Source organism: Malus domestica, chromosome 15 (assembly GCF_042453785.1).
Source record: "Malus domestica chromosome 15, GDT2T_hap1".
NCBI lineage: Eukaryota > Viridiplantae > Streptophyta > Magnoliopsida > Rosales > Rosaceae > Malus > Malus domestica.
Genome location: NC_091675.1, coordinates 4,809,515 through 4,931,410, shown reverse-complemented (window position 1 = coordinate 4,931,410; position 121,896 = coordinate 4,809,515). Strand labels below are relative to the sequence as shown.

Below are 121,896 nucleotides of genomic sequence, written 5' to 3'. Positions count from 1 at the left end.
AAGACGCCACTAAATGTGCTGCCTGATTACAGATTCGGAGAGCAAAAATAAAATCTACTGACCTCAATTGCTTTTGTATACACTTAATATCAAATAGAAGACCTTCAATCACAACGTTTGGTTGAGTGATTCTGCTGATCATATCTACAAGTTCTTTTGAATCCAATTCCACTTGGACATCATCAAACCCTTTATCCAGGCATGCCACCAATCGTGCCCGTATTGCCTCCGCCTTCGCCATAAGACTAGGCTCACAAAGAATGTTACCCACACCTCTTGTCCGCCTTGAAAACTCTAGTAATGACAATACTTGAGTCTCCTTGCAAATTATATGAATGGATAATAATGTAACAAATGTTCTTGTGTTTTTAAATACTCATGATTGGCCCAAGAAAACATCAATAACGTGTTTGTGTCAAGAAACTAAGGGAGAGTTTGTTTGCCTTCACTAACTATCACTGGACTAGATTGGACTAACTATTAGTCCAGTCCGGTGTTTGTTATCATACGGGACTAGTCTTAATGAGACTAGCCCGGACTCGCCTACACTAAAGGCTTCACTAAGAGGTCTTAGTGAGGCCCCCCAAAAACTACAGGATTGCTAGTCCCGTCTCCCTCTTCTGCAAGTAGCGTCGCGCGAACCCGCATGAGTAGCATCAACCCTCATTTCTCCAGTAACCAAACCAAAAAACGGCTATCACAGATCTCCATCGTCTCGTAAACCTAGTGCCCTTTTGGCGTCTGGGTCAATGATTTGAGGTCTTCTGCCATCTGGGTCGACCTGAACGACGGCAAAAACGGGTCTCATGGTGACCCATATTCTTCTGCCGACAGCAATATTGAAAACTTTAGCATAAGTGCAATGACTCTGAGTGATTTTTCTTGACCAACTGTGATTTTCCATAAAATACAGGTACCAAATCTAAAAAAAAAAAGAAAAAAAAATTCAAAGAGAACGATGGGAGAGGGGACAGTATACAGAGGTGAAACGAGAGAAAGAAAAAAAAATGAGGATGGAGAGACTGGTACAAAAAAATGGTGGGGCAAAAATGGGGAGAAAAGGGAAAGAGGAGGGACAGGCGGAGGGACGAAAATGAGGAAAAAGGGGGAGGGGGATGGAGAGGCAGAGTAAAAATGAAGGTAACAGGGATTGGAGAAGTCAAAAAAGGATGATTTTAGAAAGAAAAAAAAGAAAGGAAAATTTGATATATATTAAATTAATATAAAATAATATAATATTACAGTCTTGCTTCTTAGTCCGACACTACACCAAACACTTCACTAAATCAGTCTAGCTTAGTCCATGAAGCTAGTCATGGTTCGGTGCAATAATTGCACCCTACAGGAATCCGTCTTGCGGCTACTCCGGATCCACATCGGTTCAGCTCTTTGCAAATCCACTTTCAATTTAGTCGCTACTCTGATGGTTGCTGGCGAGAGACAACCAGCAGTGGGCTACTTCTCTGTTTTGGTGTAATCATTAAAAAATTTGAATGGTTACAATTAAAAAAAAGTTGTGTATAATCAAGGGCCTAAAGTTGTGCGCTTAGGTCATCTCCAACAAAAAAAGTTAAACATATCTCCGTCCAGAATTATAGTCAGTGGTGGGCTGCTTCTCCGTTTTGTTAGCCGACGCATCGGACTCTCTTGTTGAGTAAATGACTATGGGGCTTTGGTATTAGAGCAGCGGGGTTGCTTAAGCACAACATCTCAATCTGCCAGAAACTATTCCTCCGAGTCAAAACATTACATTTTAAGACCAATTATACCCAATGGAAATTATGTCTTCATTCTCAGTAAAGAAAAACGTTTCATTCTTCAATATCGTAACATAATTTCACCATACAACTGTCATATATAAAATCGTAACACAATTTCGCCAGAGGGGTTACAACCGTCGTAAATATATTATGCACATTTCATTCATAAACTCTCATACTTAAAACACACTAGAGTGTGCTAACTTACACATAGAACATGAACAATAAACCCAAAACAAACACTTCCCCGCACCCAGCAGCACCCAACAACCAACATCACCAATCCACCGATGCCATCATGAACCGATCAAGGCACAATCTTGAAGGATTTCATCTTATCAATCCAGGTAACAAACGAATTCCTCGAGTTTCTAAACCCCACAAACCCATGCTCCTTGCTCTTGTTCACGCTAGAAATCAAACCCTCCCCACCCAGCACTACATCCACAAACCACCACACTCCCACCTCCTCCAGCTTCGTCTCCTTCAGCTCATTCTCCCTCACTATCTCCTCCCATACCCCCTCCTTCCCCTTCATCCGCTCCGCCAACCTCAGCCTCCCGCCTCCCTCATCAATCCCGTACTCCTCTATCCCAAACTGCTCCGCCAGCACCTTCCAGAAATGCTTCCACTTAAACACATCCCCGTTGTTGATGTTAAACGCTTCGTTTTTCGCATACGGGTCCACCGCCGCCCATATGTGATGCTCCGCTATCAGATCAGCATCCGAAGCCACCGAGTACGAATTCCACGCCGCTTTGCTTCCCGGAAACCTCAGCGGCAGCCCCTCGTGCTTGCATATCGCGGCGTAGACGCAGAGCGTGCCGACAATATTCATCATGCTGTAAGGGGAAAACCCGAAAATCATATCGGGCCGGTGCACCGACCAAGTCAGATCCTCTTTCTTCTCCACCTCAGCAAACAAAAGGTCCTCCTGCGTGTAATAGAAATTCGGGGTATCCAGTCGAGGCAGGTCCTCCGTAAACGGCGGATCGTGCGGCTGGATCTTGCCAAACGACTCGAACGGTCCGAGGTAGTGTTTGCCACCGGTCTGGAGGCAGATGTGGCGGAGATTGGGCGCGTTCGGGATGACGGATTCCAAAACGTTGCGCAGCATATTGCCGTTAACCTCGCAGTTCTCCACCTCGGTGGATCGGTTGGCCCATGTGACGTAGAAGATGTGCGTTACGTCCGTTAACGGAGAGAGCTTGGTTTTGGCATCTTCGGGATCGGAGACGTCGCACTGGACGTACTCGATAGGGTGGTCGGCGCTCCAGTTCGGGCGGGGACGGCGCGCAACGCCATAGACCTTCCATGGGCCGCCGGGTGTGTCCGAGAGAGGGAGGATTTCGGCGAGGCTATTGCCGACTATGCCGGTGACGCCGATCACGAGTCCCACGCTCTCGGGAGCTCGCGGCTGTTCGTCTTCATCGGCTTTTTTCTGCAAAAATCAAAATTAAAACGTTAATTAAGCAAAAATTGAAAAATTGAAAGGATCAACGGAGTAGTTGAGATTGTAATTGCCTTGGCGGCGCCAACAGCTCCGGCCCACCACCAGCTCATGGATTTGGATTTGGAGTGGTGAGAGAGAAGACGATGAGATTGGATGGATGAAAGAATTGGGGATTATGGTTTTGGAGTGGAAAGCTGAGGAATGAATGCCAGCCGAGAGTGTAACTGTTAGTCTCTAGTACACCACCTCCTGGAAATTGCGGGTCCAAATTTTCCTTTTAGATATTTTTTACAGAGTTATACGTGTTACTATATAAATAATATAATATATGTATTAAAAAAATAGAAATTATTATTATTACTCTAAAAATCTTATTTTGCACTTCAAATTTTTTATAATTAGAAGAAAAAAATACGCTTTTGAGTAATGTAAAATGAAAATTTTAAAATATTAATAATAATTTTCTAAAATGTTAATAATTTAAAAAATACATAATTTATATAAAAACACGTAATATATCATTTATAAAAATAATTTCGTAGCGGGATCAATAATTGTGCGGGCATGTCATTGCCTCCCTATCGTCTGTCTCTATGTTTTTTGTTTTTTTTTCGGCAAAGTCTTATGTCTCTTTGTTAATAAAATAGGAATCACCTTGGTCGAATGGGTCGATACGTGAAAGCTGATGTAAATTCTTCTTTACACGCAAGTTGTTGGTAGGCGACGTGGTAAAGTTGGTGGCACAGAGGCGTATCAACCAACTTCCCGCGACAATTGGGCCATGGGTGATCGATCCCTGCCTAGGATTTTGGGCTCATTGGGCCTACGTTTGGTTCTTCACTTGGTTAGACCTTAGGCTTTAATCCAATCATTTTTTTGACCTTCTTTGACCGACCCACTATGGTTTCCGTGTCAACAAGGTTCGTTAAGCTAATGGGTTATGTGATTCAAATCGTGATCAAATTAGTTGATTAAGAACCTAAAATCGACTCCTACTAATTACGTTAGATTTGGATTAGAATTTGGGTCCATTTGGGCTACATTGATAGATCTACGTTTGTCTTTGAGAAATGAGGCTTTTGAATGGTAGATTGCTTCCGTTTGTGTTTGGTAACTTCAGAATTAGAAGCATTCAGAAATGTATAATAAATGATGAGAAAAGAGAGCGGAAAAGAAACCTCTAGCAATTCCATTTCTTAAACAAAAAGCTTTTTAGTTAAAAATGATCCCTAAGATTTGTATAACTCATCACTTTGGTCCTTGAAATTTGAAATCAATAGAAATGGTCCTGAGCTTGTTCACCATTAATTATTTTGATCATTCCGTATAAAATTATATTAAATAAGGATCAAAATAACAAAAATATCATCAATTTAATAAACAATGGCCAAATGATTTGACAAAAATTGAAAGTATTTTTTGTCATTTTAGCTTTATTTAATAGAGATTTTTCATAGAATGATCAAAATAATTAATAATAGACAAACTCAGGATTATTTCTATTCATTTCAAATATCATGGAACAAGGTAACGAATTATGCAAATCTCAGTGATCATTATAACTAAAAAGTCTAAACAAAATGGGGTAAAATTTTGGAATTGGTAGTCATTTTCACTATTCTTTTTTTTTTTTTTTGGTTCCTTTTTACTGTTGTCCTTCTAGCATGTTTCAGAAATGTCTACGATCAAGTGAATAGCTCTACTAACTAATGAATCTGATTGAATCAAAAAATATACGTGTAGCTTAATTTATGCAATCCAAAGGCTAGAAAACCATCTAAAAAAACTTGAGGAGAAAAAGATGATGAAGCTCGATAGCACATTCAACAAAGTAACTTTGTATAATTTATTGTGAATTTCAAGTAGAACAAGGGCAAGAAAAACCACAACAAAATCTCTCCATAACCCAAACACCACCATCAACACATTGAGGACAAAATTATTTCAAAACAGTCATCAGTCGATCACGGCACAATCTGGAAAGCCTTCATCTTATCAATCCAAGTAACAAACGAATTCCTGGAATTTCTAAACCCCAAAAACCCATGCTCCTTACTCTTGTTCATGCTGCACAACAACCCTTCTCCGCTCAACCAAACATCCACAAACCACCACACTCCCACCTCCGCCAGCTTCGTCGGCTGCAGCTCGTTCTCCCTCACTATCTCCTCCCACACCTTCTCCTTCCCCTTCATCAGCTCCACCAAGCTCAGCCTCCGGCCTCCCTCATCAATCCCGTACTCCTCTATCCCAAACTGCTCCGCCAGCACCTTCCAGAAATGCTTCCACTTGAACACATCCCCGTTGTTGATATTAAACGCTTCATTTTTCGCATACGGGTCCACCGCCGCCCATATGTGCTGCTCTGCTATCAGATCCGCATCCGACGCCACCGAGTAACAGTTCCACGCCGCTTTGCTTCCCGGAAACTTCAGTGGCCTCCCCTCGTGCTTGCATATCGCGGCGTACACGCACAGCGTGCCAATGATGTTCATCATGCTGTAAGGGGAAAACCCGAATATCGCATCGGGTCGGTGCACCGACCAAGTCAAGTTCTCCTTCTTCGCCGCCTCCGCAAACAGTAAGTCCTCAAGGGTGTAGTAGAAATTCGGGGCATCCAATCGGGGCAGATCCTCCGTAAACGGTGGTTCGTGCGGTTGAATCTTGCCGAACAACTCGAACGGCCCGACGTAGTGTTTGGCCCCGGTCTGGAGGCACACGTGCTGGAGCTTCGGCGCGTTCGGTATAACGGAATTCAGAACGTTGCGCAGCATAACGGCGTTAGCCTCGCAGTTCTCTGCCTCGGTGGATCGGTTGGTCCATGTGACGTAGAAGATGTGCGTTACGTCGGTTAACGGAGAGAGCTTGGTTTTGGCATCGTCGGGATCGGAGATGTCGCATTGGATGTACTCGACAGGGTGGTCGGCGTTCCAGTTGGGGCGGGGACGGCGCGCGACGCCGTATACCTTCCATGGGCCGCCAGGTGTGTCGGAGAGGGGGAGGATCTCGGCGAGGCTGTTGCCGACTATGCCGGTGACACCGATCACGAGACCCACGCTCTGGGGACTTCGCGGCGGTTCCTCTTCATCGAATTTTTTCTGCAAAAATCGGAATAAAAAACGGTATTTAGGAATAAATAAATAAAAATTTGGAAGGGATCGATGCAGGAGGAGTTGTGGTTGTGATTGCCTTAGCAGCGCCTACAGCTCCGGCCCACCACCAGCTCATGATCTTGGATTTGGATTTCTCTGAGAAATTGTAAATTACTTCCACAAATTCTTTGATCGGATTCCTAACCTGGAGTCTTCGATTTACAACATCTCTGCGCCATATACTCACAGAGAATTGCGGTTGGAATTGTCTTTATGCACCGGATGATTAATTGTGCCATGTATTAACACTTCCGTGGAGACTTTATCTTCTTTTGTTCTGATGAGATTAAGGCCCAGCTCCAAGCCCACTCCCAATTATATCAAAACCTAGTTTAGGGTAATTCAAATCTGCGCTCTCGAGTTTTGATGTATGAAAATTGGTCCCTCGAGTCTATATATTAGCAAACTGCATCTCCAAAATTACAAATCGTTGCAACATTGGCCCTTATATGAGGCTGACGGTCTGGCCGGTGAAGCACATAACGAGACTATTTTGGTGTTTTTTGTCAAACGATAGATTTTGTTAGATTAAATGTTAGATAGTCATCGACGGAGTTTAAACACATGCCGTCATGTAAGGGCTCAACATATTTCCTTATATGTGTTATTAAACAACACCTTATGCTAATGAAGATTTAAAATAGAATTGTATAATCATGCAATCAATAATAGTAATCATAAGTTCCTAACTTATATGCTGACTGAGATGCAGTAAACGAACTTATATTCTCTTTCCTCCCCTATATTCTCCTTACATAAAAGGTGAGTAACGAAGCCTCTCAACATTTTGAGGGACGCGGGGCCTTGAAAACTAACGTGATGCCTTATCGAGCTGGTCAAAATCATGCGTTTATGATCTGGCATGTGGCGCATCTTGGTCTTCTGCAAAAAAGCTTGTAGCAGGCAAAATTCCCGCCAATGCCCAAGATGTTCAATCGACTCCTTTGTGGGGGTACGGACCCCTACTTCATGCCCGTACTTCTTATGAATGACGTATATAAAAATTATAATATTTTCTACCTAGATTGCTGTATTTTAATAATATTATTCTCTACTATAAATGAAAAGTAAAAAGATTCGTCGATTGGACTTTCACATTTGATGAAATAAGTACGACAACGACTTTCACAATTGAGGAAATAAGCACGACCCAATATCCTTCTATATAAAAGTTGTAATAATTTCAAATATTTCTTTGCCTATTGGCGGGAAAAGCAAATTACGAAGTTCTATTGAAAGGAATGCATGGGCTGGCCCAAGCCTGCAAGGGGTACAGCCATTCCGTGCAGGGCTTCATTTGAGGCCGACTGGACCCGGTCGCCATTATTGGAGCCTCGTAGGTATTTCCCTCCTTGATTTCTTATGAACTTCGGCCACTCAAATTCCCGATTAATTTGATTATTATTCACTTAAATTTACACTGAATCTTGATCGCTAGTTCCGACCTGCAAACAGCGATGGTGCTTACCAACTTCAATGGAGCTGGAGTCGGATTCGGTACGATTTCAGGAAGCTTATTGGGTTGTAATCCTTATGTGCGATGAGGTCGTGACCAATTCAGTTCGTTTTCTTCAGGATTTGGTGCTGGCTGCGGTTTCGGCGTTGGATGGGGTTTCGGAGGTTGGTTCCTTCTCCCTGTTGATCTTGATTGCATTTTCTAATTCATTTTCGTGAAAATGTTTAATCTTTATAACAATTTGAATCGGACTGTGAATTAGAAGAATTGAAACAGTTTTTTGTGCTTATTTTCGTAGCAGCATAGTTTTGTATTAGTTGGGCATTTCTATAAATTGTTACAAGTTTACAACATACGCATCTAGATGCATATTGTGCAGCCATTAGGCAAATGGTGTCAAAAGTGAATATAATTGCGGTGCTTGAGAAAATAAGAAAAGACTTTCGAAGTGTGTAGTTCGCGTATTGTGACTCCTGAAAGGACCAATTCTCAATGGTTGAAGTATGGATGAGGAGGAGGTGGTGGTGTTCTGATCACCTTATCATCTTCGTGAATCTTGTGTTTTTGTGGTCTTTTAACGGTGTCTCTGTCCTATCTTTAAGAAAATGAAATTTTGTAGCGACTCGTGAAGGGACAGTAAGCAGATGATTTCATTTGGTTCATCCTCTACTTGCTTCTTCACTGTCATATGTAGTTGGGTGAACATTTGTTCAAGACTGACGCGATGTCAATGGAATCCCTTTTTTCTTGGAGGGAGGGCAATTTAACTGAAAGGAATAGTAGGTGGTTCTTCTCCGCTTTCCAGACAGAGTAAGAAATTTCAACGGTGTCAATCTCCCGATTGAAGACGGTTAACCCTGTTCACAAACCTCAGAAGCATGCTAATAGTTGGATGATCATAAATTGAGCAGCTGATGGCACTGCCTTTCGTAGTCAGTATCATTCATCTGGGGTCACATGCCAGGGCATAGACTTCGGCAAGAAGGAACATGATGATGCTGTACAGAAAAGCAACCAGGACATTCGTGCCTCGCTATGGCTCTTCATCACGCCATTTCCTCATCATTTTCGTGTCTGAACTCATTACTGCAGACCCAACTAACGTCGCCACGCAAGCCAGCGACGACTTAGGGTGCCAATGTAGAGAAAAAGGGGAGGATTGTTTGATGTATGCAATACTTCAATTGAGTTTCTAGAATATCTTTCTCTCGATTCCAAATGAACGCTGCTTCTACCTTGGACAAGTGTGTGTTGGTCATATCGAAAGTAAGACGAACAAATTATATTACAAGATGCAGTAGCACATTGCGAATATCTTTCGGCTTACGACTTTCTCTGATATTGCTTGTAGTATAATACAAGAGAGTTTTCCCTCCTTCAAAGGTATCAAAATTGGAGGAGGAAAACAGAAAAACAAAAGTGGAATCCTTTCAAGGTTCTCTAGGGTTGTGCTCTCCGCTTGGCACTTCAACAATGTGTGAAAATAAAGTATTCATTTGAACACAATATTCCTACTTCTATGTCCATCGATTGACAGATTTCTCCTTGCGCTGTCGTGATCTACCACAGCTCAGATCGCACGCAATGCAATTAAAACTGCAAAGAACGAAAATGCCAAACTCATGAATACAAACATTTAGCTGGATAAGCAACGCATAAAAGCTATTCGGACAACATTCATGTCCAAACTGCATCTCAACATTGGCAGGGTTTTGTGAAGCTTACCAATCAAGAAAAGGAGAATAACAATCCAAAGAGCTATGCGGGCAGGCCAACTATATTGCATGTGGTACTGAGACCTTTGAAGTTGTCTTTGAATAGCTCCGTACCAGCCATACAATGGTTTATCGTAACATTCATCGCAACTATCCAAACAACTCTTATTTTTTTCAAAGCAAGCATTGACGCCCTAAACGGAAAACAAGAATTTTAATCATTAGTAACACAATGCCAAGGATGTAAGGTCTCGTAGTAAATTAAATCAAAGGAGTAAAGCATACATACCCTGGTCAACTGAGTAGATGGCAACAATGCAGCATCAGCGTCTTCATGACGGTCCACTGCCTTCCACTTCCTAAAACCATTCTTTGACCACTTCAACTTTGATGCGGTTTCCATGGAACTGAGAAACCCAGACATACTTGGAATCTTTCGTACAGGATGCTCAACCATCATAGCAGAAGAACTTGGTACGTATCCATCGTCGAAAACTGCAATCTTCAAGGCACCAATGTCAGCACTAGCGCTAGCTGTCCTCCTATGCCCATGTGGTTTCTCCTCCCTAGTCTTCTGGGAGCCCCGCTCGTTTGAACCACATGAGTTCTTCGAACTACCTGGTGCCGTATCTCCATCTGTCACTCGTGGGTTTTCAGAATCCCTGTCGTTACCCTTGGCAATAACTTTCTCTTCAGATGCAGATGGCCCAGAAAGAAAAAACGCTAGTTCATTGCACTCCCCTTCATCCAAACGCACCCAAGGTTGAGTAGCCTTGCCCTCAGAAAGGGCAGCCTCCTTTAACGATTTTTCAATTTTGGAAACCTGCTCCTCGATGGCAACAATGAATTGATGGTGCCTGTCTCTTGCGTCTTCACATGACCTTCTCGCATAACTTGACCTGACTGCTCGTACAAACTCCTCCAACTGCATTGCCACCAAAATTTCAAACAATTATTCACTACACTGATACGGGCGTAATACCAATTCATAATGTAGCCTAAAGGGCAACAGCCATAGCTGAGGGGGCATAGAAAGAAGAGGACCTGCCATTTGGTAGTTCCAAGAGTTGTACGAAGATCCCTGCCAAGTTCCTCGGGATCCCACATACTGGAAGCGTCTTTCCTGGCGTGGATCCATGTTCGATGTGTAGATTCCATCCTTCAGAACCACATAAAAAACAAATTAACATACCATTTACAACAAAAACTTATCATCCTCAGCATTCAATGCACATTGCATTTGAAGAACAAGAGCAGACAAAAACCCCAATTCCCCAATTCGGGTTTTAAAAGCAAACACATCCGGATAAACACGATTACTCAATGGGTTTAGGAACAAATTGTAAATGTTGACGAAATGTGGAGGAAAACAATAGAACATTAAATCGTAATTCATGAATTCTAATTAATTGGGACCAAAACGAAAAAAAATCTGCTGAACGTTGCCCAAAGATGGGATTTGATTCAAATGAGCTGGAAGCTATCAAATTACAGATGCAATTCAAAATTGCAATAAACGTAGAAACATTGAAACTTTATTTGGAAAAAAGTACAAATTGATGGACAAATGTAAAATTGGAGCCCAAGGAGTAACAGAGCCGAACAATGAGAAATGCTACCTGTCGGCGGAATCTTGAACTTCCTCGGCCGCCGGGAAAAATGGATCTTTCTCCCACCGATCAAAACCTGACGTCATTAGTTAATCACCCCAAATTTACAAACAAATTACCAGCCAAATTTGTGTTATTCAAACAATACAAATGAACCCTAGCTCGATCAATGATTAAATAAGAAACGAATTCGAGTGCAAAATTGACAGTGGAAGCATATAGAAATGAGAAATAGACAAAGAGGGTAAAAGGACAAATTGGGTAAGGAGAGATTCCGTTATTTCAGCGATGCAATTTGGATTTGCAGGTGACAAGATTTGGGTTGGGGAAGAGAGAGAGAGAGAGAGAGAGAGAGAGAGGCGTTAAATAAGAAGGTGCGAATATATAAACAACGATTTTTTGTATTTTTTATAAAATGCTGAGGACTGTCGCGGGTTTATGGGAAACTCCGCGAATAATTGGAGTTTCTAGAAATCCCAGGACGATGTCGTTTGATGCAGTTCAGCAGAGTTTTGGAGAGGGGTCAAAATTGGTCGATTGGATGGCGATGGTGATGCGCCACCGCGTCCGTGGATTGTGTTCCATCGACGACTGCCTTGGCGTTTATGATTCCTACTTCTATAGTTTGACAATTTTATTGACTATTTCCTTTTTCTCTCAAATCGTTTTCCTTGCCCATTTTTCTATTGAAGAATGATTTTATAAGGACTTGAATTGAATTCATTCTTTTCTACTTAAAAAACAACAATGAGTTGTCCGTGTTTGAGTAGGTTGGTTCTAATTTATGACTATTAATGCATTGTGAATTTTACACGTATCAATGTATACGATACTTTACATGCTATATAGGTGATTAGTCTTAACGTTGTTTTTGTTTTACTAGTTGTACAAATTGCTTCGCTTAAGCCTAATGTCTAATTGAATGTGAGTTGAATTTGTATACTACAAACTTAATGTCAGTGTAAATAGATGAGAAGTGATTTTCGTATATTAATTTTCTCTTAATGCACACTTTTGTTTATTTATGATTTTTTATTGAATAAACCAAACATAATAGATGAACAAAATAATCAGGGTGGCATTTCTAAAATAGAACTTAATGGTATTAGCGTGTGTCAACTTGTCATGCGCTTCAACATAACGAAACCTTCACAGTTAAAGTATGAAACATCTGCTCCGCCTTGTACCCACGTGCATTGTCAAGTAAATGAGGTTGCCTGCCGCCTAGCTTACTGTGCTCTTCATTTTGGCCATAATTGTACTTGGTTTGAAGAACATCCATATCTTATTTTTGATCTTTCGTTGGAGGGAATGTTGTTTGTAATGTGTAGTGTTTGCTGCCCGCCTTTGTAGCTTCTTCTTCTTCTACATTTAGAGTATGCTTATATTTTCACCAAACATTTATTAACGGTCCACTTGTTTTCCACCCCCATTGATGCTCTCTCTACCCAGCAAAATTGTAGTTTCCAATTGTAGCTTCCAACTGCTGAATTAAATAAGAGACGAATTTTTTTTTTTTTTTTTTTGTGTTTCTTTATTTATTTATGATAAGTGGAGTGCCCACTTGAATATTGATATTTAAATTTTTTTTATCTATTTTTAGCCAATAGTCTTTTTGAATGATAGATTTTTTAGTAAATTACATAGTAGCCCCTCAGGTTTGAGGTCAATTACAATCACATACAACAACTTTAAAACATTTCACTTTCATACATCCAGTACCATTTTATTTCAAAATAACACCTCCGTTAGATTTTTCATCCATTAGTCTGTTAAATGCTGACGTGGCTGCCACGTGACAAAAAATAATTTTTTAATTTTTTTTTTTAAATCTAATCTTTTAAATATAATAAATAAATAACCTGAAAGTTTTACCCGCAACCCCCAAAACCAGAAACCAATTAATCCCAAACCCACCTCCCCATTAATCTCCCCAGAAACCCAGCGCAGCAACCTCCTCCCCCCCCCACCCCCCAACGAACCATTCCCGTCAAATCCCCCTTCCCCCCGACGACCCACTCCCGTCAAATCCCACCCCCTCCCCGACGACCCACTCCCGTTAAATCCCCCTTCCCCCGACGACCCACTCCCTTCAAATCCCACCCTCACCCCCCGACGACCCACTCCCGTTAAATCCTCCTTCCCCCGATGACCCACTTCCGTTAAATCCCCCTTCCCCCGACGACCCACTCCCGTCAAATCCCAACCCCCCCCCGACGACCCACTCCCGTTAAATCCCCCTTCCCCCGACGACCCACTCCCGTCAAATCCCAACCCCCCCCCCCCCCCGACGACCCACTCTCGTTAAATCCCCCTCTCCGACGAGATGGGTTTTTTTTTCACCTTTTCTTTTCTGGGTTGCAGATACTGGGTGCGGAGGAGGAGGTGGAGGATGGGTGCACGGTGGGTTTGGGGAAGACGAGAAGGAGGAGAAAGGGGGTGCGTTGCAGGGAAGATGAAGATGTGGGGTTTTTTATTTTCTCTCTTTTTTCTTTCTGGGTTGCAGGTTGGGCTTGGGTGGGGGTGGGGGAGATGGGAAGATGGGTGCGCGAAGGAGGTGGAGGATGGGTGGGAGTGGTTTTGGATTTGGGTTATAGGGAGGGAGGACGGATTGGGAAGATGAAGGAGATGGGGTTTCGGTGGGGTATAGGTTGGGGGAATATGGGAGCGGGGAAGAAGAAGGTTGAGGGTTTTTTTTTTTTTTTTTAAATTTTTTTAATAGGGTTATATTATAATATTTTTAATTAATAAAAAATTATTTTTTTTACCACGTGGCAGCCACATTAGCACAAATGTGGCAACCACGTCAGCATTTAACAGACTAGTGGATGGAAAATCTAACGTATGTGTTATTTTGAAATAAAATGGTACTGGATGTATGAAAGTGAAATGTTTTAAAGTTGTTGTATGGGGTTGTAATTGACCTCAAACCTGAGGGGCTACTATGTAATTTACTCTAGATTTTTCAATATGTTTAAAAGATGGTTCGGTACACCACAATTAATTATACAAATTGTGGGACACTTGAAATTTTTTTTGTTTAATCACTTGTGTAATTATATGTGGTCCATTGTTCTGTGTTCCGAGCATACTTAAAAATCTCTCATTTTGAAGTTTTGAGGGTTAAAATTGGAAGTTCAAATTTTGTTGGATGAGAAAGGCACAAATGCTGCCTTATGAACATTGACCAGGGTTTTGACCAACACTGTACAGTGAGAGCATTTGGGTGAAGGCGCGCAAACCCAGTAAACGACCCGTTTACAAGTCTAATGTGAGTTGAATATTAGGCATTCAAGCTGAATTGGTACTCGGAACGATTGCGAGGAGGGAGAAGAAGGACGAGGATAGCGATGGCGATTATTTGGAAGACAGAGTTAGCTTTAGTGAGGATAAGCTGATGGACTCGAATTGTAAGGCGGTGATGATGGCCTGGGAGCATCCGTTAATGGAGGCACACGCGAAAGCGGTTTGTTCCGGAGGTGGCCATGTGTTGAATATTGGATTCGGAATGGGGCTTGTGGATACAGCCACTCAGAAATACTCCCCGGCTTCGCATACCAAACCATCGTTGAGGCTCACCCGGAGGTTCATCAGCGTATGATTCAAACCGGTTGGGCGCAGAAGGATAATGTGAACATAATATTCGGTCGATGGCAGGATGTGCTACCTCAGCTTAAATCTTATGATGGTGGCTGAAGAAGAAATGAGCTAATTCAATTGGCTATTTAAGCTTCAATTTGTGTGAATTTATGAACTGTTGGGTTCATTTGTGCAGGGATTTTCTTTGACACCTACGGAGAGTACTAGGAAGACTTGAGAGAGTTCCACCAGCATCTTCCCAAGTTATTGAAGCCAAGCGGGATCTATTCGTTCTTCAATGGCCCTTGCGGAGGTAATGCGTTCTTCCATGTCGTTTGCTGTCACTTGGTTTCACTAGAGCTTCAGAATTTGGGTTATTCTACACAGTTCATTCCATTGCCTGTTAAGGATTGTTTAGGAGAACAAGTTTGGGAAGGTGTCAAACAAAAGTATTGGCAGCTCGATACTTATTACCTCCCAGTTTGACAGTCTGTAGAGGATACGGAATGATAGTTGGACTTTGTTTTAGTTTATATTTTAGCTTTTTCGTTATTGTAACTTCAAGTTGTTTCATTGTGATTGATTTCATGATGATTGCATTGGAGACAGCTCCTTGAATTTCTAGTTATATGATGATTTTTTTTTAAATTTCCGTATGTCACTTTTGTTGTTGTTTTTCTCCGCCGTGTAAGTTTATCTTACATTGCCGGTCCCAAGCCCGGATAAAGGATGAGGGGGAGGGCGTCAGGTAGTCGACAGCCGGCATTCCATGATCACGTCGAATCCTTATGAAAATGAATCCAGAACGAAATCGCGCTAAAGCTAGGGCGTCACCCGTAAGTGGCGCGCTGTGTGGCCTGAGCACAGTGATAAGTGAGCAAGGGTCGCTGTATCTCCATCGGCACCCGGATGCAGTGTTAAATGAGCAAGGGGGCTATAGAAACTTCTTTTCGAACGACTCCACTCAAAGTTGTTTGGGAGCATATGCTCCTATCAACTTTACACGGGACACACAAAAGAAGTACTTTGATCCTATTAGACGGGGAAGGGTGAAGAAGCTAGGACAGAAGGGTAGAGTTCAAGAGAGCAAAATGCGTTTAGGAACGTGGAATATAGGAACCTTGACGGGAAAATCTATGGAAGTAGTAGAAGTTATGGTGAGGAGAAGGATAAATATTATGTGCCTACAAGAAACTAAGTGGGTTGGTAGTAAGGCAAATGATCTAGAAAACTCAGGGTTTAAACTATGGTATTCGGGCACAAATAGAACGAGAAACGGTGTTGGCATCATCGTGGACAAGACCTTGACACAAGATGTTGTAGATGTCAAGAGGGTAGGAGATAGAATCATGGCAATCAAGATTGTAATAGGACAAGAACTTATCAATGTGATTAGTGCGTACGCACCTCAAGTAGGGTTGGATACGAGTTCGAAGGAGAAATTTTGGGAAGACCTTGGAGACTTGGTGCAAGGAATTGCTCAGACGGAGAAGTTATTTATAGGAGGAGATTTAAATGGACACGTGGGCAGGGAGACATGCAACTATGGAGGTTTTCATGGTGGCCATGGTTTTGGGGAGAGAAACGAGGATGGGGAAGCTATCTTGGATTTTGCAATGGCATATGATCTCTTCTTAGCCAACACCTTCTTTAAGAAGAGAGAAGAACATGTGATCACCTACAAGAGTGGGTCGTCAAAAACACAAATAGATTTTCTTCTAATGAGGAAAGGGGATCGTATAACTTGTAAGGATTGCAAAGTTATACCAGGAGAGAGCGTGGCTAATCAACATCGCTTGTTGGTGATGGATGTACATATCAAAAGAGTGAGAAAAAAGAACAAGACTTGGAAGTGCCCAAGGACTAGATGGTGGAATCTAAAAGAAGAAAAACAAGCCATTTTCAAAGAGAAAGTAATCACCCAGTGTGTGTGGGATAGAGAGGGGGAAGCTAACCAAATGTGGGATTCCATGGCTAGTTGTATCCGAAAAGTAGCAAAAGAGGTATTAGGAGAGTCCAAGGGCTTTGCCCCACACCAAAAGGAATCTTGGTGGTGGAATGAGGAGGTACAAGCAAAGGTGAAGGCTAAGAAGGAATGTTGTAAAGCCTTATACAAGGATAGGACCGATGAAAATGGTGAAAGGTATAGAAAAGCGAAGCAAGAGGCGAAGAAAGCTGTGAGATAAGCTAAGTTAGCGGCTTATGACGATATGTATAAGCGACTAGATACCAAAGAAGGAGAGTTGGATATCTATAAACTAGCTAGAGCAAGGGACAAGAAGACAATGGACCTAAACCAAGTGAGGTGCATCAAGGATGAGGATGGAAAGGTTCTTGCTACAGAGAACGCGGTTAAAGACAGATGGAAAGGTTATTTTCATAATCTTTTCAATGAAGGACATGAAAGGAGTGCTTCTTTAGGGGAGTTGAGTAACTCAGAAGAGTGTAGAAACTACTCTTTTTATCATAGAATCCGGAAGGAAGAAGTGGGTGTAGCTTTGAAGAAGATGAAGCATAGAAAAGCAGTAGGCCCAGACGATATACCAATCGAAGTGTGGAAAGTTTTGGGAGAGACAGGTATAACATGGCTCACTAACCTTTTCAATAGGATTTTGAAAACGAAGAAGATGCCGAATGAGTGGCGAAAGAGCACTTTGGTGCCTATCTACAAGAATAAGGGCGATGTACAAAATTGCATGAACTATAGGGGTATTAAGCTAATGAGTCATACAATGAAGCTCTGGGAGAGAGTCATTGAGCATAGATTGAGGCAAGAGACACGGGTTTCGGACAACCAATTCGGGTTCATGCCAGGGCGCTCAACCATGGAGGCAATCTATCTCTTACGAAGATTGATGGAAAGATATAGAGATGGGAAAAAGGATTTACACATGGTCTTTATAGATTTGGAAAAAGCGTATGATAGGGTCCCAAGAGACATTCTTTGGAGGATTTTAGAGAAGAAAGGAGTACGAGTAGCATATATCCAAGCTATACAGGATATGTATGAAGGAGCAAAGACTGCCGTAAGAACTCATGAAGGACAAACCGAAAGCTTTCCCATAACTGTAGGATTACATCAAGGCTCATCCTTAAGTCCTTACCTTTTTGCGTTGGTAATGGATGAGTTAACAGGACATATTCAAGGTGATATTCCTTGGTGTATGCTTTTCGCAGACGATATAGTGTTGATAGATGAAACTCAGGAAGGGGTAAATGCAAAGCTTAACCTTTGGAGAGAAGTGTTGGAATCTAAAGGTCTTCGCCTAAGCCGATCAAAGACAGAATATATGGAGTGCAAGTTCAGTGCAAATGGAGGCCAAAATGAGTTAGGGGTGAGGATCGGAGATCAAGAAATACCAAAGAGCGACCGTTTTCGTTACCTAGGATCTATCTTGCAAAAGAACGGAGAATTAGATGGAGATCTCAACCATATAATACAAGCTGGATGGATGAAGTGGAAGAGTGCATCCGGCGTGTTGTGTGACCGTCGTATGCCACTGAAGCTCAAGGGAAAATTTTATAGGACGGCAATAAGGCCGGCGATGCTGTATGGCACAGAATGTTGGGTGGTGAAGCATCAACACGTACACAAAATGGGTGTAGCGGAGATGAGGATGCTTCGTTGGATGTGTGGGCACACGAGAAAGGATAAGATTAGGAATGAGGATATCCGGGGTAAAGTAGGAGTAGCCGAAATTGAAGGAAATATGAGAGAAAATCGGTTACGGTGGTTTGGACATGTGCAAAGAAGGCCTACTGACGCTCCGATTAGAAGATGCGACTATGGGACAGAGGTTCAGGGCCGAAGGGGCAGAGGAAGACCTAGGAAAACTTTGGAAGATACCCTAAGAAAAGACTTAGAGTACTTGGATCTAACGGAGGACATGACACAGGACAGAACACAATGGCGTTCTAAGATTCATATAGCCGATCACACTCAGTGACTTGGATTTTCCAAGTCTCCAACCGAGAAGTTTTCCTCATTCGGGAAATTAAGGGAACACTACCTCAACCTATATGCTCCACTCACAAAGCTTCAACATACAAGCTTCAACAAAAGAAAATTCAAAGAACTTAGCGAAGAAGGCTTTGGTGTATTTAACACAATACGTTGAAATGAAGGAAAGCTTATTTATTGATATCCCCGATAAGTTACAAATATGTACATATACTGGAGTCAAATTAAACAAACAAGAAGGAGCCTTCACAAAGGTTGCTTAGGAGAAGTCTCAGCAGTCGGTAGAGCCCCAGAAAGAGAAGGCACCGGAGGGGGATCATTCGGAGCCTCAGTACTGGACAAAACCCTAGAAGGAGGAGGCATCAGAGGTTGATCATTTGGAGCTTCATTACGCGGTACAGCCCCAGAAGATGAAGGCAATAAATGCCTTTGGAACAAACCCACAAATCTCTGATGATCAAGTAAAACCTGACCATCAGATTCTTTCATCTGGTCAAGCTTCCTCTTCATGTTTGTAGCATAGTCATGTGCGAGCCGGTGCAACTGTTTATTCTCATGCTTGAGCCCTCTAATCTCTTGTTTGAGACTCATCACTTCAGCCGCCAATGATTCAACTTGGCGGGTTCGAGCAAATAGGCGTTGGGCCATATTAGACACAGAACCTGCACATTGAACACTGAGAGCCAGAGAATCCTTAACAGCCAACTCATCAGACCGTTTGGAAAGTAGTCTGTTATCTTTGGGAGTGAGAAGGTTCCTGGCCACTACCGCAGCGGTCATATCATTCTTCATCACGGAATCCCCAACGGTAAGAGGACCAGTAGGGGAGACGAAGGATGGGCACCATATGTTGTCTGGAGAAGGCGGGGCTGCCTCTTCAACAAGGTTCAAGTCAAAACGACGGTCGGAGGGGCCAGACATTTTCAAAGGTGTTGAAGAGAGAAGAGGTCGGACAAATCAAGATCTTAGAAGTGCAAGAATGGAGCTTCTACTGGTGGATATTCAAGTGTGCTTTGGAACTTAATGTCAGCCCCTATAAAAATCTGCACTCGACGAAGCTTCAGAAATCGAAGAGGCGCTTGCTCAGAAATCGAAGAGGCGTTTGCTTTCTCAAAAGTTGGGCTGCTCAGAGACCACGAGGGTCGATCTCAGAAATCGAAGAGGCGTTTGGTTTCTCAAAAGCTGGGCTGCTCAAAGACCACGAAGGCCAATCTCAGAAATCGAAGAGGCTTGCTTTCACAAAAGCTGGGCTGCTCAGAGACCACGAGGGCCGATCTCAGAAATCGAAGAGGCACCTACTTTCCCAGCCTTGTCAGCACCTGTCACACGCACACTCAGCTTTGCGGAAATTATGGGCATTCTGTCGAAGATTTCTGACGAAGTAGAAAGCACATGAATCGCACTGTTCAATCACCCACTTCCCACACGCAACAGTAGCTCATGGGTACCACAGATAACTTTGCCAAAGTTCTCTGACAAAGTTGAGACACGTGAAGCTTGCAGCTCCCACTACATCGCTCTGACCAAGAAGGGTAAAAGAATTACAAAGAAACAACACTAACAAAGTTTAAACACATAAATTTTGAAGGTCTAGCTACCATATTATTACCCACAAGGGTAAAGGAACAGTACCACTGCTGGATAATTGGAAAGTCCCGGTGTGTCAACCTCTGTGCTTCGTGGCAAGGTAGACTAGCAAACATGCCCAACCTGTACTCACATTCGAGAAAACACTCCCAACAAGATTGCTTGCTCCAAAATCGAAGAGGCACCGCCCTCCGAATCTCGAGAGCCAAACTCCCAACATGATTACTTTCTCAAAAATCGAAGAAAGGGTAAAGGAACAGTACCACTGCTGGATAATTGGAAAGTCCCGGTGTGTCAACCTCTGTGCTTCGTGGCAAGGTAGACTAGCAAACATGCCCAACCTGTACTCACATTCGAGAAAACACTCCCAACAAGATTGCTTGCTCCAAAATCGAAGAGGCACCGCCCTCCGAATCTCGAGAGCCAAACTCCCAACATGATTACTTTCTCAAAAATCGAAGAGAGGGTAAAGGAACAGTACCACTGCTGGATAATTGGAAAGTCCCTGTGTGTCAACCTTTGTGCTTCGTGGCAAGGTAGACTAGCAAACATGCCCAACCTTTACTCACATTCGAGAAAACACTCCCAACAAGATTGCTTGCTCCAAAATCGAAGAGGCACCGCCCTCCGAATCTCGAGAGCTAGACTCCCAACATGATTACTTTCTCAAAAATCGAAGAGAGGGTAAAGGAATAGTACCACTGCTGGATAATTGGAAAGTCCCTGTGTGTCAACCTCTGCTTCGTGGCAAGGTAGACTAGCAAACACGCCCAACCTTTACTCACATTCGAGAAAACACCCCCAACAAGATTGCTTGCTCCAAAATCGAAGAGGCACCGCCCTCCGAATCTCGAGAGCTAGACTCCCAACATGATTACTTTCTCAAAAATCGAAGAGACACCGCTCTCCGAATCTCGAGAGCCAGACCCCCAGCAGGATTGCTTTCTCAAAAATCGAAGAGGCATCGTTCTCCGAATCTCGAGAGCCAGATCCCCGACAGGATTGCTTGTTCGAAAATCGAAGAGGCACCACTTTCCCAACTTCAAGAGCTGGATCTCCTTGGATAAAGCTTGTCTGTAATCTTCACACGCAACATCAGCTTTCCAGATACCACAGACCACTTTTTCAAAGTGCTCTGACACAGTTAAAACATGTGAAGCTGGCAGCTCCCACTACCGTGCTATAACCAAGCAGGGTAAAGGAATAGCATTATTACTTGATGTTAGGGAGACTCCTATATATGTCGACCTCCATCCCTAACGGACAGGCAGACCTGCAAAAATGCTCAACCCTTTCTCTTATCTGAGAGGGCACTCCCAACGAAGCCTTTCGAAATATTCAGCTTTCTTTCCCCCCGATAATACCTCTGTAAACAAGCTATACTAGAGCAAGAATATCTCATATCATCAGGGTTAAAAGCAAGAGTATCCCATATCATGCTTTTTCCCTGTCTTTTCCTTTGGCCTTGTTCTTACCTGCAAGACAAGGAGAAAGAGAGCAATCAGTCAGCACTTGGAATCAAGCTTCCAGCCAGGAACTGACTGCGTGGAACCCCTTACCTGATTACTTACCTGGCATTGCTCTCGAGTACTCATCTTCAACATCTTATGCTTCCAGGGAAGATACCGCATCTGCCTGAGGAACAGATAGGGCAAGTGAGAAGGATACAAGGAAGCATGTGGAGACAAGCGTAACAGCACACGTGCCGATACATCCACTACTCTGTCAAAAGCAAAAGTATCCCATATCAGCAGGGTCGAACGTACTCTAGATTTGATGGACTTGTTTTGACCCTCAAATTCTTCAGTCGGCCTTATACTCTGGAGGAAACCAGAAAACCCTCCAGCCCAGTTCAAGAATAAGCCTGTGGAAAGTTACTTCTTCAAAAGCAAAAGTATCCCATATCATCTCTCCTCATTTTTCTTCTCTTTATCCTTCATGCTGCCTGCAAGATAGGGAGAATGTGAACAATCAGCCGGAGCTCTGATTGCTTACCTTGTCTGTCACCTCTTTCAGCAGATCCCCTAGCTCGGCGACTTGGGGGACTCCTACTACATGATTTGTATCGCGCTTGACCAAGCATGAAACTACAAGTAAGCTTCAAGTGAAATTGATACATTACCTTGTGCATCTCCACCAGTTACAGATACCACCCCTGGATGGAGGAAGAGTACTTCCAGAGAAGATGCCACATCTACCTATGAGACAGATAAGGCAAGTCAAGACGATACCACACTCCGGTACTTAGAAGTTTCGTGGCTACGAGATCATTCTCCCACAATATTTCCTAATGTCATTTGTACTAAATCATTCACTTGTACTCACTAAAGGAGAGCTTGAACCTATGTACTTGTGTAAACCCTTCACAATTAATGAGAACTCCTCTATTCCGTGGACGTAGCCAATCTGGGTGAACCACGTACATCTTGTGTTTGCTTTTGTGTAAACCCTTCACAATTAATGAGAACTCTTCTATTCCGTGGACGTAGCCAATCTGGGTGAACCACGTACATCTTGTGTTTGCTTTCCTATCTCTATCCATTTATATACTTATCCACACTAAGGACCGGAGCAATCTAGCGAAGATCACAAAAAGTGACCGTTTTCGCTACCTAGGATCTATCTTGCAAGAGAACGGAGAATTAGATGGAGATCTCAACCATAGAATACAAGCTGGATGGATGAAGTGTAAGAGTGCATCCGGCGTGTTGTGTGACCGTCGTAGGCCACTGAAGCTCAAGGGAAAATTTTATAGGACGGCAATAAGGCCAGCGATGTTGTATGGCACAGAATGTTGGGCGGTGAAGCATCAACGTACACAACATGGGTGTAGCGGAGATGAGGATGCTTCGTGGGATGTATGGGCACATGAGAAATGATAAGATTGGGAATGAGGTTATCCGAGGTAAAGTAGGAGTAGCCAAAATTGAAGGAAATATGAGAGCAAATCGGTTCCGGTGGTTTGGACATGTGCAAAGAAGGCCTACTGACGCTCCGGTTCGAAAATGTGACTACGAGACAGAGGTTCAGGGCCGAAGGGGTAGAGGAAGACCTAGGAAAACTTTGGAAGAGACCCTAAGAAAAGACTTGAGTACTTGGATCTAACGGAGGACATGACACAAAACCGAGCGCAATGGCGTTCTAGGATTCATATAGCCGACCCCACTTAGTGGGAAAAGGCTTTGTTGTTGTTGTTGTTGTTCCGTATGTGTTCTGAGTGATGTGTTCTGAATATTTATCTCCAGAAAACACTAAATTGATGTGTTCTGAGTGATAACAAGGACAAAAATATAAAACTGAAAAAAAACCACAGATTTTTATTTCACAACACAGTACATTTATAAGCACTGTATCAGCGACTAAGATTCAGCAGAGGAGCTGCCATCTCCCATGATCTGGAGGTAAATTAGGTTCAGGAATGTTGCTAAAGTTAAAACCGGCTGATAGCAATGGGACTACTCACTATGTGTTTCCCATCGGAGCATACCAGGCGAGCAAATATGTCTGTACCAGATGGCATGGCACTGGTAACAAAAGTCACAGTATAAGTCTTCTTCTCATATGCTCGACTGAAACATAGTGGTTTTAGTTCAACCAAGGTCTTCACTGACGTTGCGAGTTTTGGGTCTATAAACACAGAGACCTTGTATCTTGCTGGTGGACCAACATTGGTTAGAGTCCTCGTGTATTTATTGGTACCTGCTCCCCCGCTGCCTGAATTGGTGTATATGTAAAGCATATCTGCCAAATTTGACACCAGCTTCAAAGACGAGCAGTACCATTGGGAATGGTCATCTTTAAAACTTGCTGGCATATTGGACTTGTCCTTGTGAATGATGTATGTCTTCTTCATTTGCTGCTCTCTCTCGTCTTCTATGATTGCGGAGATGTGAGAGAGAAGCAGAAGCGCAAGTGCTACGGGAAGTATGAAAACCGACATTCTCATCTTCTCAATCTTTGCTAGTCTGAGAGCTTCCGAGTTTCTGGTAAATATGGGACTCTTTCTCCAGTTATCATCTTTCTACTTTGTTCTGCACATGAGAATTGACAGTGCCAGAGATCCCCTTCATATGAAACTCACGTGAGAAGATGGATCTGTTTTTGCACAACGAAGTGTTCAATTTTTTTTTAATTTTCCTCTTTTTTTTCGATATTTTAAAATAAAATATTTCCGTATGTTAGTTTTTCAATTTTTTAATTTCAAAATTTTGGGGCTTATTGGGTATCAAACGGCCCAACGGCATCACTGCTGTGGCTCCCTACATTTGGACTGGCCTCGCGGGCCCCACGACAGAAAACTTAAAAGGGCAATTGACAGTACGCAGCCGAACGGTGGGGGAGAGTGGAGAAACTGTTTTGGCTTTTGGGCAACATTGGTGGCATTGCCCTCCACCAGTGGAATGGCTGGTTTGGTATTGCTGTGCTTTGAAAAAAAATTTGTTGTGAGAATAAGCGATTGTACTGTGAGAATAAGCGGCTGTAAAATAAATTAGCAGAGCGTTTGATAAACTTTTTTGTAAAAACGCTTTTGGAAAAAAAAGTAGTCTGATAGTGGGTCTTTTCATTAAAGAAGCACTGTAGCTCCGTGTGCTTTGAAAAAAAAGCCAGTTTTCCAAAGCTACAAATAGCAGCTTCAGCTTTTTCCTTTGATTTCAGTTTATTCTCATAGCAGCTTCCAAAATAAGCCCTTTTTTTCAGTTTACCAAACACCTAAAACCCCCACAGTTTTTTTTCATAGGTGCTTTTTTTTTAAGCACCTCACTCCCAAACTAGGTCGAAGTGGGATTTGATTCACATTTGCAGATATGTTTCTTGGACAGGACTGAACTAATATGCTCCATTCATGAATGGATGTGGATAAGTGGTCCAATTCACATTTGCAGGTTTCGAGTCGTGTAACTTGTCGTGTTCGGAATTTGCATCCCGACGTGTGATGATTACAATATGATCCCCGGTGTTCTTTCTTTTAGGGGAAAAAAAAGGTGAAAAAAGGGGCCCAAAAGTGAGAAAATGGAAGATTAGATCATCTAGTTTTAGTTACATATCATATATATGAACACATACTGGTAATTCTTTTCATTGCCCTTATGTCAATTCCTTATACAGTTTCCTGTACAATTAATTTTCCATCTGTTATTCTTTCTCCTTTTAATTTCAACTGAAAAAATAAACATCAATCGGGTACATTCGCCGATTGCTACGATACAAGAGAGGTACAGGATTATTTCACAACATAATTACAAAGAAATATACGATTGGGTTTCTTGCAGGAACCTCAAAACCCCTGATCTGAGTTTGATCAGTTCTTCAATGCTGTTAAATTAGTTCCAGCTGAAAGCAATTGGACTACCTACTGTGTGTTTCCCATCGGACCATGCCAACCGAGCAAAGCTGTTTGTACCAGATGGCGAAGAACCTGCAACAAAAGTAACGGTATATGTTTTCTTCTCGTATGCTTGACTGAAAGTCAGGGATTGTGGTTTGACCGAAATCTTCACTGATGGCGCCTGTGAAGATACCGAGACCTCGTATGTTCCTGGGGTACCCACATTGGTCAGTGTCCTTGTGTATTTTACAGTTGTTGATGCACCTGTCCCGCCCCCTTTGCCTGAAGATGTTTCTAGAGGAACAGCAAAAGACGGGTAATTAAAATCTCTGAGGCTGTATTTCTTGCTTGTATCACAAGTGAAGTCTTTGTGAGTGGTTAGTTTGATCTGACTTGAGCTATAATTCAAGGCGCAGAGGAAGCTGAAGTAGTCCTCGACCGCATTATCATAAACAAGGCCAGGGTCGAGGGCTGCCACCGGATCCACATGCCCAGCACCATAATCGAAAGGCGTTGCAGGATTTCCAGTTGCTACATCTATGATGGTTTCTCCAGTTTTGTATGCTATGTAGGATGTGGTCATGAGTGCAGACTTGATGGCTGCAGGGCTCCATTCTGGATGAGCAGCCTTGACAAGGGCGGCCAAACCACTCACATGGGGGCATGACATGGAAGTACCTGAAATGATGTTGAAGTCGACCCGCCTCTTGTCTTCATCCAGTCCGGTTGGTCCAACGGCACCAGTCCACCCAGCAAGGATATTTACTCCCGGTGCTATTAGGTCTGGTTTCAGTATTTCGGGAGTGAATAGATTTGGTCCTCTGGAGCTGAATGATGCCACCACAGGCGAGGGCTGCACACCTAACTCCGTGTCTCCAAGCGCAATTGTGGCTGTGGGATTAGAATCAGAGGCAATATAGCTTTTTATTGCAGCACCAGCTATCGCACCAACTGCTGCTGCAGGCAGTAGATATGCATCCGCAACAAGTTCTTCTCCGTAATCATCAGTGTTCGTCAAAATCATCCCTAAGCCACCGGCCTGTTTCACCACCAAACTCTTTTGGGCCCTAGGCGTTCCCCCTCGATCACATACCACAATTTTCCCTGCAACCTTTGCAGGAATCAAACTTTCAGGAGCGCATAGCTCGCCATCGGAGGAGTTACTTGCATCGCGAGCATATACAAGCGGAAGTAATCCACCAGATAAGGATGTTCCCCCGTAGAGCGATATACCTCTGAATTTCTTTGCACTTCCGAGGCTTACAAAAGCCGGGAAATCCCTGTCTAATGTTCCAGCACCGACGGTGGTTATCCAAGGCGCAACGTTGGACAAACTCCCCGCTTCCGGCCCACCATTACCAGCTGAACACGACACAAGGATCCCCTGTGCAACGGCTGAGAAAGCTCCGATAGCAACAGTGTCTTTGTAATAATCAGTTAGTGGTCCCCCGATAGACAAAGATAAAACATTGACACCGTCTTCAATGGCCTTCTCCATTGCAGCTATGATATCAGAGCCGAAACACCCACCAAGCCAGCACGCCTTGTATGTGGCCACTCGAGCTTGTGGAGCCATCCCTCGCGCTGTCCCCGAAGCATAACCAAAGAGGCTAGCTCCTGAAACTGCGGAGCCGGCTGCAGTGGATGAGGTGTGAGTTCCGTGGCCATCGTCATCTCGTGGTGATTTCGATTCTGTTTTCACATCGATTGGTCCAAATGCAGCTTCATACCCTTTTGAGAAAAACCTCGCGCCAATGAGTTTCCGGTTGCAGCTCGAGGAGTTGAAGTTTGTTCCCTCCTCACACACCCCTTTCCAGCCACTTGGTACCGCCGCGAGACCTGTGTCATCGTAGCTTTTGATCTCAGGCCACACGCCAGTGTCCACCACTCCGACTATCAAATCACTCGCTTTATCCGTCGCTGGTAAGAGGGCTTCACTCTTTCCCAATCCAAGAAACTCGGGCGTCCGTGTTGTATGCAGCTCGTACCTCCTTTCGGGCAGAACGGACAGAATTCCCGACTGCTTCTCAAGCAGCCCAGCTTCCTCGGCGGTTAGCCTGGTGGCGAAGCCGTGGAATATGGTCTTGTAAGCGTAAAGCATGTCGGCTGAATCCGACACGGATTTCAAAGACGAATCATACCATTGGAAACGATCATCTTCAAAACTTGCCGGCATTTCGGACTTGTCCATGTGAATGATGTAAGTCTTTTTCACCTGCTGCTCTCTCGCGTCGTCTTCCGCAATAGCGGAGACGTGAGAGAGAGCAAGAAGCATGACTGTTAGCAGAAGCATGAAAGTGGATATCTTCATCTTCTCAGTTTTCTACAAGCTCTGAGATTTTCTGAGTTTTCAGGGAAGAGAGGAGGTGCTTTTCAGTGCCAATGGAAGTGCTTTTCACGTAGCACTGAGAGATTCTGTTTGATACTTCTCCCCTATTTAAATATTCTCCACTTGAAAACTAATGGTGGGAAATTAAAATCATATGAAATCAGATTTTATTTTGTATTTTTTATTTTTTTGTTATTGCGTTCTCTTCTTTTTTAACAAACTCAGAGGGTAAGGTACTGCATACGCCTACTGTTAGGTTGATATAATAGGTATATTTTGTATCTCTTTTACCTATTAATTTAGTCATGGTTTGATATAAAACAGTTGGATTTGATGTATTTTGTGTGAATTTTATAGAAGTTATTTTTTCGAAGAAAACTGGATTTTTTAGAAGAATTACAAGGAAAGCACGAAAGAATAACGAAGTGGACTGATGCTATGTGAGAGTGGTGCTGGAATTTGGGCTTTATCAAATTAAGTCCAATTTGGGCTTCATAAAAACGGCATGTGGATTAGAGAACAAAAGCAAAGGGATAGAAGACAAAAAAAAAAGGGAGAAAGTCCAACCGGGGGATGACGGAACTGATGCTTCTATTGAATTGCATGGGGGAGATTTCAAGGGCCGCAAGAGGGGTGGAGACCTAAGAGAAAAAAAAAAAAATAACACAGCGCAGAGACATACATAAGCCGAGAGAAAGAAGAAGCAATTGGGGGAATTCTAGCTTTGCTGTGGAGTGGAGAATGGAATTTCAGTTGTTTCCTTCTTTGTTTTCGAATTCTAGCGTGGTGTATTTTATTTCGATCATGAACTAAGTCCTTTTGCTAGGATTAGGGTGTACTCTTATCATGAACATCTAATTCTTATTATTTCATATTGATCTCAGTTGTTTTCCATGTTGAGTAATTGTTATTGTGCTTTATCGTTATCAAATAACTGGCCATTATTTGTGTGAAGAACTAAATTGGGACTGACAGGTTGAGTTTAGTAGATTGCTTCTCATAACGATTACCATGAATTACATAATTGAGTAGACATACTGGTTATGATTTGTGTAGTATTGTGAAATTATCCATTTAGCGTAAAGGGATTCAATTATCTACTTCTGTGGCTAGACATAGCATGGGTAGATAGTTAGAAACACAGTTAGTATATTCTGAAAGGAAATATTGACGAATCAAGGGATAATTGCTAGCAACATGGGAATAAATTGAGTTTAATATGAATAACGGGATTAGATGGGATTGAGAATGAGGAACCTGATGTCCTAGTGCTTCAATATATTAATTTTTCATAATTCATTCACTTTTACTTCGTGTTTGTTCAATTGATATTTTCAATTTCGTTTGGGTTTTTGCATATTTGAATTTGTCATCGTTATCCATCTTTTATTTAAGTTTAGTTTGAAGTCAATCTCAATAGTAAATTTAGGTTAATCCGATCCTTGTTTGAACGACACTCTACTTATCACTATATTACTTGGACGATATTGTACACTTGCAATTATCAATAACACCTACTCTACCTAATGACATTTTCAGATGAATGGATATTTTTCACTAAATTTGTCACCGTGCTGTTACTTTTAGGCATGAGAAAATTTGACATGTAATTGGACGATGAGCTGAGTTGGCAATATCTGAAGCCTATCATCGGATGGTACGAGGACAAATTAAAATACATAGCTTGTGATACACTTGTAATACAACTATTTTAGCGTCTTGATCGTATGTAAGTTTCTCTGATTCTGGTTGCAAGCGACTTTGCTTCTTAATTTGGATTGTGAAATGGATTTTTTGGCCATCACATAAAACTGATATTGACCTACAAACAAATTAGGTGTATATTGCGCTTTCGAATGATTAATCTTGGACAATACATTACGAGCACCTTTTTGGTTATTTATCGTCTAATTTTGATCCTGATAACCCTTTCCACATTATGGTAATCATCATCCCTTCATCCGATAATTGTAGTGGAAATCCAACTTACATTAGCATTAACATTAATTAGGCTATTGTGGGCTGCTGAGGATGATGATTATCTAGTGATAATAAAACCAGAGATATCAACATTGTACACTAAATTTTAGTAACCAACTGACATTGTCGTCCTTCATTTGATACGAATAGATAAGGTTCATTGTACACCGGTATCGTGAAACAAATGAAACATCAGTTAGTAACTAATATTTAGTATAATAACGTTGGTGCCTCTATTGCCACTAAAAAATAACTCTTAAAAACGATAATTGATGCATTACTTGTAAGCCTTTCTTTTGTAAATGTCAACAATTATCAGCATATTGAAAATGAAATAATATTGGTGGTCTAATGTGACCATGCATATTGCATGGTAGTGGTAGAGATAGATAGCGTATATTAATCTAGTTTATCTTGTGTGAATTATGCACTAATACTAGTTCATACTTCATAATAACCTAACTTAGACTGTGGTATTTATTAATATAAAATTTAATCATGGAAGTAAAAGACAAGCAAGTAGTGTGTTTATATCCTTGATTGGACCACCTCCTCCTAAGTCCATTAGCTGGAAAATGGACCTTACCACCAATAATCCATGAGTGGAAGCTCTGATCGGATTCGTCCTTATGTTGTTTAGTGCGTAGCAGAAAGTTTGGAAGTGTAAAATTTGGCCGAAATGATTGACAACATGCGATGGCAATGTGAACTTTGTTAATCAATTTGAAGTTGCGATTAGCAACGATTGTCAAGATTTTCAGATAATCAGAACAATGGTCTATTATTAATTACACCATTATTATTTTAACTTGTATTTAATCACCTACTAGAACAACACGGTGTGAGGACAATTAATTTATCGATTGTCTTTTATTTTGCCATATTTCCTATGTAAGATCGTTACAATAATGTTCAACAATGATATATCGTGTCAAAGCAAGCAATACTTTTTTTTCTGTCTTTTTTTCTCATTAGTACAAGCAAGCAATTTGTTATTGAGTTGTGAAAGAAAGAATCACCAGTCTAGCTAGGTTGCTTACGGAATATTACTTTTGCGGCCCCCTACATTGTTTTTGCCTTCTTCTAATTGTCCTCATCGGATCTCTATCACTCAATCTGCTAATTATTTGCGCTATAAACCCTAAAATTAACTTTAAATTAATGGACTGCTTCCAAATTTCCCTTGTAATATAAAACCGTCTACGTGCATTCTGTAAACGTAATTAAGAGCTTAATCACATGTGATAATCTAGATGCAAAAAGCTTACCGGAAACCGGTTGGGCGATGCGTGCTTGCATGAAGCAACTGCTACATGCATAATTAACAGTTACGTAATTTGTTGCTGAAATGTCATTTTCTCTCCCACCCAATGACTGCAAATAATTAATTAATTAGAAAATTAGAAGGTGGTCTTAATTAGTCAATTATCGTTTGATTGCTTATGTATATTGCATTGTTTATTATCTGATTAGAACACACAACCAGCAGTCTTCATAAACTCTCTCTCTCTCTCTCCCTTTCAATAATTAGCATCATATATTTGTTAATTTTATCAGAATAAAGAGTAATTTTGTTCATCATTGATCGTAATATACATATATATTTATTTTGAAAAAAAAGGGACAACTGATGGTAAACCATGGTTATTCACTCATATTGGGGTCGGAGGAGGTTAATTGGGAATTACACCTTACTCGTGACCACCGTCAAGCAGATCCACAACTTACAAATTATCAAACCCTCCCTTTTGAGAGCTGCCCTCAAACATTGTATGGGACCATCGACTCGTTGGTTCGCATTCTTTTTCTTTGGGGTTTTCTTCAAACCAGCGAGGCAAATTGGAAATAACCGACTAATTTATCGGGATTCAAGACCCCATGATTAATTTGCTTTTGTCTTTTAGCTCAACAAACTATTTTTTTTGTAAATGAAAATCTTATTGTTATTTTAGACCACGTATAAAAAATCTCCCACGTAAAACTTTTAATTGGGACCATGAATATAAAATCTTCACGTAGAAACATACAAAAACCCTAACTGTGGCCTTCAGCATTATAGTCGGTCCGGGTCAGCTTGCGTTCAACAGGAAGTTTCCAACGCTCGGCCTCACTCGCTACAGTCCGTACCATTATATGGTCACGGCGAGTACACGGGTATTAATTCTATCAAAATTTTCCACTCATGTCCCACGCAGATAACAATTCATACAGGTACCGTTTGGTATGTGGGACGGGACGGAATGAAATAGGATGAAGCATTCCGTCTCACGTTTGATGCGCTTAAAACGGGTGGAGCATGCTGTTCCATCGGACGAATTTTGGATGAATTTTCGTTTCACCTCAACCTCTGGAACGACTCGTTCCACATTCGTAGAACACAAAATTATAACCTCTCCGTCTCCTTCTTTTTCCTCATTGTTTCCATCCGAGGGCATCTTTGCTCCCTCTCCGTTCTATCCCGTCCCGTTCCGTCTGCATACCAAACGATACCACAAGAAACCATTGTACATGGACAAATGTCTTGGACAAAATATCTTAATCCGAAGACATTTGTCCATGTATAATGGTTTTTTGTATGAATTGTTATCTGCGTGGGACATGAGAGGAAAATTTTGATGGAATTAAAACTCGTGTACTCGCCGTGACCATTTAATGGTATGAATTGTAGCAAATGAGGTCGAGTATTGGAAGTTTCCCGTTGAAACACAAATTGTGTGGAAATTACCGAGACTGTAAAACTTGCCCGACTTTTTCCTGATACAAATAATAATTTACTTTAAACTAAAGTGAGTGGATAGAGATTTGACCTCAAATGCATAGAGAGTTTACAGCACCCACACTTGCATGTTTAGACATTAATTTTTAGAATATGTATCTAACTTATCCAAATATTTTTCTAGTGCATATCACTAAATACATCTTATACACACACCTGAATAATAGCCGTTAGATTGAAATTGACGGACATGATGAATTATTTCGTTTATACTTGCAACCGGGTGTAAAAAAAAAAAAAAAAAAAAAAAAAGGTTTTGACTGGAAAAAAGAAAAAATTTCCCCGTACCTATGGGTACTGTAAGTCTAACCTTTCTAACGTACAAGGATTTGCAGGATGTAAAGCTCAGAAAACACAATTTTCCCACAATACGTGTAATGAATTGAATTCACGCCCATGGTGGCAGTGGTGGGGGCGGCATGAAATGGTGGCATTTGTGGGAGCCGCCGTGAGCAGACCCAAAATTAGGTTGGTGATTTGGAGGGTTCAAATTTTGGTGGATGTTTGAAGTCCAATTTCAAAACACATAAAATCTCAATCTGAGTTTTACGCTTTTGACCAGGAAAGGATTTCTTTGTTCCTGGAACTCAGAATGGACGGATTGGAAATGACCACTCGGGTTGTAACTCTTCTACTGGGTCAAAAGAACCCGGTTGTAACTTGAGCTACATTTCCATATTAGCCGTTGAGATTCATCTAACGGCTAACAAAAAAATTGTGTAATTAGCCATGTACACTAGAGAAGCCCTCCTAATTTGTCGCCTTAACCCGACCCAATTGCCCTCTTAGTTCTTTTCTTTCAGGCCCATACATCTCGGTTTTTTTTTATAAGAAAAACCCAAATTCTCCGTTCTTTTTGTTTTAAACCTCTAGGAAAGAAAAGGAATGGACCATAGACTACTAGACCCAATACAAGTCGTATACAGTGCACAAGGCTCCCGCTTTACGCAGGGTCTGATAGAGGTGAATGTCGGCTAGCCTTACCCCCATTTATGGAGAGGTTACTCCCAAGTCTCGAACCCGAGACCTACCGCTCATGGGCGAAGGCACTTGTCATCGCACCAAGTGCGACCTCTTACCAGACCCTATACAAGTATTGACACAAAATGCCACAAGCAGAATTATAATGCAGCAACTTTGAAGCCTTGTGGTCATGCAAATCGCCATCACCACCAGAATCAAGCTGGCACCTGTCATCGTAATCACGCAGATCTGCAACCGTACCCTCCCCCCCTCCGGCCCTCTGGCCAATCTGCTGTGCAACTCTTAGAAACTCATGCCCTATGACAGACGATGCGCCTTATAAATCTAAGGAACCTACCTCATTTCGATAGGGTCTTATATCAAAGCCCTCTCTGCTGCAGTGACCATCAAGGCCCTTCACGGTTTGTAAAGAGGAAGACTAAAACGTCATAGAACTCAGCGGTGAGTTCTCTTTTCTCTCACTCATTCTCTCTCCCTTTGTTATACAAATCTTTGGAATATTTTGCCTTTCGAAGGTACGATTGTAATAGGACGAAGTCATGGCAAGGAGCAATGCAGTTTCATGGAACCTCATTTTCTTGGCTACGGGGTTTTTTAGTTATGTAGCTGTTGAAGCTACCAGAGAAGGGATTCAAGGGAGGGCTCTGATAGACAAGAGACTTGGTTTGGAACATGGGATAAAGAATTGGCACGGTGAGGAGGCTACTTCTTCTCAAGGGCTGAAAGTTGATGGTTACGGAGGTTATGGCTCTGGTGGTGGTGGGGGCTTTGGTGGTGATAGTGGCGGCGGCATGGGGTATGGTGGTAATGGTGGTGGATTTCATAATGGCGGAGGATTTGGTAATGGCAGTGGAGGAGATGGCGGAACTGGGGCAGGCACAGGCCCAGGTTATGGTGGTGGGGTGGGTGGTCATGATGAGAAGATGAACAAGGTCCATGGAAATATTCGGTGATTTTACTAGAAAAGATAAAATAACTATATTCCAATTTAGAATGGCTATGGGGACAAGAAGCAAGAAAAAACAAATAAAATGTCGTAGTTCTCTTCTATAGTTCTTAGTTTGCCATCTTTATAGCTGTAATTCAAAAGTATTTCCCCCTTGTATCGGTAATATAGCGGTTACATGGAATAAAGTTAGTTTGGTTTGTATACAAGGTGTGTTGTTTCACTTAAGCAGAGAAGGATGAAGGGCAGGAAGAACAGATGTTACACACCTCACACAGTTCAGACAATGGCATAATTCGAAGCCTAAATTGCAGAAGAAAAAAAATCAACTAAAAACGTTGTAAAAAGTATATATGTCAATAATTTAACTTCAACCGCAAGGAAATGACAGTGCCAAGTAACAGAGACAAATCTCATCCATGCATAACATAATTTGTACTGGGAACTAAGAAATGACCCTGTTCTTGGAGGGTTAAAGAGTCAAATAGAATATTGGAGGGGTTAAAGAGTCGGTACGCAGTTCTCGGACAATTGGCAAACGACTCCCTTGCGTGTATGGTGGTGGATATAGAAGGGAAGAAACAACAAATGTTTTGAGAATAGCACCTGCGGTTTGGAAGATCAAGATGCAGAACAATGCTGTCATTTCAATGTAATGTTGAGTTCATAAAGCTACAATGGATGCTAAGATTCCTCATCATTGAATGTACGAACGATGCTAAGTCCGTGTGACTCGTGAAGAACTAGGAACTACAAGATAAGAAAAGCAAGACATGGGATAAATCCGAACCATATTAAGAAGCAATTAGCTGGAGCATTTTAAAACAACGGGATTATCAGTCAAGACAGTAAAAACAGAAAAATGCGTCTTCAGAAACAATGCAGATCACCGACAATATAAGATACAACAACATTACAACAACATGAATACGCTCATACGTTCTCATATTTCATTTCACACACATTGCCATTTTATTCTTGTTTTTTTTTTTGGGAATTTCCGCCCCTACTTAGTGCGATAAGGCGCTGATGTTGTTGATAATGGTGTTTATATATCTTGGTTGTATTTCCATCAATTTTCCAGAATCGAGACAAGTGAAAACAAGTACACAGATATGGATAGCTACACAAATTAATTATATTAACAGAGGGAGAGAGATAACAGAAAGTCTAGTACCACTTGCCACACTCTCAACAGTTGAGAGCCGTTGGATACCTGCACATACATGGCCACGGCCATTCGCCAACCGATCAATCGTGTCCCTCAGATCTCACCGCCGCAGCATATTCATCATCCAGCTCACTCTTCTCAATCCCTTCCCAATCATCCTCGTCACTGAAATTTCCCGATTTAAACTCACTGGCCGCCACGTGTGCCTTCTCCTTAGCTTCATCGGAATCCGCAACCCTAACCTCCTCCGATTGTTCGGCAACGACTTCGTTTCCTGCTGATTTCGCGCCAATTTCTTCCACTTCGCTGTTATCCGAGCTTCCGCGATCAAACTCCATCGCTTTCTCCACCGAAAGCTTGTCCCCGCCATCCGACGACTTCTCCGGCAATCCAACCGCCGCTGACGACTTCTCCGGCAATCCAACCGCCGCTGACGACTTCTCCGGCAATCTAACCTCCACCGACTCTTCCTCCAACACCTCCTCCGGCAATCCGCGGCCTTCTCGACGATCCTGCAGTGGCTCTGCAATCTCCTCAGCCCGATGAACCGTTTCCCCTTCGAATCGAAGGACATTCACTTGTCCGACAAACTCCACGCTCCTCTGACTGCGAAAAGCCCCTTCCACTTTCAGCCTCCTCTCTTCGAAGCTGACCTCCTCCGCACCAACTCCTTCACCGCCGCCATCCCCGAATTCCGGCTCCGATTCCCGGCCAGCAACCGCCATGGCGACGAGCTTGGCGACGAGGAACGAGAGGATCAGAGCCAGCGACGCCGTCAGAAACAGGTCCTGGACGAGCTCCATGGTGATTAATTACTACAGTCCAAAATTCTGCAAACAGCGAATTGAAATCGAAGGATGAAAACAAAGAGAGATTAAAAGCGATTGGGCGATGAGTTTTAAAAGTTAATTAATAGTAATAAGTCATAGGTGAGCAAAGGGAAAGGGATATTTGCAGAGCAGAGCGAAGCATATTCTGATGTTTTATTATTGCTTTTTTCGCTGCTTTGCCTTGCCCCTGCCTCACTTTTTCTGACGGACACGTTTCCGTTACCTATTGGACGTGGTCAAATTGTCCATGCACTTACAGTCCTTGTGAAGCTACTTCTATCGACTCTGTATCGTTTCAGACCAATAATACAAGTTATAACTTCCTTATTTAGTTAATAATTGGTTTGATATATAGTTCTTTGGATGTTCATATTTTATACACGTTTTTCTTGTGAAGTAAGAAAAAAGTTTAGATTAATTGTTTAGTCTGTTTGATAAGACGTTAACAAATGTATAATACGAATTTTAAAGAATTATTATTAGCATTCTTAAATTTCAACTGCACTTCTTAAAAGTGTTTTTTTATTTATAAATATAGAAAGTTTAGAATGATAAATAAGAATTTTAAAGTACCAATAATAATTTTATTTATTATTAAATAATATAAAATTAATTAAAATTAAAACTAGAAGATATAATAACGTTTTAATATGCGTATTGATATTGTATGACAAAAATAAAAAATAAAGAAAAAAAGTCTCGCAGAGGGTAAGCTTTTTGGAGGTCAAATTTGTCTTTTTATTGATGCGTTTTCGTTCTTATCCTGCCCCATGCATTAAATGTGGGACGGCGGGCACATAGTGATCGGTGGGTATTTGGAGGTTTGAATAACGGTTGGTGGAGTCATGTGAATTGTTGCTGCGCCTTTTTATCTTCGGCACAGGTCGTGGTCAGCTTGGTGGACTTAGGATTTCGACCTTTGGGAGGGGGAGGGCACCCACTCACTCAAAGAATCAGGGTCTTTTTCTCACTTTTTCGACTTTACTTTTGGGACTCAAGGAATCAGCCAATCAGATCATTAAGGTGGGGCTCTCTTGGGCTTTATAACTCGGGCCTTCTTTTGAGCGAGATAAGTTGGGCTAAGAGATGGGTTCTATCGGGTCAAGGTGTGAAGTGATGTGACGAAGTGCTAAAAATTGGGTTGTATCCGACGAGATGATCAATAAAGGTTAATTTATGTGTAGATATACGTTATTTGTGGTGATGAGTGGTGATGTTTGTGTTTGTGATGGTGATATATGGAATATGCATGGCACCTTCAATAAAATTGGAAATGTGCATTGTCGAAGTGAGGTTACAATGGATGCTTGAGCGATTTATCGTTCCTTCTCTCTCTTGGGTGGCATGGGATCTATCATATATAGGAGAGATTTTTTAGCGTGCCTAGAATACGGACACACAAAAAAAAAAATCTCCACTTGTATAATAAAGTATAACATACCAACTTGTGTTCTAGACACATTAAAACCTCTTAGAGTGTATCTATCTACAAGTATATATAGGCACTGCAATTTGTTGTGAGCTCCAGCTGTACAAGTATCACTAATGGCATAGCACTACGTGTGGTATGAATTCGTTTGTTTTTTAACAAGCAAACGATAGGGTGAATTGAACTCCAAAAAAAAAAAAAAAAAAAAAAACGATAGGGTTCATTTGTCAAGAGTCTCTAAATGAAACATTTTATAGATTATGGTGATCAAGAGTCAATCTAAATGAAACATTTTAAAGATTATGGTGAAAACAAATTGTTTGGTTGGTATGGCGTGAACAAAGACTTTATTACATTTCAAGATATTATCGTAACATCTCAAATTAATAAAATGATATCAATGAAAAATGTTAAAAACACATGACATTATATTGTTTTTTTAGGACGTGGGCATTCCGAGAGCGTAGGTTAAGTGTGAACAGGCCAAGCTGACCTAAAGGCTGAGGGGAAGTTTCTTGGTAGGCCTTGGATATATGTGGTTTCTTTTCTGGCTCCAACAATACCTAATTGATGAGAGTGATCTATATATGTCCTTTTCATCATCTCAACTTCTTGGCCATTCTTAAAACTAAAAACATTCTTCTTATTCTAGCAGCAGCATTAACCCTGTCCCAGAATCATTCAGAGACCAAGAAGAAGAAGAAGAAGAAGAAGAAGAAGAAGAAGAAGAAGAAGAAGAAGGAGAAGCCATGGGAGGAGGCAACGGCCAGAAGTCGAAGATGGCTCGCCAGAGGAACATGGAGAAGCAAAAAAATGCTGCCAAAGGTACTCATCGCCCCTCCCATCTTCTCAGTTTGGTTTTTTTTTCAGAAACTAAATTGTGAATATATGGTCTATTTATATGAATCAAGAGACGTTAGTTGTGATGAATTCATCTTAGAATTCGATTTCTTTGTGTTCTCTAACCCATATTCTAGGCCACAAAACTGAAATATAGCTTCAGAAAGAGGGAATATATGAGTTAGTAAACGATTTGTGTATCTCTTGACACGCAGGCAGCCAGCTTGAATCAAACAAGAAATCAATGACAATTCAGGTAAATGAAGCTAATTGGCACCGAAATTTCATTCTAGTTTGGGCATTTGCGTTGTTTCTGATGCGAGGTACTGACTGATGATTGCAGTGCAAGGTGTGTATGCAAGTGTTTATTTGCACCACGAGCGAGGTGAAGTGCAGGGAGCATGCAGAAGCAAAACATCCCAAATCTGATGTGTACACATGTTTCCCTCATCTTCAAAAATGAAAAGTTCTCGACCAGAAAAGAATAAATTGTAGAAATGTGTGTGAAGTTCACTGTGGAGGTTCTGCATAAAGATCCTTCCTAGACTCTTGGATGTTAATTAGCTGAAAGCTATTTGGGGAATATGTTATAAAAGTGCTTGTTTGTTGGTTGATTGAAGGTTGTTTCTGGAAATTCGATTGTTGTTTTAGCATGCATATGGACCAACATAATCCGAAATCTAAAATATGCCAACCAAAGAAAACAGGTTTTGAGTGAACATCACAATTATGTGTTCGGAAAAGAAAGAATATCGTCATTAAAATTTCAAATAATGAATGTAATGAACAACCTAAGTTAGGTAAATATCTTCCTTCAGTGATTATTACAGGCTACAAGGAAAGACAGAGGATAAAAGTTTTTTTACCAAAGGATTCAATTGGAGTCTGGTGTTACTGCGTCTGTATCCAGCTATTTTCTGCACTTCTCACTTGGGAGAAGTATGCATGATCCTGAAACATGGAATACTTTAACCTATTATTTTCAAGTATAACGATAGACCCTGAGCATGTGCAAAATGTGAAGGTACCCGATGGTGACAATTTTGTTTTGTGCTTAACGGTTGAACATAATATGGAATTCAACCACTTAACATTATGTATCTGAGCAATAATATAGACATATGTTAAACTCGCATGAAGGAAAACGAAAGGGAATGAAATGAAACAGCAGTTAATCTTAAATAATATACCATTGCTTCTCTTGCTGTAAGCCTTTCCTGGTGATCATATCGAAGAAGCTTATCTAGAAAATCAATGGCCTGGACATCACGAAAAAAAGGACCAAATAATCACCAGTGAGCAAAAGAAGATGAAGAAGGAAAAAAAAAACCCAAAAGAAAAATACCTCTGGAGAAACCAGATGCTGATTTTCTGCATTGATAAATCTTGACCATGGCTTCTTATTGTGCCTAAATCAGAATAAAAAAGAAGGAAGAATGTTGTTTGTCCACGAAATATTTGTTTGTCCACGAAAAGAAGGCGACATCAGAAAAAATAAAAAGACGAGAAATTCATTTTACTGTATACATTTGGTGATACAGCCACGAAGTTTAACATCATCTGACGAAAAGACAGACAAAGCGATGCCTTTTCTTTCAACCATAATGATTAATCATTGAATGAGAAGTATACCTTCCAACAAGAGCCTCGAGCTGAGGATCAAGCACAAGGTTATATTTATTCAAATATGCATTTAATTCGTCTGTTCCAAGAACCTGAAGAAGATTTCATCTACATAAGATAACAAGTTATGTGAATATGGACACTCTAATGCTATATTTCTGACGGTTTGTGAAACCCCAGTGCTGCAAGGATATAACAGTAAATGTATGTCAACTTACAGACAAAATGGAAAACTCAACAATCTTGAGGCAACTTTTAAATTAGTTTTGGTGTATTGAAGGGCTAAGACATATAGATTATGGATTGCCTATACTAAGATCTTCGAGCCAAGTATGAAACCAAAAATACCTTAGCAATTTTCGCTAGCTGGTCCTGATTGTCACGACCATAGAAGAATTGTTCCTTGCGAAAGATCTGCAAGGAAGAGAACACTTTGTTTCCGTCATGATCAACAAAATGTAGCAGCTAGAGAAAACCTGAATACACAGTAACAACAGGGAAGCGTAAACCCTCACCATTCCTGCAAACATACAGCCAAGGCTCCACAAGTCTAACGAATAGTCATAATCTTGCAAATCCACAAGGAGTTCAGGCCCCTTATAGTGCCTGATAAACAGCATTCAAATTTATAAACATTCTGCAAAGCAAACAGAGAATTCACACGTTGACAATGTAAGTTGGCATTAAACTAACTATAAACCCTTTTGCCATCAGACGAATCTGTTGGTAATAAACTTTAGTCTCGCTGCAAGTTGTGTTTGATAACTGTTCGAGCAATAACTGCACAAGGCATCATCTTCTTCACAGTCCCTACAACTATTATATCCTTAGTTTATCTCAGTCCCTCCGACTATCATTCAAGTTAAAGAAATTATGTCCATGTTTACTCAACTTATGAAGATTCTTGCCCGAGTTGTCCAAATTTTGGGTTGAATGGGTTGATCCAACCCAAGTCCTACACTCCTACTTGTAGAGGAAACAAAAGAATGCAAAAGATACATGTCTTTCAAGAATCTAGAAGAAAAGTAACAATTCAATACCAAAGTTAAACGATCAAAGAGATTCCACCTTGAAGCTACCCGGACATGGTACTCCTTGCCAGGATGGTAGAATTCAGCGAGACCCCAATCAATCAAGCGAAGTTTTCGGAGCTCATGATCGATCATAACATTGTGAGGCTTGACATCTCGATGCATTATGCCCTGCGAATGGCAGTAATCCAATGCCTGCAATTAGGAGACCAGCTTTTGATTAGCTACGTTTGCAGCAGCTAAACCAGGACAAGTCAGAATCATGACATTCTTTCACACAATTAAAAGACGGATTGCTGCCAGCAAAAGCATGTGTACCGAAGTGGTTAGAAAATTAATTGTTTAGCAAGAGGATCAGATGACAAAACCTTGAGAAGTTCATATATATAGTAGCGAATGTCATAATCCGTCAGTGTGGGGTACAACACTTTGAAATCTATACTGTTCACATATTCAAAGATCAAGCTAGGAGTTTTTGAATGTTCATCTCTAACAATATCAAGCAGCTTCACAATATTTGTACCACCACAAAGATTCTGCAGTATCTTTATCTCCCTTTTAATCTGCATGAATACCAACAAATTATTGTATCTCAGTTAAATTAGATAAGGAAATACAGAACAAAACAAGTTGAGCGTATCCACGGGGGAAGAAACCCCCGACGAAACAAAATGGAAAGACTGAAAATCACTCAAAGGTAGGGCAATGTATATCCTAAAGTACAGGGTCAACTTAAGAATTCGCGCACCTTCTTTTTCTTGACGGGTTTAAGGATCTTGATAACACATTTTTCATTGTTGGTGACATTCACACCTTCAAAGACCTCACTGTATTTTCCTCTTCCAACCTTCCGAACAACCTCATAGTCACCTTGTTCACTGAGCATATGAAAAACAAACAAGAAATAAGAATTGGGAAATTGCACCTTTGAAATATCATGCTGAAAATTACTAGAAAGAATCTCTAAAATCACTTATCCAAAGAGCATTGCTTCTTAAATCACCAAAACAACGCCTTCAGACAACCAAAAGTGCTTTTGCGCTCAAATGTCCCGAGCGGGCCCCTGGCATGAGTAATTCTACAACAACTTTCGCTATCAAATGAAGTTCAATGACACGGAAATTTCAGTAGCAACAATGCAGCAAACATAGAACAAACAACATTTTTATTTTCCCTTTAAATTGGGATTTTTCTCTCAACCTATGATCTAAGAACCCTAACATTCCTGATTAACATAATCATGTCTAATTAAACAATAAAAATAATTCATTTAGTATTAAATTGCGAAGGTTATTGCAATTAGATTAGATTATTACCCCCATTGAAGAGTGTGAGATTCGTAATCCCAGTAATCTCTTGGGCGCTGAACGTTGACGTCCGCGTAGACGCGAGCCCTGGACATTGCCCTCTCTCTCTCCCTCCTTTATTTCAATTGTTATTACGCTCGAAGCTCGACGTTCAGACGGACTGGTTCATCAGGGCGGCAGATGCTTCCCGGGAAGGCGTTATGGGTTTCCGGAGTTTTATTTACCATGGGTCAACTGTAACTTATTTACCACTGGTAATTCATGTTTGACTTTTGGGCCCTTCAAACATGATAAAGTTCACGGCCCTTGAAACCTAGTCCACGTAAAACAGACAAACAAGGGACAACGTAAGAACAAAATTATCATGACATGGGCTTACGATTCTAGACCCTAACCCGCCAATAACACTTCCCCACGAACATCAACGTCGCAATCAGCGTGACACAGAAAAGGACATCGGCCCAACGGATAAACCGACATTTGGCGAATACATAATCGCGTCGGTTGAGTTAGGTGAACGCCAAAACGAGCGGTTATAGCTGAGGACGTTGAAGAGAAACAAGGCGATCAGAAAATCGTTGATAGGAGGCGCAGGCAGTTGAAGAATCCAAGAAGCTTCTCTCCGAGAGGAGAGAGGTCGGAAATTAAGGTGAGTTAATCAGAAGTTAAGGTGATTAGTTGCCTTAATTATAAATTTAATCGTCAGCTTAATTACGTGGTGAAACTTATCGATACTGTGGATCTGATTAGGTCGTCTAATGGCGTGGTGGCGGAAGATGAAGTTCCCGATGCGGAAAATCTGGAGCCGGGTCGCAACCCACCTCGGCATCCACAAATCGGGTTTGTAATTTGGATTTCATTTCATCTTTGTCGTTGAGAAAATCTCATTTCTTCTTATAATTGATGTTTTTCGAGGCGTTAGTTAATTAAGAAAGAACAGGCGTCATGCATAAAGAATCTCTGTATCGCGTAATTATAATTAATCCGACGCTTACGTTTATGGAAATTGAGATTGATTTGAATTTTGAACAGGGCTACCGAAGCTAAGACATGATATAAGAACATGCGAGTACGAGGACGTGCATGTGATGTGGAGGATGCTCAACCCTAATGACAGATCAGAGACCATTCAATTGGGAGGAGGAGGAGGAGGAGGAGAAACGGCCAAGAAGAAACGTTTTTCCAATTTGTTCGATTGGATTAAACGAACTCCATCGGTTTGCCGTGCCTTCTGATTTCTGATGTGTTTTTGGATCATATATGTGTCAATATTCTACCATGTTTCAGCTCACAAATCGTTTTCTGGAAATTATGGTGGAAGTTATATTTTGGTGTCTGTTTTGTCTTCTCCCAATGACGTCAGTGGTCGGCCGCCGGTCTGTGTTTTGTAGATATCAACGGTTCATATATGGATTCTCCTTTCTTGTTATTAAATAAACTTAACTTGATTGTATGTTTGTGTATGTTGTGTTGGACTCTTATATTTGTCTACAAGTTTTTAGTGGTACCAATTATCAAACTAGTTGAATGATAATGATGTCATGCATTTATATAAAAGAAGTCCAAAGCCATGAAAGTAAATATTAGAATAATAAGAGCATCTTTGAAGAAGACCGTCAGATTTGTCTGAAAGATTTTTAAAGTGACAGACTAGCTGAAAACACGAGGACCTTATTTTAAACAGGTAAATCAAAATTAAGAAACGAACTTCAGCATAGATTTTTGTGTTATACCGCATGTGTTATGTTCACTTGATACGCACACATGTGCTGCGTTTTGATGGAGGATAATATAAGGAGTCTCTCTATTGTATCTTAAGCGGACAAATGATGTGCCATGAACAAGCACCCTAAATTTAAGAATTACTCCTTATTTAGGCCTAATCTAGCATAAAATATGGACTGAATTCTGAACTAAGCCTCAGAAGGATTGCGTTAAATTGCCAAGGCAATTGGGCAATTGTTGCCTAGAAAACCAAAAACCTTGCTACTGCCCATACGAAACAGTCGGGTAATTACTGAGCTGCACACTGCCGGGCTGCTCATTCGGGCAAGGATTTCTTGTTGATTAAGCCCAATTGAAGGCCTGGTTGGCAATTACTCAAATACCCAATCCATGAAAAATGAGAAAAAACAGAACATCACGTGCCGGTTGGAGGACAAAGTGCCACGTTACAAGGAGGCGGCAACAATGTCCAAAACGCATCGTTTTGTGCCTAGTGCTATATAACTAACAACGTTTAGCGAATGCGAGTCTCCATCGTACTCCCGCAGCTGCAGAGCGACGCAGAAAATCCTAGCGAGCTTCAAAGATGGGACACTCGAACGGATGGAACTCTCACCCCAAGAACTACGGCCCCGGTTCCCGCACTTGGTATGATTTTTCATCCCCAAATCTCACTTATTTTTCCTTAATTATTTTGCTGATAATCGCCATTTCCTTGCTGGAGATTTAGCTTATGTATGAAAATTTACTTTGTTGAAATTATAGCTTGGTTATGCGATTGTTTATGGGTAAAAATTACCAGAGATTTTGAGTTTGTATTAGCTTAATCACTCTCAAGAATCTTAATCACGGGTATGGATTTGCATATTTTTCTACTTATTTGATGCCAGTGTTTTTATTATTTAGTTTAATTTTGGGTTTGTAAGTGTATTTGGTGGACAATGTGTGTGATATGGAAAAATTGTTTGTTAATTTGAACAGCCGAGTGTGTGGAAACCCTCATGGGTTGATCCGGAAGTATGCGCTGATGTGCTGCAGGCAGTGCTTCCGCAGCAATGCCAAGGAGATTGGCTTCATCAAGGTATGAATTCAATTTATTTAGTCATTTGTTTTGTCGAAGCGTTTATACAAAAGATTGGAATCCTGATCTCAATGACCTATTATGTTGCTTAATATATGACTCATTTGCATAATTTAATTCCTCCTCTAAGACTAGTCAATATAATTTGTTAAAGGAAATGTATTGGCAATTTGGCATGCCTTATCCTCCTTCAACATTATCGGTTGTTTTAGAAGGACTTCTACGGGTTTCCTACTTATCTAAAACACTTGTACTTGTTGTTAGTCTAGGGTTTCTTGCATTAGCATATCATTTTTTTTTTCAACGGATTAGCATAGCATTAATTTATACTACTTTTTATCACACAAAACCAAATTGATGAGAATCAATCACTTGATTGACTAATTGTTCTCACTTGATTGACTAACTTTAGATTGATGTCCTCCCTTAAAACACTCTCCTGTCTATTAGTATTAATTAATTCCTACAATTCTGCCTTCATTTGATTCATATACCTTGTCTACTTGTTAATATATATATCATTTGTTTTTCAATTGAGGATAATGTTACTTCTCAATGGCCATAACACCATGTTGCCTTTCTTCCTTACACTCTTCTGGTTGGCAGAGACAGAACCAGAATCATGTCAGACAACCTGAACGATACCAGAATCTTGTCAGACAAGCTTAACGATAGCACCCGAAAACGAAAGAGGTATATCAAGCTTTATGGGAAGTGTCAATTCCATTACGAGATACACTGCGACAACAATGACAATATCTCTGAACTCACATAGGAGAATGACAGCTCCCAATTTTTAACAGCAGTGGAATTTCCCTCTTCACAACGAGAGGAGGTTAGCCACTACTCCCTTTTCGAGTCACTCATCTCGCTTTCCTCAGAGCGTATGGTGCCTCGAAGAGAGACCAAACTGGCGGAAAGCTCTTCATATTTTACCAGTAATTTGAGGAGTATCTTGATGAATGTGCACTAGACCCTTCTCTGAGCGGCATGAACAACTTTCCAATCTTCTAAAAAGCATGAGGTAACATCTTTACATCCTTCTCTAAGCAGCATATGTTGTTACCTCATGCTTTTTAGAAGATTGGAAAGTTGTTTCATGCTGCTTAGAGAAGGGTTTTGGGTTTAGTGCGCATTCATCAAGATACTTCTCAAATTACTAGTAAAATATGAAGAGTTTTCCGCCAGTTTGGTCTCTCTTCGGGGCACCATACGCTCTAAGGAAAGCGGGATGAGTGACTTGAAGAGCGTTGTGGGAGTAGTGGTTGACCTCCTCTCGTTGTGAAGAGGGAAACTCCACTGCTCTTAAAAAAATTGGGAGGTGTCATTCTCCTATGTGAGTTCGGAGATATTGTCCTTGTTGTTGTAATGGAATTGACACTTCCCATAGAGCTTGGTATCGTTGTTTCGTTTACGGGTGCCATCGTTGAGCTTGTCTGACAAGATTTTGGTATCGTTCAAGTTGTATGACATGATTCTGTCTCTGCCAACAAGAATAGTGTAAGGAAAAAAGACAGCATGGTGTTATGGCCATTGAGAATCAACATTACCCCTAATTGAAAAGCAAACGATGTATATATTTACAAGTAGATAGGGTATATGAATCGAATGAAGGTAGGAATTAATTAATACTAATAGACAGGAGAGTGTTTTAAGGGATGGCAGTCAGTCAATCAAGTGCTTGGTTCTCATCAATTTGGTTTTGTGTGATGAAAAGTAGTATAAATTAATGCTATGCTAATCCGTTGAAAAAAAAAATGTTGTGCTAATCCAAGAGCAGGAAACCCTAGAATAACAGACAATTACAAGTGTTATCAGTAGGAAACCCGAAGTCCTTTTAGAACAACCGATAATGTTTAAGGAGGATAAGGCATGCCAAATTGCCAATACATTTCCTTTAAAAATATATTGACTAGTCTTAGAGGAGGAATTAAATTATGCAAATGAGTCATATATTAAGCAACATAATTGGTCATTAGGATTCCAATCTTTTGGAATTAAATTATGCAAATAAGTCATATATCACCTACATGTTTTTAGGTTCACATTTTGAATTACACGTGGATAAAACATATGTGTGAGTAATAACATGTCTCGCTTGATTAACTTTGGAGCATAATACTTGCTAAAAAACTAGTAATAGATATATACATATAGTGGTATATTGCATGTGTGGAGTTTAGACACTAAATCCAAATCATGGGGTCCATGTCAAAGATCTCTAGGTCCAAGAAAGTCAGTGTCGAGTTGATTTAGATGTGATCATCCATAACCTTGCATTATATTTGATTGTCAAGTTGTACCATATATATCCTAAGCACTGTACAATAAAAAAAAAGATTTAGGTTCGGACAAGGTTTTTGGCATCATTAAATCTTTGATGCGTTTTGTGTGTATTCTGTTATAGAAATCCAATTTTATAGAAAACATAAGTCTCTGGATGATATTTTCTTCAATGGATATTAGTAAGTATGCACTATGAATTTGGTAACCGTTACTTATCACAAATACACACTTATTTTTTTCTTAATATTACGTTAGTTTTTAAAGTGCTTATGGACGGTCTTGTGCTGATTAGATTTTCCTCCATTAGCACACAACAAATTCATAAACTACATTTATTGTTGCCACCTTGTCTTTTAAGTTTTTCCTTATTATTGCAAGGAAAAGCTATCCACTCTTTGGCGAACATTTCACATTACTCAAACACCGTCTGTTTTCCGATTAAATATTTCATTACTAGGATGGTAGTTTGAGCTACCCCTGCTTTCCCTTTGTCTAGACGTGAGGATATCCATGGTGTGTTGAACATATTTTTATGTCCACATATGCATCCCTGGATGAAAGTACTTTTGTATTTCTTCTATAGATGCATGTTTGAAAAGACGCATGTTGTACTTCTGGATAGTGTCATTATTTGAGTGAGTATATACGTGATTGAGGCATGGGAAAGTGCTATGCATGAGTTTTTTTATTTTATAGATTTATGTGCTTCTTGACAGTCTTGTCCTGATTAGTTCTCCATCAGCAAATCATAAGCTACATTTACGTGTGCCAACTTGTCTTTTTAGTTGTTATTTAAGCGTATGTTTTGTTGATTCAATATGTTAAGCATATATCAGATCTTCATGCATGTGCTTATTGACGGTCTCGTGCTGATTAGATGTTCCCATCAGCACATAACATTATCATAAGCTACATTCACTTGTGTCAACTATTTTAGTTTTTCCTCATGGTACATAGGAAACGCTTTCCTTGCTTTGACAGACATTTTCATAACTGTAACTTATTTACCATAGGAAACCTAGTCCACGTAAAACAGACAGACAAGAGACAACGTAAGAACAAAATTATCATGACATGGGCTTATGATTTCATTTCATCTTTCATCGTTGAGAGAATCTCATTTCTTCTTATAATTGATGTTTTTCGAGGTGTTAGTTAATTAAGAAAGAACAAACGTCATGCATAAAGAATCTCTGTATCACGTAATTATAATTAATTCGATGATTACGTTTATGGAAATTGAGATTGATTTGAATTTCGAACAGGACGACCGAAGCTAAGACATGATATAAGAACATGCGAGTACGAGGACGTGCATGTGATGTGGAGGATGCTCAACCCTAATGACAGATCAGAGACCATTCAATTGGGAGGAGGAGTAACGCCCAAGAGGAAACGTTTTTCCAATTTGTTCGATTGGATTAAACGAGCTCCATCGGTTTGCCGTGCCTTCTGATTTCTGATGTGTTTTTGGATCATATATATGTCAATATTCTACCATGTTTCAGCTCACAAATCGTTTTCTGGAAATTATGGTGGAAGTTATATTTTGGTATCTGTTTCGTCTTCTTCCAATGACGTCAGTGGTCGGCGGCCGGCCTGTGTTTTGTAGATATCAACGGTTCATATGTGTATTCTCTCTTCTTGTTATTAAATAAACTTAACTTGATTGTATGTTTGTGTATGTTGTGTTGGACTCTTATATTTGTCTACAAGTTTTTAGTGGTGCCAATCATCAAACTAGTTGAATGATGTCATGCATTTATATAAAAGAAGTGCAAAGCAATGAAAGTAACGATTAGAATAATAAGAGCATCTTTGAAGGAGAATAGTAAGATTTTTAAAGTGACGGATTAACTGAAAACGTGAGGATCTTGGTTTAAACAGGTAAATCAAAAATAAAAAGTGAATTTCAGCACAGATTCTTGTGTCATGCTGCATGTGTCATGTTATATGTTCACTTGATACACACACTTGGTATGCATTTTGGTGGAAGATAATATAAGGAGTCTCGCTAGTGTATTTTAAGCGGACAAATGATGTGCCATGAGCGATCACCCTAAACTTAAGAATTTCTGGCCTAATCCAGCATTAAATATGGACTGAATTCAAACTAAGCCTCAAAGGATTGCGTTAAACTAAGAGCAGTTCCATCTAGTCATTTAATATTACGCTCTAGTGGTATTCATCTTCACTTGTAAGTGAGAAGTCTGAGGTTCGATTATCACCAAAAAAAAAAATTAAACCACATTATTGTTAGTCTATTATGAGATTAAGTTCACCTCCCTCTCTCAAATAATATCGTTCATTCCAAAAGAAAAAAAAACGCAGTTCCACCTTACAATTGGCGCCCAAATTGCTAAAGCAATTGTGCAATTATTGCCTAGAAGACCAAAAACTTTGCTTCAGCCCATAGAAACAGTCTGGTAATTACTGGGCCCACAGTTCCGGACTACTCAATCGGGCAAGTATTTCTTGTTGAATAAGCCCAATTGAAGGCTTGGTTGGCAATTACTCAAATACCCAATCCATGAAAAATGAGAAAAATGGAACATCACGTGCCGGTTGGAGGATGAAGCGCCCCGTTATAAGGAGGCGGCAAGAATGTTTAAAACGCCTCGTTTTGTGCCTAGTGCTGTATAAATAACAACGTTTAGCAATTGCAAGTCACAAGGATTAGGGTTTTAGGTAGCCATCGTATCCTGGCAGCTGGAGAGGCGACGCAGAAAACCCTAGCGAGATTCAAAGATGGGACACTCGAACGTATGGAACTCTCACCCCAAGAACTACGGCCCCGGTTCCCGCACTTGGTATGATTCTTCATCCCCAAATCTCACTTATTTTTTCTTAATTATTTTACCGATAATGTGCAATTAATCGCCATTTCCTTGCTCGAGATTTAGCTTATGTAAGAAAATTTACTTCGTTGAAATTATAGCTTGGTTATGCCATTGTTTATGGTTAAAAATTACCAGAGATTTTGAGTTTGTTTTTGCTTAATCACTCTCAAGAATCTTTAAGTGTTTTTATGATTTATTTTATTTTTGGGTTTGTAAGTGTATCTGGTGGACAATGTGTGTGATATGGAAAACTTGCTTGTTAATTTGAACAGCCGAGTGTGTGGAAACCCTCATGGGTTGATCCGGAAGTATGCGCTGATGTGCTGCAGGCAGTGCTTCCGCAGCAATGCCAAGGAGATTGGCTTCATCAAGGTATGAATTCAATTTATTTAGTCTTTTTTGTTTTGTTTTTTTGTTTGTGTTTTGATTGTATATGGCTTCTGCCCTTGCGGCAGTGCTAGCTGTTTAAATAAGAGTAATCCAAACTACTACAGGATACAGTTAATGAGTCTATGTCTACCTGCATTGGGGTTTTTCTGTACAACTATTGATATATTGTCCCTCCTTTTGAAGGGGATATGCTCCACTGTTCATGGAGCGGGATATGTTATCACCCGTATATCTCCGATATAACACGTGTATTTGTCATATGTAGTGTACGTGTATAACACATGGATAAAACATATGTAGTGTACGTGTGGTATATGTGTGAGTAATAACATGTCTCGCCTGATTAACTGTGGAGCAGAATACTTGCTAAAAAGCTAGTAATATATATATATATATATATATATATATATATATATATATTATATTTATATCCACATACAGAGAGTACACACACATATGTACATATACATATAGTGGTATATTGCATGTGTGGAGTTTAGACACTAAATCCAAATCATGGAGTCCATGTCAAAGATCTCTAGGTCCAAGAAAATCAGTTTTGAGTTGATTGAGATGTGATCATCCATAACCCGACAATCCTCCCAACAGTATTCCTGTTCTCCTGCTGTTGCATTATGTTTGATTATTTGATTGTCAAGTTGTACCATATATATCCTAAGCACCGTACAATAAAAAAAAAGATTTGGGTTTGGACAAGGTCTTTGGTGTCATTAAATTTTTGACGCGTTTTGTGTGTATTCTATTATAGAAATCCAATTTTATGTAAAACATAAGTCTCAGGATGATATTTTCTTCAATGGATGTTAATACGTATGCACTATGAATGCAGTAACTGTTACTTATCACAAATACACACTTTTTTTCTTCTTAATATTACATTAGTTTGTAAAGTGCTTATGGACGGTCTTGTGCTGATTAGATTTTCCTCCGTTAGCACATAACAAATTCATAAGCTACATTTATTGTTGCCACCTTGTCTTTCAAGTTTTTCCTTATTATTGCAAGGAAAAGCTATCCACTTTTTGGCGAACATTTCACATTACTCAAACATTGTCTTGTTTCCGATTAAATATTTCATTACTAGGATGGTAGTTTGAGCTATCCCTGCTTTCCCTTTGACTAGACATGAGGATATCCATAGTGCATTGAACATACTTTTATGTCCACATATGCTTCCCTGGATGAAAGTACCTCTGTAGTTCTTCTATAGATGCATGTTTGAAAAGACTCATGTTGTACTTATGGATGGCTAGTGTCATTATTTGAGTATGTACGTGATTGAGGCATGGGAAAGTGCTCTGCATGAGCTTTTTTTTATTTAGATTTATGTGCTGATTGACAGTCTCATGCGGTTTGGTTCTCCATCAGCAAATCATAAGCTACATTTACGTGTGCCAACTTGTCTTTTTAGTTGTTCTTTAAGTGAATGTTTTGTTGATTCAATATATTAAGCATAAATCAGATCTTCATGCATGTGCTTATTGACGGTCTCGTGCTGATTAGTTGTTCCCATCAGCACATAACATTATCATAAGCTACATTCACTTGTGTCAACTATTTTAGTTTTTCCTTATGGTACATAGGAAACGCTTTCCCTGCTTTGACAGACATTTTCGTAACTTTAAAAACATGTTCTATATGCTTTCCAGTATCACTCTTGAATATTATGGCTTTCAAGTATCACCCTATACTTTCACTTTGTCAGGCTGTTTTTGTTTTCGTGTCTTGCTGACATTGTTCAATGGAATAGGTTATTTTTGTCAAAATTTCCCTAGTACGTTCTGTTTGTTGATCTTTGAAATTCTTTCACTTGGGTTTTGTTGATGCTGATGTGATTTGAGATCTTATTACTGACTGTTGTAAATCAAACTGTGATCTTACAACTATCAATGATGACTAAATATAAGGCTTGTTTCTCAAGAACATTCGCAGTGGCCGCCTAAGAGCTTTCGCCTTTTGCGAGGCTTGAGAGCTAATGATGCTTTATCTTCCTTGGATGTCTGAGATTTGGATAATTAGGATTATCCACCCTTCTATAAAGCTACCTTGCTTGTTATAAATTTGTGTATGTCTGTCCATGTCTTGAATTTGGACACGTACTTATGCTGTGTTGTATCTTCATTGCAGTACCGCTAAATGGAGAGACCACCTGATTCAGATTGGCCACCAAGTCGTCTGAAGTATGGAGCTCGGGATTGTTTTCGTTGTTGGTGTTCCTTTTCATTATCTTATCTAAGACCATAATGTAGGATAAAGTTTGACAATTAGTTGTTGACTGAGCCATTGTTGAAACTATTTGATGCATCTGACTTTTGTTATCCAGTGGGCTGGAGTGGTTTTAGGACAAGGATTGTCTGCCCACCCTTTTTTCATGCCCTTCCATGCCTTCCTATTTGTGTGGTCACAGTTAAGTCACGTCAACATTTTATATTACTATTCATTTTTGTCTTATTATCTTTATAAAAAAATAATATAATAACGTGGTTTAATCGTGACCACACAAAACAGAATGGCATGGAAGGGCATGAAAAATGGGAGGGCTGACAGTCATTGTCCGTGGTTTTGTCATTAACCTTTCTAACTTGCTTCCCCAGAAAGTTCGATTCGTCTGACTCGATTGTTAATCCTGACTCCTTAGGTGGTTTTGATTAGATTTGATGGTAGTAGAATAGCGAATGATGAATGTTATCGCACATACGTATGTTGGTTTGAGTCCATACTCTGTTGTCTCATTTTCTTGGTGAAGAATTTAAAACAAGACGTGTAATGAGAAAGGTTACGCCCATGCGATGGTCAATTCATGGTGATGATGGGCGTCCGCACATCATCTTTGATTAATGCAAAAGATGTATCAATGTGGTATTTCGTCGGGGTCGATGCGGTGCTTCAATGTCAATGATGACGATCAACATTTAGCCATCCATTTGTTTGTCTTAGATTTGATCATTGTAAATAGCGAGTTTGTAGCTATTTATTATCAATATCCATTATGATTTAGCTGGAATCTCTCACTGCCTAAATATATCATTATAATGAAATAATATTAAAAAATGGATAAACATTAGGAGTGAGCAATGTTTGGCTTTATTATTAGAAACACAAAACCGAATTAAAAAGAAAAAGAGAGAGAAAAAAAATAGGAAAATCAAGAGAACAGATGGAGGTGCGGGGAATCGAACCCCGTGCCTCTCGCATGCGAAGCGAGCGCTCTACCATATGAGCTACACCCCCTTGATGCTAACCATCCATTACCAAATACATGACAATTATATACTTGTTTAAGGGTTATTTTTACCGTGCAAATGGCGCTCTGCCAAATGCGGCAGACGTGCCCAAAAGCTCACCTTCCACGGCAACCCTATGAACACTGAAGCCTTTTCATTCCCCCACCCGACACTGTTTCCTTTCTCTTTCTGCAAACACAGTAAATGCTCTGCTACCTCTCCTCCTGAATGTATTACAAAAGAAAACGCAGTAAATGACACCCACATGCTTTCTTTTGTAACTCACGCACCACCACGAAACAACCCCCAAATAAAAAAAGCAATAATTTTGTACAAAAAGCAAGACATTGGTTCTTCTTCTTCTTAGCCCCGGAATTCCTGGTAGTGGACTTCGTTCTCCTCTTAAAATCTTTGGCGTGACGGAAGGCCGGTTCGGTGAGTGCGATCCTCTTTCCAGCTGGGAAGGGACTCCGCTGCTGCCAAATCTCTCATGCGTTGATTTTACTTGCTTTAAAAGCCTAGGGTGTCTTCTGGAGGAGATTGTGATTTGGGTATTTTGGTGTGATTTTGGTGCTGTTTCTTTACAGTTTACACTATGAAGGCTTCTGGATTTTGGGTTTTGCCTTTTGTGCTCGCAACAGTTTTAGTCTTCTTCCTCAGTGTCTCTAGCAGCAGAAATGGCTCCTTATTTCCTGGTAAAGTTTTAATCTTTCTTTGTTTCCTTTGATTTGTCTGGTTTTTTATCGGGTGGATTTTGCTTATTCTTTTAACGAAAGTGGCTTTTGACTTTTGGAATTTAGTTGGTGTACTCACTCATTTGAGGTTGTAACGTGTGTATGCATGCATCAGTAATCTTGCTTATCTTGAATCAAACTACAATCTCCTTTGTGTTGTTACAGATAGTATCTTCAACCACCATGCTGATGGACCAAAAATGATTGTTAGAAACAGAAAGCTCAAGGTACATGCACACTTTTTGATATAAAAATAAATAAATAAATTAAAAAAAAACGTATCACCCTCAACCTGAAAGTCAAACGGCGGAAGAAACTTAATTGCAATAAGGATATCATTGTGTTATGCGTCCACAATAGTATCCCGTTGCATGGAAGTCCTTGTGTCAAACACTATTCACAAGCTACCTCAGATGCCAACATATGTCAAAATTACAAATTGTTGCCTGTTTTAATCATCTTACGAATACATTTCTTCGTGATGTTGGGATTTGTCTTTGTTTCTGAAAGTACAGGAGAGTGGTAATGCTGGCAATGTGAATCTGGATGACTATCAACCCATTGATCCTTCTCCGAGTTCGAAGGCTTCCATCAAACCTGGTCCAATCGAGCACGGCGCGCCTATAATCCCGTACATTCCAAAGCCTTCGCCTCCTGCTCGTCCCAATCCCGGCGGTACTCCTTAGCCAGCTTTAGACCTGTTCCTTTAATTACCAGAATCTTGATGTTAATTGCAACTGGGTAGTTGCTTTAACAACCTTCCATGCATATTATGTGTATAACGCTCATGCACTTTTCAGACTACTTGTGTGTCTTGTAACAACAATAATTGGCCGCTTATTCTTATGCAAGTTGACCATTTTGTGGGATTTGATTTCTTTAATCTTATATCTGAACTACACATAAAAATGCAAACTTCAACTTAGCCAGGTAAACGTGCTTCCCACTTTGCGCTCAAGTTAGAATCACTCTTCGTAGTTTAGATGAATTTAGAGATCGTTTAATAATAATTTCGTTTTCAGCTTTTACTTTTTTTGTGTATAACTAAAAATGAAAATCTTGTTTGGTAACTACTTTCAGTTTTGCAAAATATGAAAACTAAAAGCAAAAATGTGAAAGCTCAAGGCCAAATTATGAAAATTCAGTAACCAAACAAAAGTTCAGTTTTAAAAAGACGAAAACAAAAATTGAAAAATAAAAACAAAATAATTATCAAATGATAGTTTAGGATGTCGGTTGTATCAAAATGAACGACATATAAAAAAGAGTTATTCGTTGGACCAACCTAGAGCTTGCAAACTTGATTTGATTTTTGTTAATTATACATAGGAACATGCTTTAGAGCCCAACTTTTTTAACGATTTCACATTCCTAAAACTTTTATTTACAATTTTGTATAATATGAGTGGGGCTGGTTGAGTAAAGTGTGATAGTTGTTTAAGAACTTAAGATCATGGTCTTCTTGGAAAAGGGTTGACATTATGATAATATCATTTTAATTTACGGTTAGCAAAACCGGAGAATCTTAGGTATAGCCTTTTATACAGTTGTATATTTCTTTGTATTTATCGTTGTAAACGATTGTATGTTTCGTTTTATTTATCTTTCTTGTCAAATTTTATCTTAAATAATACATATTCTGTAATTATCGCTCTTATCACGCAATAAGCACAAACAAATAGACAAAGCGGTTGCAAGGAAAATTCTATTAATTGAAAATAGAATACACATAGGGGTCCCCGACCTTTTCTCTCAAGCTTTTTGAGGGTCCATTTGTACCTTTCTCTTTTTTATTTTTTGCGTGGGGTTTGAACTCATTTCTTCTTCCTACCCTTCACTTTTCCCTGATTGAATTAACAGAATGATTAGTCCTTGTAATGATAATTAGGGTCATTAATTATCTAATGATAAGAATTAGGCTGATAATTTAAACATGATTTGGGTGAGAATTATGTGTGTGTTAAATTGGCTGGCACGTTGCAAAAAATATCGAGGTCATAGTAATAACAGTTAGGCAAAAGAATCCTCAGCCATTTCTGTCCCTACCGCCACACTTTTTTTTTATGGCTTTGGGAGTGGGAAGATTAAAGATAGAAGCATCCTCTTGATTAAAGCTAAGGGGACCATGAAAAATTATCACTTTGTGTGTATGTAACTCAAGTTTTGGAAGGAAGGTTTACCTAACCTAATCACATTTAATTACGTTAATTAACATCAATTATATGATGTGGATTAAGTAGTAGTTCCCAAGTCATTTTGCTTTCGATCTCCGAAAACTATCGTTTATCGACGATGTCGTACTTCGTTAATCCGCCTATGGTAGGTTTCTGATGTTATGTTGCATAAATTTGTATGTACGGTATCATATGGTAGGTGTACCTCCAAAATAATGGTTGTGTTTGGTTAACCATTGATGTTAGGTTTCTACAAATGAGGAATTTGTTCCTTCTAAATTATTTCTTTGTTTTTCCTTTGTGCGACTGAATTGTGGGTCAAGATTAGTAGGTTTTTTCTACGTTAGTTGCTAGTTGTTTAGGAACACTAATGAAAAGGATTTGAAAACTTTGAGTTTTAATGATAAAGACAAAATAAAGGGTAAAGTGAATAGTACCAGGATTGACTTTTTAGTGTAAAAATGTGGTTTTTCGTTAAAGTAAACAGTACCGGGAGCTTTTCGTTAAAGTTCTCTAGTTGTTTGTGACAGATTCTTTTAATCGAGAATAACTTATATAGAATGGATTCACCTTCTTGTGTTTAATAATACATTGTTAAGTGTAAGTTTCTCTATGCATCATGATGTATTACTAGATTAAAACACTACGTGACGGTGAATTTGTTTCATATAAGTTCAAAAACGAAAAAACGGTTGTGCCATGTTATCATGCTGATAATGAAAGAATTGGCATTAATCCGTCATAAAGTTGCACCCCTTAATCATTTTTGGATACTTGATAAAAGATATTCAATCACTGTCCACATTGATGATGTAAATAAAAAACAATCTTGCAAATATGAAATATCAAATGCACCACCATCTTTTGTCCTAAATCCTCTTTTTACGTTATGGTAGAGGCTCCAGCAGGTGCCAGATTGTACTCCATATAATGCCACTTTACAATATCAACACACGTGGATAATGTGACCTGTCATATATGGTTCGTCCTTTAACCAATCCACAGAACATAACAATGGATCCGTTTAGTAGGCTGAATAAGATTGAACTTTAGGGATAAAATTAAATTGGTAGGGACTTGTAAGATAATACTTGAAGTTCATGTATAAGGATAGTTAGATAACTCTCTTTACTGTGGATTCATAACTCATCATATTCAGTCTTGTTCATCTCACATTTTGACACAACAAACAATAGGACTAGACCTAAACTCAAGTACATTTTATTTGGTCACAACATATCACAACCAACTCGACAAACATGCAATTAACTAGCAGACCTATGTTTAAATGTAATCCAACTTGAGTAGGAGTCCAATGAATATCGTACTTACTCAAAAGAAAAAAAAGTAGAAGTTCAAGTTCAGCTTTGCGCATGATGCTCTATCTTTCTTAAAGTTAAAGACAAATGCGTTAAAAACATTTTACTTCTAATCAATTTTCTTCAACTTTGATCTCATTTAATAACATTATTAATTGGTTTCGGTTGTCATTTAGAGCTTAGGGTTTCAGTCTCGAATTAGTAAACATTTTGATTTCCCAAATGACGATTTTCTCCCAAATTTTGGTGCTCGAGTGAAGTTTTATCAATGTATCACCTGTCTTTCGAATGTCATGTTCAGAGAATCTCTTAAACGTAATCATTCTGCCTAAATTGCTTCTACATAACCATCATGTGACCATATCACGCTATTAGTGTTATACAAAACAACAAAATATACACTCGGGTGCATGTAAGTCTCTCTCATATGTCTGTGCAACTTGCTTAGGGAGAAGTGGGACCCTCAAAAGGCATAGACACAGAAAGCAAAGTGGAGGAAAGATAGAGGCAGAGGGGACGGAGCATCCTAGAAAATATGCTTTTTTTTTCTTCTCAAAGATGGTCGACGATAACCATAAATCATGTAGTGTTTAGCCCTCTTAATGTTGAGAAAGTGGGGATGGCCTCAATGAATAGTGATTTGATGTGGATTAGGCAACAAAACAGTAATCATGGATGGTCCTTAAACAACAAAACAACATGGAATGGAGGCCACCCGATTTAGCTTTTGTTTCTTCATCGAATTTAGGCAGGTATTTATTTCCTCTCCTCTCTAATTAAATGCATGGCTTCCCACAACTACTTGCTCATCATTCTATTTCTGCATTTATTTTGTTTTGCATTTTTAGTTTCTCTCTACGCTTAAAACTGCTCGAAACATCATATCAAACGTAAAAGACATTAAAGGAAAATTATGTGACTATGCAAGAAAACTTATTAACAGTTGTGATATCACGATGGCATCTCTCGTATAAATTACGAATTTTCATTTGTTTTGACTATTTCACTCGAATACGTTATTAGCTTGGAATACAACCACGAGAAGTGGTCCTTATTCCTTAATCATGTTTTCACATGCATGTATGTGTGGTCTCAACATTTGGTCTCTTTAACAAAAAAATCCAAACACATACATAGAGTGTTGGAGAAGGGATTATAAAAGGAGGAAAAAGGAAAGGGTGATAGAGCTAGTTCCTCGGACAAGGGAGAGAGATCAATTGAAAAATAGCAGTTACTGGAATTTATACCAGTGAAATGCAGTAAGTTCTAAATTAGGTTTAAAAGTGGAAGTAAAGTCCAAGTTTAGATAAGATGCAATTCTGGGAGAAAAGCAATGTAAGTCTTAGGGCTGGTTTGGTATTGCTGTGCTTTGAAAAAAAGCTGCTGTGAGAATAAGCGGCTGTGCTGTGAGAATAAGCGGCTGTGAAATAAAGCCAGTAGAGTGTTTGGTAAACTTTTTTGTGAAAGTGCTTTTGGAAAAAAAAGTAGGATGATAGTGTGTCTTTTCATTAAAGGAGCACTGTAGCTCCGTGTGCTTTGAAAAAACTGGCTTTTTTTCAAAGCAGCAAATAGCAGCTTCAGCTTTTCCTTTGATTTTCAACTTATTCTCACAGCAGCTTCCAAAATAAGCCATTTTTTTTCAGTTTACCAAACACAAAAATGACCCTCAGCTTTTTTTCACAGTGGCTTTTTTTAAAATCACCTCAATCTCAAACGGGGCCTTAGTCTTGTAAGATACCTCCCTCTTCCTTTTCAAGTATGCCCTGGCTGTGTAAATTAAGGTTTTGATAATTTAATTAACAAAAAATAGCATATTAACTTTGTTAATTAATCATGTAACATCCTGCAGATTATATAAAAAGTTGGCTGCAGCTGACTTGTTTGTTTTAAAAGTAGAAGTCTTTTATGCTTAACTCCTTTGTATCATTAACAATGATTTCGTTATATGTTATCTTAAAAAGTAATCCTAGGAAGATCATCTATTTAAACTATATTTTGTAAACTATATGACGTAATTGTTAATAATAGATTATTATTTAAGTGTTGATTAACGTTCTTAATTTTTATTCGTAACACATCATATGATTTGCAAATATGGTCTAAAAAGCTGGTCTGACTAACATTACTGTTTAAGAATAATGATTGATAATCACGTCACTAGACAATAGATACAGGTGCGGGTACAATCGAGGAATAGTTAAGATTCTAATAAGAAAGGGAGTTGGTTTGCTTTAATATCATTGCATTAAAAAGGTAAGATTTAGAATTACTTAAGATTGACATAAAGAAAAGAGAAAGATTAACTTAAAGAAAGTGGAGTTACTAAGCATGAAGGAAGGTGATTCTCCTTTTCACTTTTGTATGATTCAAAGTTAGCTAAGCCACCCAATAATCATACTAGAAAACCAATTACTACATATTGGTAACCTTCTTCTTCAAAATTTAATTATATTTAACCGAGCAAACGGTGAATCATTCTAGTGGATAAAAAAAAATTTATTTCAATTCACTATATTTTGAGTTAAAAACTCCCGGATTAAAACTCTACCTTTATCATTAGTTTAATTTAGAGTAGTAATATCAATTCTAATATAATATATATATAATTATTATTATCACTTAAAAAATCTTATTCTACACTCCCCACATGTGTAATTTTCTTACTAATTATAGAAAATTTGAAATGCAAAATGAAATTTTCGAAATACCAATAATTATATATATATATATATTTTTTTTCTTACTAATTATAGCAAGCGTAGGTAACACCCACCTAGAAACCAATAAAACTTTAATGAGTGGCAAAGTTTTGGGAAATTAATTCGTTTTATCAAAGAAAGGAGAAAAGAAGATGTCAAATTAAATCAAATCATTAATTTTCTTATCATCATAAATTATTTTCTCACATTAACATTAGCCATAAATAATACGAAAATTCATCACCGAATTTATAGATTTGACAAAATTTTTTTTTTTTTGAAAATAACGATGTCTTCATTTAATTAATGGGAAGTGTTATTGGCACTCCAAATATCTCATTCTACACTCCTCATAAATGTATTTTTATTTTTAAATATAGAAAATTTAGAGTGTAAAATGAGAATTTTGGAATGTCAACAACAATTTCCTAATTAACTACTAGATATATTATTATTTTGTAATTGACAAGAAAATTAATAGAATCCAGAATTCTAATGGGTTGGTCAACTAAACACCTAATTTTTAAAACCGGTGTTGAAAGAAAGGAATAGCATAACGTCTCTTCGAAGATTCATATTCCTTCTCCACATTCGTATCTCTCTTTTGTTCTTGGTGACACAAATTACACACAATCTCATGGCATGCGATCTTAGGTATGGTTTGGTACTGAGGTGATTCTGAAATAAATAGGTATAAAAAAAAGCTGGAAGTTTTTTTGTGTTTGGTAAACATTCAGCTTCAGTTTTTTTTCACAGTTTTTTATGAAAAAAAACAAAAAACAAAAAGCTGCAAAACGCAGCTTTGAAAAACCAGTTTTTTTAACAAGAGTACGTAAAAGATAAAGAGAAGTACATAAATAATATTATTATTAAATTAATATAAATATGTGACACTGTTGCTCTAACAACTTCTCGGTCAAGTCCTAACCTACTATTTTACAGTTCGGATTAACGATTAAAAAAGATCCCGTTGCCTAAAACTAGCGTGCGCCCTAAAGAACATTAAATAAAAAGGGATGTCCACGTATCATATTTTAATTCTCACACATCTTTTGATAATTTTTGTAGATTGATCATTTTCAATTCATCCAATTTAAATGTCAAAAATTTTAAAAATATGTGAAAAGTAAAATAAGGTGTGTGGATATCACAACATAATAAAAAAATGAAGAAAAAAACAAAATAGAAAAATATTTATTTAAAAGGGAATTGAAATTGAGCCACAACCCAAACACGGGTGCGCCTGCTGCCTAGTACGACAGTTATGCTCCCAAATATCGCCTAATCAACTTCTTCTCTCGCCGATTTAATCGTAACGGTCATATATCATCGTGTAATCTTCCATATTACAAATTATCCGATCACTCCCCAAAAAAGCACTTTTGTAGAAAGCCGCCCCTCCCCATAACCTCCCTCTCACTGTCCCCTCTCTCACTCTTTGTTTTCCTAATTTATTTGTCATTTTTTGCGATTTTTTAATATTTTATCTGAGAGCTGTTGGACTCGCAGGGATAGTCGGAGGTTTTGCTTTTAGGTCGCTGGAATTTCGTTAACTGCGAGGGGTTAGGGTTTTTGGAGGATGAGATTTGAATGGGATTTTGAGTTTCTGAGATGGTACCTGCTGTGTCGACGACATTGAACCCCAAAGCCGCGTCCCAAGGAGGAGGTCGTCCTCAAAACGGCACCGTAAGGCCGCCTCTTCTGCCTTCTGAATCCGACAATGGCGTCGCTGTTCCTCGCCGCCTCAAAGCTCGGGAGGTCACTTCTCGGTACATGTCCTCCTCCTCCTCTTCTTCTTCCTCAACTTGTTCAAATTCAAGGCGGTGTCCGTCGCCGTTGCCGTCCAGAACTGGCTGCTCGACGGCGGCGACGCCGTTGTCGCAGTCTGTGAAGCGCTCGCAATCGGTGGAGAGGAGGAGAGTTGTCACTCCTCGCCCTAATTCTTTGGATTTGAGGATCGGGAATGGTGGTGCTAGCGGCGGCGGCATGTCCGCGGCTCAAAAGCTACTGTTCACTTCGACGAGGAGCTTATCGGTGTCGTTTCAGGGCGAGTCCTACTCCCTCCAGGTTAGTAAAGCGAAGCCGGCGCCGTCTCCGAATATAAGGAAAGGCACGCCGGAGAGGAGGAAGGTCACGACGCCGTTTAGAGCGGATCAGAGTGAGAATTCAAAGCCGACAGAGCAGCAGCTGTGGCCTGCGAGGTTGCGGCAACCAAATAGTATGAGTAGGAGCCTGGATTGCACGGATGAGAGGAAGAGGGTGAGTGGATCTGGGGCCAATGTGGTTAGGGCATTACAAAACTCGATGGTGGATGATGTTGATGGGAGATTGAGGTCGAATTCTTGCAATTTAGGTTCAGTGAAAGCTACTGAGCCAGTTGATGACGGCAATTCAGCTACTACACAATCTGAGCCTGTGGCTTGTTCCGATTCTGATAGTGTGTCTTCCGACAGTACTAATTCAGGACTACACGAGCTTGGTAATGTCGGTGGTGGTGGCACAAATGGCTACGGCGGTGTTGGACAAGGGCCACGGCCTAGAGGGATGGTGGTCCCTGCGAGGTTTTGGCAAGAGACTAACAATAGATTGCGCCGCCAATCAGAGTCTAATAAGGGTAATGCAACAAAAAATATGGGTTCTCCTAAACAGATTGAGAGCAGCAGGTTATCTATGGATAGTCCAGTGTCATCTCCTCGAGGTGTTGTGAATAGCAGGGGGCAGTTATCCCCCATTCGTGGAGCTGCTCGACCTGCTTCACCAAGTAAGCTCAGCAGGTCGTTGGTGCCATCTTCACCTATGAGGGGAGTGAGCCCTTCCCGGGTGAGGAATGGAGTGGTAGTTACTCCAAGTAGTAGTTTGAGCAACATGCCTTCAGTTTTAAGTTTTGCTGCTGATGTTCGAAGAGGCAAGGTTGGAGAGAACCGGATAGTTGATGCACATGTGGTGAGGCTATTACATAACCGGCTCTTGCAGTGGCGTTTTGTAAATGCTAGAGCTAATGCCGCCCTAGCTGCACAGAGGTCCAATGCAGAGGTATAGCTTCTGGACTTTATCCTTAATGTCTGGCTTATTTGTTTGGTTCCAATATTGAATAAGATTTGTTTTGTTAACTATTTTCTTGTTTATGGGACCTTTGTTTTATAGGGGAATCTTTGACTGCTTTTGGGTTTCTTTTTCTTAATTGATCAACTTTACATCCCTTGGTTGTAGAATTTACATCATAAATTTAAGTTGTGATTAGGTTTCTAGTTTCTTAATATTATGCTATAGCCTCCCCTTCAGTTTTGTTCATACGATACTTTTATTTTCCCCACAAATGTTCCAAGTTGGATATTCATGTGTAAATTCAAACGAGATTTGTGTTTGCAGTCAAAGTTGAGGTAATCTAAGGTACTCTGTTTTGTGGGTTCTGATCAAAAACATGCTTGGGGAGGATGAATGACGGAAAACAGGGGTTCTAAGTTGTAAGTTGCGAGAAAGGGAAAAATGGGTTATTTCAAGTCATTTGATGGGAGTTGTTATGTGATGCGTATTTGTTTATTATAGATGAGAACCTTCAGGGTGGCTAGCTTGATAGCTTGTTGGCACAAAAGCTTGATGATTGAAGTTTGACATGCAGGACAAAAAGTCTCTCTTGAATTATTATTGGCATATGATATCAATAGGCTTTATTTGGGACTCTTGGAAACACATACTAGATTAATTATTTTCCTGTTTTGACTATCAAAACAGAATTCGTTGTTGTGCAGGAATATTATTCTGTAATTTTTTATTTTTTTTCGAACTTGGGATGAAAAGTGAATTGTAGATGGATGTGGATAGTTACCACTTATTAAAACTTCTTGGGTTAAAAAAGGATTCTAAAGTATTACAAATAAATATTGAATTAGTGAAGGATGCATGAATTCAGGTTTAACTGCTACTCTTTGCTTTGTTATACGTGTCAATGTAACCCATTTTGACCACTTAATTCTTAACCCTAACTTTAGTTGTCTCGAATTCCTTCCATCAGAGAAGCCTCTATAATGCATGGGTAACTAGTTCAAGACTTCGTGAATCTGTAAGACAAAAACGGATCGAGTTACATCTGCTGAGGCAACATTTGAAGCTAACTTCCATCCTAAAGGGACAAGTAAGACCTCTGACTACATTCTGCCTTTATTTCTTATCAATCTTTGGCCTGGTTATTCATGATTGTCAGTTCATTGCATGTGAGTTCTGCTCCTAAAGGTCATTTGTTGCTCATTTTTCACTTACACACGCATGCACAGATATAGCTTACACTGAAATCTGAAAATTACTTATTGTTTAGAGGAAAGAATTATGTCTTCATGGTCATTTGGTACTCAATGCATGCATTGCTTTTGCAGAAAGAGATTTTGGTGTTGTATTTTAATGAGCGTTGAGTTTAATCCTTTATTGCTTGATGAGTGCAGATGACATATCTGGAAGAGTTGTCACTTATGGATCAGGATTACTCTGATTCTTTGTCAGGGGCCATCGAAGCTTTGAAAGCTAGCACACTTCGCCTTCCAGTTGTTGGTGTAGCAAGGGTATGCACCTCTCCTATACTTCTTCTTTAGCTAGTTCCTTATATGCAGTGACAGCTCATTGCCTAACAATTTATCATTTGTTGACTCTTCATTGCTACAGGCTGATGTCTACAACGTGAAGGATGCTATTTCTTCAGCAGTTGATGTGATGCAAGCAATGGCATCATCAATATGCTTATTGTTATCGAAGGTGCCTTTTTTTTTAATTTTTGATCATTGGAATCCTTGCCTTCTGTTTTTGTTTTTGCATCTATAACAAGCACTTTTATTCATTGTTCATGCCTTCTAAAAGTCTGGGCACCTAAAGTCCTATCCGGGAAGGCAAATATAGGTTATGTTGTAATACATGTGAGTTCTAGAGTGTGATGGTTGACTTACTATGTAGATACAAACGATGTAGTTTAATTTAGAATTTCTGCTGCATGTGATGCCTTTTTGAGTAGAATATGAACGACATGTGACAATATCAAATCTAGTGGGTATAACAAAGGGGTTCCATAGGTTTTCACTTACAATACCAGTGGTGGGCAGATCTTATAAACATGGGGTGATTTCTGTGATGTTTTACTCGTAATGCATTTAGACCTACCTCCCTTAAAATGCGTGAACGACCAGTAATTATGTCCAATGATAATGCAGTTGGCCCTAGCTGACAAACTATTGAACTTCCTGTTTGACGTTTTGTTTTTCCATTGGTCTGAAACCACGTGTAATTGATAGGTTGGGGATGTGAACTTTTTGGTGGCTGAACTTGCAAATGTAACTGCGAAGGAGCATGCTTTGCTTGGTCAGTGCAGAGACCTATTGTCAACAGTTGTAGCCATGCAGGTAAATTTCGTATTTGGTTTCTGTTTTAATATCAAAATCACCTAATGGATAGTAATTAGGTAATTTACGCGAATATCTTCCCAGTTTGTTACCATGAGATAAACCCAACCCTTGCACAAGTTAAGCCTGAACAAATTCTTCTGCATAATCTGTACTGTTGATTTTGTGAAAAGGCAAAATGATAGATGTGACAGTAATGTTTGACATTACCGGTGCTGGTAGATATGTATGGTTTATAATTTTGCACATTGGCATTGTCCTTTCAGATTCCTCCTGTCCTCATTTCTATCCACTTGAGATAAATTATCACATAGAAGAATATAATGCAGATTGTCAGCATTATTCCTTGTGCTTCTACGACCTCGAAATCTTACTTCCGTTCCCAAGCCAATCATGAAACCTAATTCATTATTGAAACTCCAACCCCAGTTTACTGGCTAGAAATACTATGACTCTGAAATTTCACGTAATTTTGGGATGCAGAAGTGTAATTAACCATTAAAGTGTAGAATTTGAGTGGTGCAGATTTCTATTCTCCAATAGGTTTTAACACTCTTGTCCTCTCTTTCTCATAGTTAAATCTTATCCGCGAAAGTTTCTTTTTTTAATTATCAGGTGGAGGAATGTAGCCTCAGGACACATATTTTACAACGGAAACGCGTACCTGACAGCCTCACAACGGAAGTGTAAAGCTAAATCGTATTATGACTGCCTAAACAGCTAACATCGACCTCAGATTCTTTTTCCTTTTGCACAGATTTGACCTTCGAATCCGTGAAGCCGAAGCAAAAACAAGAGAAAGTAGATTAAATGGGTGGCTTATGAAATCAGGAAAGTGCTTAAATTATGCCGGTTGCTATGTTTAAGGCCCTACGCGGAATTGAGATGCTTACGTGCATATATAGCAGGAAATTTGTCTTGTCAATACCAAATTAATTTGTGTACACACCTTTGCTTTATCCATAAGTCAAGAGGAAAATATGTGTAAATATGTGCAGTGATGCTTTTAATTTTTGTTTAATTTAATGGCTTTTGCAAGTTTATATGGCTATTAGCTGGTGGCGTTGATAGAAACTACAATTGCTTGTAATTGCTATCTACCCAGATTACTATGGGCCTCCTACTATTTGAAGGAAGCTGTGAGTTCCTATCTACGGTATAAAAACTTTCAAGAGCGGGAATTTGTTTTGCGTGATCAGATACAATGGCATCAATCAGGTGTAACTGATCACGCAAAATATGGCCCCGCCTCCCGAGGTCTGGGAAGTAGACAACACCTCCATCTCAGTTATTCAAACGTCTACAATTTTGACATGAATTACAATGCTTGCCATTGTATAGTTTTTGAAATAAATTGCCAGATTCCGACGATTTGAGGGGCGTGGAGTTTATACATTTCACCAAACCCTTGAGTTTTAGAAATTCAGACGATTTTGACAAATAATAATAATAATAATAATAATAATAATAATAATAATCATCTTGCCGATTCCGGCGTTGTAGAAATTCAGATTTAAATTAAGAGATATAAAAATATGATTCATGCAAATAAACAATCAATGCAGGCAGGACTTTGAGTTTTGAAGGATATTCATACATTGTTGTTAGTTGCTTTTGTTGCCTATATGAGTGGAAGGATAATTATTTACTTAGGAGGAAAATATAGTTCTTCTATTAGGCTGGAAGTTTAGGTTATATACACTTGATTTGGGGGGAATTTTTTTATGAAATTGGGTTTAAATTACTGATTTGGGTAGCCACTTAGTACTAGGTCTAGTTGTATTCTTCTTCACTTGTAAGTGAGAGCTTTTCATTCTCGTCAAAGATAAATTTGAACCATATTATTACTAGTCCATTGTGAGGAATATTACCAGATTCGAACATAAAACCTTACTTCTAAACAAAAATAAATATCATTAGATCATAGCAACGAGTGACTTATGTACGATATTTTAAGCAAGTGAGTATCAATAGCCAACGTGAAATTCTAGACCTCTATATATCAACTATACTTAAAAATAAAACAATGAGAGAAGTGTAGGCAGGGGACCCACAGCATCTTGTGAGACGCGGCGAAGCGAATGGATTAGAGGCAAAGTCTCTGTGGCTTTTGGAACGAACAGTCTTACGTTTGTGTCCTTTTCCTAGGTTTAAAATAAAGGGAGTGACGCCGTGGAAACCACTTACAACGGAGGAGTGTTTCGGTGGAGAAATTTTTAGTTGTGACGAATGTACGGATGATATATCACGTGTTTTTATGCAAATGATGAAAAATTTTAATTTTTAAGTTATTAACCTTTTAACACACATAACCCACCATTTATATAGAGACACGTAGTGTACCATTTCGTGCGACGATCACACTGAAAAATCTCTTGGATGGAGGCTAACGTGCACCGCACCATTTCTAGCTTTCTATAATCCATCCATTGATTTGATTCTCCTTTCGGTTGCAGCCCTCCCCATATTGATATATGCTTGGATTAAAATTCCATTTATATATGCCTGCTTCGCCATGCTCACACACAATACCTCCACCCTCTTCCCTACGCAACAAATTTGATGACATGTCTAGTGTCTAGTGTTAATAACCCTAAGCCGAAACAAATTTATAAATGTTGTTGTACAGTTGACACAAGACGCTGCAATAATGATGTATTTTTCTCGTGTAAACCTTATCCTTCACATGGGCTGAATCTCTCTTGTCATCAATTCATCACGCAAGTGGTTTGTAACTCGTCTGTTTAAGAGTATTCACCTTACACTCGATGTCACATGTTCGAATCTTCTTCTTTGTAATTTAATGTAGGAAATAAGCTTTTATTGGACAATATTGCTATTAGGATGGTGCACTGGTTGCAATAAAAAATAAAATCCCCTTCAGCTCATCACTACTACAAAAGGGGATATTATTGTTGGATTAAAAACGACATGAAACACCACTTACTGAGATGAGAATGGTTCAATGACGTTGAAGTATATACATATGAATGGTTGGCTTAGCAATATATTCTCTCTACTCAGTTATAGAGATTTAGAATTTGACTCACAAATGCGAAGTTTATATATATATATATATATATATATATATATATATATATATATATATTTATATTTATAGCAAGTTCAACATCAAGTTATGACTCATTGACATATTAAATATGCGTTAACAACTTATTATAAAAAGGGGATTATGACTCATTCTCCTCTTTTGTTAGTTTTAGCGTCTTTCATCTCAACACTTAATTAAAGTACGTTGTAACCCATGAATTGGCCAAGTTGACTTTATATTTAAACTTGATCATTTATTTTGTTTTGAAAAACCTCCAAATCACATACGAACTGTTATTTTAAAACGATTGTATTGTTTAAAAGAATTGTTTTTGAAACTCTAAAAAATTAATTACGAACTCGAAAAATTTTCATATTTAGAAAAAAAATATGAAGAGACCACAATTGAATTTTTGAAGTGCCATAATACTAGTTCACTTGTCTAATAATTAACAGTACTATCGTTTCGCTTAAAAAAAAACCAGCTTATTATAAAATGTGCATTTTTACTCACCGTCCTAAAACAAAACAAAAAACCAAGTTGATGCATGCCAAGAAAAAAGAGAACCAGGTAGATGCATATCAATTATTATGATGAATGTAAGACTTTTTATTAATCCTGCTGATGGGGACAGGTGGGCAGTTGAATGCTTTAATTATAAACAGGCACCAGATTAGGCAAATCGTAGGGCCTTTTGCATCCCCAAATCTGTGTGTTATCTCGAACAAGATGCTAATAGTAATTAGAAATGAATGATCACTAATTAACTGGATTTAGTAAAACTCACAAGTCGGAAGCACATTTGACATCAATTAAATTATATGCATGCATACAAATTAATAAATTTAAATCATATGTTGTCATTCCTTACGTAAGGCATTTTGTCCATTATTTTTCTTTGTTTCATATGTACTTGTTGCTGCAACATGTTCAAGAACATCGATACGCCACTTATATGTTTTATAATAATCAGCTAAATATACAATGTCATATGAAAAATTAAAAGTATGTTTCAATTAGTCATTTACGATATAAAACGGAGTACATATAAGTCTTTCTCTATAATTAGCATATTAATTATTAGGGGTTGTGTAATTCTCGCATGCCCTAAAAGGAGAAGATATACGGCCAGGCCTAAGGATATCAGAAAACATAAATTAATAAGAAGCGTGAAAAAAAAAAAAGTATGTGGATAACATACTCAAAAAATATAAGACAAATAATTGAAAAAACTGAAAATTAAATTAGAAAAATAAGAAGAAATAACTTCACCGGAATATTCAACGCAAAACTGATAGGCTCCGATTATCATATTTCCTCTCAGAGTACATTATTCACCGATCACTTCTAATTACCACTAATTCTTCATTAGTTAAACAAAATCTCTCTCACTCTCTCTCTCACATAGATTTTCTTACACGAAAAGGTTCAGAAGCTTGCAATCCTTCAGATCGCCGCCGCTTTCAAGGCACCTCGTCGTTGTCGTAGTCATCACCGACTCCTCCGAATCAAACGATACCGTATCTCTCAGCCGCTGATCCATCGCCGCACTTATGTAGCTCCTCATTCCCCTCCCTCTTCCTCTCTCTCCCGCCGCGAGATTCGGCTTCAGAGAGAGCCCCGCCGGCTCGAACGGCTGGCTTCGCTCCTCACCATAGTACGCCGACGCTGACGGTACGGATTGATAGTAGCGGTTTTGTTTTGTGCATGTGCCTCTGCTGAACGTGTCCGAAGACTCGTCGAGGCTCGGCGTAGTAAACGCCGGTAACGGCCTCAAAACGCCTCCGGAGAGTACCGTCTCGACCGCCGACTGGCACACTTGCCAGTTCCCGCTCGACAGAAGCCCCACCGCTCCGTTCACCGGGTTCACCGAGCGGCCACACGCTTCGAAAAGCAGAGACTGAAACAGAGCTGATCGAGAAAAAGGAAGAATAAGGATTAATTCATGTTGAAATTAATCGTGTAAAATTATTAAAATATTGTTTAATTTATTGATTATTTTTATTTTTGTTTACCGGGGCGTTGGGTTTCCGGTACGGCGGAGACGAAAGAGAGGAGGTCGCTGCGGCCGAAGAACTTGGCGAGGAACAGGGTGGCGTTGGCTTGGGCTTGGGGAGAGTCGATCCAGTGCAGGCACGGCCTGAGTATGCATGTCTCGCTGCATCCCTTCCGGAGTACTCGGCACCCGTTGCAGCTCATCTCCACTGTCCGATAAGCCTCCCCTCCAAAATTTTGATTAAATCAAAGGTTAGTGATCAAATCCTTCTCTCTCTCTCTCTCTCTCTCTCTCTCTCTCTCTCTCTCTCTTCTCAGTTCAAAGTTGTTGGGTTTGTTGAGGGGAGCAAGCGAGAGTGTGAGTCTGGAAGCTTGGTTTTGGTATTTAGAGAAGCAGAAACAAGACACTAGAGAGAGGAAACTCTGGTTGAGTTTACGACTTTAGAAAAGGTAATGCTAGGGAGACTCAATTTCGTAGATTAAATTTTGAAAATTAAAGAACATGGAAGTTGATGATTGATTTATGAAAAATGTTATTTATACCATATTCTTATACCAGATTAGCTGACATCTAATGTGAACAGCCACATCATTTGAAAAATTTGCAAAACTCAAGGAACTGAAGGAGTAAGACTTTTCGTATATCACAATTATCATTTAATTAACTAATTTTTCTTAATTATTAGTTTATTAAATAATGAACTAAATTTAAAAATCTGATTAATTCAAAATGATGTGGCTGTTCACATTAAATGTCATCTAAGATGATATGAAAATGTGGTATAAAGACATTGTTGAATAGCATTACTATTGGTTTATTGTTTAAGCATCAATAAACGTGCTCATTTTTATTGATGACAAATAATTTAGTTTGTAAATTTAACCTCTAAATTTAATCTTCATAACATTAATGTTTAAGAAATGTTTTCCGCATGCACTTTTATTAAGTTTTTATCCAATACTTGCTCCATATTTGAACACAATAAACAGAAAAAGAATGTGAAATAAAAAGTACTATCTGATTTTATTTTATTAGTTTGATATAAATTATTATCGTTTGTCCAGATTTAATTTATTTCTTACTTTTTAGTGTACATAATGTTTTAAACGGAGAAGTAGAATAGTCATTTAGTAATTTGAATGTGGTTTATGACGGTGGACTTGGGGCTGGGGGCCCACAAAGGTCTTGTCGGGGGAATATTTTCCAAACTCTGGGCGAGACAGAGCGGCTCCGTGTTTCCGCGACTACATGTAACGATCTGATCGTTGGATCCCGGCGTTTGAGAGGGCGTGAGCCGTTGGATTAGAGCATTACACTCGTTTTTTAATTCTTGTTGAAGTTGTTTGTGAAGTGTTGGGATGGGTGCCGAACTGCCGCCTCTTCGCAGCTTTGAAGGAAGAGAGGAAGAGAGAAAGAGAGAGAGAGAGAGAGACAAACTCCGAGTTCCAATGAGTGGACTGTCAATGACTCAGCCATCCCACTTACGTGACTAATCTAATCACACTCTCCTATATTTTACTCCCTCAATTTTTGCCTCGCGACTAATTTATTCATAAAAATAATTTAATTGGTAATTTACTTACAGAGGTATTTGTTGATTTTTTTTGTATTCCTAACTTGTACGGAGTTGATGGTTTCTTTTATGAACTTTAGTTTAGTCGGTTATTTTTTGAAATTTTTACAATCAGCTAATTTTTTCATTATGTGAAGATTTTGAAATTTTGAAATTTACTTTATTTTATCCATTTTGGTCACATTACATATGTTTGATGTAAAACTTCAATGCTATATGAAGGTCAGTTGACTCACCTAGAGAGATAGAAAAAGAGGTACGAAATTATTCTAAATGCTATTACAACCATCTTAAACAGTCACTAACTCAAATGTCGGAGCATTTTTGCAAGTCTTTCATTCCCTCATTGTTGGCAAGCAAAAATGATGTCTATAGTTTCTTGACGTGATTACAAGATTACTTATTTGAAGATTAGAAGACACGAAATTGTTTTTGCCCCAACAGGGAAGCACAAGTATGAAAGCATCAGTTAGCAGGAAATATGAAAACATTTTTGCTCCCCACCTTGTTTATCACTGTTAAATGAGTTTGAATTTCGAGATTTGTGTAGTGGATATGCACAAATCTCAAAATTCAAACTCATCTAACGATGATAAATATAATGGTGAACATACACCACACTAAATGATGGTGAGCAAAAATGCATTATGAGAAATACACCTGTAGGGCCTCGCAGAAATTTGCTTGCAGAGTTTTAGCCGCAAAGATCTTGGTCCACCGGGACCATTTAATATCAATGGGCTGGGCTTAGAACGTTTTTGGTCAATCTCAATCGAATGGTTCAATCTAACTGTTGGGTCGGATTGGGCTAGACAATCATAATCCTGGTTTTTTCTTTCTTTAAATAATCATAATCCTAATATTATTAGGGATGTGCTATCCACACACCTCAAATTACTTCTCACACATCTCTTGTTAATTTTTGTCCGTTGATCTTCTTTAATTCATTCAATCCGACAGCCAAAAATTAAAAGGATGTATGAGAAGTAAAATGGAATATGTGAGTATCACACCGCTATTATCATTACTACCAGCTAATTGGCACACGCAGAGTGTAAAAATTCTCTGTGGCCTCACTGTGGAAAGCCATCTTGCCTATTTCTATTTAATCTACTTCCATACTCATTTTTTAAGCTTGATGCGTGTGCCAATTTTTTTTTTTCACTCAATTCATTGGATTATGAGTATCCATTTATGCTTTAATTTATAAAATCAGTATTAAGCTTAAATAAATAAATAAACGACAATACCACTACTCCACCCCCGTCACTTATGCCAAACGCTATCCCAGTGAAACCCATCTAAGTGGTGGCCTCGTCCAACGCTCATCACACGCGCGCACCCCTCCACCTACCTAGCCCACCCTCTACCACCTAACCTCCACAATTCGATCCACCACCCACTCCTTCGAACCACTCATGATCTTGTTCCCACACACCCCGTCCTATGAGACCTGTGGAGCCAAAAATATTCACAAGGCGACACGTGGATTTTTGATAAAAGAAGACAAAACTACCCTTGGGGCATACCGGGATTCTCACGCGCAAGCAGCAGGCAATTATCCTTCAACCAAGTCAAAAGTGCCCAAAATAGGTATCAACTTAAAACCTAATTTATTCATATATTTCCTATTTCATTATTTAGCTAATCAATTAGCTAAATATTATACCTATTCCATAATTCCTAAAACATTCCTTCTAAAATAATGATAATTAGCTAATTATTCCCTTAATTAGCATTTAGACCATTAACTTTACCCTAACTCCCACAAAAAGGCCGGCCATCTTTCATCCTTCTACCTTTTTTCCTTTATATGATAAATAATTAGCCAAGTTAATTAGGGAGTTATTGGCTAATTATTTTGTAACTCCTAATTAAACCCAAAAAACTCTAGCCACCTCCTATCCCTATAAATATACTCCCATTCTCACCAAAAAGAGGAGAAAAAATTCCAACACTTTGGCAAAAATCTCAAAATTCTCTAAACAATCTTTCTCTCTAAATTCTAACTTTGGCATCGGAGGTTCTTCGGCCAAAGCCCCCCCATTCATCGTGGGCGCGTGAGGCTCTTGGCCTTAACCTAAGGTGTTAATTGTTTTGTAGGTGCAAAATCGTCCAAGATCGAGGAGGAGAAAATTTGCATCCACAAATTGGTGCTTTCATTGAGAGTTGAAATCCATACTCGTAGAAGACTATCGCACAAAAAGTTTTTTCTTTATTTTTTTAGTCCATTTGAATATTTTTCATACATTCTTATTATTAGAATTTTTTACTTGCAAAGGTTCTTTGATAAAACGTATAAGCAAAATATAATGGCTAGAAATTTAGAAAATTCCACAAGTGAAAATTCTAATGTTCAAGAAATGGGATTGTGGAGATCCGTGAGGCTAAATGCGACAATAAGTGGAGCAGCACCACCACCACGAGTTTCCACCATGGGAACCACCACGGTAGCTACCTCGGTAGCCACCCGTGTCGAGGTCCATAGTGCCTTCACCATAGCTCGAGCCGTGCCATCCAAGGCTCACGGCATCAAGGCCACGGCCCAAGTCGTGCCATCCAAGTTTGCACGGGCCCGGGCCCAAGCCTCGCATTCGCTTGCATCACATACTAACCAGCCTGCTCCCGCCAAGCAACCTGCTCTCGCGGCCCAGCCTGCTCCTGCCAAGCAGCCTGCTCTCGTGACCCAGCCTGCTCCCGACGAGCAGCCCACTCCCGTGGTCTAGCCTGCTCCTGCCAAGCAGCCTGCTCTCGTGACCCAGCCTGCTCCTAACGAGCAGCCCACTCCCGTGGTCTAGCCTGCTTCCGTCGAGCAGCCCACTCCCGTGGCCCAGCCTGCTCCTGCCAAGCAGCCTGCTCCTGCCAAGCAGCTTGCTCTCGTGACCCAGCCTGCTCCTGACGAGCAGCCCACTTCCGTGATCCAGCCTGCTTCCGTCGAGTAGCCTACTCCTGTGGCCCAGCCTGCTCCCGTCAAGCCACCCACTCTCATGGCCCAACCTGCTCATGCCGAGCAGCCCACTCCCGTGGCCCAGCCAGCTCCAGTTAAGCAGCCCACTCTCACGGCCCAGCCTGTTCTCGTGGCTTTCCAAGCAGCCCAAGCCTCGCATTCGCTTGCATTACATACTAAGCAGCCTGCTCCCGCCAAGCAACCTGCTCTCGCGGCCCAGCCTGCTCCTGCCAAGCAGCCTACTCCCGTGGTCCAGCCTGCTCCTGCCAAGCAACCTGCTCTTGTGACCCAGCCTGCTCCTAACGAGCAGCCCACTCCCGTGGTCTAGCCTGCTTCTGTCGAGAAGCCCACTCCCGTGGCCCAGCCTGCTTTTGCCAAGCAGCCTGCTCTCATGACCCAGCCTGCTCCTGACGAGCAGCCCACTCCCGTGATCCAGCCTGCTTCCGTCGAGTAACCCACTCCCGTGGCCCAGCCTGCTCCCGTCAAGCCACCCACTCTCACGGCCCAACCTGCTCATGCCAAGCAGCACACTCCCGTGGCCTAGCCAGCTCCAGTCGAGCAGCTCACTCTCACGGCCCAGCCTGTTCTCGTGGCTTTCCAAGCAGCCCAAGTCGGCCCAAGACTATCTCAACTATCCGGACCTACCATCGAGCCGGGGGCATTCTCACCATATTTTTTCACGGATTTGGCATTTCCCAACTCAAATCTCGCGCCCGGAGTCTACCACCATTCCACTGCACAAGGAGGTGCATTCCTTCCAAGCTCTTCCAATCCAAATGGCGAACAACACTTGTCTCGACAAGTCATAGAGTTGATGAGCGTCCTTGCACAACAGACAACCTTGGTGAATCAACTTTTGCAACGCATCAGGATCCAACGTGCCCCGGACGAGGTATCCCGAAGTAGGACAAGGGCAGACAGACCTTTCTAGCAGCGTCCCGGCAAGCAGCCACTCGACCAGCCACGACCCGAACGTTTAGGCAGTGTACATTCCCGTCTTAGAGCGCGGAGGAGCATGCACTCTCGACTAGGCCCACGGATGAGCATACATTCACGGTTGGGGTCATACTCTGATAGTCAACATAAGCAACCTTCCGGACAAAATGTCCATTCGCGGCTAAGCCCACAATGAGCATCTTCCACCTCACATCAGAGTAGGCAGCACGATGGACGGAGAGAAGCAGTCACTCAATCCCGCTCAAGTTCAACTAGCAGCCTGCGAAGAACTCGCTCGCCTGGTAGGAACGCACCACATGCACTGCATCCGCGGCATAGACGAGCCAAACACATGGAAGAGCAGCCTAGACCAGTAAGTCATGGCTGGGGGCAGCTGAGAGCTCCGCTACCCCAACAAAGACAAATTCAGGAAGAAGTAGAGAGACTATTGACCAAGCGATTGCATGATTTCCAACGCAACGAGGTCATCGACGAGGCACTACGACGAAACATGACCAACATAAGCAGGTCACCCTTCACGGACGAGATCGAGCAGGCAGAGCCTCTACTCGAGTTCAGCATGCCACATTTCACATCTTTCAAAGGGGATGAAGACCTGGAGAGACACTTAAAGCGCTACCGAAGCGCAATGATCCTTTATCGAAACAACGATGATCTCATGTGCAAGATATTCGCCACCACTCTACAAGACGAGACGCAAGATTGGTTCTACACCCTGCCGCCACAATCCATCCGGAATTTCTACGAACTTTTTTTGGTTTTCACCAAAGAATATTCATCTTATCACTCGATCAAAAAGAAGTCTGACCATTTGTTCGACGTCAAGAAGAACCCAAATGAGTCGCTTCATGACTATGTGAAGAGGTTCAAAGTAGAGAAGTAAAAAATAGTCAGATGCAACAACTCGATAGTTAGAGCAGCATTCCAAAAAGGACTTCCAGCAGACCACCCGCTATTCGAAAAATTGATCATGAAAGAATATCTAACTCTGGCATACTCTTTTGCTTTGGCAGATAATCACGCACTTTGGGATGAGGCTCGCCAATGCACATTCAAGGACTTGAAGAAGTACCCGACATCACCTCCCTAGAAGCAGCGGAGGACTTATTCGCATGTTTGACGGTATCTAAAGTAGCAATAAGCTCTACCATCATGCGAGAAGAGATGGGGGCCCGACTACCTGTATTCTACAGTTTAAAAGCTCTCCTCGATGCTATTAAAAATTCAAAAGCTAACTTTGACGATAATTGTTGTAACCCAAAAGCTTAAGTTTTACCTTTAAACGCAAGCAGTCATCATCATGACGCACTATTCCGTTGAATCCAAACCGGTGATGATAAAGGCGTAGACCCTAGCAGATGCAAAGTTTTCTGACGAACGTAACAACTCGGCCCAACGACGCCCCGAAGGTAGCCGAGCATACTTTAGCCACACCTGCTCCCTCAATGGAGATTTCTAGCGTTTGCATGTTGACGGCACATCCAACTACGAAGGCTCGTGAGCAACCGTGTTTCTTGCCACCCCAGACGTTTCAATGCTCAAGCAGGCGATCACCCTAAACTTCAAAGCATCTAACAACGAAGCAGAGTACGAAGCCCCACTAGAAGGCCTTCGAATGACAAAAGACTTGGTGGTGAAAAAGCTTTCCATTCATTCCGAGTCCTAGCTAATCACCAGCCAGACTACCAGGGGCAAAGGCATGATGATCGTGGCAACCGATTACTTCACCAAATAAGTAGAAGCAGAGCCCATGACGATCATGGTTCAGACGGACATAGAGCGCTTCATATGAAGGAGTATCATTTACCGATTTGGCATCCCTTAATCCATCGTCACCGACAACGGCCCGCAATTAGTGGGCAAAGATTTGGCGAAGTTCTTCCAAAAATATGGCATCAAGCAGCACATGTCTACGCCAAGATATCCTCAAGGTAATAGGCGGGCCAAAGCATCCATTAAGATGATCCTCGACTGCCACAAGAAATCCCCCACAAATAAGAAAAGAAAATGGCCAGACGAACTCCAAGGATGTCTATGGGCATATTGCACAACCAAAAGACGAGCAACCGAAAGGAGATAGCCACAAGCTTAGATCTGGCAGACGAGAGGCACGAACAGACTATCACTTGCATCGCAGCCTACCAGCATCAGCTCCTCTCTAGCTACAACAAAAAGGCCAAGATCCAGCAGTTCCAGCCTGGAGATCTGGTCATAAGAAAAACCTTCATCACTGCCAGCAGACAAGGCTCAAAAAGTATGGATCTCATCTGGGAAAGTCCGTACAAGATCAGCAGAGTAGGTGGCAAGATCCCGCAGCATCAACTCATCTCCAGCTACAACAAAAGGGCCAAGATCCGGTAGTTCCAGCCTGGAGATCTGGTCATAAGAAAAACCTTCATCACTGCCAGCAGAAAAGGCTCAAAAAATATGGATCTCATCTGGGAAAGTCCGTACAAGATCAGCAGAGTAGGTGGCAAGATCCGGCAGCATCAGCTCCTCTCCAGCTACAACAAAAGGGCCAAGATCCGGTAGTTCCAGCCTGGAGATCTGGTCATAAGAAAAACCTTCATCACTGCTAGCAGAAACGGCTCAAAAAATATGGATCCCATATGGGAAAGTCTGTACAAGATCAGCAGAGTAGGTGGCAAGAACAATTACACCCTCGCCACCATAAAACGACAAAAAGATCGAAAAACAGTGGAACGTCTACAATCTGAGGAAGTACCATGTGTGACCTTTCGCTACATCAAAGCCCGAAGACTCAAGCAGCTCGATGGGCACTACCTCACCAGCCGAGGATTATCCAGTTGTTATGCAGTTTTTACCTTACATCTCAGTTCTCGTTCGTTTAACTCATTTTTCAATGAGGAATTCAGAAGTAATCACGACTTGGCTTGGTTGCATGCTTACAACAACTGATCACTCATGCACTTCAAAAGAAGACCGCGCCCTTCTTAGGGACTTACCGCAGGAATTGTGCCCCTCGAGGGACCAACCATGCTCTCCATTGCGAGAGGGTAAACTAATTGCTCTCCAACGCGAAAGGGTAAACCAATTCCCCGACACCCACATGGGTCAGCTCTCCAAGAATGGGAGGATAAACTCTACACTCCGAATATCCATACGTGGATGAGCCGGGCTGCCCTAGTATAACTAGATGCACGATGGCTTGCGCCGGGATTCCTAGAAGTAGCCGCAATGGTCCTTTTCAAGGCTTAGCTAACTAAAAGATTTTGGGTCTCTTGGCCTAATCCGTGGGGAACCGGGCCCTAGAGACGGAGAGGGCACATTACGCAGTACATCCGATGGACGGCTACCCTGGAATCCTAAAGCTGCTACCGAGTGCACTAAGGTAGCCTACGGATTCCGGAAGACTGCCTACGGCTTGCCATTCGAGCAGTAAAGCCGCACTAGACTTATACAACCACACATTCTTATGAAAGGTTAAACAAGCTAGCACGCATATACGAAGTTTTATCCACTGCCGACATGCTACGTAGTCGATAAGCTTCACCTCTGCCAAGCGCGGAACAACCTATACCAAATCCTAAAGTGTTGTGATACTTGCTACGCAACCTACGAAATTGGAGAAAGTCAAGGTTAACAGCCTAGTGGTTACGCGGACTTGTCTGCTTCTATAAGTAAGGCATCCGGCTGCCAACCCTATGGCTAACAACTTTGCAAAGTTCTACACCAACACCTACGGCTGCATAGGCTACGCGGGCTTGTCTGCTTATAAAAAAGTAGTATGCCTGCCACTGGTCTATCAAGTCTAAAGGTTAGGGCATGAACAAAAGAAGCAAAGATGAAGAAAAGCAAAGGAAAACATGTTTATAAACAACTAGCAAAGGCCGATGGAGTTCAAGCAAAACAAGAGTTACAAGGAAAAACAAATAAAATCCTAAAGGCTACCTAGAAGACTATAGCAGCTTGGACATCCCACGACTACTTGGTCGCCACACTTTCAGCAGCCGCAACGCTCTTAACAACGGTATCATCCGGCGCTTCACCCTCGGCTACCCCAGCCTGGGCACTAACTTTTCCAACTACTTCACCAATGGAAGCCTCAAAAGTAAAATCAAGTAAGTCTTCCAGAGAAATAAAAAAGGTCTCGAAACCCCGAGCCCAGCTTTTTCACCTTTCAGCTGCTCATCTTCTTCGAGCAGACCAACATGGATGCTCTGCAGCTCATCCACTTCCTTCTTCAGACTTTCGTTGATCTTCAGTACACCTTAAAGTTCCAACACTTAGGGTTCAAGCTTATCGACGATTCTCTTGAAGTGGATCACTTGATTATAAGCAGCAATCAACTTTTCATTTTTTGCATAAACAGCGAAACAAAGCTCAGAAACTGCAAACTCAAGATCTTGAATCTAAGGTATGTAACATCCAATCTCTTTCTCTGCACTTTCATGCTTAACTTGGATCGTGTCAAGCCTAGTCTTCAAGTCAACGATCTTTTGATGAGCGGTCTCAAGCTGCAAAGGAGTGGGGGCAGACATATGAGACCCCTTCAAAGCAACAAGCTCAGAATCTGCCATAGTATTTGTCGTATCCTTAGCAGCCTTGCTATATCTGCATCATAGCAAGTAGAACAGTCCTTCTATAATTGGGTCGTATACTTCGCAAACGAGCTTGGGCAAACACCTTTCTGACGCCATCAACAAACTTGGCACAAACATCCATGTTTTCAAGAGATCTGGTTTCAAAAGCATATAGATCTCAGCAGCCCCTCCAGAAGTAAGCTTAGTGGATTTCTCACAACTGCCTACGCAAGTAGTTTCCTCATTCCCAGCAGGCGAATCAATCTCAGCAGCATAAGGAATGGGCATTGGCGCCACTTTAGCAGCAGAGTCCACCTTATCGCTCTTCATAATAGCAAGCCTCTCCAAAGATGAACCGGACTTTGCTCCCAACAGACGTCTTGGTACAAAATTCAGCATTAGGAGCATGACAGAAGCTTTATGCCGAACAATCCTATCAGCAATCGTACTAGCCATTCTTGACATGGCAGGCGCCACATGCTCAGATCTAGCAGCCTCATTTTTCATCCCCTTGGAAAAAGTCAAGTCAATCACAAGCCTGGAGGCAGTCAACGAACCCGCGCGAGCGAAAGAAGTCTTTGGTTTGTTCTCAGCCGGTATCTCTTGAGCAGGCAGGGAAGATCCCTTTTCCCACCTTCATTTGCAGCAGGATCCACAACAGTGATTGGACGAGCCAATGCATCCGCCTTGATTCTATTCATCTTCTATTTGGGGAACAGCCCACGTTTCTCCTGACGAATAAAGCTAAAGTAGCCAACGCCGTTTGTGGTACCTAGCAAGAGAGTTCAACCTAACATTCCAGCAGCTCATGAGGCCCGCAACCTCTTCATTTCTCTCATTCACCAACCTAGATCGCGTCGTGTCCAAAAGCCTAAAAGGACATGAACCATGTGACTCGCCTAGTACTGCGCCACAGCGCCACAATCCGCGGCCCCAGCCACACAAGCTGCCCTTGGTTCTAGCTAAGTCAAGCAGCTTAAAACAGTGGTCCCTGCCACAATACCTCATTGGCCCATGCCGAGCCGACTCCTGGCCCATGCCAGCCGACGTGCGGCACCACCTCAACGGCTGCCCCGCGGTAGCACCATCCAAGAAGAAGACAAGGAAAATTAATTTTTTCTTACCTCAGTGCGGCACGAAGAAGATGAAGAAAGCAACGAAAGATGGTCCTTTGCACGGGCAAGATGTAGAAGATTGCTAGAGGAGGGGGAACAAATATCCTTTAAACTATCTCTCTCTTGTAGGGTAGAATAAATCGCTCTCCAAAGTTGATTTAATAACCCACTTAAGGTGGACTTAAATAGGCTTTGAGATAAATTTATTTCCCTTTCCTAGAAGGATTTAATTTCATATTAAAGAGAGAATCTATATCAAAATAGGAAGCAGTCTTAAGTTTCCTAAAGTAAGAAGATCTCTACACCTGCTGCCTTTTTCTGCGAGCAGCCCAACAGGTGTGGGGGCATTTGTGGAGCAAAAAATATTCACAAGGCGACACGTGGATTTTTGACAAAAGAAGACAAAACTACCCTTAGGGGCATACCAGGATTCCCACGCGCAAGCAGCAGGCAATTATCCTTCAACCAAGTCAAAAGTGCCCAAAATAGGTATCAACTTAAAACCTAATTTATTCATATATTTCCTATTTCATTATTTAGCTAATCAATTAGCTAAATATTATACCTATTCCATAATTCCTAAAACATTCCTTCTAAAATAATGATAAATAGTTAATTATTCCCTTAATTAGCATTTAGACCATTCACTTTACCCTAACTCCCACAAAAACGCCGGCCATCTTTCATCCTTCTACCTTTTTTTCCTTTATATGACAAATAATTAGCCAAGTTAATTAGGGAGTTATTGGCTAATTATTTTGTAACTCCTAATTAAACCCTAGCCACCTCCTATCCCTATAAATATACTCGCATTCTCACCAAAAAGAGGAGAAAAAATTCCAACACTTTGGCAAAAATCCCAAAATTCTCTAAACACTCTTTCTCTCTAAATTCTAACTTTGGCATCGGAGGTTCTTCGGCCAAAGCCCCCCCATTCATCGTGGGCGCGTGAGGCTCTTGGCCTTAACCTAAGGTGTTAATTGTTTTGTAGGTGCAAAATCGTCTAAGATCGAGGAGGAGAAAATTTGCATCCACAAGACGCATCCCACCCAAACCTGACCCGAATCTGCGACGTTGACAATGGAAGAAGAAAATAGAGAGATAGAATGAGAGGGAAGAGAGGAATGTGGCGAGAGATTGAATTTCCAAACACGGTTTATTATCATCACCTGACTGTGAGGTTCATATAAAAAACAATAAAAATTTTGTTCATGAAATTACTAAATTGCCTATTATTTTTATTTATATTCAGTTTGGATTAGAAGGTTATATTAGTAATTTCATATAATTTTGGTTGACAACCAGAGTTATATTAATATAGTGTTTAGATTATTTTTGAAAAAAAATGTTTTGTTAATAGTATTGGCCAAACAAAAATTATGGAAAACTCAACACGAATATCACAAACAAAAATCACATCTTAAAAAAGCGATGTGCTTGAAAAGTTTCACGAGCATAAAGAAGAAACGAAAACTAAAGACAAATATATTATATAAGCATCTTCTTGTATCTACCAAAATTTAAAGCATTTCTAACAAACGTCAAGTCATGTATAGTACAAGAAATGCTTTAAATTTTGGTGTTGCAATTTTTTTGCTGATGCTCAATACAATAGTTTACTGTATTAGGTCAATACAGTAGTTTACTGTATTGGGTCTCAGTAAAAAAAAACTTTCTCAAAGAAAACCAGACCGCAATAAATTTATAGCTTGAGCGAAAAATCAAGTGCACCCCAAAACTCACCTTATCAGTGACAACCTCCTGCACCAAAACAAAGAAACAAAATATATCATAAGAAGCACAATCCTAATATTCAAATATACAAATATAAGTTTCAAATATAAAGGAGGGCAGAGTAAAAAACTACAACATTCAACACCGATATTATCCCAACTTGGTAATTATCACTTGCATAAACTGTCAGGTGTGGAGTTTTATCACAAAATGTCTCGGTATTAGTTTGAGTGAGTTTAAGATATTGAAACTCTTTTTTTTCTTAGAAATTGAGTAGATGTGAGATGGTCAATAACACCAGCATTCGATGTTTTGTTTCCATAAACTGCAACTCATAATTTTACCTTAGTAGACTCCAACTACTACAATAAACATATGATCTATTTTGTTTTAGTAATTACATGTAAAAAAGAAACAAACGAAAAAAGGAATTAAAATTTTGATCCATATTTGAATCCCAACGGTCATTTTCCTTTCATATCTTTATTTCTTTTTCATAAAATTACTTTGCTTTCAATCATGACTACTGTAGATGCTTAAAATTGGTCTTACATGGTAAAATCCACCTCACCCCAAAGAGAAAATAAAAATTGAAAATATGGATTTTAATTGTTGGAGGTAAATGAGAAGTGGGCAAGCATTTTTGGTGGTCGATACAGAAGCCATGTGTCATCTCACAGATGAAAAATCAAATGTGGGCAACAATAGCACTTCCACCTCTGCTGAAATGGTCACAAGACTCACAACCCACTTACATAAGTGGTCCTGCTCAGGAGAGAGTTTACAAATATGGGGTACGGAGTTGTGACGATATTTTAAATTAATAATGTAATATTATGCGTTCTAATTTTTTATATATGGATAGTATTATTAGATTGAAATAGCGCTATCATGATGGTATATTTGGTCTAGCTGAGAAAACAGGTGTGTTCCTTTATCACCTGTGGGACTCTCCGTATTTCTATCTTTAACATTGTGTGGCTATGTATCAAAGATAATTGTTTCGACGATACATAGTAGTTTCTTAGTGTTACGGTATCTCTACCTCCGCATACAAGAGACGTAGCCGGGTTGAGGGGTGTTGGGATACCTGCTGTGGTCGGCCTACCAAACAAGAACGCCGTCCAACATCAAAAGTTTACCCTTACAGTCATCAAACAATACAATGAACTTGACCCGAAGAAGCTTCTTGTAAGAATCGATTGTGTGGCGGTGTGAACATACATGTTTAGGTGCACGAACTGCGCTAATCTTCTTTCCTAAATTTGACCCAGCACCTCATCACAACAAGAAGATTTTTAATTGCCATAAACACGCACGACCCATGAATCTAATACCATGACACGTCATAAATTAGGTCATCAGCCCAGATCTGAATACGTATTGAAGATAAAAATCAAAGCCATCAAGCGGCCAAACCAAAATACTGACTTTGATATGTATGACTAGTAAGTTTAACGGCACTGTATTTATATTTAAGAAAAAAAAATTAAATTCGACGCACAATAATGTGAGGATAATATATAGTGTAGTGTGTCATATATTTAGATAGGGCCATTGACCCACTCCTAACCACACTTATATTCCCCGACTTAAACACATATCACTAGATATTGAGTTTTATCACAAAAGTCTTCAGTGATAATAGAAATGGAACCATACACTTGTATACTTATTTTTATTTTCTCATATGGGATGAGACTTACATTCAACACAGTACACATTGTTTGACTTCTCTCATTTTTACATGTTAAACTGTGATTGATCAGACAAACTATTATCGATTTTTCAACTTGTCGTCGTGTGTAACGTCTTATTTTAAAAGTATATTAACCAAAAAGCACAGTACTAACTTACTGTTGGACTCTATGAAAATTTGACAATTAGTGAGCTCCACTCCACAGCCACCACGGTTGAAAGCATTATTGATTAGGTAGGCATAGTAATTGCAATGTTAAATATCCTAATCCCATTTGCGATAGAAGAGCATCAAAAGGGGGTCTACGATGCTGTAGTTGCCGAGTAGGTTAGCCGACCAACTAATAAATCATTGGGCTTGCAATTAGCTCACTAGTTAGCTACCAGTTTATTAATTCACCCCCCTCTCGCGTGACGAAGTGGACATGTTCTCTTGATGTTGAACTCTACACTGCATGAGCAAGAGATCACAGCCACAAGAGTTTGGGGCTTTTTACAAGTGGAGTGGGGCCCCTGCTGAGTAAGTTGATAGGTCAGTGTTTAACTTTTTTTTTTATATAATTCGGTGCACTCCCCGTTATCATAAGTTAGAAACCTTACCAAATATGTATTTTAGTGCCAAATGAGCCGGCGTGGACAAAAAACATTGTGATGTCAAACCGACCAAATTAAAACAGTCCAAACAGTAAGTTTTGGCTTTTACTCGAGATAATTGTAGTTTTAGACCAAATCGGAAAAGAAACTAAACGCTGGTGTTAATATTAGTTCATTCGTAGTTTGAGATGTAAACTAAATCAGATCGGACTGTTTTTCAGCCATAATTTATAGCGTGAAAAGGAAGATATACAAATGTGTACGGTTGCCCTCAATTCTAAGCCATTGCCAAGACTTTGGGAGTGGACTCGTGGCAAGATTGCCATCCCACGCGGTTTACAGTTTATTCCACCAGTTGTTGCATTTTATACACTTAGTAGCGACTAGCAAGTTGACTGGGAGCTTCATATATTATTCCTTAATACTAGCATATGCTATACGTTATTATATGTAATTAGAACACTACTCCTTAAATATATGTTCTTCTCCTACACGCAAATGCTACTTGCCGTATGTAACCCATACTCTTGATTCTTCACCTTCCGGCCCTCCCCTAGTCGAGCAGAGAACATGTTCAATTCAAGGCTACGGTTATTTGCCTTGGTCAGTTCCTCAAGTAACCTATAATTTAAGTCGGGTTGAAAAAGTTTGGGCTTAATTTGGTCAATACTCTACGCAAGTGGTACTTTATCTAGATACATTCATTGTATATGCTTTTCTCCCATTGTGTCGTTCAAGGACGTTCATTGTTACGAATGTCATGTCCCCCCTTTCAAGAAGAGAGAAATTGAGAAAACGTAATGCGCCATTCCTCTAGCAATGGTTGTTAAACTGAAGATTGCACAACAAGATTTATCTCTTGAACTATCTCAGAAAATTGAATTAGAATGTATCCTACTTATCGACAATCAAAGAGCACCGCTTTTATGCATTCACTATATTTAGTTTTACATATTGAAGCAACGTATCGCTTAACTGTGAACCAATATGCATGTTTTTTGATATCAATGTAAGCATATCTCATGGCAAGGAAATGGCTACTTGCAATCTACCTCCCGTTGACAAATGGGTTAGGACTTTTGGTAGCGTTGAACGTAGAAAAAGTCAGATGCGCCCTGGTTGCATCTAGGCAAAGGCATACCCGTAAATATAAGGCGCCAGATCGCGCCACAGCAGGGGGAAGTTGGGAACTAACCAAATACACATAAATAAATATATAATATATAGAGATGAATGTGGCCAACTTGGTCACTTGCTATTTGCACTTACAACGAGAAACATTCTACCATTTATAAATATTTTTTTTAATCACCAAAAAAAAGAAGAAAACAACGTTGATTTGTTCTTTTTAACACATGGTAAACGACCTCAAAGGTCTGTAGGTATGGCGGTGGGTCGTGGCATTTTTGCTGACTTTTACCGTAACAGGTGTCACTCTGTATTATCGGAAAAATTGGGAGAAAAAAAAATATAATAAGCAGAGAAGCTTCTTTGGGTAAGGTCCTAATATCCACCTGGCATCCAAATCTATTCCACTAGTTCCACACGCGAACACCACATCCAAAGCCCCCAACTTCTATCCTTCTTCTTATCCAACCCAAGTTTTTTACTTTGTTGATCTCTTCCCCCTCAGTTGCCACTCGCCACCTTAACATACCTATCAATTAGAAAAATGAAACAGTTCAGTCTCATGTTCGAGTCACTTAAGATAAATCATTGAAGAAACGAAAATATTTTGGTAATGTCAATCGATATTATGCCTTTTCCGAATTTGCTCATGAACGTTCCATTTCATTTTGAGTCAGTTAATATGTCAAAACATGCCACTAGCTCAACAATCAAAATTCGAAAGATCTTCTTACGAATTGAGAATTAATTTCATCCACTTTATAAAAGCAGTAGTAATAAAAAAGAAATGGCAAAAATAAAGTAAGTTTGGTAACGAGAGTATATTAGCAAGTGTTTAAGTTGAGGGTGAATTGACACAAATCAAATCATAAGGCAATCCTTTATTAACTTGTTCTGGAAGAAAACGATAAATAACCGACGTGCACGTGCATTTGTGCGTGAACGTAGTGAGCACTATGAGAGAGCGTGAAATGTGTGCAGAATGTTTTACATTTAAAAACCGTCACAAAAACACGCACTCTGCCATTTCTCTCCAAATACAAAACCAACATGCGCAAGCGCAAGCGCAAGCGGCCTACTCTTCCTCTCCGCCACCACCCACAACTCACGCCGACTCGGTTTTGACTCGGTTGCGCCACTCATCCACCAACGTAAATAACACGCCATGAAATTAATAAATTAAATAACATCTGTGCTTCGCTGATTAATTTTGGAAAAAGAATTAATTGAATATTCCAATTACTTCAACAGCATGTTTATACAAGAACAAAATAATCCAAACCCGTAAAACAAATCAAAGAAATAACTGAAATTACACGCCGGATATTAATTCCAATATTTAATTCCTAATTTAATGTCTACAGAAGCTGATTCGCAGAGTCGACCGGAATCGTCGTCCTAATTTTGTTGGTCCTGTGAAGTCTCGGTTTTGGGCTTCATCATCAGTAGAAGCCTGGGCTTCTTCGTCGGGTGGGGGCTCTCCACTTCGTCCTCGCCGGAGATGAAGAAGTCGCGGGAGAACTCGGGCAACGCCGGCAGGTTCAGGTCAAACGTCTCTCGGGGGTGGCCGTGGCTGACCGCGTGAGAAGTTGACCCAACTCCCTCAGAGGAAGTTATAGCGCTCGTGGTAGCGGTGGTGGTGGCTGTGGATCCGGCGGCGCCGCCATCGTAGTGGCAGCGCTTGTGGCCGCCCAAGGCTTGACCGGTGGGGAAAGACTTGTGGCAGATGGAGCATTCGTGGGACCTACCGGAAGCGGTGGCGGTGGCCGCGGCAGAGGTTGTTGTGGTTGATGACGTGGACGGGCCGTCGATGGCCGATCCAGCTGCAGAGCCTTTCCGGTGGCTGGCCTTGTGTCCTCCGAGCGCCTGGTAGGAAGAGAAGCCCTTGTCGCAAACAGAGCACTTGTAGCTCAGCTTAACCGGCGGAGATGCTGACGTGGAGGGCTCCATAGAAGGGGATTGAGTGATGATCTGGTGTGAGGCGGCGGAGTTTGTTTCTTTAGTGGCTGTGGCGGCGGTGGCGGTAGTAGAGGCGAGGTCTCCACCTCTGTTTCCGCGGGCAAGCATGATGAGGCAGATGGCAAGATACTCCTCCTCGGAGTGAGGGGTGTCGAGGCGTGGACGCTTGGAACGCTTGCGTTTGGTCCACGGCTCGGCATAGCCGAGGCTGGAGGCCTCGTTCTCAAATGGGAAAGGAGAGGCTCCGGCGGCTGTTGGCGAGTTGAGAGCTTGCAGAGCCATCTGATGATGGTTGATAAAAAATTTTAAGAGGTTCTGTTTTCTGTTTTTAGAGAGAGAATGGGAGGAGAGAGAGCTGAGAGAATTGAGAGTTGAGAGTTGGAAGTGAGAGTGGAAGTAGGGGAATGGGGGGTATATATAAAGGGACGAGGAAGAGAGGGGAAGTTGCGTGACAAGTGGTAGAAGTAAGTGTCCGTATTTAAATAAATATCATATGTTCTATTTTTTATTATTTCGGAAAATTAGAGAGAGACTTGAGGAACTTTACCACGTTCAGATTTGGGTGGGGGGAGGTTGAGTTGAGTTTTCTTGGTGGCCAAGGAGGACTGAAGTCGGTCAAACAGTTGAAGTGGTGCCCCTCTGGGTGCGTGGGCCCACACTGGACTCGGTTTGTTTGTTTTTTTTTGGGTAACTTTTTAACTACAGAAGACTTGGGGCTCAAACACCAAAGACGGTTTCAAAGTCAAGGGTCTGGAGAGAGTGGACACTTTCTAAATCTTCTAATTTCTAAATAAACGCGGTCCGGATTTACGTGTAATTTTAGGGTTTCTGTTGTACTGATTATCATGTGTTAGTACGATTACATTTAATATTGGAAACTTTAACAAAAAAACTTGTAGTACTGTTTATTTTAATGAAAAAATTATATTTTTATACTAAAAAGTTAATCATGATACTATTCAATTTACCGTTTATTTTGTCTTTATCGTTAAAACTCAAAGTTGTCAAACTTTTTTCGTTAGTTTTCTTATAATATTTTGGGATTAAGTATGTTGTTGCGGGTTTTGTTCGTCTTAATTTTGCACATTAAGTTGCTTGGATTATAGCGTACATAATTTAATTTGTAAAATTTACAGATAAAAAAATATAATTTAAATCAGCAGAACATAATACTATGCATGTAATTTTATACGTAATTTAATTTCCATCATATAGGTTTGGATATTTTAAAGGAAACTTTAATGAAAAGCATCCGGTACTGTTCACTTTAACGAAAAACCACATTTTTACACTAAAAAATCAATCTTGGTACTATTCACTTTACCCTTTATTTTATCCTTATCATTAAAACTCAAAGTTTTCAAGCATTTTTCATTAGTTTTCCTTATTTTAAAATCTGTTATAAGATTGGAAAAGATAATAAATGCGGTCAGTACTACGGTCTGATGGTATCTCTTTTCATTCGAAAGTGAGAGATCTTAGATTCGAATATCATGAATGGTGAATTCGATATCAAATTAGATTGCACATTGTGCGGCTTAGTCGAACTCTCCTTTCTCCCAGTGTAAATATATCGATGTACTTAAAAAAAATTTAAAAAAATAAATAAAAGGCTTTTAGTCCAATCTAATTTCCAATTTCCAATCGGAAGAAGCCGACGTCGTATTGATCCCCCACATTCAAGGAAGCACAGCGACTTTTTCCTGGTGCTTTCGATCCCTTCACACACGTATTACTAGATAATTTCGGAGAGTTTATCCGGTTGGAAGTTGGCATCTTAAAATCTCAATCAAAACACCACCGTCATTGCTTAGTTAGGGGGTGACTAAGGGCCTAATCACATGTGATGTCTCGTTAGTGTGGTGGAGATTAACTGTGCTTAACTAGTGGTGCACAGAGACTGTGGGCGTGGGGTCTTTTGTGCAAAGCCTAATTTTAGGCACGCCATTTGCAAGGGTTGGGGAAATCTTTGTCTTTAATTGGGCTTTGGAATCTGATTACTATAGAAAATCTTATATCACGTTACTTTAATTAGCCTTCCTATCACAAATGCCATAAAAACTTTGATTGGTATCTCATCATGTTAGCATTAATTTTCTCAATGACCTAATGAGCATTCCACAATCACACAAATGAAATTTTGCTAACTGCTAAATGAAAGGATAAATGCTATCTAAATTTGCTTAAAATGTAGTACTACTAACGCATTATTTTGGTTCACTTTACGAGAGGTTTCTTGATTTGGACGCTTGTATCACGTAGTTGTATGATCAAGACTCATTAAGATGGATCATAAATGAGCAAAGAGTGCCTGAATACATGATATAAGCATAGGTTGTAAGTTTTTTTATGGTCTTAGAAGTAATGATGACTAGATAGCGTGACATGATCATACGATATAATTTCTCTTACTTTATCCAAATAAATATGAGATGACAGTAAGTTCATAAATCGACTCTCTTTAACTAAACCCCTTTAGCATTCCTTTTAAAAAAAAAAATTCAAAAATATTGCTTACATGTTATGTATACGTTGTCAAGATAGCTTCATCACAATTGTAGAGTCTTGTAATTAATAACTTTTTTTACGGAATTCCGTCTCGTTTTATATTTAGTTACTTTCTTGTTAGTGTGTTTCAATTTCATCGGTCTCTATTCTAAAATACAAAATAGTGAATTTGTATTTCATATCCTACTTTCTAAATTAATGTACTCGTTTTTGCAGCCACAAATACCCTTAACCAATCGGAATATGCTAATTTAAATGCATCTTAGGACCCATATATTGTCGTATACTCAACACTCACCACTATTCTCAGTCGTCGTTCATATTACAAATTTGGGTAAACTGTCGGTTTACCCCCTGAACTTTCACCTCACTTTCGATTTCCCCCCTAAACTTTTCTATTGGAAAATTAAGGACTCAAACTAATTTTTTTAGCCAATTTGCCCCCTACCGTTAGTTTTTCATATATTCCATCCATATTTCCGTTAAGTGAGACCATGTGCATAATATGTGAGGATAGTTAAGTCATTTCATTTTAAAAATGATTAAAAACTGAAAATAAATAATAATAATAATTTTCCCTCTATTTTTTCCCGCTAATTCCTATCCTCAATTTTAATTTTCCCTCTCATTCCTATGCATGAGAAATAACATATGGTGTTATTATCTTCATAAGTAGCTAAGTTAATCTTTTTTTTGAAGCATGTACTACCATTTTTATTTTCTCTAACAAATTAATAATTTGACAAATGCTAATGGTGTTATTGTCTCCAAAGCAGTGCATTAATATAAGAAACATGTCCATAAAAAAGACTAGGGTTTCTTATATTAATGCACTGCTTTGAAGACAATAGCACCATTATCATTTGTCAAATTATTAATTTGTTAGAGAAAATAAAAATGGTAGACAATAACACCATATGTCATTTCTCATGCATAGGAATGAGAGGGAAAAATAAAATCGAGGATAGGAATTAGCTGGGAAAAAATAGAGGGAAAGTTTTGCTTTTTTTATTATTTTCAGTTTTTTAATCATTTTTAAGAGTGAAATAACTTAACTACTCTCACATGTTGTGCACATGGTCTCACTTAACGGAAATATGGATGGAATATATGAAAAACTAACGGTAGGGGGCAAATTGGCTAAAAAAATTAGTTTGAGTCCTTAATTTTCCAATGGAAAAGTTCAGGGGGGAAATCAAAAGTGAGGTGAAAGTTTAGGGGGTAAACCGACAGTTTACTCTACAAATTTTATGTTTGACCTGGAATATAATTTATCTCATCATTTTTGGGTCAGCTTTCCGAAGAGACCTTTTGATTATTCGAAAAGGTGAGAGTTCAGTACTAATATTCATCAAAGAAATTAAAATCCGGTAAATAATAAAATAATAAAATTGAGGAACTAAACAAAATGCTGTACAAATTGTTTTCTTACTCTCTGATCTGTTTGAATTTGACTCCTCCATTTAGATGGCTTTTCTTGGATGTTCGCCTCTCGTGCTTGCTGGAAAGTAACAAGAACATATGCGAAGCCTCTGGATCCTTGAAACGTGGCTATGCCGACTATATTTATATCTGCTGACCTAGTCACTTGTTTTTGCTTTTATCGTCGGTTCATCACTAAGATATTTTTCTTTACAATTTTTTACCCATTTTCCCCCAAGAACAACATTTAACCTCATGGGTTAATTGTCGTTTTTCTATTCTATGTCATAATTAATATTGCACTAAGCTGGACTGAGAAGCGAAAATAATTTGTACTCGAGATGCAGTGTAAATTACAGTCAACAATTAGTCACAAATGTTACAATTTTAAGAAAAGTGTGAGTATTTGTTACTTGAAAGAAATGAATGCCTTAATCCCTAAGAAATTTACGTGGACGCGTATGGGATTCGAAGCTCACACTCCACCTATAAGTTATGAGGGACAAGGAGCTGCCATATGGCCTCGTACTCAAGGGCCAGGCCGGTTGCTGCCTTATGGCAACTGCATTAAGAAATAAGGACACTCAACAGAGAGGCATGGCCTACCCTTTGAGTTTATCTACATTTCCTCTTAATTCTAATTAAAATAACATCATTAATAAGTTGCTTTTTGGCTAAGAAGAACTCGACCCGAGATTTAGGGTTCGACATCACAAAAGAAGATGAAGAACACGTACCCATGAGTTAGGAAGAAATTGTTGAGCACAATCAGGTCATGTGGTATAATTAATCTGTCTATTGCGATATAAATAAATAACGAATTTATATTTTAATAGAAATAAAATTAATTCTCTTACGTCGTGACATGTGTTCTACGCGTATTTCTACGGGGTTGAGGACGACGACACATGGCATTGAAAATCATGTTTTGCAATTTGGATGTTGCTACGCTACCATACATATATATACAGGGGCACCCACAAAGTAGATGCCGTTTTGCAACTATTTAAGAATTATTAATTATATTTAATTTTTTAAGCGAGATATAAGAACATCATGCGGTTAACCACTTGTTGAAACGACAAGTAAAAACAAAGCAGAAAAAACGAAAAAAGGAATAGAGGTGGCTTGGGCATGCAAAGATAAGTGTTAAGAGTAGTGAATAGGTAGAGAACTGGGAAGGTGAAGTCACTGCTTACCTACGATGTCGTTTCGTTTAGCGAGCAGCCGGTAAACGAGCGCTTAATTCTAAATTTCTACTTAATCAACCATACCCAGATATACAAAACACGACTTCCATATTTGTCAAAAGAAAAATAAGAAATTAATTTAGAAGCATCCCCAAGATTCCCCCGCTTAACAAAATGCGACTTTAAAAAAAAAAAAAAAAAACATGCGACACATGATTTTTCTGACGTATGTGATTACTGATTAGATTAGATCTGGCAAGTCTATCTGCAATATAAAATTATACTTTCATGTCAAAAGCTTAAAGATTTTTTTCTTCGTAAGCACATTAACTTTTGTACAATGTCACAGTAAATTACGATAACACTAATTGTTAAAATCATCACAAATATATATCGTTATCGACGTGAGTTCGAGGGAAAATTCTACAACCAACTGGGGAGTTTAAATAATTTCGTGTGAACTGCTAGTGATGTGCAGCAGAAGAAAATAGAAAATGTGATGAAAAAAGTTGTGGGGTGTTTGGAACCGTGTGACGGTGGGTTTGCATGTGGAAGAAGCTAGGAAGGGGCCGCTTTGAGATATGTTGACGCGCGGTTTAGTACAGTTACAAAGGCGGCATACGCTGTCTGAACCCTTTCATCCTTTCCTTGCGTTTACGTCAGTGGGCCTACTCAGTTGTACTTGTAAAGTGAACTATTTGGTATATGAGGTATTTTGATCGAAACCCATTGGATATAAGCCCAAGGCCCATTTTGCTAAAGTTTCGAGGTCCAACAACTATAACGTGGAAAAATCACTTTCTGCAAATAAGTACGTGTAAATACACATCAATTTACATAACACCGGAGAATTTAAGGCCTTTTAGCTAAAATAATCTATTGAGATTGGTAACTCTTCACTTTTATCTTCGAGATTTAAAATCGATAAAAATGGTTTTGATCATTCAGTGAGAAATCTTCGTATAATTGAGGGTATTTTTGTCAAATCAACTCCTTCACTTGAATTTGTGGTTTCTTCAATTTAATTGAGATTTTTCACATAAATTCTATAATGATTGAAGGTAGGAAACACTTTTAACAATTTTAAATTTCAATGACCAGAGTGATGAATTATGACAATCTCAAACAACATTTTTACTAAAAACTCGAGAATTTAAGTCGGTATGTGTAAGGAATATTCACAATCATTTCGCCGCCAATACCCTACTTTCTCCTGCACAACAATAAAATAGTGGCAGCATGAATCATGAGGAATTGAAGCATGCATATGAATAGGGTCCGCGCTGCTCCTTTTCCAGCTCCAATATGCCAAAAACTATTGCTGGACTTAAATATTTTATAAAAGTGATGATGTAAAGATAGCATGCCTTTCCGCCGCCCACAGCATCAACCACACCCTAGTGGAAATAATTTTTCCCTTCATGCACAGTTCTGTTTATTGCTTATGTACTGACAAACAAACAAAAAGAGTAGCGTTTTACCTTCAATTCCAAATTCAATAACTTTGTTCTTTCTTCGCGAGATAAATTTACATACGATAAGCCACAATCACATTGTCAAATAATATTACAAAGTTACCTATAATTTAACAGGTGAATTTAATTTATTGACTGTACATTTAATGTCTATCATATTAATCGAATTATACTATAACATGTGAATTAGTAAATCAATATTGTGAGTGCCGTCATACTACAATAGTGCATCTTAACAAATCACGAAACAATAATTTTTCATATGACCAACACAGAGGTGGCGTTGGGGGGAAGTGAAATGTGCAATCGTACAGAGCCTCCAAAAAATTTTTGGTATCTTATATTTATATGTAATAATGTTATATATTAAAAATATTCTTTTATTAGCATTTTAAAATCTTATAGTGTACTTTTTATAAGTGTAAATTTTTTTATTTCTAAATAAAAAAATTTGGAGTGCACAATGAGATAGTATGAGAGCCAATAACAACACCTTAAAAAACGATTTTCTTTTTAATTTTATTGTATAATAATGCTATATATTCAAGTGAAACTTTAAAGTTAGAGTTTTTGAAGCTTTTTTTTTAGGAAAACTAATGAAAAGAGCTTGAAAACTTTGAGTTTGAATGATAATGACAAAATAAAATGTATAGTGATTAGTAATATGATTGACTTTTTAATGTAAAAATATGATTTTTCGTTAAAGTGAACAGTAACGGGAGCTTTTCGTTAAAGTTCCATTTTTCTTTATTTGGTTGCGTAAGATTAAACTGTTTTTTATTATTTAGTGAAGATTATATTTGTAACTCTTTTTACTTATTTAAATTTGTAAACTTACATTGAGTCCTAAAAGTTATTTTGTTTTGATTTACGTTATTATTTTCTAGTACTAATATATTGTCTTATTTTTTTTAAAAATAAAAACTATCTAAAAAATGGATTTTTTTATAAATTTTGGACAGGGCCCCGAGCGGCCTGACCAACATTTTCCATATGCGTTGCGAGTTACGAGTTTAACATCAAACTTGCGTGAAACCGAAAAGCCCGCTGCTGCTCGTTGAGAGTTGACGGGCCCGTTGCTATTTTGTTCTGATGCTTCAACTTCAAACCATCTCACTTTTCTCGTCGAATTCCTTCACTTTCTCACCCGCCGTAGCCTTCCGCACTCCCGCAGCTAAAACTTTGTCCTCCGCCGCCGCCGCGCTTCCCTTCATTCGTTTCCCAAATTACCGATCCGCCCGCCCTCCCCCGTGCTGCTCTGGTAATGCTCTAAATCCTGCAAATCCTCAGCCCTGAATCTATCGATGAATTATAAAATGTGTATTTTAGCATGTTAATTGTCAGTGTTGTTTTGAATAAGGATGGATCTTTAAGCTTAGGGCATCGTAATTTCAATTAAATTTCAGAAATTTTCCAGTGTTTTCCTTCTTTTTTTTTTGTCAAGCAATGGGTAATTTGGTCATATGAAAAATAAAATTCATGGGGTTGGTGGATATTTTTATTTATTTTTCTCAAAAAAAAAAAAAAAAGGTGCAAGATTGTGACTATATAATTTCTGAGCCTCTCTGTTTTCCCTTGTGTGGTTAGTGGGTAAGAGTGAAGCACTGAAAGTTGAAGCAATGGCGGCGGAAGACGGTCAGGATCTTCGCCTTGCTAGAATTTCATCTGCTATCAGAGTCATTCCGAACTTCCCCAAGCCAGGTACTTCTTTTTTAAACATATTATGCTGTTTGTAATTCAATTATTTTGCATTATTTTACAGCATCTTAGTTTTTGCTTTCTCATATGTAAGTAGAAATATGTTTTTCTCTAGTGGGTTCGACTCGATTCGATCAGGTTTTGGAGGTTTTAACTCACTGTTGGGTCCAATTTGTCATCTGGGTAGTCTGTAATTTCTGGGTTTTAGTTGATTTCTGGCCTCGAATGGAGGTGTTTTGGTGTTTGAATATGTGAGTTATGCTTGACTTGACTTTTTGCGGCAGGGATTTTGTTCCAGGATATTACCACATTGCTCCTGGATACCAAGGCTTTCAAGGATACTATTGATTTGTTTGTTGAGAGGTACAAAGACAAAGAAATCTCTGTTGTTGCAGGTAATTCAATACACGATCTTTCACTTTTAGCCAGTTTACCCTGAATTTGCTTGTTCACGAAATTTTAAGGGCAGTTCAGTTGCGCACCACCTATGATTGGTGGTCACTTATGAGATAAACTTTTATGGATAAGTATGTCATTTATGCGCAAATTTAGTTCCTTTTATTTTTTTAAACTAAACCATATCCAGAGCATAGTCTTCAGCATTCTGGCATTGCAGTTGTGTAGAATTTTAGCTTAGGTGGTTCTTATTGATTTAGTGGCTGTTTCGTTGTATATACTGAACGTCGGGTTGTGTTTATGGTCTGAAATTTTATTATGACATAACGCAGGTGTTGAAGCTAGAGGTTTTATATTTGGCCCTCCTATTGCCTTGGCCATTGGGGCAAAATTTGTGCCCTTGAGGAAGCCAAAGAAGTTGCCTGGTAATCTATCACCCCCTTTTCCTTTTCCTCCTTTTAAACTGCATAATTTTTTTAGCTTTGAGAAGTTTCTCTGTAGGAGGGATTCGAGGGATTCATTGGTTAGTGACTGGCTTACTGGGAGAATTAGGATAATTTAATTTTTACTCCATCTCGTTAAAATGTCTTTGTGATAAAATTCACAACATTATTTTTTATTTAACTCACATGATGGATTGATCATGTATACATCTTTTGTTACAATGCAAATGCTAACTGATCCAGTTACAGTCTAGTTCTTTAGCCATATGTTGGACATAGTGCTATACATAGTTACGTTGAGAGTAACAGGAATGAGTGTTTATGCCCTTGAATAGTGATTTTGCATCACTTTTGATAAAACAAGAAGGGTAATCCTCTCAACGCCCATAAATTAAATCAAAATCAGACATTCACATAGACGCCAAAATTCACCGTTGCTTTAAAAATATCACAACGAATATAACAAGCGCTGGGTTAAATATCTTTTTTCCTTCAGAAAGTTTGCTCCTTTGCATGAGAAGTAGTGTTATTGGATCTTGTGGCTTTTCCAACCGCCAATTGTTTAAGATATCATAAACAGTCAAGTTCTGCTATGTTTATTTTACATTTTATTTACCCGTCAAGTATCATGTGCTTTCAATAAATATAATTCTCAAGATGGAATGTAATCTCATATGTTTATGGTTCTGCAGGGAAGGTTATTTCTGAAGAGTACTCTTTGGAGTATGGAACAGATAAAATAGAGATGCACGTGGGAGCTGTAGAAGCCGGTGAACGTGCCTTGATCATAGATGACCTCATTGCAACTGGGGGAACCTTGGGTGCTGCCATCAGGCTTCTTGGTAGTTTATCAAACCACAAACTTTATGTCTTAAGTGTTTATGGTTGGAATTTTTTCCCTCAACTTTTATTCCCATTTGGGCGGGAATTCAGACGCATAGCATAAAACAGGTTCACATCTCGATGTAGGAAGGGGTCTATTTAGAAATTTAGGCATACGACCAATTCAAATGTAGATTGGGAATTCAGCACAAAATTTTACCTCAACGCATGGTCTAATAGACGGTCAGTGGAAGAATTTGACTGTCTTTTTAATCAAAAGCCTTCATGCATTTAAGTTAAATTCTCTAGCTATTGACCAAAAAAAAAAAAAAAGAAGTTAAATTCTCTAGACAGAAGCAAGGGTGTGGCAACAGGAGAAGGATTCTCTCCCCTTCCCTCCCTTCCTACTTGAACGGTTACGGTTAAGCCACATCAACATCTTATATTGATTTTTTTATAGAGACAATAAGACAAAAAGCAAAGTGTGTGAGGAGGGGAGGGAAGGGGATGAGAATAGGAGGGGACAAAATCTACTCCGTGGCAACATGGTGACAATGAGAATTCAGGCACTAGTTTAATGCATTATTTCAATGTTTTAAGTCTGCCGCTGCAAGCATTGTGATTGTGTATTGTCAGTTTCACATTTGGCTCAGGGATATGAGGCCTTGCACAACTCACATGTTTGCTTTTTCTGTTGCAGAGCGTGTAGGGGTGCATGTCGTTGAGTGTGCCTGTGTAATTGAATTGCCAGAACTAAAGGTATGACATTAAAACACCCTTGACTTGTTGATGCTTAAGACGGAATCTGGATTTTCGTTGTATATTTTGGTACATTAAATGCACTACTGATGTGCTTTTATGGATCGTTTCAGGGTCGGGAACGATTGGGGGAGAAACCATTGTTTGTTCTAGTTAGCGGAGATGCATGAGCATGGTTTCTTTTGGGGCTGCATATTTTCAAGAAACCAACTTGATTGTTAGCAGGGGCGTACGGTTGATTATCGGTGTGTTTTCATTGGGTGATTGAAGAGCTAAAAAACACTTTGGTACTATGCAGAGATAAGTTGTTTTTCTGTTTCACTTATGAATCTGGTAATATTTTATCAACAGATGATTTAAACATCAAGTCGCCAAAGTGAAATTATCTCAGTTATCTCGTATTTTTCTCTTCAATATTTGAAGGGACATCAAGTTTGAATAATTTTCCTCCTTCAATAGAAAAATAATATTCTCGAATTGCATCCCTCCATTCTTGGTAGATGCTCTTTATCCAAACCATGAATGGAATTGAGCATATTCGGGTTTGGCCAACTGATTAAGAGCATCTTCATAGAAGATGTTATAAATTTTATTTGGACTGCTCTGACGATTAAAAAGGTGATTTTCAGTTTTAAATGAGATGCCATTGCTGCTAAATTTGAAGACGACATCAAAAGTTTTGTTTTCTTTTTTTTTTACGGGCTTACATATTTCTTTATTTTTCTTCACTTATTGATTATTTCAAATTTGACTCACTTAATTTTATAAGTAACTAAAATAACATTTTAATTTGAAATCATTTGGAATGTGAGACTTTTCAGATATAAAACTGAAATTTGGCGTCTCAATTAAAAATGGTCTAAGATAGTATTTTTGAAGTTGATAAGATTAAGATATTGTTTTTCGTACATTATGTCCGACCTAGAAAGCCAACAGTCTTTGACTTCAAAGTGTTATAGTATTTAAAAAGTAATTAAGAAGTATTATAAGGCTAAAATAAATGTATTAAGTTAGGTGCTGGGTTTTATTCTCCATTAATCAACACTCGGTTATGCAAAAAGGTGAATGTGGCCACATCACAAAGTTAGTATAATATAATGATTATCGGCTAGTCAGTATCAAAATATTATCTTTTAACCGATTGGCTACGATAACAATTAATAATCAAAATTTATCAAGCTATGCTAGTTTGGCATTTGACATTGTCCAGAATCTGCATGACTTTGTATTTTGTCAAACCAACTGTTAATTTGATACTTAATCGATGTGCTATATATGAAGTTGGAACAACAAAAAGCAAAAGAATAGGACAACGACAAGCATAGCGCCTTGCCTTAAGTAATTTAATTAGAAAGATTAATGCATCTTTATTCCCTAATAATCTTATTAATTTAATAGGATTAATGCACCTTTTTATCTTTTATACTAATTAATAAAACATCATTGTCAACCAAAACTCTATGAAATTACCAGTTTAACTTTCTAATTAAAACATGAATAAAAAATATAGGGCAGAAATGTAATTTTACACAAACAAATTTTACTGTTTTTTTTTTCAAAACGTCATCTATATGTAATCATAACATATCTCTAATTATAAAAATAAAATAAAAAAGCTTTATGCTCCCACATTCTCTATCACTCTCTTCCTTTCTCCTTCAATTTCAAAAACAAAAATAAAAAATTTTCTCACACACTTTATGTGTGCCCATATGCTAGTTCCCTTAATAGAAAGCGTATCCTTGTGATCATTTTCAAAGGATTAGTGCTTTTTTTATTCCCGATTAAGTCTCCATTAACTCTCCCTATCAAGCTAAAAATGCAATGGACGTGTGATTTTTAATTAACTGGTTACAAGAGTGGTTAAAAATACAAGCTACTTTGACATTATACGTCTATATGCTTTACAATTTTTAATTAAATTTGATGCTCAAGTCATGTACTATCAGAATTTGGTTACAATAATATGTATCACTCAATGGTACGAGTTTAATTTATGCAAGATCTAACTATTGCAAAAATCCATTAAATCTCTTTATGCATTACCCTTGGTTTTCCAAATCACTTAGTGGCACAATGTCTACTCATTTCAAATGTTTGGCACAATTATAAGTAATACATTTTAAGTGGTAACTAAAATATGAGACATCGGGATCACTTTTCTTTGTAATTTAATAATTTTACTAATCCAGTTTCAATTATCGATTGTATGATTATGTTTGCAAATAATGAGCTAATTAAATTGGAAACCATCAAATGACAGTTCATAATGTTGAATCAACGAATCAAATTGCAACTAAATATTAAGTGTTGTATTAATTAATGACACGATACTTTTGTTCTCTCACATTATAATAGATGAATAAATAACATTAAAATAATAAATATTAAGTGACAATATCATTAAGTGATACGATAAAATCGTTCTCTCAAATTATAATAAGGTGAGTAAGTGACATTAAATGAGGGTATCAATCATGCATGAACACAAATTCCTCACGAACAGCAACGTGCTGTTCCCATGCTGGCAATTTTTTTCATCTTTCAAAAACCCTATGATTGCACACGTTGCATGATATATGATATAGGGTTATTATTTATACTTCACACCATCTAAGCACCTAACTTTAATTGCTCTTATCAAAGATGTGTGTATATCTACAGTCATATAGCCTCAACACATCTTTATTCTCTTTTGTTCATTAATTGTTTGTTGATTTATTCAATTCAACTACAAAAAATTGATATAGGTGTGTTGAGAGAAAATAAAAGTGTGAGAAATCATTACTATGCTTAAAAACATATGCTTCCCTTACCATTTATTTGCATCATCGTTTGTACCATCTCTATGTAGAGTCTAATACAATGTGAATCTCATGTCTATTTAAAAGAAGATTCAAATGATGGTACAATTAGATGATAAAAATAACATTTTTGCGATAGAAGGACATGACCAAGCGCTAGCCTAGCTATTTGCTTAATGGCTATGCATGCTTTTTTAGGTAAATCCTAATGCAAGTTTACAATTTTTTTAGGAAGGAGAAAAAACCAAAAGAATGAAATCATTGGTGCGAAAGGGCACGTGGCTTGAGCTTAGGACAAAAACCATGAATCAATTAGGTTTAGTTTTGGTAGTTGATGAAACACAAACAGATAATATAGTTGTTATTCTTTGGATTTGTTAACCCTTGAATTTGTGGGAGGAGGAGAATGTATGCATTGGCCAGACGGAGTTTTATTTTCTCTGATTAAGGAATAAAATCAGATTTGTAGGAGTTTTCAAATTATGGGTGTGTAGATTTTATTCCCCAAACAATTACTTTGCTTATGTGCTTTTTTCTAGGGTATAAAGTTTTTATTTTTGTTTCTTCAAACTTTCAAACGTCGTGCAATGGCCGGTACCGAATTTCCAAAATATAATGAAGACATTATCGAACTTTCGTTCCAACAACCGATATACAGTGCCTAATAATATATGCAGAAAAATGGTCTCTTTCTGACGCGTGGGACTTGAGAACTCCAGCACAAGACGCGCAGCAGCTGGATAAAGAAGTTTTAGTGAGGGACAGTTGGGTACGTGTTCTCTGTTCATACCCCCAAAACCCTAGCTAGAAGGCTTTGCAGTTGGCTGCTTAATCGAATCTTAAAAGTAAAACTCACTGTCGACATAACAAAACAACCATCTATAGATCGAGTTATACTGGATTATTATATAATACATTGTGGATTACCTCTCTAATAATTTATCGATCGACGTCATACTAATTTTGTTATATATTTAACAAAGTTCATATATAATTTTATGGGACAATTAGGTTCACATCATTTTTTTTGTTATTTTCAATTTAGAGAACCCTAGACATTTTCAATGATTAAAATCCTAGTCATTTTCAATTTTTTATCAAGGTCCTTGGGTATTAATAACATAATTAATTATTTGAATAATAAAATATTTTTATTTTTAAATATATTCCTTTAATGTTAAAAATGTTACAATTAGTATATTTATATTTATGGCTAAATTTTTTATCATATATTTTTATTTTTAGTTTGTACCTATTTTTAATTTACAAATATTTTTTAATTTGTACCAATTTTCTTTCATTTTTAATTTGTACCCATATATTAGTTTCTTTTTGTGCCCATATTTTTTAAAGTTTTATTTGTGTTTGTACCCATGTGTATACCGTCACGTGACATTGTATATTTGATCAATAATAGAAAAATTACATATGGTATATTTATGTTTTATGCCTAAACTTTGTATCATATATTTATATTTTTAGTTTGTACCCACTTTTAATTTGCAACATTTTTTTTTTTAATTTGTAGTATTTTCTTTTTAGTTTTATTTTGTACTCATGTATTAATTTCTTTTAGCGCTTATATTTTAAAAAATTCATTTGTATTCATAATTTTTAATCTTTTATCTATACCCTAATTTATTTCTAATGTACACATTCTTCTTTATTAATGTACCACTTTGTTATATGTGAAATGTACCAATTTTTTTAACACTATGGATACATTATTTTGCCATTTATTATTTCTTATTTTTACATAGTTTTTATCCATTTATTCAATCAAAATATTTGAATTTTTTTATTGTAACCGTTTCTAATAGTATTATAATGAGAGATTTAAAATTTATAGGATTATAAATCTCATAAAATATCAAACAATTAATGTCAAAACTATAAATATATATATATATATATATTAATAGTAATATAATGAGGTGTACAAAGTCAATGGACCTTGATCAAACTTTGAATACTATTAAGGTTTTAATAAAAAAAATGTTAAGGATTAGGGACCGCATCCAAAATATCCCTAATTTTATTTTATCAAATTTATATGTTACCATATTGAAGTTGTAATACACATTAGATAAGACTCAACTTCATCGATAGTTTTGATTCATATATAGTTTCCTAATGTAAGATGCTTATGCTGCCATACATTATTCAATTAAGAATACAAAACTTGTGATTGTGCGGAGGGAGCATTTTTATGTGTGTCTAGTAAGAGAATATTTTCATGATAGATCATTATGTTTCCAATTCCCATCAACATTAACAAAGGTTTGATTACGCTCTTAAAACAATGCACCAAGTTCAAAATCTTGAAGGCTGTGATTATTGACAAGTTTTGGAGTCAGTGATGGCTGTTAACCCAAATATATGGTCGTACCATCCTTGCCACTCATTAAAATACCCAAACTACTCTTTGTTTTGTTCTTATTTTCTAGAAGATAAATGCTAAATAGACTTTCTTAAAAGTGAGGTTCTTTATAAATTTTCTGTCATCTCATATTTTTTACGTAATATTTTGTAATGGTGGTATAAGAATTAATGTTAAATTGTTAGCAGAAAATTCATGAAAGTTTCACTTTGAGAGTCTCCTTAGCATTTCTCTTTATGAGACATAGAGAAAACTGCTGGATGACATGTCCCAAAGAGGCATAGCTAGAAAATAAATGAAAATTCCTAGGGTTTTACATTTTTTCTCATAAAAAAAAATTCCAAATCCGCAACTATTTTGAACAATGGCATAACCTAGCTAGTTTAAAGCAGTAGATCAAATGGCAGGCCAAAAACAGATGCTGATCACTTTTGAAGTACTTAGAGATATGGAAGAGATGAGGATGATGAGTTGAACTTGTAACCAGACATTTAACTTTACAGATTGTATAATGCTAGCTTGACGGTAGATTAGATATATACATATATAACAGTGTGAGTTTTTAGGGTTTACAAGGTGAAGACAAAGAGCGAGTTCTGCGGTTCCCTTGTCGGGGTTTTGAGTTCTTTAGAGAGCTCCCACGATGTCCTTCTCCAAAATCGGCCGTCCCTATTTTTCTTAATTTATTCCGCCAACAATTCTAATGGTTTCTATTGTATTCTAATATTCAGCAACACACCATCCACGTTCTGATTTTTTGAAAAGTAGTTTGCGCATGCTCTTGTTAATTACTTTCTCAATTCAGTCTTAAGCATTATCACAACTTAATTAGTTTAGAGAACCCTACACTGGATACCCCGACTGTATGAGGTGGTCACTTCGTATGGTACTCTTTACTTGTAAGTGAGAGGTCTTAATTAAGTTTAACTCCGGTAGATGACGAGTTCAAAACCAAATTATTATCAATGACCCATTAAGTAGTTTAGTCCAAATCTCTCACCCCTTAGTGTACATATATGATTTGTATTGGTTAAGAAAACCCTAAACCTAATTATTATGATTTGTATTAGTTTAGAGAACCCTAAACCTAATTATTAAACAAATCACTAATTAACTGACCTTTCAATCATTTTGCTTGGACTCGTTTTTTGTTCCTAATGACACCAGTTTTGAGCTTTCCTCAAGGTCTTATGTGGTTTAATCCCGTTGGACCTTCTTCTTATTTTAATCACATCATTGCATGAACTTGGCTTTCTCATGAGCTGTACTTTGCCTGGTTGTGGGCCTAGAGTGGACTCCTGATATCAGTTACAGAGAACTAGGACAAACCCCCCATCCCAACAACAATCATTGGGAATTAAGAATTGCATTTTATAATTGCAAGTCAAATTCTGTTGCAAGGGGGGCCGACGGCCCCTAGGGTTGAGTATATAAGTGTTTCTACTTCCTTGCTTATCCTCAGTGCAAACATTTGAGCTAAACAAAATATACAGAAGGCCAGTGCTCTTTCTTTCCTCTTCCGTTTCATCGATTTTGTCGGGATCCTCTTTTTCTCCTGGAAAAAAGGAAGGGGATTGAAAAGGATCTTTCTACTCCGAAAAAAAATGGAAGCCGTTGGTGTTTTTGCTGATGGGGAATGGGAATCCTTGAGCAGGTTGTTTTCCTCCGAAGAGGTTGAGTTCACACCACATTTTCTTTCCCAGGGAAATTCATTCCCTTTCCAGCACAATGAGGGAATGGGATTTGAAACCCTAGAAACTTTTTACCCTAATATTCCTGGAGTTGAAACTTTTTCTCACCTTCCTTCTTCAGATAGTCCCAACTCTAATGTCTATCTTTCTTCTCAAGAAAGTTGCAACTATGGTAATAATAATCATGGCAATTTCACTGCCATGCTGAACCAGGAAAATTGCTACTTTAGAAATTCTTGCAATTTCCTAGTGAGTAATATTGATGTCTCTGAATCCATGGATGTTTATATGAATCATGATGAAAAGAGTTTCGCCTCCTTCGTCCCGGATTTTTCCAACATTGTGATGCATGGAAGTGAGTGCAACAAAGAGGATTCCAGCAGTGATAGCCAACCGGCTGTTGTTTCGGTTCCTGAAAAGGAATTGCGGCTCAAAAGGGTGCATGATGCGCCGGGAAAATCCAACAATGATGCATCCAACTGCAATCCGAAGAAGAAACCTCATATTTCGAAAGATGTAAGCATCATTTAAAGATTCGAACTTTAGATCAATGCCTTGGTTGGTTCTAGTATTTGTGAAGCAGTTTTCTAACTGTGAATTCCACACATTGCAGGCAGAGAAAAGTAAGAAAAATAATGTAAGGCCAAAGAAGGGGCAAAAGGGTAATTCAAATGTGAAAGTCAAAGATGAAGAAGAGAGGCTGGAGAGCACAAGTTCTTGCACCTCTGAGGATGATAATGGTTCTCTGGAGATCAATGGAGCAGAAACTTCAGACCCCAAATCTTCATCTGCCCTAAACTTGAATGGGAAGACCAGAGCCAATAGAGGGTCTGCAACTGATCCCCAGAGCCTCTATGCTAGGGTAAGTAATTACGCAATATCTTTGAAAACTAAAAACGAAATGTTTATCAAGAATGCCCATACAGTTTCTTACGATTAAAGTTTTGATTGGATCTTGCAGAAAAGAAGAGAGAGAATCAACGAGAGACTAAGAACCCTACAGCATCTTGTCCCTAATGGAACAAAGGTTGACATCAGCACAATGCTTGAAGAGGCAGTTCACTATGTCAACTTTTTGCAGCTCCAAATCAAGGTAATTAATAATAATTGTTACACTTTTAACTGCAGAAGTATGCACAAATAGAACAAGTGACAAACTGTTAATTAAAATAAGAACTAGAGGATGCTAAACAGACAATAATAGAGTACTAAATCATGGTTTACACACTGTTTATAGTCTGTTTAGTGTCTTTCAGTTATAGTTCTTATTAAAGTTTGTAACCAATTTTATTTTTGGACATTTATCTTTACCAAATTGTCAAATTTCTTCGCCAAATTAAATTAAGCGGTCATATGGCTTTGATTATTGATTAATTTTCTTGGTTGTATATTGCAGCTTTTAGGCTCAGATGATATGTGGATGTATGCTCCCATTGTTTATAATGGAATTGATATTGGTCTTGACCTGCAGAAGCTCTTTCCACTTCTATGACACAACAGCAGCAGGAAACTGTCGTACTTGCTTTCCCTTTTCATTTTTTAATTGTTAATTATTATCGAGATATATAATATATAATTTAACAGCTATATAAAATGTGCAGAATGAATGTATACTAATTAATTTAATTCCCTAACTTTGTAATGGGGTTTATTAATTAAGTTAAATAAATTCCAGTTTCGATCACGAGGAGAGAATCCTCTGATCAGATTGTTATGAACACGTATGAACTCAATACGCAGGCTGTACTGATGAACGTTAAGGCATGCGACCCCCTTGGACACGGAATATAATTAATAATATTTAATAACTATCTTCATGTTAATTGTTCTAGTTTGCATAAATATTGAGAATACAATCTTCGATGTCAGATTCTGATGATGGAGATCCAAAAACATATGTGAAAGTACAGTTCATTGGAATTTGGCAGATGGATTTCTAAGCTTCGTGCGACATTGTTTCAGGAATATATAATGTTAAGGAGACCAAAATTTTAAACTAAATGAGGTGTCATCAATAAGAAATAAGCACGTTAATTGACACTTAATTAATAATTCAATCATATACAACCGCATCACTTAATTGCAATTTTGGTTTAAAAAATTTGATCTCCCTGGTATTACCATTGTTTTAGTATTGACAATGTCACATCTTGACCCGGGCTCGACTCTACCGTAGCACGATATTGTCCGCTTTGGGCCCCGACCACGCCCTCACGATTTAGTTTCTGGGAACTCACGGGAGCAAAACTTCACAATGGGTCACCCATCGTGGAAATGTTCTGGCCCCTTTCTCGCTTAACTTCGGTGTTCCGATGGAACCCGAAGTCAGTGAGCTCATAAAAAGCCTTGTGCTAATTGAAGGTGGGCATGTATAGATAAGGCTTAGAGAATCCACCCCCCTGGACGATGTGTAATGTTACAGACAATCAACTATAATAGTTAATACATAAAATTAAGAATAATTAATACCAAATGGTTAATATTTGTGAGAAGATGAAGAAAGTAGAGCCATTTGTGTTACTTGTCTCTTTTCTCCATATGAGAAGGGAATTTGAATTCAGAACATATTTCAGATCTCACGTGTATATATATGTGGATAAATGGCAAGCTACACGAAAAATGTATAGCTAGATCTATGACGGATATGTTAAAAAATATTTATAAATGAGAGCTTTTTTTTTTTTTTTTTTTTTTTTTTTGACAAAAATTGTTTCTTAAATTTTAACAGCATAAAAAATCAGCATTTCACAACTCTACAATTTGGGATCACGAACTGAAAAAGAGACCCATGACTCATTTTTGAAGAATTTCTACCCACTGGGGGACTTCCACCCGGAACATGAACAAAAAGGGTAGAGTTGGGAGCAACCCACTTATCTTTCATACGTAACCGCGTGGTTAAGTTGGTATACAAAACATAGATAACGTGATATATTTGGTACATACAATTAATATAACTTCTCGTCCTGTTGGGGCAAAGAGAGATTACTGAGGAAGGTACATAAAGTATTCCCGGGTAGGAAGCGAAAAAACTAGCACAAATAACCAAAAATATGAGTCTATGACTTGCAAGGTTGTAGTTTAAGTGGTTGATTTTCAATTCCGCTTCTGCCAATATCACCGGACTTAAACGTTCACTCCCAAAAAAAATTTCATACATACGATTGTTTCCAAAAACACTGAAGCTGGAATGCGATTACTGGATAGGTTTAATTATTAATTTCTTTTTTAGTGCCTGGGAACATACTTCTTCACTTCTAATGACACAGCAAAAAGCTGTTGCGTTAAGTACTCAATAATTTCAGTATCAAGTTACATATTAAAATAACCCTCATCTAACAACTGTTAATGTCAAATGCAAACTAAGACCATCTCCAATCCTGACCTAAAATCTAAAAATATTTAGCCCAGAAAATTTAGGTTTTAGCCCAGAAACAGATTTTCTACTCCAACCCTTTTGACCTAAAATTTTAGCCCCAGATTATCAAAAAATGAATTAAGGCTATTTTTTTAAATTAACTTTAAAAAAAAAAATTATGTAGACTATTCTAAATTTATTTTATGAACATTTTAACCTAAAAATATTTAAATTCCAATAAATTTTGAAAAATCACTAAATCAATATATGAAAATCATGATAAACCACATAAACTTAAAAAAAAAATTATTCTAGCCGTTGGAAAAAAATATTTAAATTCCGATAAATTTTAAGATTATTCTAGCCATTGGATTTAAACTTGGACCGTTAGATCTTTTTTTTTTACCGTTAGATTTGATTATATTCGATTTAAGTCGTTGGATTCGATAAATATATAAATATAAAAAAAAATTGAATGTGGACCGTTGGATTAACCAACGGTCCAATTACCACCACCACCCGATGAAGAAAAGTAGTCGTTGGCTACAAGACAAGGCCCACTTTTCACTCTCATCCGTGGGTCCCAACAGCTTTTGTGTGCTAAATTTGTGACCTATATTTACCTTCATTTTAAGTTTTAGGTTTTGGGTTGGAGTGGATTTGGAGGGGGAAAAAAGGGGAAAATTTAGGTTATAAGCCACCATTGGAGATGGTCTAACAGTTCGATAAGGGTTTTTTTTTCTATTCGAAATGGTATTTTAAATGTTTTTTTTTTTGTTAAGAAATACAGTTTTGAGCATCTAATCTTTGATCTGACTCTCTCAGATTCTGAAAAAAAACAAAATACATTTATATGTTGAACAAGTTCATTGGAGGGTAGCAGGTGAGCTGCCAGACTTTCTGGCAAGCCCGCGTTCATACGCCATTGTTTACCATATTTAATCACTATTAAATAAAAATTAATACAAATAATAAAAGAGAATAAAGCACGTTTGATCGATTTGCAAGAACAGTGCTGCATATTGTACTTAATTACGTACCTTGATAAATATTGGCAATGGAATTTGTCTGCTCTCAGCTCCGCCAACATTGAAAAAAGTTGTCGGTTTGTTTTATTCCATATGAGCTAAAGGCCATGGAAATTTATCCGCTCTCAACAACGAAGTGTTGATACTGGAATAAATAGGTTGAATTAATGTAATATAAAGGAAGAAAATTGAGATTTCATTATAAATTAATTAATTAATCGTATATTGAAGTATTTTTTTATAAGTTTATGAAATTTTGGTAAACTTTCAATGTGTGATATTTTTCACATCCTTACCTGTGAATGAATTTTAAATTAAACATGTGAATAACACAAAATAAGTGACATAAAACATATGTTGCTGTCATTTGGCTTCAGATATATATGGGCCAACGGACAAGGATTGTCTGCCCTCCTTGTTCCTGTGCCCTCCCATGCCCTCCTGTTTGTGTGGTCACGGTTAAGCCACGTCAACATTTTATATTACTATTCATTTTGTCTTATTATATCTATAAAAAATAATATAAAATGTTGACGTGGCGTAACCATGACCACACAAAACAAGAAGGCATGAGAGGATATGGAAACAAGGAGGGCAGACAATCCTTGGCCATGAGCAACAAGCCCTCGTACCATGCTTGGATCATCAAGTCTCAACATAATCTCAGATATTATAAAATAAAGCAATGAACAGAGAAGAAGATTTCTAGGATAGAGAGAAAATGAACAGATCAGATGCACAACGATTTATAGTTAGAGATAATATTAAATGGGTAAATTACATAGTAGCCCCTCAGGTTTGAGGTCTATTGCAATCTTATACAACATCTTTAAAACATTTCACTTTCATACCTCAAGTACCATTTTATTTCAAAATAATACATCCGTTAGATTTTCCGTCCATTAATCCGTTAAATGCTGACGTGGCTGCCACATTTGTGCCACGTGGCTGCCAAATGTGAGCCACGTGGCAAAAATAATAATTTTTTAATTTTTTTTAGAAACCTGTCTGCCACACACACACATATATATATATATATATATATTTTTTTTTTTTTATTTTTTTTTTTTTTTTCTTCTTCTCCTCCTCTTTCTTCTTCTCTTCTTCTTCTTCCTCATTCTTCTTCCTCCCATCTCCTCGCCCCCATACCTGCACCTTCAACCCAAAACCCATAAAAAAAAGAAAAAGAAGAAGAACCCCAATCCCATATCCCCCCCACACCCAGATCCCATTAACCCCCCTCCTTATCCTCCCCCCGTGAAACCCATAATCCGCCCCTCCCCCCGCGCGAACCCAGATCCCCCCCTTCTCCCCCTGCGCGAACCAAGATCCCATGCATCGTCTACCATCCTCCACCCCCGTGAACCCCCCAACCCAGAAAGAAAAAATCCACCCCCTGCCCCCGCGAACCCCCCCAAACCCAGAAAGAAAAAACCCCCTCCCTCCCCCCGCGACTCAACCCCCCTCCACACCCACCCTCTTCCCTCCTCTATACACCCCCCACTCCTTAAATCCACACCCATTCCTCCCACCTCACGAACCCGGCGATGATGGTATCTGAGTTTTTTTTTTTCCTGGGTTGCAGGTAGGGGGTCGGGGGAAGAATATGAAAATGGGGGAGAAGACAGGAGGAGGATGAGGGGTGGGGAAGACAAACTGAAGGGCTTTTTTTTTTTTCTTTCTTTCTCTCTCTCCTGGGTTGCAGGGAAGAAGATGAAGATGGTGGGGGTTGAGGGGAAAAGAGGGTAGGAAGAGGAGGGATAAAGTTTCAGTTTTTTTTTTTTTTTTTTTTTTTTTTTTTAATTTAGAAGATTTAGGTTTAAAAAAAAATTAAAAAATTATTATTATTGCCACGTGGCTCACATTTGGCAGTCACGTGGCACAAATGTGGCAGCCACGTTAGCATTTAACGGATTAATAGACAGAAAATCTAACAGATGTATTATTTTGAAATAAAATGGTACTTAAGGTATGAAAGTGAAATGTTTTAAAGATGTTGTATAAGATTGCAATAGACCTCAAACCTGAGGGGCTACTATGTAATTTACCCATATTAAATTATCTAATCTAAGAATTAGCTAATAAAAAGAGGTAATTTGTTTTAGGTCATAAAATATTTTTAACACAAACCTTTTACGATGTTAAGGAGTGGTTAATGAAGTGAAATTTTATTAATATTGATTTTGTTTGAAGAGAAAAATTATTTTACTAATTTGTTTTTATTAACCTATGCTAAAAAATAAAATAAGAATTGACTTATGTCGAAATATGGATTTGTTTTTTATTTTTTTTTAGTACATCAATATTTTTATATTAAAGGAAATGGGAGTTCGGCTAAGTCACACAATAGGCAACCTAATTTGGTATCTAATTCGTCATCCACAAGATTCAAAACTAAGATCTCTCACATCCAAGTGAAAAAGAATACCACAAGACCATAGTATTGCATGGCTGGAATTGTTTGTTGATCTAAACTAAATTTCATTTTCAAGATACAATGACCAGCTAATACGTATGTGCAATAATATATTAACATAAAAGAGCAATGGTAATTTTGCACTTCAAATTTCTATATTTAGAAAGAAAAAAATATTTAGGGCATCTACCATGGAGAAATGTAAATTTGAGATACAAAAACTATATTTCCATCCTATTTTACATTTTTGGTAAATATAAATGAAAGTTCAATTCCAACTAGAGAGATGTGAATTTAAGATCCCATTTAACTTTATCTCTATAATTAGTAGGACCCATCCCCAAAAGAGGAAAAAAAGAATGTAAATTTAGGTTATTATTTACACCTTCTAGCGAAGATGGAAAATTTAACATTCCACCGTTGCAGAATTTTCTGGCAAAGATAAGATGTAAAATGCTAATTTCAAGATATTTGGAATCTCTCATTGGAGATGCCTTTACGAGGAGTGCACGATTAGATTTTTGAAATGACAATAATAATTTTCCATTTTAATTATATTTATAGTGCTCGTATGCGGCCTTCTCTCACAAAAATTGGGGTCACTCATAGGGCCTGATAATATCTCAACATGAAAAAAACTTGCATGAAACGAGTTCAACGTTATGTAGTGTTTCATTTCAATAATACAATGTCTTATAAAGTGAAACTAACAGAAAAAAATATTATATTATTAAACTGAAACACGATAGTATCAGTAAATTTGTTCCATATATGTCATTATCCCTATACAATAATTATTGTGTGTGCGCGGCCGCATATGTCATATGGGATGACATGCAATATGCACGCCACATTCACCATGCAAAAAAAAAAGTTGTGATTGTCACTTCCAATATTCACCTTGCAAATAGAGGGATGAGTACCGAAAGAATAGAGACGGAGCAAGTTTAGGGGTGGAAAAAAATACTGAAAATTCCAAACCTAACAAAAAAAATCTCAAACCGAAAAATCCCGAAAATTTTGGTACCCAATCCTGAACCGATCTTAAAATTTTGGTACGGAAATCGGTCTCACATTTTCATTCGTTCGGTAATCCCGAACCGAACCGAACCGAAATAAAACAAAATATATTATTTAATTTGAAATATATATTTGGAATTGTAACAGCCGTTGGATTTGGTTGAGAACTTGAGATTTAATCTCAACTGTTGAATCCAAATAGAACCCTCACTCAATCACTCTCTCTCGACCTCACCTCACCCTACTATCTCATTCTCACCAATTTATCTCAATCTCTCTCCTCCTCCTGATTTGCCATCTTTGAATTTGGCCACATCACATAAGTGACTCACCTCTCTCTCAACTGAACTCCCTGATCTCTCTCTCGACTTTTCATCCCTTACTAAAAAACACATTGCAGGAATGGCAGCAGCTCAGGTGATAGCATCGTCAATCCTCACCACGAGTTTGGCTTCGTTTAAAGGACTCAGACCTTCAAGCCTTAAGCCTTAAGCTTTAAGTTCACTCAGTCTCAGACTCTCTTTGTCTTTATGTCTCTCATTCTCGAATTCAAAGCTCAGCAGCCACCTACCCTTTCACAATCTAACTCCAACGAACTCTATTCACTCCGGCCACCACCACACCTCATGACTTCATCCCCCACCACTGATTATCTCCAGTCTCTGTGTGTGTGAGGTTTCAAATTAAGGTTAGGGTTTCAAATTGGGGCTTAGGGTTTTGAATTGGGGGCTCTGGTCAGGATGAGGACGCAGGTCCGTCTGACCATCTCTTCACTCTGTTTCTCTTTCTCGACCATTGATTCATTGTCACTCTCTCTTATTTCAATTTGGGTTTTTAATGTAGGTTTGGATGATTTCAATTTCAATCTGGATGATTTGGATTTTGATGCAGGTTCGGTTTTAGGAAATCCCGAAATACCGAAAATATTTCGAGAATCCCAAAGTTTTAGTTCGGGATCAGTCGTTGGATTCTTGTCCTGAAAATTTTCGGTTCGGGATTTAGTATGCCATTTTCAGTTCGGTATCCCATACCCAACCAACGCTAAGCAAACCTATCAGTCTTATAAAAGATATAAATAAGATATTTAAAACAGTTAATTAGAATTAGATGCCTCATTTTAGATTTTTCTAAATTAAACATTTGTTACTTTTCAACTTTTGATTAAAGTTGTAGACATCGAAATTTCGGTAAATAAATGTTGACCGATAAATCAAAGTGTCAACGCTCATGTATTACATAAATTTTACACGTAGCGTGTGACTCAACGAAAATTGAAATGAGTTGGAAAAGTCATCAAATAGGACACGTGTCAACACCTGGCAGAAACGACTTATTTCATCTGGGATATTATATTCAAAATTAGGCCTTGGAAAATTCTATAAATACAAGCCCATTTCATTCATTTGAGGGGAACCAATTCATATTACACCTTGAAGCTCTGAAGCTCTGAAACTCCAAAGCTCTCAAGCATCCAGGTTCCTGAAGAATCAAGAAAGCCTTCTTCGTTCTTCGTTCATCGTTCTTCCAAGATCAAGCCCCAACGGCCATTTGGATCAACAATCATCCACCAATTAAAGATCAAGCCCCGACGGCCCTTGAAGAAAGCACCATCGTTCATCATCCGTTCATTCAAGATCAAGCCCCGACGACCCTTGAAGAAAGCACCATCGTTCATCATCCGTTCATCCAAGATCAAGCCCAACGGCCCTTTGGATCAACAACGTCGGCGAATCCACACACATCCAACCGTTCTTCAAGATCAAGCCCAAAAGCCCTTGAAGATCTGTTCATCACTGTTTCTTCAAGATCAAGCCCAAAAGCCCTTGAAGATCCACTCATCACTGTTATTCAAGATCAAGCCTCAAACGGCCCTTGAAGAAACATTCATCCTCAAGATCAAGCCCCAACGGCTCCTTGAAGATCCGCTCAAATCCACCTTCAAAGATCAAGTCCACGGCCCTTTGAAGAAACTTCCAACAGTTCATCCAATATCAAGCCCCGACGGCCCTTGGATCAACGAAACATCCACAAATCAACACCTTACGGAGATCGAATCAGAGGATCAAAATAGAGAGAGATTGTAACCCAAAATCATCAAATACAAATATTTGTTTGTGCACGTCGTTTCTTGTCTCTTTCGTTTCAGGAATTTTCCGTGTTCACAACCAATTCATATTACACCTTGAAGCTCTGAAGCTCTGAAACTCCAAAGCTCTCAAGCATCCAGGTTCCCGAAGAATCAAGAAAGCCTTCTTCGTTCTTCGTTCATCGTTCTTCCAAGATCAAGCCCCAACGGCCATTTGGATCAACAATCATCCACCAATTAAAGATCAAGCCCCGACGGCCCTTGAAGAAAGCACCATCGTTCATCATCCGTTCATTCAAGATCAAGCCCCGACGACCCTTGAAGAAAGCACCATCGTTCATCATCCGTTCATCCAAGATCAAGCCCAACGGCCCTTTGGATCAACAACGTCGGCGAATCCACACACATCCAACCGTTCTTCAAGATCAAGCCCAAAAGCCCTTGAAGATCCACTCATCACTGTTATTCAAGATCAAGCCTCAAACGGCCCTTGAAGAAACATTCATCCTCAAGATCAAGCCCCAACGGCTCCTTGAAGATCCGCTCAAATCCACCTTCAAAGATCAAGTCCACGGCCCTTTGAAGAAACTTCCAACAGTTCATCCAATATCAAGCCCCGACGGCCCTTGGATCAACGAAACATCCACAAATCAACACCTTACGGAGATCGAATCAGATGATCAAAATAGAGAGAGATTGTAACCCAAAATCATCAAATACAAATATTTGTTTGTGCACGTCGTTTCTTGTCTCTTTCGTTTCAGGAATTTTCCGTGTTCACAAAAGTGCTTTTACTTTTAATTAAACTTTATATTCGAGGTACATTCTTAATTTAAGTATTTTATAAATTCTTTTAAATCCATTTCTATGTAAAAAAAAATGCACTCAATAATATTCATTAATTTATTGCTATTTTTATGGAATCTCATCCTTTCCTCAATTTAAGGATTCAATTATATCTACTGGGGTTCAAGATTAATTGGATGAAATATAGTTTTTCCAATTTCCAACTCAACATTTTATATAGATTATAAAAAAACAAGAGTTCATTTATAATTAAAATTGAGATGTAGACTAGACTGCCTAATTTCATGCAACTGAAAATAAATTTGAATTTTTTAACAACTACTTATAGTAGAAACGTGAACTAAGAGTTTTCACATTTTTATTTTTATATAAAATGAGTCCTTATTCCAATAATTAATTAATAAGAGTTGACAAAATATTTTTTAGTGCAATGTTTTAATGTGAAAAGTTATATTTTTTTGGGTTACACAACTTACACATAACGTACCATAAGTTTTGTACGTACCAAAATAGGGATAATACAACGTACTAATAACTTGGTACGTACTAAATAAAGAATTGCATAACGTACCAAAAGCAATATTTATAACGTACCAAAATACTTATACGTACCCAGATTAAATTTATATAACGTACCAATAATGTACCAAATGATTGGTACGTTATATTTAATATATATGTTTGGTACGTTATATTTAATATATGTGCATGTTATATTTCATAATTGTATGTTAATAGGATGTTTATGTGTTTTTAGAATTTAAAACAACAAATTAGTTGAATAAGAAAAATTCATTTTGAACGAATTATAATAAGATAAGATAGGAAGTTTGTGGTGATTTTAGAATATTTGTTATATTATTTTCTGAACTAGTTGGTTAATTAAATACAATAAAAATCATAATTTTAATTAAAAATTAGTAGAAGAATGTTTGATCAAAAGTTTAAAAGTTATAGATATTTGATTAAAAAAATTCAAATTTGAGGCATCTATATCAAAATGTCCCTATTTAAAAAGGTGGAACTGGTTTCATTACTTGCATGTATTTAATACAATCATTATCAAAATAATTGTGAACATCTATATGATTTACTTATTAATAGACATTCTTGGTCAACAAAAAACTAAGAAAAATAATATCATACTCTTTCATGCATAATTAAAAAAATATAGGAAAATAAATTCATAGGCATTAAAGTAAATCAAACAAAAATATGTTGTTGTTTTTTCTTACCTCACCCAATGTGTCTAAATAATAATAAAAAATCCATATTTTATCTCTCATACATTTCTCATAAACTTCTTGCTCTTCTATATTATAGTTTTTTATATTTACAAACAGATATATATCTAATGCAATTATTGTTTGACGGTCTAGATAATAATTGTGTTAGATACATGTAATTGTAACTGAAATAAGTATTATAGTTAAATCTTAATAATATATATATAATTAAAAAACACAAAAATAGAAAAATAAAATAAAGAATCAATAGCCCACCAGCCAGTGTAGGCTTTTCTCGCCGGAGAGAACATGAGAGAGAACACGAGAGAGAACATGTCGAACCGAAACTCTCACCCCCGGCCAGCCGGAAGCAAGGGTTTCCCAAAACCCCAAAAGGTCTTCGTCCCCAAGAATCCAGACCACAACAATCCAATCCCTCGAGAGCCCAATCCCAACCCCACGCTCTCCACCTCACTCCGGCAATCGCTCTCCAAGCAGCAATCCAATCCCGAAACTTCCCCCGCTGCTTCGGCACCGCCGTCGGGGAGCAGGGTTCGGATGGGGGAGAAAGGAGAGTGGGTGCCGAGCAGAGCTCAGGGTGGCAATTTCGTAAGTTACTTACCTCAGGACGAGGCGGTGGCGGCTGGGCTGGGCGCCAACGAAGGTGGATTGGACGCCCTGGAGTCGCAAAGAGTGGTGGATCTTCTTAACAGAGAGCTCTCTCGCTTGCTGAAGTTAAACCCAAAGGAGTTTTGGCGACAAGGTAAAATTACTGCTACGACATTTACATCTCGACTGGCAAAAGCTGGAAACTTCACATTGAATATTCAATTTATTGTTAACATCTCACTGTTTTTTGTTGATGGTGCACATTTGTTGTCAGTGGCTAGTGATGCATCGTTGCATGAATTTCTGGATAGCTTCCTACAGTTTAGGAGCAGGTGGTATGATTTCGCTCATCGCGGCGCCAAGGAATTGGTGGCGGGGGTCATTGTTGGGGAGTTCGAATTGAGCCGGCGTGTTTTTATGGTGTTATATCGAATGTAAGTCTGAAGTTGTAAGTCTAAGGTTGCAGCTGTGCAGCATCATATTCTGTTGTTGCATTGTTATTATCGCTTTTCCTATTCACTCTGAGTCATTGTAATGCAGATCTTCTAATAGGGATCCTGGCGCTCGTCTTGCTGATATTCTCAGTCCAAAAGATCATGAAGGTGTGTTCTGTCATTATGTATTCTCTTTAAATTGTTATTCATAAAGTTTGGCGGGCGGGATAATCCACTTTGTTAGAACAGGATTAATGTAACCCTTAAAGATTTTGGATCTTACTATGCATTACTTTCTGTCGGTTTCGTCCATAACATCATTTGCTTCCATATTTTTCTCCCAAATTTGTGCAGTATGGTAACTGATGTAATTCGTTAGAAATACCGTACCATATACATACATGAGATGGCTTTTGCGTCCATATTAGAGTTTGTTGGGTGCTTTTAGGTCTACCGTAGAAGTCTGCATCCATGTCCTATATTTGCATTCGAGTTGAATTTATCTCATTGGAGAAAATATGATTAGGATGGTTTTGGTTTGTTTAATATTATATCGTAATAACCGTTGTTCGCTAATTCCACATCTAGTTCTTTTGCAGGAGAAGAAGTTGCTGGGCTTGCCTACGTTGTTAGACATATGTGCTATATATGGCCATGAAAATGAAGATTTGACCAGAGTGCTGGTAGGGATTTTATAAATAGTGGCCAGTGCACTCTCTCTCACTCGGTCAGTCAGTCATTTTTGTTATTATGTTTTTCAGGTTGGCAATGCAGTGAAAGCTCATACTAGGATCCATGACAATTTGACTGCAGTTGCATCACATTTCCTTAGCATTGTCCAAACAATGTACCAACGTAGCAGCTCAGCCTTGGAGGTATATCGTCAAATCTTTTAAAGTCAAAAGTGACTGATTCAACCTTTTATTCCATTCACCCTGTTTAGTAAAGTCGGTTTTATAGTCGTAAGCGTTGCTACACCTCAGCGTTCAGGAAGCTTCGTGAAATAAATAATGGAACTCATCTGTCCATTAATAGTGTTGATCAAACTTTTCTGCCTATCAAATAATGGTTAACTCTATACTAGTTATGTATCTCTTTAATACACTTTAATTGGTTTTTACTGGAAGGATTTATAAGCACTCCTGATATCTTGTGCAGACCCTTTTTTCCCATGGAAACTCTGGAGTACATGGATCCAGCCGTCTTCTTGCTGATTTATTGGAAGTGAGTTGCTTTCTCTTCTTATTGATTGAACTTATTAGGACAACTGATTCCATCCTCATCCTCCCTCTACTCCTTTTCAGTACT

The 121,896-nt window shown here is 38.8% G+C and overlaps 17 protein-coding genes, 2 long non-coding RNA genes, 2 other non-coding genes and 1 pseudogene across 26 annotated transcripts in view; 13 read left to right on the top strand and 9 right to left on the bottom strand.

Moving 5' to 3' along the window:
* Positions 1 to 1,790: 1,790 nt before the first annotated feature.
* On the bottom strand, positions 1,791 to 3,498 carry LOC103424664 (3-oxo-Delta(4,5)-steroid 5-beta-reductase-like). The gene is made up of 2 exons (XM_008362754.4): positions 3,285 to 3,498; positions 1,791 to 3,201 (listed from the first exon to the last, which is right to left on the bottom strand). The coding sequence occupies exons 1-2, from the start codon at positions 3,321 to 3,323 to the stop codon at positions 2,068 to 2,070; spliced, it is 1,173 nt and encodes a 390-aa protein (XP_008360976.2). The 5' UTR covers positions 3,324 to 3,498; the 3' UTR covers positions 1,791 to 2,067.
* Positions 3,499 to 5,035: 1,537 nt separating this feature from the next.
* On the bottom strand, positions 5,036 to 6,653 carry LOC103455922 (3-oxo-Delta(4,5)-steroid 5-beta-reductase-like). Its single transcript, XM_008395533.4, has 2 exons — positions 6,403 to 6,653; positions 5,036 to 6,311 (listed from the first exon to the last, which is right to left on the bottom strand). Exons 1-2 carry the CDS (start codon positions 6,439 to 6,441, stop codon positions 5,178 to 5,180), a joined length of 1,173 nt encoding a protein of 390 aa, XP_008393755.3. The 5' UTR covers positions 6,442 to 6,653; the 3' UTR covers positions 5,036 to 5,177.
* Positions 6,654 to 9,137: 2,484 nt separating this feature from the next.
* Positions 9,138 to 11,824, bottom strand: LOC103455920 (uncharacterized). Its single transcript, XM_008395532.4, has 5 exons — positions 11,156 to 11,824; positions 10,581 to 10,695; positions 9,826 to 10,461; positions 9,547 to 9,730; positions 9,138 to 9,417 (listed from the first exon to the last, which is right to left on the bottom strand). Exons 1-5 carry the CDS (start codon positions 11,230 to 11,232, stop codon positions 9,392 to 9,394), a joined length of 1,038 nt encoding a protein of 345 aa, XP_008393754.2. The 5' UTR covers positions 11,233 to 11,824; the 3' UTR covers positions 9,138 to 9,391.
* Positions 11,631 to 15,381, top strand: LOC103431405 (protein arginine N-methyltransferase 2-like; annotated as a pseudogene).
* Positions 15,382 to 21,950: 6,569 nt separating this feature from the next.
* On the top strand, positions 21,951 to 22,678 carry LOC139192306 (uncharacterized). Its single transcript, XR_011576350.1, has 2 exons — positions 21,951 to 22,167; positions 22,290 to 22,678. It is a non-coding gene; the product is annotated as an uncharacterized lncRNA (long non-coding RNA).
* Positions 22,679 to 25,322: 2,644 nt separating this feature from the next.
* LOC103431288 (subtilisin-like protease SBT1.7) lies at positions 25,323 to 27,910 on the bottom strand. The gene has a single exon (XM_008369424.4). The coding sequence runs from the start codon at positions 27,908 to 27,910 to the stop codon at positions 25,595 to 25,597; it is 2,316 nt and encodes a 771-aa protein (XP_008367646.2). The 3' UTR covers positions 25,323 to 25,594.
* A 5,923-nt stretch (positions 27,911 to 33,833) lies between these two features.
* On the top strand, positions 33,834 to 34,823 carry LOC139192305 (glycine-rich cell wall structural protein 2-like). Its single transcript, XM_070814206.1, has 2 exons — positions 33,834 to 34,109; positions 34,184 to 34,823. Exon 2 carries the CDS (start codon positions 34,208 to 34,210, stop codon positions 34,619 to 34,621), a length of 414 nt encoding a protein of 137 aa, XP_070670307.1. The 5' UTR covers positions 33,834 to 34,109; positions 34,184 to 34,207; the 3' UTR covers positions 34,622 to 34,823.
* An 823-nt stretch (positions 34,824 to 35,646) lies between these two features.
* LOC103455917 (acyl-CoA-binding domain-containing protein 3-like) lies at positions 35,647 to 36,964 on the bottom strand. The gene is made up of 2 exons (XM_008395530.4): positions 36,839 to 36,964; positions 35,647 to 36,615 (listed from the first exon to the last, which is right to left on the bottom strand). Exon 2 carries the CDS (start codon positions 36,586 to 36,588, stop codon positions 35,866 to 35,868), a length of 723 nt encoding a protein of 240 aa, XP_008393752.2. The 5' UTR covers positions 36,589 to 36,615; positions 36,839 to 36,964; the 3' UTR covers positions 35,647 to 35,865.
* A 1,537-nt stretch (positions 36,965 to 38,501) lies between these two features.
* LOC103455916 (uncharacterized protein At2g23090-like) lies at positions 38,502 to 39,498 on the top strand. The gene is made up of 3 exons (XM_008395529.4): positions 38,502 to 38,869; positions 39,100 to 39,140; positions 39,228 to 39,498. The coding sequence occupies exons 1-3, from the start codon at positions 38,794 to 38,796 to the stop codon at positions 39,345 to 39,347; spliced, it is 237 nt and encodes a 78-aa protein (XP_008393751.1). The 5' UTR covers positions 38,502 to 38,793; the 3' UTR covers positions 39,348 to 39,498.
* A 94-nt stretch (positions 39,499 to 39,592) lies between these two features.
* On the bottom strand, positions 39,593 to 43,182 carry LOC103455915 (casein kinase II subunit alpha-2-like). Of its 3 annotated transcripts, none has more exons than XM_017322664.3 (11): positions 42,855 to 43,086; positions 42,542 to 42,631; positions 42,287 to 42,416; positions 41,907 to 42,101; positions 41,576 to 41,733; positions 41,023 to 41,113; positions 40,856 to 40,921; positions 40,517 to 40,599; positions 40,230 to 40,293; positions 40,075 to 40,143; positions 39,593 to 39,835 (listed from the first exon to the last, which is right to left on the bottom strand). In XM_017322664.3, exons 1-11 carry the CDS (start codon positions 42,938 to 42,940, stop codon positions 39,776 to 39,778), a joined length of 1,092 nt encoding a protein of 363 aa, XP_017178153.1. In that variant the 5' UTR covers positions 42,941 to 43,086; the 3' UTR covers positions 39,593 to 39,775. The 3 variants fall into 3 exon arrangements, with proteins under 3 accessions (XP_017178153.1, XP_017178154.1, XP_008393750.1); XM_017322665.3 differs by having other exon boundaries at positions 42,542 to 42,616; XM_008395528.4 differs by lacking the exon at positions 42,542 to 42,631 and having other exon boundaries at positions 42,855 to 43,182.
* A 138-nt stretch (positions 43,183 to 43,320) lies between these two features.
* Positions 43,321 to 44,298, top strand: LOC103455914 (uncharacterized). Its single transcript, XR_532206.4, has 3 exons — positions 43,321 to 43,494; positions 43,596 to 43,685; positions 43,878 to 44,298. It is a non-coding gene; the product is annotated as an uncharacterized lncRNA (long non-coding RNA).
* Positions 44,299 to 45,062: 764 nt separating this feature from the next.
* On the top strand, positions 45,063 to 49,611 carry LOC103415421 (small ribosomal subunit protein uS14z/uS14y/uS14x-like). 2 transcript variants are annotated; one of them, XM_029094096.2, is made up of 3 exons: positions 45,063 to 45,218; positions 45,552 to 45,651; positions 49,203 to 49,611. In XM_029094096.2, the coding sequence occupies exons 1-3, from the start codon at positions 45,157 to 45,159 to the stop codon at positions 49,215 to 49,217; spliced, it is 177 nt and encodes a 58-aa protein (XP_028949929.1). In that variant the 5' UTR covers positions 45,063 to 45,156; the 3' UTR covers positions 49,218 to 49,611. The 2 variants fall into 2 exon arrangements, with proteins under 2 accessions (XP_028949929.1, XP_070670306.1); XM_070814205.1 differs by lacking the exon at positions 49,203 to 49,611 and adding an exon at positions 46,258 to 46,432.
* Positions 49,612 to 50,582: 971 nt separating this feature from the next.
* On the top strand, positions 50,583 to 53,506 carry LOC103455912 (small ribosomal subunit protein uS14z/uS14y/uS14x-like). The gene is made up of 3 exons (XM_008395525.4): positions 50,583 to 50,747; positions 51,050 to 51,149; positions 53,316 to 53,506. The coding sequence occupies exons 1-3, from the start codon at positions 50,686 to 50,688 to the stop codon at positions 53,322 to 53,324; spliced, it is 171 nt and encodes a 56-aa protein (XP_008393747.1). The 5' UTR covers positions 50,583 to 50,685; the 3' UTR covers positions 53,325 to 53,506.
* Positions 53,073 to 53,196, top strand: LOC114821855 (small nucleolar RNA SNORD14). Its single transcript, XR_003769694.1, has one exon. It is a non-coding gene; the product is annotated as a small nucleolar RNA SNORD14 (small nucleolar RNA).
* An 840-nt stretch (positions 53,507 to 54,346) lies between the features above and the next one.
* On the bottom strand, positions 54,347 to 54,419 carry TRNAA-CGC (transfer RNA alanine (anticodon CGC)). The gene has a single exon. It is a non-coding gene; the product is annotated as a tRNA-Ala (tRNA).
* A 67-nt stretch (positions 54,420 to 54,486) lies between these two features.
* On the top strand, positions 54,487 to 56,015 carry LOC103455911 (uncharacterized). Its single transcript, XM_008395524.4, has 4 exons — positions 54,487 to 54,847; positions 55,000 to 55,107; positions 55,312 to 55,373; positions 55,662 to 56,015. The coding sequence occupies exons 2-4, from the start codon at positions 55,008 to 55,010 to the stop codon at positions 55,830 to 55,832; spliced, it is 333 nt and encodes a 110-aa protein (XP_008393746.1). The 5' UTR covers positions 54,487 to 54,847; positions 55,000 to 55,007; the 3' UTR covers positions 55,833 to 56,015.
* A 6,511-nt stretch (positions 56,016 to 62,526) lies between these two features.
* Positions 62,527 to 67,762, top strand: LOC103455910 (QWRF motif-containing protein 2-like). The gene is made up of 6 exons (XM_008395523.4): positions 62,527 to 64,371; positions 65,351 to 65,470; positions 65,775 to 65,891; positions 65,992 to 66,081; positions 66,612 to 66,719; positions 67,335 to 67,762. Exons 1-6 carry the CDS (start codon positions 62,950 to 62,952, stop codon positions 67,407 to 67,409), a joined length of 1,932 nt encoding a protein of 643 aa, XP_008393745.2. The 5' UTR covers positions 62,527 to 62,949; the 3' UTR covers positions 67,410 to 67,762.
* Positions 67,763 to 71,048: 3,286 nt separating this feature from the next.
* LOC103455907 (LOB domain-containing protein 37-like) lies at positions 71,049 to 72,127 on the bottom strand. Its single transcript, XM_008395522.4, has 2 exons — positions 71,787 to 72,127; positions 71,049 to 71,682 (listed from the first exon to the last, which is right to left on the bottom strand). The coding sequence occupies exons 1-2, from the start codon at positions 71,968 to 71,970 to the stop codon at positions 71,186 to 71,188; spliced, it is 681 nt and encodes a 226-aa protein (XP_008393744.2). The 5' UTR covers positions 71,971 to 72,127; the 3' UTR covers positions 71,049 to 71,185.
* A 17,138-nt stretch (positions 72,128 to 89,265) lies between these two features.
* On the bottom strand, positions 89,266 to 90,879 carry LOC103455904 (zinc finger protein ZAT10-like). Its single transcript, XM_008395519.4, has one exon. It carries the CDS (start codon positions 90,296 to 90,298, stop codon positions 89,456 to 89,458), a length of 843 nt encoding a protein of 280 aa, XP_008393741.2. The 5' UTR covers positions 90,299 to 90,879; the 3' UTR covers positions 89,266 to 89,455.
* A 6,658-nt stretch (positions 90,880 to 97,537) lies between these two features.
* LOC103455905 (adenine phosphoribosyltransferase 1-like) lies at positions 97,538 to 101,206 on the top strand. Of its 2 annotated transcripts, none has more exons than XM_008395520.3 (7): positions 97,538 to 97,872; positions 98,199 to 98,312; positions 98,594 to 98,704; positions 99,038 to 99,130; positions 99,841 to 99,990; positions 100,671 to 100,729; positions 100,843 to 101,206. In XM_008395520.3, the coding sequence occupies exons 1-7, from the start codon at positions 97,704 to 97,706 to the stop codon at positions 100,897 to 100,899; spliced, it is 753 nt and encodes a 250-aa protein (XP_008393742.2). In that variant the 5' UTR covers positions 97,538 to 97,703; the 3' UTR covers positions 100,900 to 101,206. The 2 variants fall into 2 exon arrangements, 1 of the variants encoding a protein (XP_008393742.2); XR_011575750.1 differs by having other exon boundaries at positions 97,597 to 97,872; positions 99,841 to 100,278; positions 100,321 to 100,729.
* Positions 101,207 to 107,394: 6,188 nt separating this feature from the next.
* On the top strand, positions 107,395 to 109,314 carry LOC103455906 (transcription factor RSL2-like). The gene is made up of 4 exons (XM_008395521.4): positions 107,395 to 108,120; positions 108,218 to 108,466; positions 108,566 to 108,697; positions 109,001 to 109,314. Exons 1-4 carry the CDS (start codon positions 107,518 to 107,520, stop codon positions 109,094 to 109,096), a joined length of 1,080 nt encoding a protein of 359 aa, XP_008393743.2. The 5' UTR covers positions 107,395 to 107,517; the 3' UTR covers positions 109,097 to 109,314.
* Positions 109,315 to 119,793: 10,479 nt separating this feature from the next.
* Positions 119,794 to 121,896, top strand: part of LOC103425666 (uncharacterized) — a 2,137-nt gene continuing 34 nt past the window's right edge. Inside the window, exons 1-6 of one of the 2 annotated variants that reach the window (XM_070814797.1) lie at positions 119,794 to 120,308; positions 120,429 to 120,588; positions 120,707 to 120,756; positions 121,177 to 121,271; positions 121,350 to 121,463; positions 121,747 to 121,896. The exon at positions 121,747 to 121,896 is cut by the window's right edge and continues 34 nt beyond it. In XM_070814797.1, coding sequence (XP_070670898.1) covers positions 119,855 to 120,308; positions 120,429 to 120,588; positions 120,707 to 120,756; positions 121,177 to 121,271; positions 121,350 to 121,463; positions 121,747 to 121,896 — 1,023 coding nt within the window. In that variant the 5' untranslated portion in view covers positions 119,794 to 119,854. Of the gene's footprint in view, positions 120,309 to 120,428; positions 120,589 to 120,694; positions 120,757 to 121,176; positions 121,272 to 121,349; positions 121,464 to 121,746 lie in introns of both variants that reach the window. The other variant, XM_070814796.1, reaches the window with a different exon arrangement.

What these genes read in the sequence shown, in the direction of transcription:
- LOC103424664 (XM_008362754.4), bottom strand. Translation starts at nt 3,323, where the DNA reads ATGAGCTGGTGGTGGGCCGGAGCTGTTGGCGCCGCCAAG. An exon ending in GAGCTGTTGGCGCCGCCAAG is followed by an intron (nt 3,202 to 3,284) that starts GCAATTACAATC and finishes TGATTTTTGCAG; the next exon opens with AAAAAAGCCGATGAAGACGA.
- LOC103455922 (XM_008395533.4), bottom strand. Translation starts at nt 6,441, where the DNA reads ATGAGCTGGTGGTGGGCCGGAGCTGTAGGCGCTGCTAAG. An exon ending in GAGCTGTAGGCGCTGCTAAG is followed by an intron (nt 6,312 to 6,402) that starts GCAATCACAACC and finishes CGATTTTTGCAG; the next exon opens with AAAAAATTCGATGAAGAGGA.
- LOC103455920 (XM_008395532.4), bottom strand. Translation starts at nt 11,232, where the DNA reads ATGACGTCAGGTTTTGATCGGTGGGAGAAAGATCCATTTTTCCCGGCG. An exon ending in GTTCAAGATTCCGCCGACAG is followed by an intron (nt 10,696 to 11,155) that starts GTAGCATTTCTC and finishes GTGGTTCTGAAG; the next exon opens with GATGGAATCTACACATCGAA. An exon ending in CATCTACTCAGTTGACCAGG is followed by an intron (nt 9,731 to 9,825) that starts GTATGTATGCTT and finishes TTTTCCGTTTAG; the next exon opens with GGCGTCAATGCTTGCTTTGA.
- LOC103431288 (XM_008369424.4), bottom strand. Translation starts at nt 27,910, where the DNA reads ATGAAGATATCCACTTTCATGCTTCTGCTAACAGTCATGCTTCTTGCT.
- LOC139192305 (XM_070814206.1), top strand. Translation starts at nt 34,208, where the DNA reads ATGGCAAGGAGCAATGCAGTTTCATGGAACCTCATTTTCTTGGCTACG.
- LOC103455917 (XM_008395530.4), bottom strand. Translation starts at nt 36,588, where the DNA reads ATGGAGCTCGTCCAGGACCTGTTTCTGACGGCGTCGCTGGCTCTGATC.
- LOC103455916 (XM_008395529.4), top strand. Translation starts at nt 38,794, where the DNA reads ATGGGAGGAGGCAACGGCCAGAAGTCGAAGATGGCTCGCCAGAGGAAC. An exon ending in GCAAAAAAATGCTGCCAAAG is followed by an intron (nt 38,870 to 39,099) that starts GTACTCATCGCC and finishes CTTGACACGCAG; the next exon opens with GCAGCCAGCTTGAATCAAAC. An exon ending in AGAAATCAATGACAATTCAG is followed by an intron (nt 39,141 to 39,227) that starts GTAAATGAAGCT and finishes TGATGATTGCAG; the next exon opens with TGCAAGGTGTGTATGCAAGT.
- LOC103455915 (XM_017322664.3), bottom strand. Translation starts at nt 42,940, where the DNA reads ATGTCCAGGGCTCGCGTCTACGCGGACGTCAACGTTCAGCGCCCAAGA. An exon ending in CTCGAGGCTCTTGTTGGAAG is followed by an intron (nt 40,294 to 40,516) that starts GTATACTTCTCA and finishes ATTCTGATTTAG; the next exon opens with GCACAATAAGAAGCCATGGT. An exon ending in TTACAGCAAGAGAAGCAATG is followed by an intron (nt 39,836 to 40,074) that starts GTATATTATTTA and finishes TCCATGTTTCAG; the next exon opens with GATCATGCATACTTCTCCCA.
- LOC103415421 (XM_070814205.1), top strand. Translation starts at nt 45,157, where the DNA reads ATGGGACACTCGAACGGATGGAACTCTCACCCCAAGAACTACGGCCCC. An exon ending in GGCCCCGGTTCCCGCACTTG is followed by an intron (nt 45,219 to 45,551) that starts GTATGATTTTTC and finishes TAATTTGAACAG; the next exon opens with CCGAGTGTGTGGAAACCCTC. An exon ending in AGGAGATTGGCTTCATCAAG is followed by an intron (nt 45,652 to 46,257) that starts GTATGAATTCAA and finishes TCTGGTTGGCAG; the next exon opens with AGACAGAACCAGAATCATGT.
- LOC103455912 (XM_008395525.4), top strand. Translation starts at nt 50,686, where the DNA reads ATGGGACACTCGAACGTATGGAACTCTCACCCCAAGAACTACGGCCCC. An exon ending in GGCCCCGGTTCCCGCACTTG is followed by an intron (nt 50,748 to 51,049) that starts GTATGATTCTTC and finishes TAATTTGAACAG; the next exon opens with CCGAGTGTGTGGAAACCCTC.
- LOC103455911 (XM_008395524.4), top strand. Translation starts at nt 55,008, where the DNA reads ATGAAGGCTTCTGGATTTTGGGTTTTGCCTTTTGTGCTCGCAACAGTT. An exon ending in AAATGGCTCCTTATTTCCTG is followed by an intron (nt 55,108 to 55,311) that starts GTAAAGTTTTAA and finishes GTGTTGTTACAG; the next exon opens with ATAGTATCTTCAACCACCAT. An exon ending in TTAGAAACAGAAAGCTCAAG is followed by an intron (nt 55,374 to 55,661) that starts GTACATGCACAC and finishes CTGAAAGTACAG; the next exon opens with GAGAGTGGTAATGCTGGCAA.
- LOC103455910 (XM_008395523.4), top strand. Translation starts at nt 62,950, where the DNA reads ATGGTACCTGCTGTGTCGACGACATTGAACCCCAAAGCCGCGTCCCAA. An exon ending in CACAGAGGTCCAATGCAGAG is followed by an intron (nt 64,372 to 65,350) that starts GTATAGCTTCTG and finishes TCCTTCCATCAG; the next exon opens with AGAAGCCTCTATAATGCATG. An exon ending in CAACAGTTGTAGCCATGCAG is followed by an intron (nt 66,720 to 67,334) that starts GTAAATTTCGTA and finishes TTTAATTATCAG; the next exon opens with GTGGAGGAATGTAGCCTCAG.
- LOC103455907 (XM_008395522.4), bottom strand. Translation starts at nt 71,970, where the DNA reads ATGAGCTGCAACGGGTGCCGAGTACTCCGGAAGGGATGCAGCGAGACA. An exon ending in ACCGGAAACCCAACGCCCCG is followed by an intron (nt 71,683 to 71,786) that starts GTAAACAAAAAT and finishes TTTCTCGATCAG; the next exon opens with CTCTGTTTCAGTCTCTGCTT.
- LOC103455904 (XM_008395519.4), bottom strand. Translation starts at nt 90,298, where the DNA reads ATGGCTCTGCAAGCTCTCAACTCGCCAACAGCCGCCGGAGCCTCTCCT.
- LOC103455905 (XM_008395520.3), top strand. Translation starts at nt 97,704, where the DNA reads ATGCTTCAACTTCAAACCATCTCACTTTTCTCGTCGAATTCCTTCACT. An exon ending in AGAAATCTCTGTTGTTGCAG is followed by an intron (nt 98,705 to 99,037) that starts GTAATTCAATAC and finishes GACATAACGCAG; the next exon opens with GTGTTGAAGCTAGAGGTTTT. An exon ending in TGCTGCCATCAGGCTTCTTG is followed by an intron (nt 99,991 to 100,670) that starts GTAGTTTATCAA and finishes TTTCTGTTGCAG; the next exon opens with AGCGTGTAGGGGTGCATGTC.
- LOC103455906 (XM_008395521.4), top strand. Translation starts at nt 107,518, where the DNA reads ATGGAAGCCGTTGGTGTTTTTGCTGATGGGGAATGGGAATCCTTGAGC. An exon ending in AACCTCATATTTCGAAAGAT is followed by an intron (nt 108,121 to 108,217) that starts GTAAGCATCATT and finishes CACACATTGCAG; the next exon opens with GCAGAGAAAAGTAAGAAAAA. An exon ending in CCCAGAGCCTCTATGCTAGG is followed by an intron (nt 108,467 to 108,565) that starts GTAAGTAATTAC and finishes TGGATCTTGCAG; the next exon opens with AAAAGAAGAGAGAGAATCAA.